This window comes from Choristoneura fumiferana, chromosome 4 (genome assembly GCF_025370935.1).
Source record: "Choristoneura fumiferana chromosome 4, NRCan_CFum_1, whole genome shotgun sequence".
Taxonomy (NCBI): domain Eukaryota; kingdom Metazoa; phylum Arthropoda; class Insecta; order Lepidoptera; family Tortricidae; genus Choristoneura; species Choristoneura fumiferana.
This window is the reverse complement of record NC_133475.1, coordinates 11,448,793-11,592,971: the sequence shown is the minus strand read 5'-3', so window position 1 is coordinate 11,592,971 and position 144,179 is coordinate 11,448,793. Positions and strand designations below refer to the sequence as shown.

Sequence of the window (144,179 nt, the reverse complement as noted above, 5' to 3'; positions counted from 1 at the left end):
GGGGAAAAAACCAATACCTAGGTTTAAAAGTTTGTACCTATAATGTATAAATAGACGTCTTATATTAGTCGGTAGGTATTTGTAAAAATGATTTATTAATTCTTTCCTATCAATAGATCAATATCTTATCTACAATCACTATACTAATTATATAACAAATTGTCTTTACAAAATAAACTAGGTATACACTCATTCACTTGTTTTTAAACACTTAATTTAGACAAACGATACCTAAGTACTTTCCGCACCTATCTCTTTCTATGCCGCTATACAGTCGTGCAGTCGCGAGTCGCCACTCACATGATCTTCCGAACGCTGTAACTGTTTTCGTCCGCGCGGTCGTAATAATTATTTTGATCAGTTAGAGAGTATTTTACTATTTTAAAATAGCTCTTTTCTTACTACGCTATTTTCTTATTACGCTATTATAATACGCGATTAGGCTCTTCGAGTAGGTACCTACGGATTAAATTTTATTATCATTTACGTTTTTTTTTTAATTTCAGGTGCAAACTATGGGTCGTAGCGTCCGTTCGTTCAGATTTAAACAATAAAACTGTGGAAAATCTAAACGTCAGTTACTACATTTGTGATTTACACTTTAAAAATACAGATCGTCTAGCAAAAAAATTAAAACGTGATGCAGTTCCGACCCAAAATTTGCCACAAGATATTCGTCTAGATCGAACAAAATATACTCAAACTGAATATAGTATTTCTCAGGGCATATCAACAATAGAAGATGCTTCACAAACTTCAATTCCGAGTGTTTCAGATTGTTCAACACAGACTACGAAAGATTTGTCTGCCAACACAGCACGTAAAAAAAAATTGCTTAGGGAATATAAAACTATTTCCTAAAATTATTTCCTAAAAACCTGAAAATCAGTCATATTCTAATAATTTGTCGCTCGTACAAAGTCACATAATTTTCCGTGAAATCCGCGCGCCGGCAGTTCATTGCTCGGCTCGGTGGCTGTGACTCCGCGAGCAAGCGCCAACTTGTCAGTGGGCGCGCGAGAAATTGAGGTTCCTGCCCTGCCTACTTCCTTTTCTTAATAATAATGCTTTCTAAAAGTGTCGCGATTAATACGACATGAAATAACTAATTAGGTACCGAATAATTCGTTCAAGTTTGTAGTCATATATTTATTGTAATTTAAAATAATAATGCTTAAATACATAGACAGACACATTTTAAGTAGGTTTAAATAAAAATATATGATTAACGATTACATTTATTTACACATTTAAGTCATACCTACATACCCTATAGTACTAGGGTTTTGCGATAGTCAGCCCTGTGCAGCTTACGCACACATTGACGCGTGTACAGACATCGTCGTGCCTATGTAGATTCAAGAACGCGTATTTTGTATGGCATGTCCGCCCTGTGCCATTAGGAGCTACTTGCTCATTTTCCATCCTATTTCAATAAAAAAGTAGGTAATCTATTAAGTTTTTTTTAATTGGCGGGTTTTGGAAAAAAAGCGTTAAGGAATTCTGTGGCTCTATAAATATTCATTGATCATTAAATCATTGATTACCCCTTTAACCTAACCTAATCTTAAACCTAAATTAATTCTATTTCAATTTGTATACTTGATCTCAAAACATCTTGCGCTTCAGTATTTTTTAATGAATCTCGTCTGCAATCGTCTGCCCAATCTCAATTTTGACAATCGTCAAAGTCATGGAATTAATTTTAGTTTTAAACAAGTTTTAAACGGAGTATTGTTGACCTACCTTAGCCCAATAAAGGTTGAAGTCTGGAAACTTATTTGATCTGTTTACCTTTTTCATTTTATTATTATAAAGTTATCACGAATGTTCTCCGAAGATATTTGGCGTAAGCAAAACTTAAAAGACATAGCCAAATTACAGTAGTAGTCTGAATATACAGGTTAGTGGTTTCGAGTACAAAGAAAAACAAATATATTTTTTTTTATTGCACCTTTAATTCATTAATCTTTCAGGCCTAAGCGTCTGTTCCAGAAGAATTTTGGCGTATTGCCTGTGCACAACGTCTTTGGTAGCTGACTAGACCGATGCGAGAGCGACATTTTCGTCCACAGGCCTGATAAGAGAAGTCTGCAGATGTTGGTGCAGAACCGCCTTGATGTCGTTTCTCTCTCTTGTCAGCAAGTGCCTTGAGCCAGGCTTCATCGCAATACTTGCGACACTCCAACACACGCCAGCGGCAATAAACGTTTTTCCGCTAGCTTTTCCCAGTCAAGGTGGTCAAGTTTGAAGGTTGAAATTACAAACTGAAATTTACACAGAAAAACCAGAAAAATAAGACCAGCACTGGGAATCGAACCCAGGTCCTCGGCATTCCTTGCCGCGTGCTTTATCGCTACACCACTGCTGGACAACGGTACAGACACGAATTTCCCCTATGCACCACATATCTCAGCTTGTTTTTCTTATTTAGCCACTTAAGCAGTGACGCTAGCGACATCTATACCGTAGCCCTCATCGAGAAACTTTCGGCATTTCATTGGAAGTAACCGCTCACCCGGACAAGAGATATCATTATTAAGTAATCAAATTAAGATTGAATTTAGGTTTAACGGGATGACTGTAAAAGTAAAAATTTGGAATTGAAATAAAAAATACAAAAATATTCCAAAAAACCAATCTTAAGTTTGAAGGTAGCCATATCTCCCTTAGCACAGCCCTTAAATCTGAGCAAACGTCACTTGGCATTGGCCACTGCGCCAACGAAGAAATGACGTGGTATCGGGAGGGCTCCATTCTATACATATGGCCTAGTCAAAGCAAGCGTCTGTTTCAAAAGAGCGGTTAATTACAATGCTGTGAAAACTTCTGCACTGAGGAGCTTAAGCGAGTCTGGTAATTTTTTAAATTATAGATTTTTCACTTTTACATTTTTATGCTAAAGAATTTTTTGATCACCACATTGCAAATTTTAATCAATAAGTAATTACCAGACAACGTGTCGGACCCTACACAGTGTCTACCCCACTCAAAAGAAATTTTAATACCAAATTTTCTTCTTTCTTTGTTTATTTCTTTCCATATTCAGTTACATATCTTTCATATTTTCAAAGAGCAGTAAATTTGCTATACATTTTGAAGTAAATTATGTATAACTGTTTCTTGTATTCATGGTCCGATTACGGTCTAGTAATATCTATTCTTACGTTTCGGCTCCATTTATCTCTTAGAAAATATATAGTTTTTAATTGCCACCCGATAAAGACAAACGCATTCTAAACAACTAAGTCACATAATTTATTGAATCAGGCGTTACTTTGCGGAGGTCCATATCAAAACTAAGTCACAAGCAAGTTTTTAACTAAGTCACAAGCAAAATCTAGTAAAAGTATACATCCGTTTGTGTCATTTGTGTTGAACCCGGGTCATTAAATAATTTACCTTTTGTGTGACCGGATACAGTCCGCCCGCGGCTCACGCAAGCGCTACGTTAATGGGTCAACTGATTTTTCACTAAAACAGTGTACTTTGAAGCTTTTAGGTAGCTTCATATTGCGTTTAATGGGGCGATATGAATGAATATGGGTAGGTATGAAAAGACTATGCTTAAATCATGATTAATGTACTTTTTTTTTAAATCGACGCTAGTACTTCTAATGTATATAAGTATATAACTATATAATTATTCTTTATAGGATTTGCGTGTTTAGCTTCTTCAGGCCGCTGGTGAAGCTAACTATAAAAAATACCGAATGGTCAATGGACGGTTTGAATGACCAGTTTATTGGAATCACAGATGAGAATGTTTCAACAACTGTCTCCGCAAATTGCTTTATACTCTGTGGAGGAATAAGGTGGAGTTCGCCAAGTTTTTTTATCTTTTAACGTGGATTTTATGGGCCCAAGTTACATTCACCAGCTAACTGTAGTCAGAAGACAATAACTGCTTCCACGAATGTTACAAATGCAAGCTGTAGAACAGAGGTATGCACATAATTACCAAAGCTAAGTAAAAATCACAAATGTCTACTACTCCAGCATGGGAAAGATATTAAGTTAATATACAGCATTTTTCCTTATTTCACGTTGAGCTTTTGAGCCCCAAATCAAATTTAAATCAGAAATTAATTACAGTAATTTTATGTAATATCTAATATTATTTCTTAGTTAGAAAAATACCTTTGATTTTGTATATGAATACGTTTTCTTTGTGAGTATTACATAAGTACATAATATGAAGTACGGCTAGCTAACTGGACACCCTGTCACGAAAACATCCGTTGCAGAAATTTTATGTGCACATATTTAATGGGATATGCATATGCTGGATAGACGGATACCTTGTGCTTGAGCTAAGGATAGTTTGACCCCGCTCAGGACCCCTGAAACAAAGAAAACCTAGGTGTCTTCAACTGTTCCAGAATTATCCACAACATAACTGAATTAATGGAAGGTAGGTAGTAAATGCTAACGAAAGATACTTACATGCTTGGAGCTTCTTATGTAGACATCACTTGTATCAAATTAAATTAAGGAGGCGAAAGCCTCTATCTTAGGGAATTACTCCTTCATCTGAGATTGGTTTTAATTACTTCTTTGAGAAATTGATATTTAAAATAAAGGTGTTGCTCTTACGAGACAAACAGAGAAATAATGCCTTATATGGCAATGAGGACTTTTATATAGGGTACACAGACTCTGGTCGTGCTTATATCGCGAAACATAAAAGTGAAAGGCTATGCATCATTGATAACAACACTCTCTAACGAAGATTTGGAGAACTATCGCAAACGCCTCGCTTCGAAGCTAACAAGCAACAAAGCAAGCGAGCAAGCGCGCAACGCGTGATTCGCATAATAAAGCGACAGATGGAGTATTTTTTCACGTTATTATCTATAAAAAAACTAAATCGGTGCACAGATGACAAAATATCGCTAAAAATACAATAAATTAAAAAAATCTAAAACCAGACTGCCTTAAAAATACTAAAAAGAAAAAATCAATTCTAGTGGGCTAGAACTTTGTTACGAGTAAGTAGCTAACTTAAAGTTTAACAGTCGGGACCTATTAGGTAAGAATTTTTGAGTGTTACGATGTAAATGGGTCCCGACTGTTGAACTTTAAGTTAGCTACTTATCAAAGTTCTAGCCGACTAGACTTGTTTTCTTCTTTTTAAGTATTTTTAAGGGAGTCGGGTTTTTGATTTTTAAAATTTGTTGTTTTGTTTCACAATTTTTTAATAGTTCTGTGAAAATGGTAGATTAAAACTATTATATCCATATATATTTAGAATGGGCTAATTATTAGCTTTCATTTGATACCCCACTCGACAGCTTTAAATAAAAATCCTTTTTTTTAAACTTACAATTTGGCACCAAAAATTCGACATTTTGATTTTTCATAAATTTCATGTAACTAGTGTCACTCGCGTCATCAAGACGAATCTAATGACGTATTATTTATTAAAATCGGTTCAGCCGTTGAGTAGTTACGAGAGGACATAGGAATAGACATACATACATACGCGTCAAACACATAACCCTCCTTCTTCGCAGTCGGGTAATAACCCTCCTAATCGGGTAATAAACAAATTCATTCAAACAAATCGAGCACCTCCATCATGGATTTATTTATGTCCGTCAACGAAAAATATATCACTATTGTCATCACGCAAAGTGACGTCCTGAAATGTAGCGTTCAAAGCTCGTTCTAAACATAACGACTGTTTAGCAAGTAAAATACAAAACGCATCATCACCCGGAATACTTCTGTTGACTTACGTCCTTACGGCTTAAGAGAGAAAACCAAGTGCTACCGGATTTGTGGAGGCTGTTAGCAGGCATTTCCCAGGCATTTCCCAGTCGGTTTTATCGTGAAGTCATGTAGGGCTGTCGGAAACACGCCCGCCTTACCCGTCGTGTCAGACGATCGGTCGACCGTAATAGATCAAAAATTTAACAGCTAGATGATTATAGTGGCAATTAGTAGAAATACTATTTTATCTTCATGGAAGTGCACTGATTATGAATTTAACTTTAGCGATAATAGTTATTTATGTGACTGATACATAATGAAAGGCATTAAAATACGAGTGAGGTTTCACTCGCTGTCGCTCGTTGTATAATAATATCTAACGAGTATTTTAATGTCTAATTATGTACAGTCGCATACATAATTTTATCTACATGCATATCATAAGTTTTCTACAATATGTTCAGATCTACCTGCATTTTCGACTTAGTGGTTCTTGTTATTAAGCAGACATAAAACCTCAGTTTCAATAGATGACTGACAGAGACAGGTTATAGTTTTTTAATTCATAAACAATCTAGACTTGAGCCAATTTTGATTCTCTAATCGATTGTAATATTCGCAATTCAAACAAAAGTGTATGGAACAGTCACCAGCATTAATATCTGCCACAGCGGACCGTGCAAAAATATCTAACACGTCCTACCGGCTCTAGAAATAGAGTCGTGTCAGATATTTATGCACGCTTGTTGTGTCAGATATTGGTGCTGGTGACTGAACAATAATTTTATTATTGAATGAAATTACAAATCGACTAATTCGGTTATCGCAACCAAACATGATTTTTGTTTTTTTAAGTTGTTCGAAATTTGAAAGTACCTAATTAAAAGGTCGCTTACCGGCCCACAGATAGAAGCATGTAAAATATAAGTACACAATGGATACTGATTTGCATTGCAAACTACAGAACTAGGTAACCTGAACTAACCCTAACCTAAACATAAATAAGTAAACATCACGTATACCTATAACGATATTAGTATATACTGATATAATTAATGGTGCTATAATTAATCACACATTTTATACGTGAATCACTAACAAGAATCATGCGTTCAAGGATGGAAATGAAAACAAAATAGATAAAAACAATAATTTTAATAGATAAATAACAGCCTAAGCATTTATTTCCGAGCTGACACTCAACACGTTGATGTTTTATTAAATCTAACTTTCGCAAAGACAAATTTAATTCGAATCTGAGTAATTCACTAATTTCGCTGAGTGTGTCCAAAGTTTCTTCGCAATATTAGAGTCTAGTGACATCCGCGAAGGCGTTTTCTCTCGGCAATCACTAAAGTAGCGACCGCTGACCCCACTCACCTGAGGCGACACGGTCAGATACAGAACAGTTTGCGACGCTTCCCACGCGCTCTGGAACATAAACCCTATTGCCTTCTCCACGACAGTACGTACAGCCGCAATCGGTAAATTGCGAAATATATTAGTCGCCGCGACACCTGGATGCAGCGCGTTCACAGTCACACCGGTCCCTTTCAGTCTCTCAGCCAGCTCCAAAGTCATCAAATTAATATACAACTTGCTATTAGCGTACACTAAGTAGTCACTCCAATACTTTTCCATGTTCAAATTGTCAAAATCCATTTCCCCGTACTTGTGTAAAATAGATGATACATTAACAATTCGACTCGGAGCTGAAGATTTAAGTTTTGGCAGTAAAAGGCAGGTCAGGAGGAATGGACCGAAGTAGTTGACTTGCATGCCGACGTGAAGCCCATCCTCGGTCTTATAGTTGCCGATTCCCCCGGCGCCGGCGTTGTTGATCAGAACGTCGATGCGATTTTCCGTTTTCAATATGTGGTCACTGAACTCTCTCACAGAGCGCAGCGACGCCAGGTCCAGTGGAACAAAATGGACATCGGAATTGCCGGAAAATTTGACGATTTCTTCCTTGGCCGCCGCCGCTCGGCGAGCGTTGCGGCACGCGAGGATAACCCGCGCACCTCGTTCCGCCAAATTCTTTGCAGTTTCTAGGCCTATTCCACAATTAGCACCGGTCACAATCACTACTTTTCCTACCATGTGATTACTTGAACGACAAATTCCACATGTAAGTTTCTGATAAATTTTCAGGATCAATACAAATGCCGCAATCGCGGCTAATATCATGAGGTACATTACGATCACAATGTCACTTCACTTATATGTAAATATTATTTACATCAACGCGGCCTGGTCGAGAGGCAGATGGAAGACTACTTTATTGCAAATTAAAGAGGTCATGATAGTGTGCAACGAACACGATAAGCCGCAGTTGTGTGGTTATCTGTTCATGCGTGAAGGAACGTGTGTCAAGATAAAGAAATAATTCCGATACTTAGCTCATTTAATAACTCTTCATATTATGAAAAATCTGATTAGATGAAAAAAGCCAGGTAATTACAAATTGACATGACTACCTACAACAGATTGATTACTTTGTAGAGATAGGAGGATGAGTAATATCATCATCATCATCCCAGCCTATATACGTCCCACTGCTGGGCACAGGCCTCCTCTCGGAATGAGAGGGCTTGGGCCGTAGTTCCCACGCGGGCCCAACGCGGATTGAGAACTTCACACGCACCAGGTTTGTGCAGGCTTCCTCACGATGTTTTCCTTCACCGTAAAGCTCATAGTAAATTTTAAATGTAGATTCCGCACATGAATTTCGAAAAACTCTATTACTCTCATGAGTATTACTCATTGAGTAATATGTTTTAAAAAAATATTGCATTAACCGAAAATGGAAATGCACTGCGTGCGTGAGGACGATAGCGAGCGATTACGGAAGTCTTCCGTGCAAAACTGTATCGACATTTACTTAAATTCCATTTTTATTCCATTGGAAAAACTTTTATAAAACCAATATAATAAGGTATAGCCTAACCAACAAAAAGTCCCAAAAAGAACCGATTTTGATAAAACATGTCTAAGAACCATCGCTAGAGAACCTGCTTTCAAACAAAAAAAACCGCATTCAAATCGGTCCACCCGTTTAAGAGCTACGATGCCACAGACAGACACACAGACACTCAGAAATACAGACACACATAGCGGTCAAACATATAACACCCCTCTTTTTGCGTCGGGGTTAAAAATAGACGAACAATTCATCAAATCACATCCACACACATGCAATCAATCAAAAAAAAATGCCCTGGCCATGCAGTCTGTTTAACTAACAGTTCCTCGAAAGCACGCACGCGGTTTATCAGAGCTAGATCGATTGTTCATATAGGTATCCCCGAAAATCCCACCATACTAAATTTCATCGAAATCGTTCGAGCCGTTTTCCAGATCCCAGAAATAAATTAATTAATTAACAATCTCGTTTAAAGATATAAATAAGATTAAGATATGTGATGATAACGTATATGTCATTTTTTTAAATTATTTAGTAAACCTTATGGGTATATAACTTTTACCACCGCAAACAATAGATCAAATCAAAGAAACCCCAGAGCAAAACACGCGTATCCATCATTTATAGCAATTGGCAATCCGAAAAATTGCTCAACTGATTTCTTTTACAAATCCTGTGGTCTGTCACGAGAGGATAGCCGGATGAAGCGTATATTGCAGAGGGATGAAGGGAGTCGAAGAACAGTGATTGTAGAGTCGAAATGACGTTTAAAAACAGTGCGCGAGTATTACTGTGAATCCCAAAAAAAGGCATCGGTAAAATTAAAATATTCCAGCAATTTTAATTAGGAACAACCACCAAAAGAAACTGGGCAACTAACTAAATGCAAATAACAATATTTAAAGAGGGACAATTTTAACAAAAATCCTGGACATTTCCATACGGGAATAGTCGTTTTGTCGGTGAGGACAAAAAAGCATTTTCAAGGGAATATGCTAATCTTGTTAATTAGTGGCGTCTGCCGTCCTTCCGGGTGCTGTGTGGAGAAAAATACGCTGGCTGCGCGTGAGTAATGGCTGACATTAATATTGTCCGCACTTCCGCCGCTCAACCGCCTATTTGCAGCAAGCTTCTGCAGCTAGCCGACGCTTGGAATCAATCTTAACTAACAGCACTATAAAATAAAACTACTTCAACGGTTTTTACGGCGTACCTAACCATACTTGTTATAATTCACAACGTTTGAAAACGTTGTTTGTTGTTACGGGTAAACGCACGAGCTGGCTGGATGTAATACCTGTGTCATTTTTTTTATTATTGTACAGTTGATTACAAAAAGATGAATAAGTGTACAATTTTTCACTTTATTTCAATGATGCGATGTTAGATGAAAAGTGCTACTTATTAAAAGTAGGTACATATATTTGTATATAGACGACTTTACTGTTAAATATCGCATTGATTATTATCAAAAATACGACAGTTGAATACTGGTACAAAGTACCTAGTATTCTGTTAATTCTTTAGTGTTTCATACCAAAACGATTTTTAAAGCTCTATTACTAAACCTTTGGTCTCAGCCTGTCTGTTAGTGGGTTAATAACTTTTGTTGCCATAGTAACGTCTCCTGCGTTACCTATTAAAAGTTTGATTTTATGGGGTACAAATCCACTAAAAGTTGGGAGTTATGACAGTTTTAAGGCAATTACTTCGTGGTTCATCTCATAAGCATGCTAATAGTATACATTGCAATCATTTTTCCAAGAAAGTGTATCTTCACTGATGTCTCCTGCGTTGATTGACCCTAGTACGTCCGTGCTTCTCGCTTTGGCGAAGAAAAAAAAATCATCTCCACTTTACGTGTAGGGGAGGTAGCCTAAGTTTTTTTTATTAAGTACTTATTTAACATATATGGTATAGGTACTCATGCACAATTACAGCTTTCTAGCACTAACAGCCTCTAAGCTAAACCACGGACGGACTATGAGTTATTTGTTGGACTAGGGCTTCTAATAACCAGAAAAGTGCGAGTAAGACTAGCACATGTCACCGAAGGTTCCGTACAAATTTGTAGATATCTCTGAATGTCCAGTGTTAGCACAGCCTTGCTCGTAAGAAAAATATACGTAGTGTGGGATAATTTTAGAGAGAGAGAGAGAGAGAGAGAGAGAGAGAGACATATATTTACACATATTCGATACACATAAAAATACATTACATTGGTTACTGATAGAACAACATAAAGATTTGGGTGTTGCGATAAGAACTACCTTTATACTAGTTTTTAAGTTTTGATTCCCATGTAATTTTGTGGAAACACTTTCTTTAGTGTTCTCTCTTTAATATTCGAGGAGTAGCAGACCTGGGTATTTTTAATTAATTTCAGCTTGATACCACCACGCGTTTCTGAGCAAAAGTGTCAACAACGATCAAGAAAGTGATCCTTAAAAGGTTCCGTTTTAGCCAACTGATGTACGGAACCCTAAAAGTAATAAAAATTCAATTAAAAATCAAAGGGAACCGAAACAAGGAACCTCTTTTCGCTAATTACCTATATTGGTAAGGAAAACTTTATGTTTAAGTACCCACTAACGCCGACGCACCTATATGTATATAAAAGCATTTGGTGTAATGTGCGTATACGCTATTTACGAAGCACAATGAGTTGGGGTCGAACGTTAGGCGAGAATGGGTAGCAGTTAGCAAATTGTTATTGCATACTTAGACTGTGACTAGACGCCCTTTCAAGTAACATAGTTGTAGTATACATATGTATCGTATAGTTATACCTATCATATATCTTTACGTGTAGTAACTAATACATAAGTTATATAGGTACGTATACTTTGCAATGCATCGCTATAATGTTTTGCAGCGTTCCCACCAGAGATGTGCGAGGATGTGTTGCGAAGAATGTGTTCTTCATTTTTTGCAGGTGGTAGGACCTTGTGCAAGGTCCGCCCGGATTGCTACCACCATCTTGCTCGCTAATCCTGCCGTGAAGCAGCAGTGCTTGCACTGTTGTGTTTCGGCGTGGAGAGTAAGACAGCCGGTGAAATTACTGGCACTTGAGGTATACCATCTTATGCCTCTAGGTTGGCAACGCATCTGCAATACCCCTGGTGTTGCAGATGTTTATGGGCGGTGGTGATCTCTTACCATCAGGAGACCCACTCGCTCGTTTGCCATCCAGTCGAATAAAAAAAAAAAAAAAAAAACCAATAGAAACGCTTCATTTACCTCGCCTCGCTCCGCTCACCTGTTTCCACGACAGAGATGTGTTGTGCGAGGATGTGTAAATGAAGCGTTTTTATTGGTTAATAAAAAACATTAAATTTATAAAAAAGTCAAAAAAACCCGACTGCCTTAAAAACTAAAAGGAGGAAAGTAAGTCTAGTGGTCTACAACTCTATTATGAAGCTCATTTAAGGTTCAACAGTCGGGACCCATTACCAAGATTTTTTGAGCTGGTTACGATTTGAATGGGTCCCGACTGTTGAACCTTAAATGAACTTCTCGATAGAGTTCTAGACCACTAGAGTTATTTTCTTCCTTTTAGTTTTTAAGGCAGTCGGGTTTTTTATTTTATACTTTTTTGATATTTCTGTGAAAATAGTAGATTGAAAGTATTATAACCAGTATAGATTTAGAATGGGCTAATTATTAGCTTTCATTTGATTTCCACATTGTTACAATACAAAATTATATTTCTTTATTCCTTTCGTCATATTTTTTTTCGCAGACGCTATATTGAAATACCTCATATGTTGCAATCCGTCCAGCCGTTTAGGCTGCAGCGAGGACCAAAGAAATGTACATACATACCCACATATACAATACATACATACATACTTACATACATACATACGCTCGAAAAACATAACCCTCCTTCGGGCAGTCGGGTAAAAAAGACATCCCTCGCAACACCCTCACGCATGGTGGAAACGCTGCTTTTGCCAATGCCGGAAGACTTCCACTGCTAAACAAAGCCCTCCCCTTAGAACGCCACAATAAACGACAACACGCCACTTGCCTCCACCGAAAGGTAATTTTCGTACGTACAAACTAAAAATAAAGCTCCTATATAATTTGAATAGCAAAGCTACACAAAGACGAAAATATACGAGAATTCCAAGGAGTTTTCAAATTCTTCCAGAACAATTATTTAAACAGGGTGATTTTGTTAATTTGACTGAACATCTAGGGATGTTCAGTCAAATTCCGATGGCTAGGGCCGACGAAAAATCTTTATAGGGGAGACCAGTGAAAGTTATCCAATAATATCCGGAAATATTCTGAAAGAATTTGCAGACACCCTGCAGTACACAAAACAAAGATCACGATAGCATTAGAACACGTTGATATTTTCATTGTTACTAATAATCACTAATTAAAAACGATTGAAAATTAGTATCGACAACCGATAACTGGTGGAGTGGGTAAACAAAGTTCTTGAGTGGAGATCGTGTCTCGACAAACGAAGTGTAGGACGCCCTCCGGTCAGGTGGAGTGACGATCTGTAAAAAGCTGCTTTGTATTAGAAGCTAGATGCGTCTAGCGGCTAGACTCTAGCCGAGGACAGGGCGCAATGACACTCTTTGGGGGAGGCCTACCTGGACTGCCATAGACTGATGATGATGATGATAAAAAGGTATCTACTTAATTTAGTAATACTTTCAGGAAAGTGCATGACATTCCTAACCTCGCTTTAAAATTCATAAAATCGTTACGCTCTAATGGATTTTAAGTACAAAAATTACGGAAATAAAACACTTGTTAGTCCAGTGATATTGTGCTTACACGGTCACAACGGTCAAACTTAAAAAAAATAAGTAGGCTTCCTATAAAACCATTGACAAAATATATTTCTCACATGATTTGTACTATCGATTAACGTTTAAATGGAATTTTCAGGCTTAATTAGAAAACCATGGCAATTGTCATTTTTTTTTTACTTGTGAAATCAAGGGCTCTACGTGTACCTAAACCATATCTACGAATTCCGGAAAAACAGACGCAGTTAAAAATAAAAGCCTCAAACTATTACATTTCGGGTTCCCCATTTTCTGTCCCTATTTTCGTTTAGTTTAAATTAAAATGGCTATTGATTTAGGTACGTAGGTGCCTTAATAAATTCAAATCAAATCATTTATTCAGTAAATAGGCCGCAATGGGCACTTTTACAAGTCATTTTTTAAACTACCAGCGTTTTCGAAAAGACCACCATTGCCAAGAAGAAGGCGCCGCAAGATACTTGGCAGAAAGTCATTTTTTCATAATTAAATAATTACAAGTAAAATACTTAAAAACTACAGTACTTATATAATTGAAGAAAAAAAATACAAAATAAATAATAATAATACAGGGATGTATGGGGTCCCTTAGTTACAAAACTAAACACTAACTATATCTAAGTTCAGTGGAAGTGTAGAATGCTTCCACCGTCGTAAATTAAAAATAATAATCTAGTTCTGAAATATACATTTCAATAATTTCCACTTCACTGAATACTAGCGAAAATAAAATCCTTTTGGTACAGTCGCCTACAGTAGTATTAGTATTATTTTGAGTATAATAATAATGAGACGATTGCTTCTTAATGCCTTTTACCTACAATACACCTCGCGACTCCTCACGTACTTTGTAAAGAACAAATTAACACTAATATAGGCCAAATGTACTTTATAAATCACAAATTGTTCATCCTAAAAAAGGTTGCCTAGAAGAGATCGCTCTTAAGTGATAAGGCCCCCTATTGCTTACCTTGTAATGTTCTCTCTGTATACCGGTTTTCTGTATCGCTTGCTATTTCTGGTGTACAATAAAGAGTCATTGTATTGTATTGAATAAAGAATTGTAAAAATGTTGGAATAGTATCTAAAATAACAAAGCTGGTCTTAAGTACGGTCACCTGAGCGTGCAAAAATATCTGACACGTCCCGCTGGCCCTAGAAATAGAGTCGTATCAGATATTTGTGCACGCTCGCTTAGTTCATGTTGTCAGATATTGGTGCTAGTAACTGTACTACATCATAAAAAAAAAGTAGGACTCGGGAGGTAATAAAAAGCGTTGTTCTGTAACCAGTCAACAGCTAGCTATTGTGATAACTATATTTAAAAAACTTTGCTTATAATGTCATAGCACTGCATTTCACTAGGTACAATTGTATAGAGCTCATTTGAGGTTTTCCCTTCCCTAGAGAGCTATTCCATAAGGGCTCCTAATCACAGCGCGTGAACACTCTAGCTGACCTGCCCACATTTTACGACGCTGACGACGCTGACGAAGTGCACGGCATTTGTCTATACGGGAGAAGAAAGTGAGCGAGAAATTGTGAGGTTCGTATCGTGTATAGCTGAGAAGATAATAAATAATTTAACGCGCTTTAATCAATGGATCTCGGCGTACGTACATACGTGTTCACTTTTTTCAAAAATGTTGCCATTTAAAAATGTGAGAGCAACGGAAATAAAACGCTAGGTGAAGGTGGGTCCTTATTCAAGCGTTTATTCCGTATGATTTTCGTGGGTACCTTTGTGTTGACTTGGTAGAAGATTATGTTACAGTTTCCAATTATCTAGTAAGTACCTAAAAGTGCAGGACTTCCGAAAATAATCGAAAATTTAATCAAAATCTTCAGCCTGTTCATAAAAAATGTGAGCACGAAAATACGTCAGTTGGAACGCTCGAATTAAAAATATTAAATTAAATATTATATTTATAATTGAAATTATAAATATTATAGTAATGAGACTTGCAGTAAACGATTCTAATTCTAATTCTATTCAGTTTTCTTGGTTTATTTGATTGTTTTTTTTTTTACTTTTAAGTATAAAAATAAAAATTGTTACAAAAAATATAAACTTCTTTTCTTTGTGGCTGTTAACACCTGATTGCCTTGGTCTTAGACGAAAAGTTTACTTTATGCACCAGAGCATAAAAAGTTATTTTATGTCGCCTAGATCCAGCATAAATACGAACAACGAGCATGAGAAGTGAAAAAAATAATAATGAGTAACTTCGTCAACACATCTCATGATTCAGCTTATCAACTTAACTTCTCCCTTGAAGTCACAAAACAAAAAGATGAAGACGAAAGAATTCAGGCAACTGGCCTTCTAGAACGCCTTTAAGTCGGTTTATTTAGCTTTCAATCGCAACTTCAACTTTATTTCGATGCGGCACAAATGTTTTGCAGTTGAGCGCGCTGCATGCGAACCAGTTACTTACAAGTTCTTACTTTGATAAACTTTGCTTTAAACCTCAGACTATCCAATAAACAAGAAATCGTGAACACTTCTATAATTGAAACCAATGTTATTACTCCCAAAGACTGTATAGCCAAGTGGTTTAGAGAACCTGACTACGAAGCTTGTAGTCCCGGGTTCGATCTACGGTCGGGGAATAATAACGAGTTCAAGTGTGAATGAAGTCCATTTCCTAAGCTTTGATGCCGTTTTGCAACTTTCGACAAGAGATTAAGGGTAGGTAGATGAAACTCATTGACTTATATTCTACGTTAGTACATATATATCGATGATGAAACTGAAGGGAACCTCGCGCGTGTTTTTGTTCTCTCATTTAGGACACACTTGTGACTTGACTGATAATATTGTAACGCAGCTTCGGTTTGTTCTATATCCTAGAAGAAATAAAGAAAGAAAGAAAATGCATTTATTCACAACACAAGACAACAATATTATTAGGTACAAAAAAAAAACAACATAAAGGTATGTGTCATTGCGGTTGTGAATCGGACACTGGCTCAGCATAATGCTGAAGCGTTAAAAACACCCCAGCGCTGATTTTCAGCCAGCACCGTCGGCAACCCTCGGACCGTTGTAAAGACATACTACACACCATCCTATGCTTAAAGCAAAACAAAATGTCAGAATTCTGTAAAAAATATTTCAAATAAAATATTGACGACGGTTCCGAGAGATCTTCAACTTTAAGTTAAGGCGCACACAAGTTTTTTTTATAGTTAATGATAATTTGAACTTTTTTCATTGCTCTTAAGTGTAAAAATATTATGCTAAAAATTAAAGTAAACGAGAGTAGCAGGTGTAAAAACTAGTATAATGCGTGGTTTAATGTTTACAGTATAGCGACACACGACAGAAGTGATGACAGCAGACAAAACAGAATGACAGAACAATATTCAAAATACAAAATACACTCTTATCAAAAATGGCCAGGGTGCGAAGGTTTAACACTAAATAATATTACTTATTGTGTAGGTACAGAGAAGCCGTGGTGGCCGAGTGGTTTGACCTAAATGGCCTCTCAAGCACAGGATCGTGGGTTCAAACCCTGGCTCGCACCTATGAGTTTTCCGAAATTCATGTGCGGAATTACATTTGAAATTTACCACGAGCTTTACGGTGAAGGAAAACATCGTGAGGAAACCTGCACAAACCTGCGAAGCAATTCAATGGTATGTGTGAAGTTCCCAATCCGCACTGGGCCCGCGTGGGAACTACTGCCAAAGTCCTCGCATTCTGAGGGGAGGCCTGTGCCCTGCAGTGGGACGTATATAGGCTGGGATGATGATGGATGATTGTGTACAGAAATAGAAATACACTTAAGAACATGCTGTACAAACAAGAAAAATAACTCCGAGCCAAGTTCAACCGCCCAGGTACTGCAATGGGTGCTAAATTGTCGTTATGCACTCACAAGTAAAATGACAGGCGTTCTTTCCACCCTTGCTTATGTTACAGCAGTCCAACAGTTTACTTTTTGTCAGGGGTCGCAACGAATTAAGCACACAAATCAAACGAAGCGTGGATCCGAGGGACAAATTACCCCCTCGTTGGTCACGAGAACAAAATCCCATGCTATTCACATGCTTACATAAAAAGTTTTAACGAAGACAAATGGAATTGCGGAATCACGGGAGATGAACCGTAATGGTGTGAGTCCAAAGCCGCAAAGCCCCGCTCGCGCGTCCGAATGCAAAGAGCAGTTCTCTAAATCAGATGTACATACGTGCTAGTTTTATGTGGAAACTAGCTGTTGCCCGCGACTTCTGCGAAGAATTCTCTTATCGCGCCCGCGGAAACTACCATTTTCCAGGATAAAAACTATCCTACGTTCATCCCAGGGTCTTAAACGATCTTCATAACTAATATCTGTTGCTCGCGACTTCGTCTGCGAAGAATTGGTTTATTGTGCGCCCTTGGGAACTGTAAAATTTTCCGGGATAAAAATTAAAGAATTACCTAATAAAAAAAAAATCCTTTTCTGGGTCTCAAATTGAAACTACTCAAACTACTAAAATTTCATATAAAATCGATTCGAATGGTTTCAGCGTGAAGAGCTAACAGACAGACAGATTATGTCAATAGAGCGAGACTTAGCACATTTTTACAGCATGTTTTATTGGGTTGCGTACCTACTAGGTATCAGTGGTTTGGCGCTGGCACAATTTGATTCCCACCGAATTACCTAATTTATTACGGGACATCAGTAAAGAGAACTATAGCAAAGCGCTTGTGTACTGACTTCGAGGTGTTACCAAAGACACGCTCACAAAAACGTGCCAAAGCCACGCTTCTCTCACGCTCCTCGTTGCCTAATGAAGTTAAGATATTCACTTCATGCCACTGCTAGATACCATAAATTATAGTGTTCCGCTGTATTACCGTGTATGGCAGTTACCAAACTAAGGTGAATAATTTTTTGCAAAAACACCTACTACAAGCTTTTTACCCGACTGCGAAGAAGGAGGGTTATGTGTTTGACCCGGATGTAAGTATGTATATCGATGGTAGAAGTCTCAATTGGCGTAAGGGACAAAATACCGAAAATCACTTTTAACATAGAAAAATTAAGAGTTTTTTTTCTCTGTCGATTGGTAGTATTCAAGTTACGATACGGCCCTTACTTTTGCTGTTATCAACGTTTATCATTTTAAAATAAAATAGCTTAAGGGACATGATATAAAATATTTGAGCTGAAAAATGGCGTAAATGTATTTTTTTTTAATATTTGGTCGTAAGGGCTGTGGCAGTCTCATATGTCCTTTACGACTCGGCTCATGTCGTAAAAAAGAACAATAAATATAATAAAAGGGCGTATGGGTCAATTATTGTTTCATTGCCCTTTACACCCCAACATTTTATAACGAATAAGATAAAAAAGCAAGAAGTTGTTGGGCGTAACCTTACCGCCTGTACCTATTTCTTGTACCTAACATCAAAATACTAACGCGTCAACCTACCTTCCACGCGCCGAGCGTTTGCGCATTGCACATTCGGTCAGTCGTGCCAGACACGTCAAACACGGAGGACGTATTTGATTGCCTACGTTTTTCTTTGTCAACGCGCGTATTTTTTTATAAGATGCCAAAAGCAAAACAAAAAAAGAAGATTAAGTTGATGGATCCCCTAATGGCTTGACGTCGTGCTAACATTTCCGTAATGGAATTTCAGTCAAGGATGTTGAGGTAAATTTCTCTTAGCTACTTTGTTTATTTTAAGCTATCCTGACAGCTGTCCTGACAGATCCTAATAAAGGAAGCCTGTGCCGAGCAGTGGGACGTATATAGCCGAGATGATGATGCATATATAATAATAATGCCTGTATAATTAATTATGTATGTTTGAGAGTTAAAAATGGTATAATCAGAACGTCGTAAGGGACATTAAAAACAAATTTATAAAATAAGAAATACTTTTATGGGCGTAAGGGGTATAAAAAGCAAGAGCTAGAGTAAATTGCCGCTCGTAAGGGACAGTAGCAAACAGACATTTTAAAAAAGGTGTAATTGGTACATCGTAAGGGGCATTAAACAACAGCAACTTATAAAATAAGAATACTCTTATGGGCGTAAGGACATCAAAAGCTAAAACTAGAGTAAATTGTTGGTCGTAAGGGACAGTTACAAACAGACATTTAAAAATTGAGTTACTTTATGGGTGTAAGGGGCACTTAAAGTAAAATACCTTGCTTGCTTCTTTTAGTTCATTAAAATACCTTGTTAATGTTAGGTCGTAGGAGGCATCAAAACAGATGGTTTTTAGAACTTGTAGTGATTGAAACAACAACTCAAGCAAGCATACTCCCAAATGTGCAAGAAATAGTGCAAGCAAGCATGCAAGAAAGCATGCAAGCAAGCATGCAAGCAAGCAAGCAAGCAAGCATGTAAGCAACCACCTAAGCAAGCTGGCAGTGCATGTAATTTTGTCAATCAAATCAACAAACATGCAATTTTATCGGCCTGGGTTAGATGAACATCGCGGGCTACCCCGATCCGCGATGACCGGTCTATGGTATCTCCTCCAGCGCTCATGAAGCGGGCTGGCGTCCCACTCCCTCACAGCTGCAAGCAGTGTGTTGGAGGAAGCATAAATAGTGCAAGCATGCATGCAAGCAAGCGTGAAGCCAGAAGGCAAGCACGCATGCAAACAACAAATCAAGCAAGAATACTCCCAAATGTGCAAGAATAGTGCAAGCAAGCATGCAATCAACACATGCACGCAAGCATGCAAGCAAGCAAGCAAGCATGTAAGCAATAATGCAAGCAAGCAGCGTTAGTACGCCAGTGGTAGTAGTGAAAATCAGTTCATCCTCATCGTCATCAACAACATCATCAGTTCGTTTATCGCTATCCTGCCGGAACTATGCTATTTTCCGGGATAAAAACTTATTTACTTGGCTATTTTTAACAGCTGCAATATCTTCCTTGACCCTCTCAGCTATAAACAAACAAGTCAGCCATAGCCGAGCATTTGTTGGAGTCAGGACCAAACCACTGGATTGAGCTTCACAATCCCAAAATTCTGTCCACGGAACGTCATTTCTACTCAAGAATGGTACGTGAAGCAGTTGAAATAAAAAGCATAAAATGACAACCGGGACAATTGATATAAGCTTTCATCTTCGTGGAATCCTGTTATTAATAAGTGTCGACGTCGGGATGAGTCTTGTGAGTCGGTGTGATGGGGTGACAAATAAAAATCACCAAGTGCGGGTAGTGAGTGATACGAGTGCTGGTACTATTAGTGATCAAGTGCGGTTAGTTCGAAGGACTCGCGCTCATAGTCAAAATACCACAACGGGACTTATCACGCTATTATTACACAAGTAATATTTACCTCGACGTTTCGGCAACGTTACAGTTGCCGTGGTCACGAGTAGACTGAAGTGTGGGGTGTCAAGTCTGCTAGCAGCGCGATTTCTTCGAACTACCCGCCCCACTTGATCACTATAGTACAGCACTCGTATCACTAAACTCGTTGCAAAAAAATATGGCTTTTGCGCGTTATTTTTATTAAATATTAATTATTAAAGTGGTTCTATTGATCAATTCACTTATTTTTTTAATTTTACTACTGGAACTTACGTCCCAAATAATGTAGCAAGTAAAATTATATGATTGTCCTTATAAGACCAAAAATTGGTTACTAATTATTTATTTATTTACGGTTTATGAGTGTAAGGGGCTATGACACCGTATTCACGGGCGTAAGGGGCAGCCTATTTTTTCTTATTAAGCTTTTTACGAAAATGTATATAGTTTCACGTTGAAAAGCAAGAAAATTCAAGATTTTACGTAATTATAACGTCCTGCTAAGTTAAACATTAACAATGCTGTGAGGGTTTGAAAATTACCAAAAACTTCTTTTCGCTCTCCTGAAAAGTAGCATTTTGTCCCTTACGTCAATTGAGACTTCCACCATCGATATATGTCTATTCCTATGTCCTCTCGTAACTACTCAACGGCTGAACTGATTTTGATAAATGATACGTCATTGGATTAGTCTTAATGACGCGATGGACATTGGGTACATGAGATTCTTGAAAAATCAAATTGACGGATTTTTGGCGCCAAATTGTTATTTCAAATATATTTTTGTATTCAATTCTATCGAAGAGGGTATCAAATGAAAGCTAATAATTAGCCCATTCATCCTAAATATATATTATAACATTAAAAATCCAAATAGTCATTAACATTGACTTAATCAAAGCGATCAAATTGCTCAGGACATCCATCGTGTACAAATAAATCGGAGCACACACATCACCACTGGTAGCGTAGCAGCCATAATATCCAAAAGTATGGGACATACTAGAAAACTGAGCTTTATTTAAAAGGTTTAAGGTTTAATCTCGAGTTGAGTGCGAAATAAATTAACACGTCATAAGACTCGACTTTTTGTTTTTGACAATCAAAGAAAAAAGTACCAACTTGTCAGTGATAGTTTTGTCTCTTTATTTGGAGCCTGACGGCTTTTTTCACATTTTTATTTACATTGTCAGAAGTTCGGATTAACGGATTTCCTTTTAAATATGGCTTGAATTGGCTAGTATACCTAATTACATTATAAAAGAGTTTTTATTTAATTAAAAAGGTAATGACATGTGCATTTTGCACTAAGAGACTGAAAATGGAACACCGTTCACATTGTATTAAAGATGACTAGCTAACTGGATCAGTGGACCTTACAAGGTATGTAATAAAGTCAATTTTCCTGTGGTGTCCCATACTTGTGGATACTTTGGCTGCTACGGTACTAATGTCGGCTTGAATGTTATAAAGTATTTGGCGACGTGCGTGCTCCGGTATATTTGTACACGATGGATGTCTCGAACAATTTGACCGCTTTGACTGAGTCACTGGTAATGACTATTTTGTATGTTTCCAACTATTTGGTGATCTTGACTGCTACGTACTATATGACGCTGACTGTACCTAATGGGTCCCGACTTTTTTTTTATTCGACTGGATGGCAAACGAGCAAGTGGGTCTCCTGATGGTAAGAGATCACCACCGCCCATAGACACCTGCAACACCAGGGGGATTGCAGATGCGTTGCCAACCTAGAGGTCTAAGATGAGATACCTCAAGTGCCATAATTTCACCGGTTGTCTTACTCTCCACGCCAAAATACAACAGTGCAAGCACTGCTGCTTCACGGCAGGATTAGTGAGCAAGAATGGTAGTAAGAATCCGGGCGGACCTTGCACAAGGTCCTACAACCTGCAAACGGACTGTTGAAATAATGTTGAACTAAAGAAAACAAATAAATAAGCGTTCTTATACTCGTACATAAATAAATACATAGGTTGGCTTTTGGCAGTTTTTTCCTAAATTGGTGAGTGCTTTAATCAATAAATCAATTTAGATGTTTTATTACTTATTAAACAATAAGTTTTTGGTAATTTTCATTTTTAATACAAGTTTTTTGCGCTGAATGTACTTTTTATTAGCTGTACTTGTATTGTCACCCAAACTACATTTGCATACCAAATTTCATGTCAATGCCATTAACCGTTGAAGAGTTCCGTCCTGTGGAAACGATCCTGGCCGGAATTCCAGGATTTCACTACCAAATTATTGTAATGTCACGCAATTAACATAAGTATACCAAATTTCAAGTCAATCCAGCTACTGGAAGTTGGTCGAATTTAACTTGCAAGATTTGATTACAGACAGACAGACAACGGGACAGGTGTAAAAATAACCCCGCTTTTGTTTGCCGTAGTAGAGTAATAATGTTAAAACAGATGGAATTCGCTCGATCAACATTGACGTCGATTATTTTTTTTTATTCAACATAGGTAGGTACACAACGTGTTGTTAAGTTTATGCGTGAATGTACCATGAATATTCAAAAAAAAGAGTTCTTTGAACAGCATAATAGGAAACGTGTAAATAATAAGTCGACAATGCCGTATATCAATTATTTATTTAGCTATGTTTCTATAAACCATATTAAATTACTTACTTTACTTTCCTTCAATTCATTACCCTTATATATTATACTTTTGGTGGGAATAAAGCTTGCTTAATATTTTTCATAGGCTAGCGCAGGTCTTTACGTGACTCTTTTTCTTACCATAGTACTTTTCGGATAGGATGGGTACGGTGACACTGTCATTAAGCAATTAAAAGGTTGTGACAATGTAAATTCGAATCGATTTATTGCGCTTCTCGATGAAATATGCTAAGGGTATGTAATCGATTTTTTTAATGATAAGCTTATATTTTAAACTAGTTTTTGCCTGCGGCTTCACCCGCGTAGCAAGTGTTTTTGCTTGTCTTGTAAAAAAATTATCAAAAACCGTAAGAACAAAATTGAATAACAAAGTAACAGTTCAAAACATCAAACAATATGAAACACTCGATACAAAGACGCATTTTAAGGACCTTCGCTCTCGTACTAATTGACAGATGATGCGAGTCAAACGATTTGACAAGATTGTGGAATCGATTCGGTCGATAAGCAAAGTCAAGCTCTATTGAAATAGAGTTGCGATTTACGCGATGAAAGTTGACGAGATTAAAATTTATCTTTTTAGTTATTTATAATATATTTTTAAGTGATTTTTGTTTATTATTACGAAATCTTTAAGCTAAGAGATTTTATTTCGTTCTTTCGGGATTCAAGTATATTTTTATAAATTATTGGCCTGAAACGTTTAAAAGTACTATAGCTCAAAAACGTCTCTCATTCATTTCGTATGTTTCGTCCTAAAAAAAACACTTTCAAATTTCCTACTAAGCTAGATCTAGAAATTATTTATCAGTACCTAATATTGCAATATTTTTTCCGTTTCATCCCATAATCGTTTAGCTATCTCAGAGTCTTGTGACACCCTAGATGGTCGTGCCTCACGACAGTTGCTAAAATATCGTCCACTGACAGTTTCTAGCTCAGGCGTTACAGCCAAATACAAACTCGTTTGAGACGCCTCCCATGCGTTTTTATACATAAAACCTACACCTTTCTCCACCACCTTCCTGACACTATTGTAAGGAATATTTCTTAAAATATTATTAGAAGACACTGCTGGATGTAATGCGTTGACAGTCACTCCCGAACCTTCCAACCTGTGGCTTAATTCTACACTCATTAAAATTAAATACAATTTACTGTTCGCGTAAACTAAGTGGTCGCTCCAATATCGTTCCATGTTCAAGTTATCGAAATCTACTTCAGCGTAATGGTGCTTGATCGATGACACGTTTATGATCCGACTAGGGGCAGAACATTTGAGTAGAGGTAATAGTAGCCGCGTCAAGAGGAACGGCCCGAAGTAATTGACTTGCATTCCGAGGTGTAGTCCGTCTTTTGTAACGTGGTTACCGAGGCCGCACGCGCTGGCATTGTTGATAAGTACGTCAAGCCGCTTCTCTGTTCTCAATATGTGATTGCTGAACTTCCGAATAGAGTATAGAGATGACAAGTCTAGAAGTAGACTGCACACGTTTGGGTTACTGGTGCTCTGAATGATTTCTTGTTGGGCTGCGGCTCCGCGACTGACATTCTTGCTTGTTATTATGACACGAGCTCCCCGCGCAGCCAATCCCTTTGCGGTCTCCAGTCCAGTGCCACTCGCGCCTCCAGTCACTATCACAACTTTACCGTCCATGCGCGCACTAGACCGACAAACATTGCATGTCACTTTTTGGATAATTTTGACACTAAACACTGTCAAGGTCGTGATTGCTAATATTGCCCAAAACATAACTGTAGCTTCCTATTACGCATTTGTTTGTCAAATCAAAACGCACTTCCTTTCAACTTTGTAGCTTGGATAGTGTGCCAACGATCGGTATGACGTACGGAAACTAACTGGTTCTAATTATTTCCACGATTTGGGACGTCTTAACTAAAATAATGTCACTGTGTTGTATTTTGGTCGATCCAAACTCGCTACTCAATCGTGCGTACGCGCCGCGGCGTCGTTGCCAGTGACAAGGTTACATAATGAATGTCATACAATTACTACGGCGTCGTTCAACGTAGTTATTAGTAGTGTATTGATGCGAAAATAAATCTATAAACTTGTAATGCAAATTAAAGCAAAGCCACTCGTCACGTCGAAAACGTATTTATTTTAGTAGGTATTACATACAACGTGTTATTTTTTGTATCTGTTAACTTTAAGGGAGCATTCAGCAGACCAAATACTAATGACTTACTCTTTCTGTTTAAAAAACAATCAAGAATTAAGATAATTTATTTTAATATTAACCTAAACAAATTTATGACACTTTTTAAAGTCTGTAACTAAAATGTTTTTAATTTATAAATATTTAGCAAAATAAGGTTTTATTGATGTCAATCTTATGTGTCACTCAATGTCACTCGTTAAGTTCGTGAAAATTACAATTTGACCTTGAACAATAGATTATGAACTTGCCTTATGCATGTATGATAAAAAATGTTTGCAAAAAGCAAAAAAGATTATGAACTTGCCTTATGCATGTATGATAAAAAAATGTTTGCAAAAAGCAAAAAACGTCGGCTAAAAAATGCTAACACATTACAAGCTCACACATTATATTGAATTATCTTTACAAGCAAGTCACTCGATCGTCATGGAAGTTATCATTAATATTATGATGGTTGAAGAGGCAGAAAACGACATTTAAAATCTATCGGCAACTAGGCATCTTAAGCGCAATTTGAGAAATAAAAAAACTGTTGTAAAAAAAACCGGCCAACTACGTGTTTAACTTACGACCTGGTGTTCCGTAGGACACAATATGACATCATAATATAATTTTTAACATTATAAAGCGGCAACTATACTAAGTCGTCCGCCGCATGCTGCATGCGGCGACCGCAAAAGTGTAAAGAACACGGTAGCATAAGATGACGTTCGTTGGCCTAAGTAGTTTGAAACAAGTTCGGCGACCGCATTAGGTGAACGATTCTGTGTAATCGCCGCTTAAGAAACCAACAAGCTATAAGTTTTTATTCAGATATTAATTTCAATTATATACCAGAACGCGATCTTGAGAAAGGGGGTTTTTGGCACGAGGACACGAAGCAATCTCATAAAGTTTTTTTCCTGGTGAAGACTAGAAAAACTCTTTATTAGTTATCTAATCCAATACCTTTAAACGAGCAATTCTGCTTCCTTGTGTAACTTCTATAAAGCCTAGCATTATTATTCTTCTTCTGGCCCTCGTTTTGAACTTTTCTTCTTCAAAGTCGCTATATTCTTGATGATCGTGGTCAACGGCTCAAGATTGGTATCGAACCTTCAGGACCCATCGAACAATGTAGTGGTTTCCCTTGCTGCTACACTGCAATGCTAAACTTTGAGGTTCTTAGTTAACGTTAGAGTGCGCTGCTGTGCTGCCCACTGTCATACATATGGGCCCGTACTGCCTCTTACGACACCCACGGCACGACTTATGATTCAACACACGGGGTTCTCAAATTATATTTCCTATATTTCAGTCAATAGTTAGGCAAGTTCCGTGTATTCTTTTTTTTAGTTTATTTATTTATTTAAGTTACAATATACAGTGTGTAATATACAAACATAAACAACAACCAAACCAAGATGTTTGTTTTAATGGTGTGAAGTGATATTGCAATAAATCTTTAGTACCAAATCGTAATTAATAATTTTTTTGAGCAACGTCACGTCCGCATATGCGACGTTTTGAATAAAAATAAAGCAGTGATTACGTAGTGATAGGTACATTGCGTAAAACATTATGAAAGTATGTTTATTAGGGCCTTTATGAACTACCCTTTAAGATGTCTTTTAACTTCGATGTTCAGTGTAATGCGTCAACGCAACGTCTTCCTATCAAATCTTCCGACGAAACACCTAGTTTTTGGACTTAGAACTATAATAGTATTTCATGCAACTGTTACGTAACAAGGGCCCTTAAAACACGAGTGTGGTCACACAAGGGATCACATGCATGAGTGTTTTAAGGCTTAATTACGTACAGTTGCATGCATTATTTTATCTACACACGCATTATAATTACTCTTAAATGGGTTCAGAAACCGATGACAATTTACCTGCATTGCATACGTCAGTTGTTCTACCAGTAAAATTATATCCATAGGTGTTAAACTAATCTTCATCCCAGCCTATATATGTACGTCCCACTGCTGGGCACATGCCTCCTCTCAGAACGAGAGGGCTATGGATTATATCCATAGGTGTTAAACTAATGTAATAAATAAATTATTTTTTATAAACTTTAAACAACAACACATGGGCAAAAAACAACAAACAAAATGCTAACAGTAATGGCGGCAAGATAAAATCTCTGTTACGAATGTTTTTTTAAGACAGACAAATCAATTAAGTCCTATATATGACTTCGTCCACTCTTAAGTTTGCGTGTCAAGCACGTCGTAAATAGAGATGAACGATATGATAAGTATACTTAGATACCTATTTCCTCTTATGTCTTATCGTACGTCGATTAACTTCAAGAACATAAAGTAACAAGTCTTGAATTAACAAGTCTCATTAAGTCCTTATTCTTATGTCGCTCGAGATCAAATTGTCGTGCGAGTTATGTTTAAAAACATACCAAAGTGACATTTTGCAGCGAGAAAATGTTGTATTTATGGATACCAGAATAGAGGCCCCAAAGAGGTTTCCTAACTGTAATTAGCTCGTAATCCATGCATAATAACCGGCGTGATTTAGCATAATTGTCTTCATCAATGGGATAAAACTATTTAGTTCATGTCACAACATAAATCAATTTGAAGACAGTAATTATATGAAAACACAGACACATTCGTCACTATTTTGTACCTAATATCGTATCTCAAAACAATACGTCAGCAAAATTGACCCTTGAAATTAATGTTCATAAAATTCACTCAGGAAAATCGTCGATTCTGAGGTACGAGCTTATTTAAAAGCAGTGACGATATGTGAATACACCGGTATTCACGATGAGTACTCTTATATGTAGAGTCATTCACGATGACGCGTGCCGTGGTTCTTATTACAATGTCATTAATGGCTAATTTTGACAAAATCACGCGTCTTCGTGGATGGCTCTAGGTATACTTCTGTTACTCGTAGTCCATTGTAGTACGCATGCACTAACAGGGCGTCCCACGGCTATGCTACATGGAGGGGAAGTACCTTAGATATTGTAGATAGACAATTTACTGAAAGGAGACTTTCTTTTAATTTTTAATACAATTTTAACTGCACTCAAAGATTTTTGAATAATTGCCTGTCTCGAATTGCGGGAATCGAACCCGCCAAATGGTAAAAAAAACACACCCGTAATTTTACTACTCCGATCGAAACACTAAATCAGAAGGTTTTTTTTTTCAAATAACATGGCATCCTAAATTAATGGAAGACCAAGAAAAAGGACGTGAATAAAGTAATCGCCAAATGAACCTATAATCACTGTAATTTAATATAAATATAGGGACACCATTTTCATTGACTATAAACCGAGTATAAACCATCGTATAGTATAGTTAAGTAATAAATAAAAGCCGTGGTGGTCAAGTGGTTTGGCCTGTGGCCTCACAAGCAGGATCGTGGTTACAAGCCTACCCTCGCATCGAAATTACATTTGGAATTTACCACGAGCTGAATTGGAGGAAAAAATAAACCTGCACAAAACTTGCGAAGCAAATCAGTGGTGTTTCTTAAATTCCCAATCTTGGGTCCGCGTGGGGACTACGGCCCAAGCCCTCGCATTCTGATAGGAGGCCTGTGCTGTGCCCATTAGTAGGACGTAGCCTGCGACGATAACTAAGCTTTACGTTTAACAACCATTTAGATATGTATGTACACACATACAAACGCACGCACGCACGAACGCACACACACACAAAACAAACATCACGCCTGTATTCCCAAATGGGGTAGGCAGAGCACACGAAACGAACCACGAACGACCGCTTCGGAGCCACTCTTAGCAATTTTAGGTTTTTTGACAAAAACGGTACAATAGTGACAGGTTGCTACCCATATACTCCTACCTATATACTCCTTACCTATATATGTATGTCGTGCTATAGGTAAAAAACTTAAAAACCTGACTTGTTGTATGTAGTGGTGCACAGAATTGATATAGGCCTGCAGTCATTTTTCGAATATGGAACGTTGACTAATCTATACGGACACGTTACTACTCGTACAACGGTCCTCCTCTTATGTTTTTTAATTTAACGCTGCCAAAACCATTTTTGACCGCCTGCAGACGCTGGAATATCCCAACCGCGTCGGCACTCCATAGTCATTTAAACTAGGTCGATAGTTGTTTAAAGTGCCAATTATTATGTACATGTGTTAAATTTCCTTTGAGACTGGAACTGTATTAACTGGAGTTTACTGTTTGACGTTTTACTAACGTCTGAGGCGTTGAAGAGGTCTCCGCTTCCATTTAAAGGCCCGTAATTTGTCGCATCAGATCACATCAAACGACCTCATTACAACGAGAGCCCAGGGAGGGAATCGTGCGATTCTGAACATCACCTTAATTTTGTTACGTAAATATAGCGATAATAAGCAAGTTACCCTCAGGCGGAAGCAAAAGGAACATGATGTTAATCCTGGTAAGGTTCGACGTCGAAAAGTTAAACCTAGTTTTAAATTTGATTAAAAGCGTAGAGTAGTTGGGGGCAAACTCTTTTTAACCGACTTCAAAATTAAGGGGGAGGTTATCAATTCGGTTGTTTTTTTATGTTTGTTACCTCAGAACTCCGTCATTTAAATTATGAACCCATTTGATATTTAATATTTTTTTTCGTTCGTATAAAAATGCCTTCAATTGTACCAAATACCAAATCGTAGGATGTCATGATTGGATCCTAATGAAATCGAGGGTGCTCTTCAAATATTGTAGGGACATAAACTTTGTCTTTAAGCATCGTTAACTAAGTGTTGCGTGCACTAATTAATAAGCAAGAAGACACAAAACTTTGTAGTCGTATAGCCAGTAAGTACCATCGCAGTCGTACACAATTGCACTGTATGAAAATGAGGTCTCTTTTTTGGAAAAAACTGTAATTTTTAACTATTTTTTTTAGTTTTCTTTGTTTAAATGGCACATGATTAGAAATCCCATAAATCACAGAAGTTTATTAAGTAATTTGTACGCGTAAATCGCTATTATACTTTTTTTTTGCAGACACGCAAAGTTACATAATTAACTGAGATTTGTTTATCGTCATGTCTTAAGAGTTTTTTTTAATCAGTCTAGCACTAGCGGTAGCAGGTGATTATTTGAATTTATTTTGAAGAGCCAAGGTATTGCGACGGCAAAACACAAAAAATTAAGACAATAGTGAGCTGATTAGGTATTCCTATCAGATTTTTAATTAATTAAGTAATATTAAAATTGTTGAGTATCTACTCAACGCTATTTTCTAACGTTCACGTTGCAAGAACGAAGATCTTCGACGTCGTCGCTAATTAATTTCCGTCTTCATTTCAGGGGCGATAATAAAAAACTCCTTCAAAAACGATGAATAACTCAGTGGAGTATAAAAGCCTAATTAAGGTGTGCTTGCCTAATTAGCCGTCAGATAATCGGGCAAGCGGTAAACTGCGAACGCGAGGGCTGGCTTTACGGGGCTGTTAAAGTGTTATTATTGTTAAACTTTCGCTCGTAACTCGGCGAGTGGCAATTTACCGATGTAAAATCGTGATTCTAAATAGCAGCCAATAGTTCACGTCTGATGCATGTAACGTCACCTTTAAGGTCTTGCGCAATTTGGAGTCTACGTATTCTAGTACCTAAAATAATCAAGACATGGTAGCATAGTTGTTCCAACTATGGTCTCTAAAGCAGCCCTCGTGGTTTCAAGTTCGGGTGCGCATATCTAAGTTGTTAAGAATTGATTTGCAATTACTAAGAGCTTTTTAGTGAAGGACAAAATCGTGAAAAGCTGCTGTATACCCACCTACACCCATGAAGTCAATCACGTCAATATAATGATAGTCGATATTTAGATCGTTCGATATTTTAACTTTCGATATTTTGACCGTCGACTTTTTAACTATAGATATAAAAACTTTCGATATTTAGATACGTGCCCAGTATTTTTGTACCTAGAAGAATTTATTCGACGACCAGATAGCCTAGTGGTTAGAACCTGACTACGAAGCTTGAGGTCCCGGGTTCGAATCCCGGCCGGGGCAGATATTTGTATGGATAATACGAATGTTTTTTCTCGGGTCTTAGGTGTTTAATATGTATTTAAGTATATATTTATCTATATAAGTATGTTTATCCGTTGCCTAGTGTCCATAGTACAAGCTTTGCTTAGTTTGGGACTAGGTCAATGGGTGTCAAGTGTCCCATGATATTTATTTGTCTCGCATTAGAGGAAAAAAAGTAATGTATATTTTCGAATTATCTGCAGTACTAGTTTTGCTAAATATTTATTTATTTGTATTGAAATAATTTAATTGATGTACCTATACAAAATAATATAAATGATGAGAATAAATAGATAAGCAATTATTTATTTCATGTGCATACGAACTCCGGGCTCCAGCATACTATTTTCCCAAGAAAGTCGTCAAGGAGAATCACTACCATGTTAACCTAACCATACGATTTTATGTACAGTCAGCATCAATAGTAGCGGATCACATGAATTTCGAAAAACTCAGAGGTGCAAGCCGAGGTTTGAACCCACGATCCTGTTTAAGAAGCCATACGTCAAACCACTAGGCCACCCCAGCTTCCAAATACATACAAATACCACCATACTATTCATGTAACAATTCATAATTGCACAAAGGTTTTAAATTCAGACAAGTAAAAAAAAACAGGTGATTAACAAAATTACTTTTATAAAGAATCTTCTTACCAAATCATGACTTGTGAAAAACAACAGACAAAGATCAATTTTTAATAAATATAAAAAACTCCAGCTCATAACTTTGGTACTATTAGGCATACCTACACATACAAACACATACACACACAAAAATACTGACATTAAAAAAAAGTATCTCGTTGAGTTTTATCCGATATTTACTTTAAATATATTATCTGTATCGACCTAACTAAAAATAGTATAATAATATATTCACTGAAGTGTTTTTTTTAAATGATTTTATGACCATGCGATATTTTATTTTTAACCCCCGATGCAAAAAGAGGGGTTTTATAACTTTGACCGCTATGTGTGTCTGTGTGTGTATCTGTCTGTCTGTCAAACTCGGTTCAGCTGTTTTTGAGATATTGAACTTTGAAGTGACAAAGTCGGGGGTTTTCCAACTGTTTGTTGGTTAGGTTAGGATTACCTCCAGCTTTTACCGTTTTAAACCCTTGTATTGTAATTAAAGTAAATATTTATAATGACTAGACCCCAGTTTTTCGTAATGACGTCACAATAGGGGAGTTTGGGGAGTAAACGGTGGTTATTAATACGGCTGTGTGTTGATAGATGCAGACTCTGACTGATTGACAAACGACGAAGACTCTCTTTGCTTTTGAATTTATTTTAATACCCAGAAAACGTATCAATGTGTTATAACTTTGTTTGTATTACATATCAAGGACTTTAATCACGAGGTTTGATAAGATTATAACGTAGGTATTATCACTTTTAGTTCTGCATTTTTTACATTACACGGAAATTTATGTATTTCAATTTGTCTAAATATTTTTACACTTATATTGTCCTACTTTCGTACTCTATTTTAAATGTTATAGGTAATATTATAACTCCTGAAATGTACAGTGCGAAGCCTGATAAAGCTTTGTTTGTTGAAAACTTGATAAATCTTCGCACTGTATACAGTTTAAATATGTAAAACTCAATAAAGAACCACTATTTCGTCATGCTACCACGTCATTAGGTGCCACCATTTGTAAAAATTGTGTCATAGCGTAGTGTTCCTATGCGTAGTGTTCTCTGCTGTTTAATATAAAATGAGTTATTAACAATTAGTAACTACATATAAACGCTACCTACGAAGATTGTAGTTTATGAGTGACAACAGTGTCGAATTTTTTAGTACATTATCAATCACCGGGTAAGCACGATGTTTATAATTTTATCGTTGTTAATTTCGCTCGCTATAACGGGCGCCTGGGCTTACAACAAGATAACAACTGCTACATGTAAAACCAGTCGGCATTTAGTTGGGAAAGTTGTGATTGTTACGGGTGGGAATGCAGGCATTGGATACGAGACAGCAAAGGACTTGGCGGAGCGAGGAGCGCGGGTGCTCCTAGCGTGCAGGGACGAAGGCCGCGGAGCCGGGGCGCGGGACAAGCTGATCGAGGCCACAGGCAACCGCGACGTGCACTACCGACACCTGGACCTCGCGTCCCTGGCCTCAGTCAGGGCGTTCGCCGACAACATCCTTAAGACAGAACAACGGCTCGACATTCTCATCAACAATGCTGGAGTCTGCGGGTCGCCATATATAATTACTGAAGACGGACTCTTATTTGAAATGCAGATCAATCACTTCGGACCGTTCTTGCTCACAAATTTACTGCTGCCCTTACTGAAATCATCAGCTCCAAGTCGTATCATCAATGTTTCGTCGTCGCTACATAAGCACGGAGAGATAGATTTTAACAATCTTAACAAGGAAAAAGATGCAAAGAAATCTGCGAGCTTAAGTTCTTACAGCAATTCTAAGCTCTGTAATGTTTTGATGGCTGCTGAACTGGCACGGAGATTAGAAGGCACTGGCGTTACTGTTAATAGCTTAGATCCTGGGGCCGTACACACAGATATCCTTCACTCAGTACCTCTTATCAAAATCCTAATGACACCAATGATGTTATTGTTCTATAAAACACCGTGGGAAGGTGCACAAACGACAATTTATTGTGCCGTTGCTCCAGAACTCTCGACGACGAGTGGTCGGTACTTTAGTGACTGCCGAGAAAGAAAACCCAGTCAGTTCGGCCAGGATGTAAACCTGGCTCGCAAGCTCTGGGATATATCAGAGAAGCTTGTTAAATTATAGTAGGTATTATGTTTAAAATTGTAAAGATTAAATTAAACGGTGGTGGTCGCGGGCCAAAACGGTTGTATAACGTTTTTAATTTTATTTTTGTATTTTTATGAGATCATCTGTGACTACGAGTATTTTACACATCATAATAAGAACAGAATATTAATATGTAACAAGCCTGGATGTATTTGACAAACTGGTTGGATGACATAACTACTACTTAATTGTTAGTTAATAAATTATCTAAAGCCGCGGGTTTAGACTAGCAAGAAAAATCGTGCAAGTTGGAATACATTGCAAGGCCGTAAAGCCAACGAGTTTGAAGTGGTCAATCGAGAGCCGCAATGTAATGCAACTTGCACGTTTTTTTTGCTAGTCTAAATCCGGCTTAACTATGAATAATCGCATTAGTATTTCTGGGGAAGCTACTTGCGTAGACACACTAGCTCCCTCCCACGTCCGCGGAACACTTAATCAAGCTGGTGCAGCAGCAGAGGCGGCGGAAAAATTGAAGGTAAACAAATACAAAGGTCTCGGCCCTGAATACAACTTTGTCCCATTCGGGGTTGAGACCTTAGGTCTGTGGGGGTCCAGCGCAAAAATCCTTTATAAAGAATTATCAAAACGACTTTCGGATACCACAGGGGACAGAAGATCTGGCAGCTTCCTCGCACAACGTATCAGCATTGCTATACAGCGAGGAAATGCTGCCAGCATCTTTGGGTCCATGCCACGGGAGGATCCTTTTACAATTTTTTTCTAGTTATAGTTCAGTTTTATTTTACTTTTAATTAAATTAATTTTTAGTTAAATTTTACTTCGTAGCTATTTATATAAATAAACGTTTTTTCTAAATGGTATCTTCATTCCAACAAAATCTTAGTGCTTACCGTTTCAAAAAACTTTAAAATAAGTGGTTTCTCATCTTTTAAAGGTTATTCACGAAATCAAATTCAGCAAAGGTTTTTTTTTTTACTAGATACGGTCAGTTCAGTTGTTTCCATTAGAATATTTGTTTTTATACCATTACTCAACCAAAGCTCAAGACTACAAAAACCTTGACTCTAATTAAAGCTGATAATTTAATTAGAATTGAGGTTTTTCACGTCATCGTCATCACCATCATTATACTTATTAGCCGTAGGACGTTCATTAGGCCTCCCGCATAAGGTTCTTGTGGCCTTGAGTTTTGACAAATTCGCAATTTTAACATACCTAATATGAATAAGCAGATGTACAGAGTTCATAAACTTGGTAGCAAAAATTTTATCAAAAATATCTCAACACGACTCTATTGTTATAACGGCGTGAAAGCGTGTTTAGATATTTTTGATCAAATTATTGCTCACAAGTTTATGAACTCGACTGTACCTAAAGAAAACAATGAAATATCATCGTTTCACAACTCTGATAAAGTTACCGTCAAGATATACTTAATCTAAAGTAGCCAGGAGTGACATAACACTTTTTCGATTAGGTACAATCATCTGCAATGATATCTACCACAGCAGAGCGTGCAAAATTATCTGACGCGTCCTATCGGCCCTAGAAATAGAGTCGTATCTGATATTTATGCACGCTTTGTTGTATCAAGATATATTTGCTGGTGACAGTACATAGCGGTGCGCTGACGTGAGACTCGCGTCTATATAATAACTGGTGGGAATACTGGTATTGGATTTGAAACTGCTAAAGATCTAGCTGATCGAGGAGCGCGGGTATTACTAGCGTGCAGGAGTGAAGGTCGAGGGATTGCTGCGAGGGATAAAATCATCGAAGCAACCGGAAACCAGAACGTGCATTACCGACATTTGGATCTTGCTTCTTTGCAGTCTGTACGAAATTTTGCTGATGATGTTATCAAGAATGAAGGACGACTGGACGTGCTGATCAATAACGCTGGCATTTACGGTTCAGAGTTCAACGAAAAAACAGAAGATGGTCTTCTACTGGGAATGCAAAGTAATCATTTCGGACCTTTTCTGCTGACCAATTTGCTTCTTCCGAAACTGAAATCATCAGAGCCTAGCCGTATAGTTAATGTTTCGTCAATGGCTCATAAACGTGGGACTGTCGATTTGAACAATTTAAATGCAGAGAAAGACACAGAAGAGACATTCAAAAGGCCAAATGTATACTGCGCTTCTAAACTGTGCAACGTTTTGATGACGATCGAGTTGGCTTGTCGTCTGAAAGGGACCGGTGTCACCGCTAATTCTTTGCATCCTGGAGTTGTTGAGACTGATATACTTACATCAGTACCGTTGCTTAAGCATGCTTTACCACTCGCAAAGGTTTTCTTAAAAAGCCCTAGGGAAGGCGCTCAGACGACTATTTATCTAGCCGTGGCACCCGAGGTAGCTTCGACTAGCGGCCGGTATTTTGTAGACTGTCGCGAAGCAAAAAGCTCACAAGAAGCTCAGGACACGGAAAAGGCCCGAAAACTCTGGGATATATCGGAGAGGCTTGTTAAATTGAAGTAGGTAAATTGTGCGTGGACTGTGCATCAAATTGTGTGCCAATTGCCGGCTTTGCAAATAGTGTATCGAATTTACCAAATCATTCGAAATAAAATAATTAAACAACCTGTAATAGAATAATATAGAAAGATTGAATTAAAGCAATATTACAAATTTATTTTATTTTACTGGAATGATGGAATGTAGAAAATGGGTTCTAAATAATTTTTTGAAGATTTAGAATATACTCGCAGTAAGTACCGTTATAAGGAAATTGGCCCTGAAGTAATTGAGACGAGAGCAAAAAATGCGTTTACAGCGGATTGTGCGATGTTCATATCTGTGATGTGTAGGTACGGATGTGTTGCTCTGCAGGGCTACTCCGAAACTCGAAACTCGAAGTTCGTGTCGTGCGGTCCCTCTGACACTTACACTGTTTGATACGAGAGCGAGAGGGACCGCACGACACGAACTTCGAGTTACGAGTTTCGTAGTAGCCTTGCTGAGATGTGCTCTGGTTGAGTTTGAAAGGCGTCAGTGTAGTGTGGTGGCGGTGATAGATGGGTTTGTGTGATTTGTGCGTATTCTTAGAGTGTGGAGGTTAGGAAACTGCATAAACACGCATCCATACTTATATTATAAATGCGAAAGTGTGTTTGTATGTTTGTAATAAAAATAGCCTCATATCCAACCCCCAGAAAACAATTTGAAATATATTTGCATTTAGTATTTTTAGGGTTTTGTAGCTAAAATGGCAAAAACGGAACCCTTATAGTTTCGCCATGTCTGTCTGTCTGTCTGTCTCTCCGTCCGCGGTTTTGCTCAGGGACTATCAATGCTCGAAAGCTGTAATAAAAAAAAAACAGGATGGTAGTAAGTATACCAAAGTTACAAGGAAAACTATAACGGTTAAGGTTTCTTAAGAATTATCAGTAGTTTAAGAGTAAATAGCAGCCTAAGGTATAAAATATACCTAAACTTGGAATATTCCGTACAAAATACGAAATCCTTAGAAAAATATATTACTTAATTTTTTCGTAATGGCTACGGAACCCTATTTCGGGCGTGTTCGTTACGCTCTTGGCCGGTTTATATTATTTTTTAATATTACAAAATGAGATGTGGGTGTGCTACAGACTGCCAAAGGAGATCGTGCATATGCAGACGCAATAAAGTGCCTTGTGCGCCAATCTGTAAATATTTTCAAAATTGCTTTCTTGTGGTTGGATATGAGGCTATTACATATCATTTTAGATATATTTTACAAATAATGATTCAACCTTGTCATATCTGGAGGAGCTCAAACTTGGTATGTTTTGAAAATTATTTTTATTTTAATTTAAAACAAGTGACTGAAATATAATGATGTCATATATTTTAGAATCGGCTTAGTAAACCTTTTCATTAGATACCACACACGATAGGTTTCAGAAAAACAAAAAATGTTTCCCATACAAAAAAATTACGTCATAACTCCTATGCTTTTTATTTTTTTTTTCGTGCTACGGCTCAAATTGATGCTTATGGCCTACAGATCAATCGTTCCGATTTTCATGTTTTTAACACCACTTGCAGCTTTTTACTGAATTTCGGGGTGTAGACAGATACCGCTAGCACTATTTAGATTTCGATTTTGAGGGGTTTTGTAGAAATTCAAAAAATACGATTCCGTGGACTTGGAAACCAAGTTTTTCGCAACTCCAAGGAATTGTAGACTTCAGCAGGGCTACTACGCAACTCGAAACTCGAAGTTCGTGTCGTGCGGTCCCTCTCGCTCTCGTATTAAATAGTGTAAGTGTCAGAGGGACCGCACGACACGAACTTTGAGTTTCGAGTTTCGTAGTAGCCCAGCAGTGTGTGTGCCGCGTATACTTACCTACTTTCAGGTGTGACGCGACTGCCGCAAGGTGTATGCTATGTACATAGAAATCATGAATAGCTATTTTAACAACTGGTGCGTGGCGTGTGCGATTCGCGTTGTCATAACAATACCATAGTAACGGAGCGGACGGAATGGCGGGGCTGGTAGAACCCTCTACGCGCCAGTCCGACTCGCACTTAGCTATTTTTTACTAGTGTACCGTGAAACTTTGATGAATGAAAAGTACCTATGCCGTTAAAACCAAAAGGTTGAAAACGCCGGATTTGTAAATAATATACTTACAACAAAGTCGCTTCTCGCGTCTGTCTGTCGTTATATCCGTGAACTTCTCAACACCAGCCATTACATTTTGATGCCATTTTCACTACCAGTTAGAATTTTTTCACCAAATATAAGTAACTAACGCATTCCCAGCTTCGCACCACTGTAGTTTTGAAACACACGCACAAAAACAAACACTTAACTATTGCCCGCGATTTCGTCTGCAAAGAATTCTTTTATTGCTATCCCACGAGAAATATCCTTTCCTCGGGATAAAAATTATCCAATGTGGTGATCCGGGTTAGAAACTGTTTATCTGTACCTATGTCAAATTTCATTCGATCTTTGCGTGCAAATATTAGTAGCATATTATAGCCTTGAGCAGGTAACTTAACCAATTTTCTGCAACGCAATAATGATTTTTCGAGTCATGTAAAATGTAAATTTATTTCACAACATTTAAATAAAATTAAACCGCCGAAAAAACCGAAAAGCAATAGGTCCACTCCTGATGGCTACCGATGTACTGAGGCCGGTGCCTCATTATAAAATCACATTTTATACTACCCTTAGTGTTCGTGTATGAAAATAAGTAAGTATATAATATCATTCTATTCATTAGGTTGTAGTTTAGGTCTTTGTTTGTAGGTTATATTATAGGTTTAGGTTGATTTTATTTTGTTTAGTTAAAAAAAAAATATCATTCTTATATTATATTTGTTTCATTGTAGGTATTTTATTATTAACTGCTGTTACATTTAGTTACGCCTACCTAAAATTATGCTTTTACGGCCGCATCTATAAAAATCCAGTATATTATCCAAGCAAAACTCTGCTTTAAAGCAAAACGTGCGCAGCAGCAGGGGGGCTACTACGAAATTCAAAAATCAAAGTTCGTATCGTTCCGTCTCTCTCACTTTTAAGTAATATAAGCGTCAGCGGGACGGCATGATACGAAGTTCAAATTTTGCACTTTGTAGTTTAGGCATAGATAGTACATATACATATATAGGCAAAGTATTACGTGCTATTACTACGTAGTATAGGGCCAGTATTGGGTAATTTGATATTGGTTGGTTGGGACCATATAATTTTTTATTTTGTTTTTGTTAAATGTGTTTACACATTTAAAGTGGACTTATTTTTATTAATAATGTATAAATTTAATTTGTCTATCTACTCGTATTACGGCTCTTGAAATATAGCCCTATGAAAGACAGATGAACAGCGTAGCGACCGTTTAAATTATGATTGTAGACTTTAAAAATAAATTATATGTCTGAATAAATATTTTAGATAAGATTAAACAAGACTAGGTGTATGTAGTACGTGATAAATATCATTTGGTTGAAGCCGGTGGTAGAGGTTACTTTCGATTGCGTTTGAAAGTTATCAATGGTTATTGAATCACAATTTGTCACTCAGAAATAATGTTGTGGTCTTTCGTGCTTTTAAATGTGATTTTGGTTACTTGCATATGGCTATTTAACAAGTTGACTTGTGGAATATGTAAAAGTAGTAGGCATTTAGTGGGAAAAGTAATTGTAATATCTGGAGGGAATGCTGGTATTGGATATGAGACGGCAAAAGATTTAGCTGCGCGAGGTGCGAGGGTGATCCTGGGATGTAGAGACGAAGGACGGGGGACGGCGGCACGTGACAGAATCGTCGCAGCCACCGGCAACCAGGATGTTCACTACCGGCATCTGGACCTTGCATCTTTGAAATCAGTTCGAGAATTTGCAGACAACTTTAACAAAACAGAAAAACGACTCGATGTCCTCATAAACAACGCGGGTGCCTTCGCATCAGAATTCAAAAAGACAGAAGACGGACTGCTACTTGAAATGCAGAGCAACCATTTCGGACCGTTCTTACTGACTAATTCACTTCTTCCATTACTAAAATCCTCTGCGCCCAGTCGTATAATTAACGTCTCCTCGATAGCTCATCAGGGTGGTTCCATCGACTTTGAAAATCTAAATGCGGAAAAAGAAACGGAGAAGACTTATGGCAAAATAAACATTTATTGTAATACAAAGCTGTGTAATATCCTCACGGCGGTTGAATTGGACCGTCGGCTTAAAGGAACTGGTGTCACAGTAAACTCTTTGCATCCTGGAATCATTGTGACGGATATCACTAAGAACGACACGTTATTTAGAATGATCATGCCTTTATTGAAGATGTTTTGTAAGAATACTTGGGAAGGAGCTCAGACTACTATCCACCTAGCAGTCGCTCCTGAAGTAGCTTCCATCAGCGGCCAATACTTCAGAGACTGCCGGGAAGGCAAACCAAACCTGGTAGCTCAAGACCCAGAAGTAGCTAAAAAGCTTTGGGAAGTGTCTGAGAAATTGGTTAAACTAAAATAGATAATATTTCATTCAAGTTTATTTATTGCATTGTGTATTAACTATAATTAGTATTTTATGCACCTTAATTTAATTAACCATTTTCTGTTTTGTATTTTATTCTTTTATCTGTTGTATATTTTGAGCTATCAATTTGGTTTTATTTTATGTCTGTTCCTGTCAAATAATTGGTACCTAAACAAACACTTACTCATTACTTGACGTAATAAATAAATATTTATGGGTATTTTTTGGTGTACGTTTTGATTACTTACGTATTATTTTGTTTTTTTTTTATGTAAGTTTAAAAATTTAGACTAAATGGAAAATGAGCTTGAAATAAGTTCCAAATTTTCAGTTCTTTTGTCAAATAGTTGTAAAAGTAAGAATTATTTTTACATTTTCATGGGCTGATTTAAACCATTACATGGAACTCCTGTAAAATAGTTCATAGCAATAACCGCTCTAATCTAACCTCACAGTTTGTAAAGGGAAGGCGTTAATATTTTTCATGTATCTTTACATTGAACAACACAGTACAATACAAAAATTCTTAATTGAATAGCAAAATGGTCTCAAAAAATGGTTAACCTCTCCTATGCCAAAAAAGCATTGTAACGTCATTTGTCTCAAAATAACATAAATTTTAAAGTGTGGCGATTGTAGGCGAGCTCTAATGTTGGCACGGCTCATCCCTAGCCGGAAGCCGCACCGCACTACGCGCGGGCGGCCGCCATGATGCTTTTTCCCTTGACGTCTCTCGCTCGCCGGCTCGCAAGCTGAAAACACTTTCCAAAACGTAACTTGTAATCAATAGTTAAAAATACATTAAAAATGCATTTTGCCTAAGTCAAATAATAGTGTATTTATTGAATAGGTGTTAAATGTAGTTTTTAACATTATGTGCTACCAAACCACAAAAGATTTAAACTAAGCTAAAGCCAAAATTTAGCTTCATAATTTTTATGTGAAAGAATGTGGTTCGCCGAATATGTTTTCGTTATTCTGAAGCAGATGGTAGTTTAAAGTAATAAGTAAAGAATTTATTGCAAGTCACGAGAAGAAGTAGTCAAGTCATTTTGTAAAAAATCTAAAAGTTATTGGACTTTAGCACAGTGTTAGGTACCTAATGGATTTATCAATGTCATAATTGTCTTTTCTGCGCCTAAATTATATGATAAAAAAGGTACTTGAGTACCTATCTACCTACCGTATTTATACAACGTGAACGAATACTGCTAAGTAGGTACAGTGATATTGTTAGATTTATTTGTGTGAACGTCTCTGCAAAAATAATAACAATGTGCCTCTTAACATACGTGAGATGCACTTTAGGCATAAACAAGACTACTGAACAGTTAGAAGATAAAGTGGTTGTGGTGACCGGTGGTAATGCTGGATTTGGCGGAGAGAGGAGCGCGCGTGATTTTGGCGAAACGAAAGCCGGGGCCCCACAGCACGAGACAAAATCATCGAGGCAACTGGCAACCAGGATGTCCATTACAGATACTTAGACCTCGCCTCCTTCAACTCTATCCGAGCCTCCGCAGAAAACATCGTTCAAACCGAGAGCCGTCTTGTATATACTAATAAATAACGCCGGCATCTACAAAACAATTTGAGAAAACTGAAAACGGCCTCCTCCTTTGGGCCTTTTCTTTTGACGAACTTGCTACTCCCTCTATTAAAATCATCTGCACCAAGCCGTAATAATGAACATGTCGTCGGTTGCTCATAAAAGTGGTAAAATTGATTTTGGTTTGGTTTGGTCAGTTTGGGGGCAATCTATACCTAGTGCCTTCCACGAAGACGCGTGTTTTTGACAAAATTAGACATTAATGAGATTGTAATAAGAACCACGGCACGCGTCATCGTGAATGACTCTACCTATAAAACAGTGATGTTGCTTCACATAATTAGTTTATTCATTATTTTACTTAAAAAGAGTTATTTGTCAAAATAAAATTCTTCTTTTGAGACGAAATAACTAAGAGTACGTAAGTAAGTTCTCTTTAAAATCATAAAACTTTTTTCATGTCTTCTAATTTTTTTTTAATCTAGTGGTTTCTTTGACATCAATTATTTCTTTTGTCAATCATTCATAGTACCTATTTTTAAAATGGATTTTTACAAGCAGGCGACGAAGTTTGATTTGGAAAAAATATTGTTAATTTATCATGAAACACAACAATAATAAATAAATAAAATCTTTAATTTCATTATAATTAAAAAAAATACTAAGTACCTATAGCAGAGCTCTGTTAAGTATGAATTAGATCTTTTGATATGTTAATGAGTGAGTAAATCAACTTAATTTTTTATCGATTCAGATTATCGAAAGTGCCCCATCACTTGCCCCCAAACTGAGTGTTATATATAGATACGACACATACGTACACACACACGTACGTACGTACGGCGATATTTAACAACTGACAGTTGTCAATCCGACCTCTTTTTTTTATTCAAACAGACCAAGGCAGAAAACCTATTAATCTCACGAAACGTGTGATTTTCCGAAATAAAGTTTCAATTTATTTTTACGAAAAAACGGCAAGTGAAAAAAAAAATCTATCTACAGGAGTGAGGTACATTATAAGTCTACAATCGATAAAAAATATAATATGGATCATCCCAGAAAACTTAAGGTAAGTACCCAACTAGAAATCCAATGGAATATTTTGTAAATTTACTTTTACTGCATAACAGAAACGAGTTTTATTTTTCTGACAGGTGAATCTGTTTTGAAAAAAATCAATTGGTGTCTAGTGTCCCATGATAAAAAAAAAAAAATTTTTTTTTCGTTAGGTGTTATAATGTATATTCAATTTTATTACAGTTTTTACATTACATTACAGTAATTTATTTTTCTATCAAAAGTTTAATTATAATATTTTGTTATGATCCTATGCAAATCAATTATGTTTTCTAAAGTTTCGTGAAAAAGCGTCACAGAGTATTGCTTAACGAAAGTGTAGTAAATCATGTCGGCTACACAGAATCTCATTTCTATATTCAAAACTTTGCTTAGATGAAATATCTCCAGAAGTTACAAAAATTTTGAAACGTCCACAAAATGTCGAAAAACGGGTAAAGGCGAGTCGAACGTCGAATTCTCAATACGAAAACTTTTGAGTTCTCTTACATATGTTAAATTTAAAGTTTTCTTTTATTGAATCAATGACCGTTCTACACAACTTGTGCTAAAATACGCAAACTAAAACAGCATTTGATGGAACAGGTAGCTTCAGAACCTTCAGGTCAGGTGTTAAAAAAGTACTTTGAATCGTGCTTAAGCCTAAATACCTGGGCGACCGCGCTGTACTCCGGTGGTAAACAAGCATTACTCCATCTTAAACACATTAAGCTATACTCTATTTATTTTAACATTTTGGAATTTAAATGCTTGCATATTAAGCCAACAGTTTCAAAATTGTAAACTATTTTAAAACTAATAATTACATTATGCATAATAAAATGAATTCATCCTTAATATAATTACACAGATTCATATTCATAATCATTCATTGTGTTTCACAAAATTCTATTGTGTTTTTTTAATATTTTTGCACAGTTGTCATTTTGAGGTTATTTCCACGCCCTAAAAATTGACTATAGAAAATCACTGAAAATGGCGATAGTCCTCCTCACCGTGATTGGCTGTTTAGGGGTTTCCGACGTAAATTTAAAATAAAAATTCTTTCATCCCTAGAGATTAATGAGGAGCTTTAGTCCCGATATGCAGAGACTTAAGTAACATTTTAAGAGCATGAGAAGTGAAAAACCTTAAATTAAACAGAGTATATTCGATGGTTCGCCCCCGAATAGCCCCACATAACATATTATATCGAAATCGTTGGAGCCGTTTTCGAAATTCCCGAAATAAATCAAAATACTAGAACTAGGTATAATATGTATTAGATTAATTTATTACTAATAATAATATAACGTGAAGTGAAGTGAGTAAGTGAAGGAATTTACGAAATATTTAACATTTATCATTATTACTATCCCGCGGGAACTATGTAATTAATTTCGGGATAAAAAATTATTTTTTCTTTGCTTAAGTCACAAACTATCTCTATACCAAATTTAATCTAAATCGGTTCATCGATTTAGGCGTGAAGAGGGGTAAGGTATTAGTAATTTTCTCGTTGCTCTTCTTTACATACTTAGTGTAAAATACCTACTTCCCGCCGTCTGTACGCTTAGATATTTTAAACTAAGCGACGGCTTTAAATGCGGTGTTCACCATCTGTGGGATAATTTGTCATGTAAAGTTTTTATTGTGATACATATATCAACAATGCTTTGGGTGTAGTTTTTGAGAAATGGATCTCAAAAATGTAAAGGACCTTTGATTAGAGACCTTTTTTTAACCGTACAGTGGAGTGCAAAAATATAGACTTCCCTAACTTATCAAAAATATGTACCACAGACTCTTATCCCGACGTAAAAAGCCCGTGATAACGTACTTTTCAGTTGTTCGAGTATATAAGTACATATTTTTGCACTTGACTGTACCGGAGCATAGTCGAGGCGTATCACTAGTTACCGATATTTTTAAACTAATTATAATTCCAATAACTGGACTTAACTGTCAGCGCTGCACTTCATCAAGCGACTGAACGCAGCTGATGGCGACATCCGGTGGACAAATTCAAGATTCATCCGCAGCAGTGAGGGAGCGATTGAGAAGAAGAGATAATTCCAATAGATCGAAATTAAGGCATCCTGGCACAACAGAATGCCAAATGACTTTTAAGCGACAATTTAAAAATGATTTACCTTTAACTCGTTTCGGGGTTCATCGCTCTATTTACAAAGGCAGCGCGCTCGAGGCAGAACTTAGGTTTGGGGTTGCACTATTTCTTTGTTGGGGCTCTGAAGCGAAGGCGGTGTCTCGACTCAGTCGAGGGAATCCGATATTGCGTCAAGTGGAGCGTTCGTGGAGTATTGTGCACTTTTATACGCTATTGTCAGTCTGAACGATGCCACTTCGGCCCGCTCCAATGATTGCGGTATCGTATTCTTTAGAAAACACTCATTTAGCCCGCTCAGGATTCTTGCATTGTGATCTTCCTTAAGTGGTTTCTAAGTTAAAACCAATATATACGGTGTAGGTATGTTAAAACAGCAGATAAAAACCATTCATCTTTTGGTACCATAATTCTGGCAAATAAATAAATACTATACTTACTATACTATACTAAGTACCATTTATAAGTAAGTTTGGTAAGTCCATTTTATCAATGGGCATTCAGGCGGAGAGAGCGTCTTCACTCTTCACCTTTATGTAGTAGTATTCCATTGGTCCGCACGTCTGCACGAAGCGGTTTGCTTCATCTTTCATAATGCGAACTGCTATTATAAGGAATGATATTCGCTCCCATCGCTACGACTGTATTTCAGGATAAATACAACCTATAGGGCTCTTCAAGGCTAGAGTGAGTAGGCTGTTACTGAACCAGAGATACACCTTTGGCCTCATCGGCACTTTTCATCAGGTGACTGGACTTTTTTTTAGAAAAATATGGCGCTGTCCATTGGAGGACAATTTTGCCAGTGTCTAGTAGGTTTTGCCGTTGTAAGGTAAAAAAAATCTAGAAAACGAAATGAACAGAAATGAAACTATTTGATTTTTTGCAATGAAAAAATGAATCTTCATCAGGTGAAATCATGGTGAAATAGGGGTCAATCCTCGGTCAATCACTTGTCAGACATATGACATAATGTAAATAAAGTAGTGTTAGCCCTCTTTTGCTAGCATACGAAATTGTAAATAAAATATATGTAAAATATAGTAGGTAAAAAAAAATTGAATCATTGTGTATATTGTAAATATGTCAGTAGTTTAAAAAATATATTAATATATGGGTTCACTTCTATGAAACATTAAACAGTGAAATTACTGGCACGCGAGGAATCCCATCTTAGGCCTCTAGGTTGGCAACGCGTCTGCAATACCCCTGGTGTTGCAGATGTTTATGGGCGGTGGTGATCTCTTACCATCAGGAGACCCATTTGCTCATTTGCCATCCAGTCGAATAAAAAAAACATTGTGTGTTGAATGGAGGTCGAGTACCGTTAATAAGTCAAAAGAGTTTACATATCAGAAGGCATCAACGAGTTGTTTCTTATGTCACAGAAAACAACTAATTATTCATGTCATGACACTAGTGAAAACGTCAAACGTACTTCAAACGAATTTGCTAAGATTGGCACTTGATTGGCACACAAAATTCCTGTAAATTATCAGTATGGCTAATTTACCGGAATTTAGTGCCCACCCTTCATACTTTTGGAGCTGCTTAACCCTACAGGAAGACTGCCCGTTTTATACTGCCAGAGATCCCACCTTGTACTATTTTGCGTTCGGTTTGGGGGGTCTGTACTTACTTTTCATGATAATGATACTAATAGACATGAAAGCTTACTGGTCATTGGATAAGGTTCAGGAAAAGCTTGATTTTTACGTCAATCTTGTGCGGAAGAAGGTGCAGCTCGTGCAAAAAGATCAGCAACGTTTGATGTCTACGCAAGAAAGGACACAGAAGCAGCTACAGCGGAGCCGTCAATGTTCAAGGGTTTTGACAGCACTGCGTGGCGCCCTGATGAACAATGAAGTCTCTCAGTTTTCTGACCTCAGAAGCATCGCTGAGCAGGCCATGACTTGCCAGCCGACTTCAGCACAGCGCGCCATGTGGCCCATCAAAAAAAGCGAAAACCTCACTTCCTAGATGTAAAATCTAACGTGGCTTTTCTTTTCTACATTTATGTTTAAACCTGTGCACATGTTTAGCAAATTGAAGCGTGTATCTCCAGAAACATGTTCATAAAACAACAATAAAAGCTAGCACGGCAACCCCTGGGGCATATCCCCGTTCAGTTCGCAGACACTTCGACAGGAAGATATACGGAGTAAGTAGCTACGTCAGGTAATACTCAATGTATAGTAAGACATAGTGGAGAGTTTAAAGTGATTAGTTAAATATATATTGGTTTCTATGTGTCGTGAATGTTTAGATAATAAAATACTTAAACGCATTGTTTGTAGTTTTATTACAAGAGTTCACTTCCATGAGAACAATTACCCTTACATCCATCATCATCCAATTTATGTTGTCAAAAGATATTATAACGGAGTAAAACAAAGTACTTATGTTTGTACATAAACAAAAATAATGGTAAGTACACATCTCATCAGGGGACCTGTTGTTTCGCCGAGTTTCATTACGCAGATTTTCGTTTCGCAGACAATTATTGGCAGATTTTTCTTTTGGCTGAGCAACGTTTGGTATAATTTCGTTAAGCCTATTATTCGTATCGCCGAGTAGTTGGCAGGAAGAATAGGGAGAAGCAGATTTACATTTAGTAGATTGTTTGTTTCATAATTGTTTCAGTAAACCGAACAACTGTTCGTCGAGACACAATAAGCAGAGTTATCATATGGCATTCATATTGTTAAGTAGATTTGATGTTTATTCGATTTTTGTTTCGTAATCTGCGTAGATAAAATCGCCAAACGACAGGTAGGATTTTACTGAGTTGACTATAATAAATATACTAGCTTTTATCAAAATGAAGTTAGGTGCGACGACGAGCGTCAGCGAGGAGGAGTGTTAGGTAGAATTGCGACCAACAACGCACGAGCCGAGCGAGCGAAGCGAGCGTGCCGCGGCAGCGGCCGGCGAAGTGCCAGAACCGTACTGCTAGCATCGCGACATTGTTTGTTTAGACTCCAATACAAAATAAATACAAATGATGGTCAAAAATACGTTTATTACTTGCGTTATAATATGTTTAAAACTTGTGAGGGTACATAAGAAAATCATAAAGAATGCGCGGTCAGCACGGCGTGTAAAAATGCCAATAACGCCATAGTGTAATCCACACATATTCGCGGTATTGAATGCCATTCCCCATGCGAAACGAAAAGATGCGAAAAGTTGATATGCGCACCGTTATAAAAGCGAAATGTTGTTCGACCAAATGTGCAAAATGTGTAGTGATTAATAGGCTAAACGAATTTCTGTAAATAGTTGTTCGGCTTACTGACTCATATGCCAAGTAAATAGTCTGCTAAAGGTTGAGTTATGAAACGTTAGTCTGCGAAACAATACATCTGCGTACAAATTCATCGGCGTACCGTTACTCGGCGAAACGTTGTCTGTCAATCAATAATCTGCCTAAAAATAGTCGGCGAATCATTAGGTAACAATCTCATCATCATCATCTCATTACATTACTAGCTGTTGCCCACAACTTCGTCTAAATCCGCGAATAGAATCAATTTATTTGGTGTAAAAAATTATGTAACTTTCTATTACTGAAATTGTTTTAAAAAATCGTTCAGGAAGACAAGAACAAGTGGGTCATCTGATGGAAAGCAATCACCGCCGCACAAAAGGAACTGTAGTAGAATGCCAGTTATTAAGATGGGAGAGTTAGTAGAGACAAACGCACAAATTTCACATTTTTATTCACTACTGGCTTTGTCCCGCGGCTTCACTCGCGTTAAATTTGAGTACATGTATAGATTTACTTTCTACGAATATTTGTTTCGTGTTTTGATTGATTTTTCGGGGGATTATTATAGAAATACAGATATACTTAGGTAGACGTTGTCTCAGACAAATAGCAAATTATCGAATTAAAAAATAAACCTAAATCATAATTCATACAAACTTTGAACTGCTGTTTCACATATTCAGGGGTAGAATTCAGTAAACACTAAAGTGCCCACGTGTTGCTTTTGACCGCAAATTCGTACGCGATGTAGTTAGCTATAAAATAATTCCCGCGAGATAAGAATAAGTAAATCCTATTGAAACAGGCTTCTTTTATCTCAGAAAATCGCAAAGTTCCCGCGGGGCGTGATAGATATAACTCTTTAGGTCGATTTACATTTTTTCGAAGAAAAAGTTGCTAATAATTTATTACGAGTAAGTATGTACTTATTTTATATGTAACAACTTTAATTGTTTGTTTTTGTACAATTGTCATGGCATAATACATATATTTGTGACTAAAGTTTTTTATCTATCTGTCTATGGTTACGGAAATAGGGTCATTTTGAAGTGAAAATATAAGTCCCGTTTATTCCCCGCGTATTCCTTGGGAGTTTCGAAAAATCCTTTCTTAGTGCGCGTCTATTAAGGAACATATTATATTCCAAATTTCAAGTTTCTAGGCCCAGCGGTTTGGGCTGTGCGTTGAGGTTGAGGTTTGCCTTTTATGTATATAGATTAAATCAATTATTCAATTAAATTTATCGATATACGTACCCCGTCTTCTAAATTTAGAGTTAATTCGGCTAAATCCTTCCTCCATGGCTGAATAAGCACAACTTAGGTATTAATTTCAGCGTCATCTGTAAGTTTAGGAGGGTACTCGATAGTCGTAGCACACTTGAAAAAAAGTCTGCACCTCCTTCCTAAGAAGCGTCATAACCTAACCCAACCTAAACCCCCTTTTAAAGGGTTGAATTTTATATAGGTAATAATAATAATAATAATAATCTTTATTTCATCATCATCATCATCCCAGCCTATATACGTCCCACTGCTGGGCACAGGCCTCCTCTCAGAACAAGAGGGCTTGAGCCATAGTTCCCACGCGGGCTCAGTGCGGATTGGGAACTTCGCACGCACCATTGAATTGCTTCGCAGGTTTGTGCAGGTTTCCTCACGATGTTTTCCTTCACCGCAAAGCTCGTGGTAAATTTCAAATGTAATTCCGCACATTAATTTCGAAAAACTCAGAGGTGCGAGCCGGGGTTTGAACCCACGACCCTCTGTTTGAGAGGTGATAGGTCAAACCACTAGGCCACCACGGCTTCAAATCTTTATTTATCTTTCATAAAATACAATTTTAACAAACTACACTTATTAAAAGGGACAAATAAAACACATTACCCTAAACTAGGAAATTCCTGTGTTTCAGGTGTAGATGTAGAAGGGTTTATCAATCAAACTTAAATATCTTATCACATGCAAAATATAAGTAAGGAAGTAATTTTAGCATCAAGGCGTTTTATAAAATTTTAATTAAAAACTAACATAAAAACTACGAGTACTAACTTATGTACTTATCTTTATTTATTTTATATATACAATACAATACAAATATTCTTTATTGATCACCAAAAGCAGTACAGACATTACAAAAAAAATCAGGTAGACAATAGGCGGTCTTAATGCTAAAAAGCGATCTCTTCCAGGCAACCATTTCTGAGAAATTAATAAATATGAAATATAGCCTATAACCTGGCCGGAGATTTTCTCGACAGATTAGTAAATTTTGCATCAACACCCGTTCAGCCGTTCTGGGTGGAAAGATACAGGGCGCTAAAGTGCTTTATTACATTACAATCTAGCCTATCTAGGCTAATACGCAATTTATCTTTAACTTAAACTATCTTATCAGAATTTAATTTAAGAAAATGACTATTGGCAGTTCTTAGTTTCTTAAGGGGAAGACACTATGTTCATGTGTTCTTTTGTGCACTGCAAACATTCTTATCACTAGTCACTATTCTAGCACTACACTAATTCAAAAGGCTTAATTGTTTTGAGTCTGAATATTATGAAATAATAATGTTAGTTTTAGTACGGTCGGTTCCCTAACTTTTTTATCCTTTTTCATACTAGTTACACAGAAAAGTGGATACACTTATGTTAGGGAGCCGACTGTACCAATTCGAATCAGCTATGTTCAAAACACCTTTAGTTTCATAATACACAATTATTGTTACACTAGAGCACGTTAACAAACTCGTCGATAAAACTTAACAGCGCAATACCATGTATATCGTAGCACTGTTAAAACAATTTTAGATAGCACAATCGTATTCAATGTTGGCGCAAAACTCAGAATTGGCCCCCAGATGCTGTTGCCATTAAATGGCGAGCACGAATAGCGCCGCTATCTTGTACGGGGTGAAGTATGCATGAACTTAAAACGAATCTAAGACAGGAAGAGGCACTAGTTAAAGTTAAGCAATTAAGACGACAGCAACCGGCGAGATTGCATCAAGGGAACTTCTTGTTTTCGTTCCTAAAACTATCTTCATTACATCTGTGTATCCGAGTGCGGGCCAACGCAATGTTTTGTAGCCACACGTTTCCGCAGAAACCAAACACCTTAGGTAAACTTACCTGATAGTGTTACAGTTGGAGAGTCTCCAAAGCTATAGCGATGACATTAACTATTTAACAATTATCATCATCTTGGCCTATACAAGGTGTTAATTAAATAACTGAAAACCTCAGACACCCCAAAAATATTTTTTTCATTTTTAAGTCAGTTTTGAATACCTTCATTATTTTAAAAGATATTCGTGTTTGCTAAGTCAGTAATTCTACGTCATTTCTAACTCTTCGCTCATAATATTTTAGAAGGAAATCACACTCACTCACACTGACAGCAAAACGGCCAGTTTTAAATTATCGAAATAGTATGCAACCTCGCTAAAATATTTGATTGGCGCCTGTTGCAGTCGTAACTTTTAGACTGGGCGCAATAAAAATGGGGCTTAAAAACACAAACACAACCTAATTTAAAACATAGTGTAATCAATTCTACTGTCGATTCTGAGCAAACTACTTTCCGGTTTTCAATTATTTAATTAACACCTTGTATATGATATGCTGCTGGGCCCATGTAAGTTGTTTTTTATCACTTCTTGTCGTCAGTTGGTACTGCATGAAGATTCGAAGATAATTATATTAATTAGCATTTTTTTAATAGCCTGTAATGTCCTATGCTGGGCAAAGGCCTCTCCTCAGGATTTGCAACTAGTCCTGTCGGTACTTGTCTGGCCAGTCTCTGGAAAACGCGTCTAGGTCATACCGCCATAGTCAGTAAAATTTTATTCTAATAACTGTGTATTGGAAAATATTTCATAAATAGTTTTATACAAAACGCGTCTGTCATATTCAGCTGGGAGGCTGTTTTTTTATTTTTTTATTTATAATGTGAACACTGTTTTGTCAATGTTTAACCACATTTTATTATTCGTTCATGAGCTAGTATGACGGTGTGTATTCCAAATAAATAAAATAAAAATAACTAGAAAAAATAATAGAATAATTTACAATTAATGCACTTAATTACACAAAAATGGATAAAACTACTATTATTAACCAAGTATTTGAATAGGAATGACGTTTAATGTGTTAACCAAAAAGCTTTATAAAAGGACGCTGAAAAATTCTTCTCATCGAATAGCCCTCCGTACTAACTTTACGAACGCAAAATTAACTTCAGAAAAAAATAAAAAATGAGACCATATAATGAAAACGATGTGTTGTTAAATACATTAGATGGTACACACCTAGTTAACTGATAGGACGGGACAGTTCATGCATTCACCACTCAGCAACACCCTAGAGGATCGATCGGAAACCACAGGAAGTGGAGAATCTAGTGAACGAATGGAATAAAACAAAATGTTGAGTGTTTTTCTTTTATTTCACACAACTCACACACAAATTCTCCCAGGCGTCTCTAATAAATAATCCTTATAACATAATACACTCACTTAACTTAGTAGTTAATTTTATTCCAAGCTTCAGTTTTAACTTACAAAGAATACAAAGCAATTCTTATACGAGACTTAAATTAAAGTAAAGTTAAAGTTAAGTACCTAACAAAATGTTTTGGTTTTTCAGCTTTCAGTAGCCTTAATGTCGGCGGCGAACAGAACAACGAACAATTGAACAGTTAAAACGAAAACTTAACATAAAATTAACATACACAGCCATATGAATTAACAATTAGGTATATCGCAATCCAAACTTAACAACAATTCAACGCTTAAAACTATGTAACATTATCAACAATAACATCAGCGGGTTAACGAAAACAATGGTAACAATTTGGATGCGTAACGATTATTTTATCCTCGCGAACAATGACTTTGTAGTAGTCGTTATTCAGGATCAGCGGTAGTTTGTGGAATGCTATTTTTATTTACGTACGATGTACGTACAAACGCGGCAAAACAGGAAAAAATGTTGCTTTGAACACACAAAACGTTAGAAATGTACTATTGTAAATTTTGTTACATGTGGTAGAGGAGAAAAACATCGTTAGGCACAAGACACGGGTGTGTAAGACGTTTTTGTAATGATTATATTTAATTCCACCAAGAATTAAGTGAGTATCTTTACGTCAATACACTTTGTCCCGACAAGATTTTTCGTATAAAGGAAAAACCTTGACGGAAGAAATTAAAACAATCGTGCAAATACAGGGAAACAACAACAGGCACATGAGTTAAGGCACATCGTGATTGTTTCGAACAAATAATAACAAGTTGATTAACAAAGGCGACAACCGGTAAGAAACAAGAAATAGAAGACTGTTTGTTTCTTCTTTACGGGAATAGGGTTCTTTAGATGACATTGACAATAAAGAACCTTTTCTTTTTCTCAGTAGCCAATAGTGATAAAAGTAAACAGAACTTTAATTTAAATCGATGAAGGGCGTTAAACGGTTTTCAGAGCAAAACAAAAATTCAACTTTTTTATTTTAACAGTTAAATCAACAAAGATGTAATTAACGAAAACAGCAAGTCAAGTTATTACTGACTTAATAACGATAAAACAAAAATTCAACGAGTTTCATGCAGCTAAATTGAATTGTGGAGTCGATAAACAATTGGTTTAAACAGGAATTTTGGTGTAACAAAACAAAAACTCAACTATTATAACACAAAAGTAACACCGATTTAAAAAGTAAATAACAGAAATGAAATCATAAAGTTACAGATCAACTGTTTATCAGTTACGATGATTGAAACAAACGACGAAAATGCAGCCAGGCCCGCTGGCTGCTAATTTATGTGTTCAAACAAAAAATCAACAATTTAAAACAAAAACTTGAACAAATTCCTTCAAACAATTAATACGTGATCGAAATACTTTATCCTCATTTAATTGCTGAATTTATTTTATCTACTTGGGATTTAATAGCAATATGGGTGAAGCACATGAACAATTATGTTTAGTGTTAATTGAAACAGTTAAATACCTAAGTACGTGAAAATCAACCAAAACTTTTAAATTGATTATTACAACGAAACTGATGAAAAACCGTAACAACTTCAAACTCAGGATTAATAACCAATTACAAAACTTTAACAAACACGATTTAGCTTAATGGAAATGATAGGTAAGTACTTTAGAAATAGCTGCAGACAACAGAAAAATATGTTCGTGATCGAAAACTTAACTGTAAAACAATTAACTGATAACAATGTTTAGTAACAGTGAAACAAAATTAAACGCAACAATGAGCCGCTCAATAACTAATGAGTAGAACAAAAACTTGAACTTAACAAAACTTGAAAACACAACAATGTGCACCGAACATTAAGGCATTTAAAAAAAATCGTTTCGTAAAAGAAGTCAGAACACCTACATGACCTACTCCCTCTAATCAAAATAAAAAAAAACAGCAACCTATTATCTAAATACGCCTACATAACCTAACTAAGGTAACCTGATAATCTATCCTAAGCTCCATTCTAACTTTACAAGTATCTACTCTTAGAGGTACCTACTGTGACAATTCCATCTCTGTTAAATCTGAATACGTGTAAAAGTGATTTATTCACCTTATTTCAGCCTTGGTGTTGCGTTGAGCCCATTTTCGCAATAAAATGGTGTATTTACTTTTTCTTTCTCTGCACCAACGTCTTTGAACTTGCTTATTGCAGTCCTACTGCTGTTGGACAGTAAAAGATTTCATGCTGCACCATCTATAACAAAATAAATACAAATTAAAGAACGATAGAAAAGATACAGAAATGATATAATTTTAAAATATTACTATGTAGTGGGCACAATAAAGAGACAATTTTTGCTTACCATTTAGAATTTCTCGAATCACCCTTTCTGTGCAGTAGCGTAAAAGATAAAATTGCATCGAACTGTCAGTGTTTACGTTATTGAAAGAAAAATATTAACTTCCACTTTGCTACAAATTTCAACTGATTGTGAATAAGTTTGTTTACTTCAGTGATATTGCAAAGTACCGTAACTTTCAGGGGTCCGATGGAAAGTCGGACCCCGAAAATGTCGACTATAGCTGTGCCAATTCCGAAGTGATTTGTTCCAAGGCGGACACCCTTATATATGGGTCCCAAAATCCCTCCCCGATTCCCGAGTGACCGTGGGAGCGCGTGCGCACGTGGGCTCTCCTTTCCTTGCGTTAGCGCACACAATGCCTCCCTTTCTTTTGTACGCATTGATTTCGACCCCTCGATCGTCTTTCCGTCTATCTGTGTTTACCTGTACTTGCTTAGGGGAGAAACCTTGCCCGGTGGGAACTGCGCAATGCTCGTAACTGAAATGGGATTGTACTACGCGATAATCATAGGATTTTAAGAGGGTTCGTAAGTTGCTTCAACTTTCGCACGGTAAGAAGTCATTGTCATGTAAATCAGTTTAGTGGGAATAATAAATAGGTACGTTTATGAAATTATGCTAACTTCATTTTCAACTACCTATCGCCCGCGACTTCATCTGCGAAGGATTCGTTTATCGCTATCCCAACTATGCAATTTTCCGGGATAACTGTATTAATAGTATTCTATATGTTATGAGCCATCTGTGTGCCAAATCTAATCGAATCCACTTAAGACGGCTAGTACGGTCTAGGGTTAATAAATTCAATCATTAACCCTAGGTAGGGATGACAGTTTCAAACATTTTGACACTGCTTAACCCTGACTTACCTTTACTTTGTATGTAAGTAACTCTGCTCTGCGCAAGCGCCTAAGCCGTTTCGCGTGATAGAATATCAAAAAAACAAACATCCGAATATTTTAAATTCCAAACTTTCACATAAAATAATACTTAGTAGGATAGCGATTCTGGGCAAAATTATGTTCTATTTGCTTCCAATTTTTTTTATATAAAAATGACAATGGATTGACACTATTTTGACAGAATCGCAACACTGAACAAAAGCAGCCTCAGCCGTCCTCTTCTAATAGAGAAACAGTTGTAACGGCCATTTAACGGTGTAACGTGTCCTACGTCACACATGCCCCATGTCACTTATGTTTTCATGTTCATTGTCTTTTTATGTCTTAGAGTTTCCATCAGAAAATTAAAATGTTTTACTACTCTCTAGTAATAACCAAAACTCACGAAAAGTAAATAAACGTAGCTAAAGATTATCCGTTCTATTAGATGACATAGACATAGACATAACTTTATTTCGACATCAAACTTAAAATAACACATAATTTACAGAAAAGAAAAACATTTGATATATCACCCTTCAATTGTTTTTTTCACAATGCAGCGTCTATTCTGCGTTTGAATTTCGAATATATTTCTTTTAATCTAAAGCCTAAAGTCTAACCCCCTTATTCATAAAACTTAACAAGCCTATGTTAACTAACAAATGCTTTGTCCCTTTCTAACAAATACAAATGTCGAAGTGACAGATAAGGACAAACGAATTTTAGCGACATTTTAACTAAAATAGGTTTGATTGTCGTTTATGAATAAGGGGGTAAGTCTAGGCTAAAAGCGGGATATAATTAATTTTTACTTTATTTATTTAATTTGGCATTATTTTATTACAGTAAGTTATTTTCTGATTTGATTTGTAATTGGGAGATAATATAATTTAATTTAACATTGTTTAGTTTAATTTAATTTGATTTGATTGGTATAATTTTAAAATGATTTAAATAAATTTTATTTACAGCCAAGCAGTTATAAATACCTATTTGAATTGCTTGGCTGTGGTAAAGTAAAGGTAAACTTTCGTGACACCAAATGTGTAAGTAGGTCTATACACATGGCAAGCTAAGTAAAAATCAAAGAGGGTGTAATGTAAACAGAGCTACATAAACCCAGTGTGCTTATGAGTTGAAGTCATTAATTTGCGAAGCTCACAAAGCTTAACGGGCTCGCTAGGCGATTGACTTACCCCAAGTGTTTTGCTGCAGAACAAAAGATCTTTTCAGCCCTCCCTCTACCGCGGTACCGAACGTGCTCAGGTTAAAATAATGAGACCTTTAATTTAGTCAAGGAAAAAAAACAAGTACTCATTACTTCAAAGTGGACCCCGTTCGTTTGCTTGGCCGGAAAATGTTTAATCCAAATTTAATTAACCATGAATGTCTTGTTGATGTTTTCGTAGATTATTAGAGATATTATAACAATTTTATTTTTATTTCAAACTGGCAATGTAGAGAAAGTATTAAAAAAATAGCAATCATCGTCTGACTGTATTATTTTCCTTACCAACGGAAAACTAATAGACGGGTCTTGTCGTAGGTAGGATACATGAAAAACGCAAAGCAGTAGCGTACATATATTCAAGTTTGCAGCTTCAAAAGACATGTGCTAACCTCATACATATGTAGCAATAGAGACACTGCGTATTTTAACTTTTCTTTTCATTATATTTCCTAAACTTTGTTTTCTTAAACATTCTTCTTAGCAATGATGGTCTTTCCGAAAAAACTGGAAATGTAAAAAAATTACACGTAAAATTACAGAATAAAATTCGACAAACCCCTCTAATTCGACATTAATTTAGATAACTAATTATAACAGCTAAACACGGTTGCTGGTTGTAGCAAAGGCTTTACCCAAGCTTTAGAGATATAGATTAATTAGCTTTACCACAATTTTTTATTGTGCGCAGACAAAGCCGCAGCATACTCATGGCAATCATATAATATTTTTGATTGATGATACAAAGACCAAAAGTTGAAATGCTTATTATTGTTTTCTAGACGTTATGCTTCCGGTTTAGTAGAACTTTCCATAACCTACAAAAATTATAAGTAAAAGTACGTATCAGGTAAGACAATCTTTGCCAAAAGCAAAAACGTTTCCTAAATTAACAGAATAAACCTGTTACTTCCTTTAACACCTATATAATTATGCTTGTTTATGTCGGCAACAGCAACGTCAGCAACGTATTTTACATCATTATCTATTAAAAATACGGAAAGGAATCGATGTACTTGCGGCAGAAACGGCCAGGTGCAAAACGTGTTGCACCCGATAGCTTTAACCGTGAAGTTTCTCACGGTTAAGCTAGCTCCTATACTATTGTGTCCGATTACACCTTTAGGGTTCTAAACTACAACTTATCGCGTTATTCTTTTTAACACCAACTGTACCGTTTAAGACTGGTGCGCAGAATATGGTGTACAGTACACGACTATTATAATAAATGTAAACCTTTAGGTAGGTGTGAGTAAATATAATATACCTATAGGTTTACTCCTTCACGCTAAAACGGCTGGACGGATAATATTTGATAAGCTGGACGTCTAGAATTAACACCTAGGCTTCCTTTTATCCCGGTATTCTTACGGGATTGGAATAAAATCTTGGAATATAAAGACTAGGATTAAAAACACGAAATTTGGCGCGGGTATCTTATAATGCAAATGTTAATGAAATCCACGATGATTTTTTTGGGAATTCCCTTGGGAATATACTAAAATCCTGCAATTTCAATTTTACAGCTGGATCTGATGGAACACACGTGCGAAGCTGTGGGTGAAGCGTGGTTAAGTATAATGTATACGAGATTAGACAAGACGTTCAAAGAATGTCAATAAATTACGTGATTACGTATGGCTCTTCTGTTTTCGAAAGTTTAAGTAAGTGTTGCGCGTTTTATGGACTCGTAAGTTAGGTACTTACATAAATATGTTGATATTTAAGCAAGAAGAAAATTAAAGCTTTAGCTGAACTCTTCTTTACGTTATCTTTTTTGAACTTACAGTAAAGTATAAGCTACATAATTAAAAAAAAAAAGAAACATTTAAATTCTCCTTGTGTATATTATTGAATTTGCCTAATTAAAATCCAAAAAAAAAACTTCAACCAGAGTATAAGTCTTCAAATATAAGCGAGTCTATAGGAATGGGCGTAATAATGTCCGTTTCAATAAATACTTAATTCAATGTTCCGCTGATCACCAAATTAGACGCCGAATAGATAGATGGTTTATAAATTGTTCATTGAACAGCGCTCGGGCTCGTTAATAATTTTAGGTATTTTATTTAATAATAGTGTATCGTACGTAGATTAGATACTATTTACTACGCACCTAGAGATATTCATTAAGTATTAGTTTTTTCCGATAACCTTTAATAGGTACTTTTCAGCTTCATCCTTCATCCCAGCCTATATACGTCCCACTGCTGGGCACAGGCCTCCTCTCAGAACAAGAGGGCTTGGGCCATAGTTCCCACGCGGGCCCAATCCACTTTTCAGCTAATGTTTGAAAAAAAAACGACTTACTTGCATTCAATTCACAGATAGAAATTACAATTGCAATTGTGTGGCACTTGACAATGTAAGAACTTAAGTACCTACTCGTATATAAGTAGACAAATGTTGTACTTTTCTAGCCATTTCCTATTAGAAAATGTTTCTAGGAACGGATGCGATGGTGCGATTGTGTTTACTCTACATGGCGATGGCACTATTATTGGCACTGCCCATTGGGTAAATAAATGAAAATGTCCGTTCACAGTCACAAATTGATGACTTAAAATTTTAATTGATTAAGTTCGTAACAAAATATAAATTTCGTATAAATATTTTGCGGAATTGTTATCATTTCAGACTAAAACAAAGGTTACAATGTTTTAAACTTACGGGATTCTCATTCGACTAATATTTCTCGAGTCACGAGTTTAATGATCTCGTCGAAACGTCGAGGTAGTCTTAGCAATAAAAGTTTCGTGATTAAGTCCCGAGATTTTTTTAAAACAAAGGTTTAAGTACCTCTCGGACTGTCATTTGAAGACATTGCATTCTTTTTAAGATAAGCGGCCACTATTCAGAAATTTATTTTTTTACTTGGGGGAGGCCTATGTCGAACAGTGGACGTCCTGCAGCTGATATGATTATGATGAAGAAGTACTTAAGAATCCTTAACTCGATTTACTCTTAGCTTTTTTTTTGCAATTATTTAATTGTTATATTCTAGGTAGGTACTTATTAAATGTTTTGTGCTCTATGATAGAGCATAACGTTACCGAAAACAAACAAACAAAATTTTGAAAACATGTTTAGTAAGTACCTAATAAGAGCAGATTATATTTTTTTTCTTAGATTTTAATATTTAATTTTATTCAGGTTAGTTATCTCTGTCAAATATTATATCTATACCGTACCTAGCCTATCTACTATAGTTAAAATAGCCGTTTTAAAAATAGAGATCCTTGATGACACTATTGTAGGCGTTATATTTATAATAGAGTCCTTTATGTAGGTACATCACTAAAAAAATCGTCAAATAAAAAGCTCATATAATTTGTGTTAGTTTTTACACCCATATGAAACAGTGCAGCGCACGTGCGCCTGGAGCGGCGCACTTTCCAATGAGTTTTGTTAAGATTTCTCAGCGCAAGACGGGAGCGCCGCTTCTCAATTATTCACGCACACACTCGCTTTCTGGCCCCGCTTCTTTTCATATGGGACAAAAGCGGATTCAGGTCGTGGTAACAACAGAAAGATTGCAAAGGACGTACGTAGCGTATAGGTAAGCATGCGAGGTGAGCTTTTAATATTAAGCGCCCAGAACGAGGGCGGGCCAACTTTATTACACGATACCGTCACATGCAAACAGCTAAGTACAGCTATAATACGCTCCGTAGACACGCTACGTAACAAGCCGTTCGCCTTTTTGTTTTATATTCGGGGGATGTATCCGAAAAATACAATATACGGACGTGTGTTTTATTCCGGCATCAACGTGTCGTGCGAAAATGCGACGAAGACGCGTAAAAGTCACTGATATTTTCACGTTCCCCGCCAACCCGCCAAACGAAGAACACAGCATCCCCTTGCATGTTTCGTCAACATTTCTTTTGATAGGTTGCTTTTTCATTTACTTAAAAATACCGCGAAAGTGTCTAACTATGTCGTTTGACTAAGATTATTTTGACCTTTGACATTTTCATTTATAATTATTGTAACATATTTTAATATCAATCGTGCAATTTTTGCATAGTGATCAATTTGCTGATTACTGCCACATTTTGATATACCTGATGGTGTTTGCATTCCTCGTTACCACGAAACCACAAACAAATCCATTAGAGCCTGAAAAGCGTACATTCTGCTAATCCTGAATATTTATCATCAATGAACCTAAATTTGCTGATTGCTATATCTACAAATACAACATCCATCATGTACAGCCTACCTTTTAAACAATAAATCAATTACCGAATAAGTGACAAATGGACACTTATAGGGATCGGTGGTATTATAGAATCTGATTATTCTATTAGAATTAAAATCAAGTAGATGGAAAATCGAAAGAAGATATTAAGGAAATATCTACAGTCGGGGTCATAAGCTTGTTATCAAAAATATCTGAACACGCTTCTACGCCGTCAACAATAGAGTCGTGTTCAGATATTTTTGATCAAAAATTTGCTCACAGGTTTATGAACCTACCTATTCAAGGGCAAGATAACACCATCATGCAATTCATGCACAAGCTCATTAATGCTTCGTGCAAAAACCTTAAATATCTTATAAATATATTTTTTTATTTTTTTACTTCCTTTTATGACATAGCTTAGGAACGAGACCAGAATTCGCCTTAACTAATTATATTCAAATTTTTACATTGAATTTAAGACCATTCAGTGTAGGTATAGAAATTAAAACCGCAATAAATCAGATCGGCTTTTAATGTTAGGGATCTAATCTCTTGAGAACTCTTCCAGAGTAATCTTATTACGTTCTTTTTAATTATTCGTTACCTCAAGCTTAGCAAGATAATTATTCAGTTAAGTATATACCTTTAATAAATAGGATGGATGATAACATCTTCCAAATAAATAATGCTCGTTATACTCGGACAAAGTTAATGTTTGTTATCTTAGGACATGGATAACGAGATGGATGTCTAAATAAATCCCTGTAATAAAACTGGAAGTAAATGATGTATCTACCCCTGATGTAGAGGCTCAACTTACTACTCCTTGGAACGTAATAAACCTTGTCTTCGTCGTAATGTAGGTCAGGTGAGACATGTCAACGAGATCGACGATTCTTGCAGTTCGTTAATCAGAGGTAAATGCACCAGGGGCAGTTAATTTTGTTCTAGACGTCGGTTTGCCGTCAAGCTTGTTCTCTTTACGACTTAGACGTTATTCCAGCCAGACAACTTGAAATGAGTGCGGCAAGGGTATTAATGTCTACTAAAGCTACATACATCGTAGAGTGGAAACGGAACTTAGACCAATTGAAACCTTTAACGTTAAGAATGGTTTTACGAGTTCGGAGCCTTATCTGTCTATCAGTGTAAAGGTATTTAATCTGTTTCTTTTTCGGGTTGATAAAAATACCAATATTCAAGAAAAATCGGGGATCTGGTTGAGTGCTAGAACTAATTAATATACAGATGTCTAGTCGCTTTTATTGTTGTTTAAATCTTTTTTCATTTAAGTATGCTCACACGATTTTTTATAACGCCTTGTTTCCACCTAACATGACACGACTCCGTGCGAAACTGTTTATGTAAATTAGAATGAAAATCCTGTTGGGTTCTCCGTCTGTTGTAGGTATGGATAACCTGGGGTCCTTTTCAAGCTCACCCTTATTCGGGGGACACGATTGAGGGTACGGTTTTTATAGCTCGGATACAGTAATCTAGTTCAGGTGTGCTCTCGAGAAATCCGGGAGGATCTGAGGTCGCATACGTTACCCGTTTTTATTGCATATTGAGACGTACTATTCTTTTGATACTTGTGATATATTCCCTCCAGTGCGATATTATAGAGGTCGCCAAATGTAAAACTTTTGGGTTGACGCAATATGGACGCCGTCTTTGGTGCGCGAGCGCTTTCTTGAATATTTAGTAGATAAAACAAGGGGGCAGATAATTCCTTTCTAAAAGATTTTTTAACGTTTCAGTAAATATTTTGAATGGTGCTTAAAATTGTACGTACCTACGTAGATTTCCTGTCAGATAAACAGATATTATTTAGGTACGGAAAAGTTCATCATCATTCTTCGATTCCTCTCGTTTTTCAGCCAACCCAAGCGGACTTTCAAATTAGGAAGATCAATTTGAAAGCCACATAGGCAACTTTTTTGTACGTATGTATACCTAGTCAAATCCTGGACAGAAGCAGTTTTGAGCAACCTACCAAATTACTTCCAAATTCTGCTTCATTTACGTAGAACCAGTAGAACTCATACAAAGTCCACAGCTTCACAGATTGCATCTTCAGATTACGAGTATCCGCATGTATTTAATTTGTCTCGAATCTCAGTCTGCAACGCAATTAAAACGGGTACAACGACAAAGCTAATGCGCAGCTAAACGTTTTCATAAGCAGGTCTGCTATTTATGATTCCAGGATTTCCCGGTAGCTAAGTCCGGGTCGTCGGCTTCGTGGGAAACTGGGCACGCCCGCAAGGTGCGGTGCAATTTGCTTTCACCATCTGCCGGGAGACAGCGGAATTGCACGATTTTGGCGCGGCATTGCTGCACTTAAGCAAGCAAAAAGTATTCTACGGTTACGATGCGGGGTGTTCAATCGATGCTTTAGCGTTATTTCTCGCGTTTGCTGTGGTTTGAGAAAAGCTTCATTATATTTTTGGTGATTAAAAATGCTAGTAAATTGTGATTAATTGTGGTTCTGTACCTATTTACTGCCCTCTTAGAGCAAAAGGCAATGTCTTAAAAATCACCTTTGAGTTATTTATACTATTGTGTAAGTACTCGTATTAATACATTCTGCGTCAGATAGTATAAATATCTCGTTTTTTTAGGTACCTACTCATTATTGCTTTTTGCCTTAAGAGGGCAGTAGGTATAATATGGGTCATACTTAAATTTCTTCGATCAAAGATCAAAACGTTGTTATGTAAGTAGACCGCAGAAGGGTTCTACGCTTTCGGAAAGACCACCATTGCCAAGAAGAATGCGCCGCAAGAAACTTGGCAGAAAGCCAAAATATATACTTAATTACAATTGAGTACTAGGTATTTCAATTTTCGTAGTATAACAAGATAATGTTTTGCCATTATTTAGTTAGGTAGGTATAAGGAAAGATATTGTGATAAGATAATTGAAATAAATAGTTATAATTAGCTACAGCGTTAATTTATTTATGGAGGTCGCTGTATAGCGTCACTACTTTGAAAAAACCTGAGGTACGAGTTTACTCGTAAAGTAAACTACTAATATAGACAACTAACGTTCTAAGAAAACGCCATTAATTCCCAATTATTTCACCTTATAGGCCGATTAGGCACTCACCTAACGTACCTACCTAGAAGTAGATAGTAGGTTACCGAAACGAAAATGCTGAAAAATGTTTAGCCCGCAGAATAATGGCTATCGTAAATTTACCTACTTCGGTCGTTACTGACCTGTTATCCTATTCTAAAACCAATTTTGAGGAAACGAGGGCTATTCCTTCTGAGAATTTAAGGTGAACATTAAAAAGGCAAATCGAAATTTGTATAACTATCTCCGTGGACTATCAAATGCGTCGGGGCGATTCATAAGTAATTTTTCCATTGTGGCCTTTAAGTTTAAAATTCAAACGTTGGTTGGGACGGTAATAGAATTTACATAATAAATAAGCGTATAAGAAAACGGTATTCCGTATTGAAATCGAATTCGTCGTCATCTTGAGATCGTTATTGTAAAAGCATTATCTGGGTTCGAGCGGCGGGTCCGGAATATAAATGTGGGGATCGCGGTCTCTGTTTAGAGCAATATGTCAGCCCGGCGCTGTCGCTGGCGAGAGGGATACCCCGCTGCCAATTAACTTCCCTGTTTAATTGTAACGCGTCATTAATTTGAAATCGCTTGCAATCGTTTCTGTCTGTTACCTATAATGTACCTACTTTCTGATGCATATCGAAGTTAATCTCTTCGAATCCCACTAATATTATAGGTGCGAAAGTTTGAAAGTCTGTTTGTTTGTTTTTTATACCTTATCACGTCTAAAGCGCTGAAGCGATTTAGATGAAATTCGGTATACAGATAGCTCGAGTCTCGGGAAAGGGCATAGGATAGTTTTATCCCGGAAAATTGCATAGTTCCCACGAGATAGCGATAAACGAATTCTACGCGAACGGAGTCGCGGGCAGCAGCTAGTATTTAGGTATAAAATAAGTATTTGTTCAAAAAATCATTTTTTATTAAACCTTTTTGCTAACTGGTTTATTGACTTGTACTGTTTATTTACTGTAGTTGCATTGTTTTCCAGCCTATATAATATTATGAGTACCTAGGTACCAAATTTCAAGTCAATCCGACCACTGGAAGTGGGTTCAAAATCAACGTGCAAGATTTGACTCAAAAATAAACAGGGCCAGTTAGAAAATTGTAGGTACGAGTAAAAGATATAATAAATGTTATTATCTAATACTTTTAAGCGAGCTAGACTTGTTGTTGTTATTGTCTGTTGTATTCTTGTATATAACCAGAATCTCTCGGAAACGGCTCCAACGATTTCGGTGAAATTTGGTGGGTTTCGGGGATGAAAAATCGATCTAACTTGGTCTTATCCCTAGGAAAACGCTGGTTACCGATTTTTAGCCAGAGCGGAGCTCGGTCGCCGAGGCACTATAATACTAATCCTACTAAGAAGATGGATTCTGACACACGAAAACTACATACATTGTATGTAAAATCAGATGCTACTCGTACGGATCTCGGCGTTCGCCCGGCAGCGCGGCGCGTGCCGCCCGCAAGCCGCAAAGCACCCCGCACACTTTCACACCACCGCTTCCCGCTTCCTCAATTTTTCATATTATTATGCTATCAAGATAACTCCTGCATTCTCAAGCGATCCTGTTCGAAAACAGATTTCAAGTGCTTTTAAAATTAGGTGCTGCAAAAAAGAAGGGTCTCTCGATTCGTTTGTACAGGTAATTTAAAATCCTAAGTATCAATTTCTGAAGGTTTCATTAATTCAGGGATGACGGAAGAAAGAAAGTATTATTTGCAAAAATTTTGCACAATTGGAAAAATACGTTACAAATTAAAACAAGAACCTTACCTTACAATGTTAAATCGTACATTATAAAAAATATTTAAAAAAAAATTGATATGGATAATTTATTGAATCGGCGTTACCTACTTTGCAGTGGTCCATATCAATGAACTAAAAGAATTTCTTTGCTCACCCGCGACCTTATGACAGCTATGTTTATGCAAAATATGCGTGTTCATGCAGTTCCTCCACCTCCACATTGTAAGAACACACACAAATCAGACAAACCCATGTATCACCACCACCACACTACACTAGACAATAAGGTCGCGGGTGAGCAAAGAAATTCTTTTAGTTCATTGATATGGGTGTTGTAATGCGTAAATTTTTCGTGACAGCAGGCAGATTAAACTCAAATTGTTTTTCGGCAGATAGAGACAACTTTTGATGCATTAGGAAATAAGTAGGTAGCGTACTCGAACTGTAAAATGTTTTTCAAACTGATCAATTTACCTACATTAAATTTTAGCCTTTTTCTGCAGCTTTGTTCGTATCTACAAATGGTACGAATATATACCAATCTAAGAACAATGAGGTCTAACAGTTCAAATGAGATTCAAAAATTCGAAGTAAGCTCAAACAGATCCCTTGAGAATATCGGGATAAAAACTAGCCTATGTGTTATTTCAACCATCCAGCTATGTAGGTAGATACATTATCATACTAAATTTCATCCATCTTGTCTATCCGTTTTAGCGTAAAAGAGAAAAAAACACGTACACACTCACAAACTTTTGCATTTGTAATATAAATAAGTAGGATTATTAGGATACCTACAAGCAATACAATACCAATACATGCATAAAACAAGTGAGAGGTAGCGCTCACTAGAATACACCTCGTAGTGTAACATCGTGGTAACATCAGCCTACAAGTTAGTGTCAAACGCTGTCATATACAAAGTACACGGCTTTGATTTTAGTGCTCCAGTGTGAAGCCCCGATGTGACGTCAAACAGCGCCGTGACGTCACATGCGGGCGGCACGCGCCTACGCCGCTCAACCACTTTCGTTAATTGTTTTCCTAACATAATGACTCCCCTATCACTTAATTATTCATGCCCGTCTCGAATAAAACCGATGCCGGAACACGGTTTTAATCGAGCCACCCTAGCAAATTGAAACCATTATCCAAACAATTAGATGCCTGTAATGTGGATGTATTGAATTATTTTGTGTCTTACGCTTAATTACAGTTCCGTGATGCGTGGAGATAACGTATTTTGATGTTAACAAGAAATTTTGAGACGGCCAGATTATGTTCCATCTTATATGTAAATATCTACTCATTAGAAATATTAATGAACCGGAATAAATTATTTGACCATTTTTTATTTATGTTATAAGTAAATCAAATCTTAGCTATGACCATGCGTGTGCGGACGGAAATCAACTTTCAAGCTATCTTCAGATTACAAACTTCAAATACTTTATTATAAAGCGTTTGGTTGTTGTACGCGTCAAACGCTGCGTTAAACAAAATGCGTTTGACGCACATCAATTTCCATCAGATAAAATGTAATTACCAAACATTGTCTTTCGCGGCGAGCGCAGCGGCAAACGCATCTTTGGTAATTGGATTGCTATGCACGTTCATTATAGCTAACTCATCAAATTCCCTTAAAGCCGTGGCTTAAAATAACTAAATGTGCCCCACATGGTCGGCAAAAACTTTTCTTTTTTTGCGCCGTTGTCTACCTTACACACTATTCCATCATCATCATCCCAGCCTATATACGTCCCACTGCTGGGCACAGGCCTCCTCTCAGAACAAGAGGGCTTGGGCCATAGTTCCCACGCGGGCCCAGTGCGGATTGGGAACTTCACACGCACCATTGAATTGCTTCGCAGGTTTGTGCAGGTTTCCTCACGATGTTTTCCTTCACCGCAAAGCTCGTGGTAAATTTCAAATATAATTCCGCACATGAATTTCGAAAAACTCAGAGGTGCGACCGGGGTTTGAACCCACGACCCTCTGCTTGAGAGGCGATAGGTCAAACCACTAGGCCACCACGGCTTCTAGCACACACTATTAGTGCAACAATATTATTACTCAATCTTTTTTTGTATTGGCCACAAGCGTATACAATGTTACATCGTGCCGTGCCACAGCATTAATTTCCAACAGCATTAAAAGTCAAAATAGTTTGAAACAGTATAATTTTATGTCAGGTGTATCACTCATAGAAGCTTGACGGCCGCTGGGTGAATATAGCGGCTATAGTGGGCATCTTCCCCAAATCAATCCTTCTACAAATTGTCAGTCCACATGGTAAGGGAAAATATATGTAATATTTCTAGTTCCTTGCCTCCACATTCATCCATGAACAATCCTTGTGATCTTGTAGTAGAACATGACGAGATAATATCTACCTAATAGATACCTCCTAAGTGTCTCACTAAGCTATATTTAACAGCTTTCGTATCATCGAACGACGTGAACCGACCTTAATTCCACCTAATTATTTATGTTAAATTGGGTAATAAGTATTTTAAGCAAACTGAGTAATTGCTTCAAAGGGATTAGTAATCTTGTTTGGGACACCATTTAAATTATGGAGCGTAATTTGTTAACCTTTGGAGAATCGAAATTTTGGTATAATTTCTTAGCAAAAGCAATGGCGATGGACTGAGAAACCAACAAATGAGTGTCCGTGGGCAACGAATATGCTGCAGAATAGATAATTGAAGCACATGCTTGTTTGTCTACGTTGCTATGAAAAAAACATTTAATCATTGTTTAAAAACACAATAGATTTCTGAGAACATGCCTACCTTAACCTAATGCGGAAGAAAACCTGCTTTCAAATAAAAAAAACCGCATTCAAATCGGTCCACCCGTTTAAGAGCTACGGTGCCACAGACAGACACAGAGACAGAGAGACAGACACACAAAGCAGTCAAACTTATAACACGCCTCTTTTTGCGTCGGGGGTTAAAAAGAAACTGAATACACGCAGTAATAAATAAATAAATAATAAAATTATCCTGAAAAATCGTCAAGATACAATGCTTGTTGATACAACGCCAATAAAATACTTAAGGTTACAAAAATTGTATTTTTAACGTCCTCCAGTAACCGTTAGGATGATAACCGATAAAGAACTTTACTAAGCTCGTTGCATAGTCACGCAACCCTTCTTATTGAGCTGCCGGCTGTTATGTGTATGATTCACTTCGCTATAAGTAGCTGTCCTCGTCCCGCCGTATCTTCAAGATGGGAACCGTTAAATAAATTCGACTAATCGTCCAATACAGGATCCTTCGCATTGTCCAGACACTGAATGCCTTCATTGTCTAGAGGAGACGCGGACTCGACTAAAACGACACGTTGCAAGTAACCTGGCTGAATAGAACGATTTTAGCCATTTTGAAATCGCATCAAAGTTCAAATTTGCGAGTCAGTGTAACAAGACAAGGTTGTGCAAAATAAGTGAAGGTAGACAAGATTGATGTAGCAGCCGCCGGCAAGTTTGTGCACGTGCTACGCCGGCTGCACTATCTTGCACGTAAATAAAAAATGTTAAGACGTCGTGCTAGAGATTTCTATTGCCAGTACGATCTATTGTTGTTACAAAAACTGGATCAAGTATTGTAGAATTTATTGTTTAAGTTGAAATATCGTTGCGAGTGCGATGTGCGAACGATAGGTACGTAGAAACTATTAGGCATATTCACACGTAGTAACAGTACGTGTTTGTCTTTTCTTTAGTTATCTTTGTACAATAAAGGATTTACATACATATTTATGCACCCATGAGTTCGTGTTCTAGGTACCTACTTCAACACTATTATCTATACCTACTACCTACTTCAACACTACTATCTACCGTCCGGATTAGTGGAACTCTACTGTAGTCTATGTAGATACTTTACTGTATAGTGATATGAGTACCTAACCTATCCAACGAAAGCAAGGAGTTCACTGTTCGTTTTTGTACATATCGAAAATAACTGCAACGATCATGAACATTTTTTTTGCCCCAGTCAGCAACATTGCTTTTTTCACTTCTCATGCTCGTAAAGTTCGTATTTATGCTGGATCTAGGCGACATAAAATGACTTTTTATGCTCTAGTGCTTAAAGTAAAATCTTCGTGTAAGACCAAGGCAATGGTCAGGTGTAAACAGCCATTTAAACAAAGAAGTTTCTGCATATTATTTTTTATCATTCTTAATTTATATAAAACTAAAAACAATCAAAATAGATCAATAAAATTAAAATAACATAATAATATAATGATGCATGAACAATAAAACGTACATAGTAAGTGAACAATTGTTTCCACTGTTGATATTTAATTCCCTTGCCATCGAAGTAAAAAGCAGTGTAAACAAAACACAAACATCACGCCTGTAATCCCAAACAATACTGTAGTCTTTGATCCCAAATGAGGTAGGCAGAGCACACGAAACGTTACCGCTTCGAAATCACTTTAGCAATTTTAGGTTTAGGTGAACTCGAGTATTAAACCCATTTTCCCCTCGACGTGTCTATCCACCTCTGTCTGTCAGACAGACAGACAGACAGACAGACGTTCAAAAAGTGATCCTATAAGGGTTCCGTTTTTCCTTATGAGGTAGGTACGGAACCCTAAAAAGGGGATATTAATTGGTAGTACAGAAAAATCTGATATCTTTTTCCATTGACGAGTACCTAAGCTATTTCCTACTGCTAAAAAAAATCAACCACTTTAATAAATTTCATCCATCGCCCATTGTTTCACTGTTAGAATTTTAGGTCAGCTCTCGATTCAAAATCAGGTCAACATGCACGGCATACTTAACGTTTACTCGGATATTATTTTGAAGCTTCAATCCAACGTTCAGGCTTGCACCCTCCATGTCTACAATAGTCTACATAACCTCCTTGAATCTACTCTTCCCGTGTTCCCGCCACAAATTCGCCTGCCTTTTGACAGCAGACAAAGCAGTATGGACTAAGATACCTTAACCTTTACTTACCGGATGACAAATAAAAATAAAATAAAATAATAAACTATTTGGAAGTTTCGGAATCGTGCATTTATAATTATTATTTTCTATGAACCGGGCGTGGAATCAATCGTGATCGTTTACGTGTATGTGTCACTTATTGTTTACTTACATTTTTGATTGATGTAATACAAACATTAACAAACTATAATTATAACTCAGTGGTTTACACGTACAGCTTGCACACAACTACAAGTTTATGCTGTGCTGAAAACTTGAGGCTCAACTCAAACGAATTACTGAATTAACTACTAGAAGCCGTCAAAACTATCTGGTCAAGGTATTTAATCGGATCAAATTCATTTATATACATTTTAATCAAATAGAATCAAAAACGCAATCCCGAATTTTATCAGATTTACTGTACATTGCTGTCTTTGTCTCAGATCCACCCTCAATTTTCTGCGTTTTCTGCATGATTCAATGACTTCATTGGGAGTAGGAATTGTAACAGACAACGGATAATTCGAATTTTTAAATACTACTAAATTGATTTTCAGTTGCAGAAATGCCTCGGAATAAGAAGAAAAATGCGAAGAAACTAGTTCATGCTCTGAAGGAATGTCATATTTCAGCACTATCGAAGGTTAGTGAAAGTCAGTTGGAAAATAAGGCAAAGAGTACAATTTTAGACCACAACAAAATCGAGAATGCATCTTTGGCGCCAATAAAGCGTTCAAACCTGTCAGCAATATTTATACACAAACCTGTTGATTTCAAAATTCACATGCACGCATTGCTTACACTAGGAATAAAGTTCCATGCATCAAACAAAAGTAAAATGTACTGTAAGATCAAGTGTGCATCGATGGAAGATCACATTGGCTTTATTCAATATTTAAAGAAGAACAAATTGTCCTATCACACATTTGGTGATCCAGCTCAGAAGAAAATGAAAGTGGTTATCAGAGGGTTGCCTTTAGATACATGTTTAAACACACTGAAAGAAGAGCTAAAATCAATGAATATTCCTGTTGTGCGGGTTCACAAAATGCATACATTGCAGACAAAAAGACCTCACCCACTTCTAGTGTTAGCTGTACTGTCGAATGAAGATGGGAAAAAGTTGTTGGAAGTAAAAGAACTGCTTGGCCATCAGGTGAAAATGGAAAATCCTATAGTAAAAGTTAAACAGTGCCATCGCTGCCAAAAATGGGGGCATGCTCAACGCTACTGTCATGGCATTGTGAAATGTGTGAAATGTGCAGGAGACCATGCCTCTGCTAAATGTGTTAGAGATCCCAAAAAAGAGCCTCCAAAATGTGCTAATTGTGGTGGTGAACACACGGCTAGCTACAGAAAATGCCCTTGCTGTCCTCAGTCTGAAGAATACAAAATGAAAAACACAAAACCAGATATCGAGTCTCTGTTAGAATGCTTAATTGCTGTCAATGATCTATTTATTTAATCACTAGACTTTTTTTATGAGAACTAGGGGACTGTAGGGTAAAGTGTGTCCTATATTAAGTACTTCAGTTGTTTCAATATCTGCAAAAAAAAATCTGTTACTAAATTGAATGATGTTTGAATTGGGAAGTTTGATTTGTTTGATGTCAAACTATGGCAAGTTAATGCTTAAAAAAACTTTGTGTACCTTTTTAAGTAAATTTTATGATTTTTTTAAAGTTCCAAATTGTGAGCAGAAGTAAGTTTGACTTGTTTGATGTCAAAATTTGGTTGTATTTTTTCTATAAGAGTTATGTTAGGTAAGTTAAAGTTTTAAAGAAGCTTTCTTTAGCTTTTTTAAGTAAGTAATTTTTTTTCAGTTGAGATAAAAAATTATAAAACTGAGTTATTTTGTTCTACTAAGTATATTGATAAGATCACATTTGATTCAGTTTTGTACAAAATTTTATGCTATACTATACTTACTTGATTGATCGGTACTTGCTTAAGTAGTAAATAAAAGAAGATAAATATAAAAATCATCTTTTTATTATGTTTTACCTTTTTATATGGTGGAAAATATTTTTTGCTATGCTGATGATGATGATGATGCTTAATTTCATAGCCCGCACAATAACGTTAAATTAAAAACAACCAACCATTATATTATGATTATCTTACATTGGGTACTAAGTAAGGAACATGTTGGAATATTAATTATACCTTAAAAATTTAACTTATTGCCTATATTTACAGATCATTATTCGAAATAACTACTTCTACATCTTAAAATTATTAACCAGGTCACAAACTCTTGACTGTTTGTTTCAAATTGCTAATGACCATATCATTGCTAGTGTTCACGTCTGTCAAAGGTGTAACAGAGACCTGTGAAACAAAACATTAATATTAATACTTGCTGTGTAGGTAGGCAATAATCCAGAAAGCGCAATGAAAATTGGTTGCATTCTCTAACGCCTATTGAATTTAAATAGCAATACTTTCATTATGCAACTAAACTAGTCACTGTAAATTGAACAATTTGGATTTAAATTCAGGACCAAGATTGTAATCAATTAATCACCCAAAGCCTACACAGACCGACTGTATTTTTAATTCCTAATGCCTGTGCTCATTTGCAGTTTCTCATACCGCCAACAGCCAGTTGCTGTAACTACGCGTGCATTTGGCAGCTGTCACAGTATAGAGCTGCAGTATCTGCTGATGTGAAAAGTTTCTAATACGTCTAGAATTATCATCCACTTAATTCCAAACCTATCCTACCCTACCCTACCCTTATACTTGGATATTTACCTCAAGTTTAATACTGGTAATTGGCAACTGGGAGTCGAGTTCTCCGAGAACCATGTCTAGGGTATCGACGAGTCGGTCGGCATCTTTGATGGTGAAAACCATGGGCGGCTTGAACTTAAGCACATTGCTGTCTGGGCCGTCTCGACTGATTAGAATCTTCTGCTCTCGCATTCTGCAAAGATAAGTTTCATAATTTAAGCAAGGTTCAGATAGCTTAATTATTTGACGTACGTTTTCTATACTTAGGTAAGTCTATTTTTAACTCGTTACAAATACCGCTAAATTTTTTATTGATAAAACAATGATTTTTAATAATTATTAACTGTATAAAACAAAACAACACGCGAACGCTCAACCGACACACTCGAAGCCTATTCCAGAGCGAAATATTGATATGACCGACCAACCGCTTCCGTTCGCTAGACCGGCAGCGTTTGACAACAACTAAATATTACGATGAGTCTGGTACAGTCAAGGGCAAAGATATCGACACGGCCAAAGTTGCAAAAATATGTATAAACGACTTTATGCACTTAACATTAAGGCCGTGTTTACATATTTTTACAACTTTGGCCGTGTCGATATCTTTGCCCTTGACTGTACCACGAAACTCAAATTGTGCAGTGACATGTGCCACCCGTCATACAGTGAGCGATAATTAAGCGAGTCGTTATTTCGAGACGTTATCATAATACCTATATACATAGTTATGATGAACTCTCAGTGAACTAACCTAACCTAACCAACAAAAAGTTGGAAAACCCCGACTTTGTCACTTCAAAGTTCAATATCTCAAAAACGGCTAAACCGATTTTGATGAAACATGTCTGAGAAGCATTGCTTGAAAACCTGATTTCAAATGAAAAAAACCGCATTCAAATCAGTCCACCGTTTAAGAGCTACGGTGCCACAGACAGACTTGACAGACACACATAACGGTGAAACTTATAACACCCCTCTTTTTGCGTCGGGGGTTAAACTTAAAACTTTATAAATATGGTATTTGAGTACAAACGATCACGTGATCACGACTTAACGCGTCAGCGAGCGTGACATGCACACAGCACTCTGGGAAAAATCATAAGATGCCAGGATATTCGAATTTGACTGCGTCAACCCGTGTTTTATATCTGAACACAGCCTTACAACCTTACAAGTAGGTACAGTCGAATTCATAAACTTGTGAGCAAAATTTTGATCAAAAATATCTTAACACTACTCTATTTTTAACGGCGTAGAAGCGTGTTCACATATTTTTGATCAAATTTTTGCTCACATGTTTATGAACTCGACTGTCCAAGAAACGTTTCTTGTTCAAAGTTAAATTCAGTTCCGATTTAGATACCAAGTAAGTCATATATTATAACGAGATATTTCACCATTCGAAACTAGATGGCGCTTGAAATCACTACAAAACATTACTCGGACGTAATGCACTGATTCAACTGACAACCTTTGAAACTTACGATAACTAACCTGTTAACGATGTGTTTTGCTTCCGCTGTGGCCGGGGTTCTCGCGTCCCTATCTGTCACCAGCTCGACACCAACGAACAACCCCTTCCCTCGCACGTCGCCCACTAGTCTGTGTCTCAACTTGAGGTCCTTGCAGCGGTCCAGCAGATGAGTGCCAACCCTATTCGCACGCTCCATCAAATGCTCATCTTGGATGACATCTAGCACGGCGTTTGCGATGGCACAGGACACAGGGTTGCCACCATACTGCAAATTTTTAATTGTTAAAAATCGCTAGAATGAACGTAAGTTAAAGACAATACCGTACAATATCATTCATGTTTAAAATCTACCTAACAAGCTACAAATTGTTATCTCTCCTACGAATTAGATTTTTTTGCATTAGACTGCAGATATAGATATGTGTCTGTCTAGACAAATCCTTACCGTATTAAAATACTCAACGCCCGTATCAGCGAAGCTCTTAGCGATATCCGGCGTCGTTATCACCGCGGCCACAGGATGTCCATTGCCCATAGGCTTACCCATGGTCACAATATCAGGCACCACACCCTGGGTCTCGAACGCCCACATGTGGGTCCCAACACGACCGAAACCCACTTGAACCTCGTCGGCGATGCACACGCCTCCCGCTTGCCGAACGTGCCTGGAAACAACGATGAATAATAAATAAGATGCATGCTACAGACGTGATTTGAGATGAACAACACGATTGCATGCTGAAGCTATTCAGACGATTCAAACTGTTCGTGGAATGAAAAAGGTTTCAACTGCAATATGGTTTAAAAGGATTTTTTTATTACACTTACATAACTGTTTGCAAGAATTGTAAAATAGGTAGGTACTAAAAGTGTTAGGTAAAATTTTCGCTCAATTAGCAAGTTATGCAATATCTATTACACCTATATAATGGTAGCACTCTAGTTTTCAGCAAAAGTTTCCTAATTCATCGTAATTTTCTAATTATTTTAATATTATATACGTAATTTTTATGTTTCACATGTAGGTATAATAGGTAATCTTTACATTTAACGAGCTTTTTAGGATTCCGCCCTGAAAAAAAGAAAAAAAAACGAAGCTGGTCTGGAATCAATTTACTGTTCAGCAAACCGGCCTGAATTTGAACCCAGGGGAGTGGGACACAGGAATAGGCTAGTCAAAATACATACTCTCGAAAAACAGCCCTGCTCCTTCTGGCAGTCGGGTAAACAACTAGCTCAAAACCTAAAGGACATAATCATGACATTCATCAAATTTACTAAAAGGTAAAGTTTCATTCATATATCAAATAAAAGTAATTTTTAAAGCCAGTCTCGCACTTAGCCGGTTTTTGATAATAATCGTAGCCTAATTAATTAAGTATCAAGCCGAGTCATCACACATGGTTTGTGCCTGCACACTTTGCTTGCGTCAAGATAACGGCGGCGTTTAGCTTGCACTCGGGTACATTATCATATAAATTGTCATTATGATGACACTTAAAACAATATGTGAACAGATTGAAACGTTATTGACTATCGTAGGGGGTAAACTTAAGAATTAATGTGATACCTATTTACCTTAATTTTGATGTCTGATTAAACCAGGTTTTTTTTTTATTGATCATTGCTAAGTATATACAGACGACCAGATGGCCTAGTGCTTAGAGAACCTGACTACGAAGCTTGAGGTCCCGGGTTCGATTCCCGTGTCGGGGCAGATATTTGTATGAAAAATACGAATGTTTGTTCTCGGGTATTGGGTGTTCAATATGTATTTAAGTATGTATCTATCTATATAAGTAATTATATTTATCCGTTGCTTAGTACCCATAACACAAGCTTTGCTAAGCTTACTTTGGGACTAGGTCAATTGGTGTGAATTGTCCCGTGTACCTAATATATACTCTCTTCTTCTAAAAAAAACAAGCGGAGGCATTAAGTAAACAAATAAAAAAGCCTGAACTCTGTCAACTGTACTGGTTGGTCGGTTTAATCTGGTCGTAGACTAATTTACACAGTATATTACTCAGATAAAATACATTTCAAAATAGTTTATCATTTTATTAAGCAAACACCTAACATGATGTGGACGCGTGAATTCGATAGCTAACTACGTAAGTAAATGAATAAGTCGGCCAACCATATTTCACCTTCGAACCCCAAGATATTTAATTGGAATGCAATTAACGAAATTAACTAATTACTTATGATTGGTTTTTGGAGTCTTTTTGTATTTTTTATTTCAACTCCAAATTTGTTACTTTTACGGGTATCTCGTGAAACCATATCGAAAATACAGCCTGAGACTGGATGCACAGAAAAACCAGAAAAAGGGGCCAGCACTGGGAATCGAACCCAGGTCCTCAGCAATCCGTGCTGCGCCACCCCCATACCCCCATAACCCCTACACCACCACTGGGCAGGAATCTAGACACGAATTTTTCTAATGCATACATTATCTCGGGTTGCTTATTTCTGCTACGCTACTTCAGCAGCAGCACTCCCAGCGCTGGCCTCTTTTTCTGGTTTTTCTGTGCATCCATGTCTCAGTTTGTATTTTCGAAATTAACTAATTCAACCTAAAAACAGTAAGGGCTAAATAAATAGCCTTTTTTCTAACGTATGTAGGTATGTGTGTTTTTGAAATACATTCATATATGTAACAAGTAAGTAGGTACTTTATTTATATTATTTGAAGACCGTTGTGACCAAATGTAAAGGGCCGACTGGACATATCTTATTATGAAATCATAACTTACTCATAAACTTTCCGGAAATATCCCTTCGGGGGTATGATCTGCCCGCCACAGCTCTGCAAGCTTTCCGCTATGAAGGCGCATACGCCGCCATGCTGCCTGGTCGCCGTATCGCAGAGGCTCTTCACCTCATCAGCGTATAGTTGCCCCAACTCTTCCTCCGAGCACGAGTCATGCGGGCACGTGTATTTACCCCTGTACACATCCGGTACTGGCGCCTGTCATTATATAGAAATTATTATGAGCTGCACGTGTGTGTTTGTGTGCTTTACTTTATTAGTTATTACTTTATTCCTAAGGTTAGTAATATGTAATATTAACCTGCGGTAACTTTACTGGTTGGTGTATTATCTAAGTTTTCATTTGTAATCAGCCATATTGCACCGTTTGTACCTACCCATATAAACATTAAAACATTAAAACGTATAAATCATCTGAATTCATAGTGGACTGTACGCCAAAGATGCAAGTTAGAAAAAAAACTTGCCAAGAGAGTGTTGGACACGCTCAAAATAGGGTTCCGTAGCCATTACGAAAAAAATAAGTAATATTTTTCTAAGAATTTCGTATTTTATACGGAATCTTCCAAGTTTAGGTATATTTATACCTTAGGCTGCTATTTACTCTTAAACTACCAATAATTCACTGATTCGAAAAACCGTTTTAGCAACCCCCTAATGATTTTAAAAGACCTATCCAACAATACCCCACACTACAAGGTTGGATGAGAAAAAAAAAACACCCCCTCTACGTCTATGGGAGGTACACTAAAAGCATTTTTTTTTTGAAATTTTTATTGTACCATTTTGTCGGCATAGTTCACATGTACATATTCGTGCCAAATTACAGCTTTCTAGCATTGAGCGCTGAGCAAAGCCGCGGACGGACGGACAGACAGACAGACAGACAGACATGGCGAAACTATAAGGGTTCCGTTTTTGCCATTTTGGCTCCGGAACCCTAAAAACACACTTAGGCAACAATTTTTAAGTTTGTTTAATCTTTGTAGGTATCTCATCTGACATGGACGAACATAACTTCCTACAATAAGACAATAAGCTGGGTTTGCGCAGTCTACAGGTAACTGCCAACCCATGGTTATGAATTGTAAAGAAATGTATGGAACTGTCACCTCTGCCTGGCCCATATTTAAAGATTTCATTTTTAACCCTAGACCCTATAAGTGGCCATGCGTGCCCAGTTAAGACCCGCAAGAAAAATCGTGCAAGTAGCATTAACATTACATTGCTGTTTAATTGATTTCTTCAAACTGGCTTTCCTTTACGAGCTCGCAATGTAATACAACTTGCTTGAACCGTTTTTCTTGCAAGTCTAAATTGGGCTTAAGGGCTGCTTGTGTTTAACTAATTGCGGAAATATAAAATGAAATGTTATATAAATATAAATTATAACTTTTGAAATTGTTTAAACGTGAATTAAAACAAAATTAACATTGAATAAACATGAGAAACAACTGGCTGTAAATACAAGCAGTTTTAGACGCAAAGGCATAGTTTCAGTCGGTCCGAGTGTAAACAATAAACACTAGGGTTTCATGTTTCTGTTCCAGCTTACACACGCTTCGGGGCGTTTACTGTGTCGCATCCGTATCGTCTGCTACCACAGCTAACACACATAAATATCTCTTGTAATCGTTAAACGGCTTTTATTTCCAATTCAAACGTAACGTTCATTTTACTTTTTGATCCTACGTCACTCAAGATACACGTCGCAGTTACGAACTATATGCAGAGAATTACTATCTAAATTTTAATAAGGATGTTTCCCCATTAGCAAATTTTAAGGTAATGTTACAGGGAAAATTAAGCCATTATAGAATGCCCAATTAGGCAAGTTAATGGTTGTATGTATGGGTAGTAAATTAATTAAACTGAACTCCAGATTTTACAGTAACTTTCGGGATCTATTGTTTCATTATGAGCGAAAACCATTACAGTTCATCATAAAACTTGTGAGGTAATGTTATTGAAATGGTTGCTCAGACCAGGGGACGGAGCGAGTGTGGTCAAAGGCGAACTCACCACATGAACCCAGTCTGGCTTCTCGGGTCCACCAGGTAGGTTTAGTTTGTAGGGCGACACATCAATCATAGAAGTAAGATGGCCATGATATGCGCTGTAACAAACAGGCGCTAAGCACCCTAAAAACACTCCGAGGCACTCGAAGTTTCCAAAAAAAATACCAAACGCTTCTATCAAACACTTTCCTGGCATAATGTACAAAGTATTTGCAAACATTGAGACCGAGCGCTAATGAATTGATTCCCAATATCAGACTCTTGTTTAAATTTACAAGGAGCTATTTTATTTCTGAACTCGAATCTATCTATTAATTAACAGTCTGGATTAATTAGGCTTCTGGTGAAGTTCAGATTATTTAATGAATGGAATATTTCAAATTTGCATGTTTACATCACTTGTTATCCGAGACAGTTATAAATATTATGAAGCTCACTATGAGAGAAGAAAACTCCTAGTTCGTTCGGCCATGATTTACTGCGCGTCCGAGACGCCGGTTAAACTGTCATTGCCTGGCACCAATCGTGATGAACATAGAAAACATTAGCTGCGCCGCCAGTGACCGTCAGTCGAAGCCCATAAGAATATTTTATGCCAGTAAATTCTATCATCCATCCTCGTCCACACCGTTGATAAAAATAGACCGTATAGTTCAATAGACCGCAACTCATTCATACTTAAATAAAAGATACTTACTGGTCTAGGGTAATTACGTCCTTCTTGTTTGTGTGAACTTTAGCGAGCCTCAAAGCGAGATCATTAGCCTCGGAGCCTGAATTCACAAGGAAACAGACAGAAAGAGGTTCCGGCATGGTCTTCACGAGCCTTCCCGCCAGGATCACCAGTTCGTCGTGGAGGTAGCGGTTGTTCGTGGATATTAGAGACATTTGATTTCTGCCAGCCTCTACCACGTGTGGGTGGCAATGCCCAACTAAAGAGAGAGATAGTAATATTTATATTAATACAATTACAATGTATTTTCAACATTAACAATACAATCATGCTGTAGATTTAATTATATTTATCATTTAGTTAAAGACGGATTCCCCGTTATCAAATACCCTATAGTAGCTTGTTTATGTAAGTAGGTATGCAATGAACTATCTATTTAGTTCACATTTACACTAATGTCTTGCCGGGCATCCCAGTAATAAGGATTAATGCCGCAGCATCTTAATATTTCAAGAGCATTAGGTACCTACCGTGCGCAACATTATTGATGCAGTCGAGATACCTCTCGCCTTGTTCATCGTACATGAATTGAGCTACTCCACGCACTATTTTCAACGGAGAAGAACGGAAAAATAATTGGCAGGCAGCCCTGAAACAAATATTATGTTAAATTTCAATAATGTATAGTAATGTTACTTAATTATGCGTTTTTGACACTATAATACACATGTATCAACCTCAAGCAAACCTCAAGCATTCAGATGATGTTACTCGTATTTTGAAAACCTAGCTGTAGATTGGCTACCTGCTAAAACTTCAGTACTTAGTTTAGTTGGTAATGCGCGGTTTCAAGTAGGCTATTGAATTTTTTTTTAATTTCCTAGGTATTACCCATGTTGTAACTTTTCTACGCAAGTGTATCACACAATACAATATCTTCTACCAAGTTTCTAGATATACTTTATGTAGAGTTAGATTTACCAGAGCAGCCGATTAATTAAACGGCTGTACGAAGTCCAGACTAACGAACCAAATTAGACTAAACTATGTAGACACTAGTGATAAGATTCTGAAATGTTTAGTAGGTATCTTACTAAATGTACATGGGTATTACGCGAGCTTAGTCGAATCATGTCGACACATAGCCAGTACAACAATCAGGAGTTATTGCCTGCAACTTCGGCTGCTCAGAATTCGTAATAATAAGTCTACCCGTACTTGATTGGTTGATTAATTAACTATTCAAATTTGACATCTGAATGCGAGAGAAGCGTCAACATAACTCTTAGAACATAACCGTTAGTCTTGATCATAAAACAACAGATGCTCGTATCATAACATGCGTATCGATTTCCTGATACTGCATTTTTCCCTGGATAGCAAAGTTCCCTACGTCTGACTCCGTGTAATGGTCTATTTGTGTGTAAGCTTTTCATCCAAATCAGTGAAACTGTTTTCTTATGATTGAGACAAGCAAACCTACACCATGAGCCACTATGGTACCGTTTCACAGAAAAGGTCACAATGATGTTGCATTGCTGGACGACTGGTCAGAAATAAAATCTTTCTATAAAACATATTATAATATAAATAGGATTCAAACAACTTACCCAATATGTTTTTCTCTCAGTTTGATGGTTTCAGATTTGGGCATCGACTGCAGATAGGCCATTTTATTTGCTGACTGCATTATACTTATTCTGTAAAGAGACATACCTACGCTATTATTGTTCCTAGAGCTCGTAAACCTAATGGACTACGTATCTCCTCTGCACGAAACATCGTGACTTTGTTGTTTTGGCTCTTCGTACATCAATGTTCACGTTCATGTTACATGCACGTAAACAGGTGGCAAAGTTTTGTAGCAGTGTAGGCATAACGTGACTTCAGCGGGACAAAATGCTACCATCTTCTATAGTATATTGGTATAGAATCTAGACCAACATATGCGAATGGTTTATTTAACTCAAAATTAGTGGTTGTCAGGCGGCCGTCTGCTGTGTGACAACAACTGGCCTTTAGGACGCCAAAATATACTTACCTACCATTATCGTCGCCCTTATTTAAAAACACCGTACCGGTTGCACTTAGTAGGTGTGCCAAGCAATTGACCGAGCGAGCGTCCCTGCAGGTATTTTTACAGGCCGACCAACCGATTTTCGTGAAATTTAGTTAGCAAGTTCGATATTTATAATATACCTATCTGTTAGGTGGACAGCTCACTGAGTGACTAGTATTTAAATATGTAATAAAAATTGCAATTACTAATGATTTCATCTTTACAAAAGACGCTAATCGTGTATTGATCTTTGGTGGTAGCAAAGCGAAAAAATTATACAATGTCTTTTAAAAAAAGCTGCAAATAAATGGAATATTGCGAGCGGCTTTTGAAAAATGCCGTGACAATCAGCGGTGAACGCACACGATCCTGTACCTATCCCGAAATGCCGTCAAATTCATGTACCTACTTACAATAATTGTGACTAAAACCGACTTCAAAGAATATCCCCAGACATGGTATTTTTTCTTCAAATTTAAATAATACTACACGGGAAATATATCCTTCCAAACTAAAAGAAACAGACGAGGTCTTCCTTTTCTTAAAATTGCTTACGAAATAATTATTATTTCAATAATCCAACAAATACATTAAATATCGAGATTGACTCCTGAAAAACGTGACTATGAGATAATGATCGCACGCACTCTGATATATCCCGAAAAGCTGTCAAATCCACATACATAAATAGAACAAATCAAAAATACTTACCAATATTACAAGGTACGGAATACTGATGAAGGGTTTAGAATGGATTAATACTATGGTAATCGTGACGTGTGGTGGCACGCGGATGAGCAAGGAATGCTACTTCGGATGCGTCGCACCTGGTTATATACAGGCGAGCGGCGCGGCACTCACGCCCATATCGTGTCCAATGAAAACAAAAGCGGCTCGTTATCACTAACGTAGTTGATAAGCACATCATTGCAAGCCGGCGACCACGCGGTCGGATTCACGCTGCCAGCGGACCGAAGCATGGTCATTAAGGGGAAGAGACTCCACGGCAAGGCTATGGAGCTAGCAATTCGACCGACTTTGCCTCTCAAAAAGTTGGTGATATTTGGGAATTTTCTTTGAATATTTTATATATATGAAAGTTGAAAAACAATGGTGATCGAATATGAAAACAAAACAGAGCAAGGGGGGCTGTTACACCAGTAGGGCAGTTCAGGCATTCCTTGACTAAGACCGAAGTTACTATAGTCACAGAATAAGTTTGTCCCACTCTCCCACTGTCGTACTTCTTTGTCGATCAGAAACTTATTGGCATTTCCGTTTTAATCTTCAGTTTTTGAGGTAGAGGTGCGGTCGAAGATACAATAAATAGAGAATAATAATTTGTTTGAACTCAAGGATATTATTCTAGGTCTGTAGGTCTGGAAGGTAATTCTATATGATAAGATTTCAGATCAACGTTTGTTCTTAAAGTAGTACCAGTAATTTAGCCGATCGAGAATGCATATGGATGATATAATTGCTTGCTTGGTCAAGCCAGATCAAGGCTCTAGCTGATAACCTAGCGAAATGCCTAGTTGAAGTACCTAGCTGCAACAATCCTTTTATTTAAGGATCAGTAGTTCATTTATGAAATGTACGTGTAGGTATTTTTTTTAATTGAAATTAGCAGCTTTAATTTTAAATGAGCAAAACGAGATTGAAACATTGCAATCGGGTCACTCATTTTGCCTACCTTCCACGTAGGTACCTACCTACTCAGGTTTTCATACGACTAGCTACTACTTCACTTCTCTCTCTACTTAAGTTTATTCTAGCTGATAATTAAACATCTATTTATCGCCTATAATATACACAAAAGATCCCGTGGGGGTCGAAGTTTACCCGGAAACATTATTTCAAGATAAGAGTAGGTACATCGTATTAGCTTTAAAATTTGTGTGATTAGTATTATGTAGCAGTCTCAACTCTACATTATGACGCGAAATTATTGTGAAATAACTTACCTTTTTCATCGATAGGTAGGTCAGAGAATCACACCCAGTTCGTTTACACCACCATACTTGCTCGTGATATTAATATGATAATTTATAAGATAATTACAAAATTGAAAATCGACGATTAAGTACCTAAATAGTTACCTACTTAGATAATCGCCAATCTAATCGCTTAGTTCTTTAATTTTCAATTCCTACTTGGTTTCACAATTTGTAGTGACAACACATATTGAAATAGTCTGATGGGATGACATAAATGATGTGACTACCTATATACCAAACTACGGAACGCTAAAAACTTAAGATTTCATTATGTTTACCTATACATGTTTTTTTTTATTCGACTGGATGGCAAACGAGCAACGAGCAAGTGGGTCTCCTGATGGTAAGAGATCACCACCGCCCATAGACAACTGCAACACCCGGCAGGGGGATTTCAGCGAGATACGTTGCCAACCTAGAGGCCTAAGATAGGATACCTCAAGTGCCAGTAAATCGGCTGTGCATGCATGTGCATGTGCGAGTAGATACTTTATAAATCAATTAATACCACTTGATAATATTATAAATGCGAAAGTTTGACTTACAAACTTTCGCACGTGAAGTTAACAAACAGACTTCTGTTTGTTTTTTAACTTCACGTTTAAACAGCTGAATCGATTTAGATGACATTCGGTATACAGATAGTGAATCCCGGGGAGGGACATAGGATTGTTTTTAACCCGGAAAGTTGTTTAGTTCCCGCGAGATAGTGATAAACGAATTCTACGCGGGCGGAGTCGCGGGCAACATGCTAGTTTTATATTGTCAGATTCTAGGATGTTTTATTGCTAACCGTACTTCAACATGTTTTTACAATAATGACGGTGTTAAGCTAGATTGGTTTATCTATCATGAAAATTATGTTATGAAGTTGTATACGTTAAGTTAAGGGGCAGGTTTCTTTGTAAAATAACCTTCCAAAATATCCATCCATCGTCTATTTTACAATCTCTCGTACATATTTGTATCTGGAAAATCCGTACGTGCTAAAATTTAAAATTTGTGTTAACAAAATGTTTGCAGACGAGCAAGTCGTCCTGCAAATTTTTCACGCTTCAGCGCGGTTTTTGTGCATGACAGCGTTCGCTTGTGCTGCAAAAGCGTTTTCAGTAGATCCAGTTTATGTACATACTACATGGGGAAGCGTCATTCAGCCTGGCTAAAAGATAACAAATATCCTAGTTTTCATCGCTTCTGACTGTGTTAACTATAGCAAGTACGTTTTCATTTACAATACAATACAATGACTCATTGTACACCAGAAATAGTAAGCGATACAGAAAACAGGTACACAGAGAGAAAATTACAAGGTAAGCAATAGGCGGCCTTATCGCTTATGAGCGATCTCTGCCATTGCAGGCAACCTTTTCACAGAAAGAAGGAAGGACTAGTTTACAGCAGGTGGTTATGGCATTAAAACGCTACAAAAATACATCTACACATACATACATCGTACATAATACACGTCTAAAATAAATATAGGCAGTGAAATAAATAGCCACATATAAATAAATGAATAAACAAATAAACTATGATAAAGCTAATTATTACAAGTTGTTGTTTAGTTGGCGTTTAGAATAAGACGTTTTAGGTGCCTTTTTAAAAGTAAATCAATTGGTTTTTTTTTTCAGACCGTATCTCCATTTATTTATAAATAGAACAGCCATGTTTATAGTAGTAATAGAAACTTTGATAGCGTTAAGTAATAGGTAATACAATGTTATACATATTTGTTCGGTAAACTTATTTGCGGAATATTCCATCTATTTATTTATGCGAAGGCGACGTCACACCGCCATTAAGAATGGTAAATCACGCAGCTACAAATTTGCCTTTGACTTTCTTTGAATAAACAGGTAAAACGGTTGATAACATGTCAGTTATTTTTACCATAGGATGTGACTTGTTTGCTTAGTACACAGTACGAGTATCTAGGTAGTTACCTACCTATTGTGGTACTAAGCTAGCCTGTGAAGCATGAACTATGTATCCACTATTATAATAGGTTCGCCGCATTATTTTTGGTAAAAGTATACGTGTTTACACCGCCGCACCATTTCCACCCATTCCGCACCATTCCACCACCATTGCACCATTTCATCACCATTTCATTTCATTTCATTTTTTTTTGCACCATTTCTATTCATTCATTTGTTTGTTCTTGTATTCTTTATAATTTTGTAAATGTGTTTTCTCTTTTTTTGTCATAATGTGTTGGCTGAATAAATATATTTCTATTCTATTCTATTCTATTTAGTACTACTGTGCCAAAATAAACATACCTAATATGTAGAAAAAAAACACTTAAAAATTATGATCTCAGCCTGTACTGTGGTCATAGTTTTTAAGTCTTTCTTTTGTTCACCCATTATTTAGCCACTTTAACAGTAAAAGATATGGGTGTAACTACACAAAATTTATAGATATATGTATTAACTTATCCCCGCGGCTTTGCTCCCTTGGAAGAACGTGAAATGGACTATAAATATTAATAAATAAATATCATGGGACAGTTGACACCAATTGACCTAGTCACAAACTAAACAAAGCTTGTATATATAGATAAATACATATTAAACACCCAAGACCCGAGAATTAACATTCGTATTATTTATCCGCCGTAAAAAGCCGTGGTGGCCTAGTGGTTTGACCTATCGCCTCTCAAGCAGAGGGTCGTGGGTTCAAACCCCGGCTCGCACCTCTGAATTTTTCGAAATTCATGTGCGGAATTACATTTGAAATTTACCACGAGCTTTGCTTTTACCTCTTGTTCTGAGAGGAGGCCTGTGCCCAGCAGTGGGACGTATATAGGCTGGGATGATGATACAAATATCTGCCCCGCCCTGGAATCGAACCCGGGACTTCAAGCTTCGTAGTCAGGTTCTACAGTAACCATTTGGCCGTCCGGTCGTCAAAGTAGGCAAATTTGAATTATTTTTCTTTACATATCTACATAAGTGTCCATTTCTGTCTCTCTCTTTTTCCATGCAAGTAGGTACTGCGTAATACAAAAACGTCATTTGAATACAAAATCGATGTAACTACTTTGTATTTAATCGCCTACTTGACTGAAACAACAGAAGCTCGAGCTCTGCTAATGATCGCGTGACAAATGGATAGTTGCTAATTTACACTAATTTTCACGTCTACGTCTATATAGGTAGAGTCATTCACGATGATGCGTGCCATGGTTCTTATTACAATGTCATTAATGTCTAATTTTGACAAAATCACGCGTCTTCGTGGATGGCACTAGGTATAAGTACGGTTCCGTGCGGAATAGCGCTCTGGGGAAACAGCATCTACGCTAACAGTCATTTCATTCTACAGAATATACGTAACGTACTCTATATTAAGATTAAGACCCTCGTAAATATCAAAACAGGAGTCACCTGTCGTCCATTTTTAGGGTTCCGTAGCCAAATGGCAAAACACGGAATCCATATGGATTCGTCATGTCTGTCTGTCTGTCAGTCCGTCCGTATGTCGCAGCCACTTTTTTCCGAAACTATAAGAACTTTACTGTTGAAACTTGGTAAGTACCTAGATGTATTCTGTGAACCGTATTAAGATTACAATTAATTGTTGGGGTTCCCCATACTTAGAACTGAAACTCAACATTTTTTTTTCATCAAACCTATACCTACGTGTGGGGTATGCAAACTTCCACCGAAAATTGGTTTGAACGAGATCTAGTAAGTAGTTTTTTTTTAATAGGTACGTCATTTACTTGCTGCTACGGAGCTCATTATGGGTGAGTCCGACTCGCACTTGGCCGCTATATACTAGATTTTTTTTATAATGGATATCCTAGTGACTCTTATCCGTCACTTCCTTTGCTTTGAAATGGAAGTATGAAAGGCACCTTCTTACAACTGAAGTGCAGTGCACTTGAAAAATGTAGGTACCTACTTAATGCAAAGAGCAGGTTATAAATTCTTAATGTTTCAAGATGATGATTTCTAGATTTAACTAACCTAACTCTCAGATTTTTTTTTACTACAGAAATCCGATTTGCACTGTCACCGTTCATCCACCATTAGTTATCTCTCATATTACCAACGTATTCTAGATGTTTTTCCAAAATGTTCCTCTGATAGAAAGATTCATATTAAAAAAGAAAATCTATCCGGCTCAAACTACCATTTCAAGTTACTATCACTGGGTACTTACGTTAACATTCCTATAGATTCATTGGAGCACCCGAGGGAATTCTATCTGCCTTTTTCCTGATTTTTTAAGAAAGAAAAACCCGAAAATAAAAAGATTAGTTCCAAATCAAACGAAGGTAACACAAAGAGTAATAAATTAGAATTGCAATTGGAGCCACGCTCCAAATATACGTATAAGCCATTAAATGCGATATCTATCACGTATAGGAGGGAAAATAAAAGACGAAAACAAAGAAAACGCATTTTCTCCAGCGCGAATATTATTAGGCAGTGGCAAGGTCGCGCAGAGCGTGGGTTGTTGACCGACGGAGTGTTATTCTCTTATCAGGACACTTTGACTCCTTATTTATATTTGAGGTTCCTTCACAGCCTAAGATTAGGTAGGTCATTTATTTTCTGGTGTTCCTTTTATCTAGCCTACCTCTGATAAAAAGGTTATGTCCAGGTCTTTAAGTGTAGATACTATTACTTACATACAACCTTATTGGTTTGTGTGTGTTTATGTTGCTTTGTTATTGTGTGTGTTCGTTGTGTGTAATAGGTACAATTGTGTTGTGTGGAGAAGTTACGTACCTACTTACGTGAAAAAAACTAAATTACACTTATTAACTACATTTATTTATTTATTCCAACAAAAAAATTACAGCATTACAGTTAGACACCAATGCGCTGTAAAATTCAAATTATACAAAACAAAAAAAAACATTTAGAAAAAAAACTATGAATAGTTAGGGATATTTGAACGTCGTCTTCGTCGCTACTCTAAAACGACGGAACACCACACCCTCCGGCCAGAAGTCGGAGCGCAGGAACATCTGCTGGTGCTTGGCAGGCACTTGGAGTCTAAATGAGCTGAAATTGTTAGCCCGTTGAGACTCGAGCGGGATGATGGACAGCTCTAGCTGGGCTCCTTGTAACCGGGCCTTTACTGCCTCGCGGACGTGTTCGAACACCTTCTCAGGCGTCGTCTTCTTGTCCAACCGAGACAGGTAGATGTCCACTCTCGGTACTGCAGCTTGAATACCGGACGACGCCGCAGGAACGGTCCCACGCTTTAGACGGCGTTTCCGATTCACTACCGGAGTGAAGCCATCATCACGCGCAATAACTTTCGGCGCTGGTTGATCGGCGGCCGCAGGCTGCTCCTGCGTTCCCTTTGCAGAGTTTAGGGGGCGCGGGCGGCGCGGCGGGCGGCGAGATGCCTGCGCGTAGGTCTCTTTTTGAACCCGAGATGAATTGGGAGCAACGGGAGCCGGCGTAGGCGACACGGGATGGGGCGGCAAGTTGACAATGCGCGCCAAAGCAGATACGGGTTCATTAACCTGCGACTGATTGCTATGAGTTGCCTTCGTGCCGTACGACGATGAACATTTTGCGCAATAGCTCGGCCGCGGCGACGCGGTGTCACGTTTTGCTGATGCGACCATGCCCGAGCCGCCTCGGCCGATGCGTCGCGCAATGAGGTCAACTCTCCTCGTAGATCGGTATTCTCACGTTCCGACGTCTCCAACCTCTACATGAATCGATCTACATAATAGTACGGTTACATATTTGATTATGGAAAATTAAAATACCTACGGTTAAAATGTCGATGTTCAAAATATCGAAAATTAAATTATCGATTGAATCACAATATCGAAAGTTATTATACCTATGGTCAAAATGTCTAAGATTAAAATAACAATTGATTAAAATATCGAATGAGTAAAAATATCGATAACCAATAGGTATATTTAAGTTGTAAAATGTCAACATATTAGAATGTCGAAAATTAAAATATCGTACATACAAATCTGCTTTATTTATTGGTCCTTTCTCTTCATCATCATCATCATCCCAGCCTATATACGTCCACTGCTGGGCACAGGCCTCCTCTCAGAACAAGAGGGCTTGGGCCATAGTTCCCACGCGGGCCCAGTGCGGATTGGGAACTTCACACGCACCATTGAATTGCTTCGCAGGTTTGTGCAGGTTTCCTCACGATGTTTTCCTTCACCGCATAGCTCGTGGTAAATTTCAAATGTAATTTCAAATGTGTCCTTTCTCTTAATAGCATTTATTTTACATAATCAAGTCGTTGTTGTGGTCACAGTTCTAACCTAACCGAACCAAATATTTTTGGTAATTCATGTTCAATAGGTTAGGTTAGTATTACGTCAAGGCGCGAAGCGCCTCAACTGAGCGGAATAGGAGCTCTGCGAAGCGGAGCTCCGTCGACCCTGTCACGTGATAGTTCATACATAGGATATTCGATACTCTGTACTTCGATATTTTGGACTTCAATATTTATATCTTTCGATAACACTTTTGTAGATAAATATATTTTCGATATATTGGACGTAGATTATCTAACCATTCGACAATATAAACTTTCGTTATTTTAATTTTCGATATTTACTTTAATGCATATTGCACTTGTTTATGCAGTAGCATCATGTAGATAAACCCGATAGAAGGTTATCAGAGATGTTAAGAGTAACCTCAATAACCTACACCTTATCGTTGATTGATAGGAGCACATTATTTACTTAAATCTAAACATCTACTACCTACCCAGTAATTCTTATCAACGGGAATTGCGTCACAAAAATATTAATATCAATACTTACTTATGTTTATGTGGCTAAAAATAACAAGTTATTATGATTTTTTTTGTGCAACAATTAATTATTAATCTCATTCTATAATGTTTTAGGTCACAGAGAGTTATCTAAGCCGCCATCCGGGTAGCGTCGGCACGATTGTATAATTCATTTCGGCTATTGCTGCTGGCATTTTTGCTGACTCTCTCATTTCGAAAATACAAACTTAGACATGGGTAAACAGAAAAACCAGAAAAAGAGACCAGCGCTGGGAAGCAGCTAACACACACACACACACACACACACACACACACACACACACACACACACACACACACACACACACACACACACACACACAGCACAGCTAGTGCTGCTGCATAAGTAGCGTAGTAGAAATAAGCAACCTGAGATATGTATGCATAGGAAATATTCGTGTCTAGATTCCTGTCCAGCGGTGGTGTAGGGGTTATAGCACGCAACACGGATTGCTGAGGACCTGGGTTCGATTCCCAGCGCTGGTCTCTTTTTCTGGTTTTTCTGTGCATCCATGTCTCTGTTTGTATTTTCGATATGGTTTCACGGGATGCCCGTAAAACTAACAAATTTCGAGTTGAAATAAAAAATACAAAAAGACTCCAAAAAACCAATCATGACTCTCTCATTGTCTACCACAAACCTACATCATTGTAGGCTTATTTTGTCATTGTCATACACAGGCCTTTTTTCAACTTTGAATATTATTCAACTAAATGATTATTTTGAAGTGCCACTTTAGTAAAATTTATAATATTGAAGAAAAACTACCATTTGTCACAGTCTCACAGTGTAGTTGTGGCACAAAGATGATAACGAAAACAAAATTTGTTCCTGGAGAATTTTTCTGCGTGGAATCACCCTAGCACGTGCAAGTCACGCCTGGCCATCGTGTGGGCTGTTTATCAATACCCTACCTAAGTAGTAGTAGGGACGGTTGACAAAACCGTGGACATATATTATTTATTATTATTTCATTAATAATCAAAGAGCTTAAAATTGATTTTCAAATGAAACTAAGTAGCGTTCGAAATGATTATAATCAAATGATGAAATGACATTAAAACAAACTTATTTGCTTGTGACAAGGAATTCGAAATCCTTTAGTTTTAAGACGAAGCATTCAATTTGTTGCCAATTTTTCTTTCAAACGTGTATCTGTGAATTACATTGTAATAAGTTTTTTTTATATTTTCCAACACGTAGTACTTATTCTAGCGAATTGGGATTTGTGAAAATTTAAGCTCGTGACGTACAAAAATGTTTTATTTTGCAAATTATTCCGAAATAATACAAATTTATACTCGCTACAAAATTAACTTATCTATTTCAGCCATTGCTTATTGTTTTCATCATCATCATTATACCAGCCTATATACGTCCCACTGCTGGGCACAGGTCTCCTCTCAGAATGAGGGCTTGGGTCGTAGTTCCCACGCGGGCCCAGTGCGGATTGGGAACTTCACACACGCCATTGAATTGCTTCGCAGGTTTGTGCAGGTTTCCTCATGATGATTTCCTTCACCGTACAGCTCGTGGTAAATTTCAAATGTAATTTTGCACATGAATTTCGAAAAACTCAAGAGATGCGACCTGACCATTTGAACTGCGACCTTCAATGCGCGAGCCGAGCGAGCGAAGCGAGCGCGCCGCGGCAGCGGCCGGCGAAGTATCAGAACCGAACATTTTTTGCTAATACTTGTATGATGAATATAAATGTTTGTAGTAGGTACTTGAGTCTTGGATGTTTGTATGTAGTTAAGTGTATACTGATGTATATATATTGTCTACCCGTTGTTTAGCACCCATAGAACAAACTTTGCTTAGTTTGGGGCTGGGTCAATTGGTGTAATTTGTGAGAAGATATAATTGTTATTAAATATTTCATTCCCAACTAGCAAAACAGTCGAACAAGAAACGATTTATTCAATTCAGCCTATTTACAGTTATCTCTATTATATGATTCTCGTACTTATGTCTCGTTATACATAGGTATCCGCCAGCTAAGAATATTACTATTACTAGGTATAGGTACTTACCTAAGGTTATCTGTAAATATTTATCTATGTGGAGTAACGTTCCGTCATTTAAGGCTTATGTTATAATTATAAGGTTGCCTTGAGAAGATAATCATTCTATTTTGTTACTTAACATGCCCTTTAACAATGAATGTCCTACCTAACAGTCCTGTGTGAATTAAGTACCTATACAATTTAATATAGGTACACATAGATTCAATTCTCATGTGAATTTAGAGGCCAACAATATTGTTTTACCGTGAATTTTGATCACCACACTATACCTAGTGCCATCCACGAAGACGCGTGATTTTGACAAAATTAGACATTAATGAATGTGAATGACTCTACCTATAGGATAACTAGTGATATACTGAGCGGCAAAAAATCTGGGCCTCTGTAGATTATTGTAGAGGCCGGGAAGTAGGGGGTTGCCAGCCAAGCAGATATAGACAGATAGGATGCGAGGCCTGCAACCGGCAACCCCGCGTTCCGGCCGAGGCTTGTATCTATAGGCTTGTAGAGTGGGCCAAACTGTGCCGCTGCCAAGGCCGCTGAGTCAATATTATATATTCTGTGGCTGAGTATAATAATTCCATCTTCGCTGCCTTATGAGGTAACCGAAAATATATTCACAAAAGTTACTACATACTTATACAGGGTTATTGCCTGGTAATTCGACGTATTCCCGTTACGAGGTGATAGGGTCACCGCTAATCAACGATATCTCTATTTGCGATAATTTTAACCCCCATATGCATTATGCAAAAGTGAACCATTTTTGAGTTATCATGCTTTTTATCTTTTTTTTTTATAAGTCAAAAATGCAACATCCAAAATTTATTTATAAAAGTATAATTTTAAATTTATTTTTTTCTTTTGATTTACAAAAAAAAACTTAAACACTGGTTATTAATCAATATTAAAACAACAATTATCGGTCCAAATTTAAAAAGTACTTACCATAACAAATAGATATAGAAGCCTGTGGCTTAGTGGTTTGACCTATCGCCTCTCAAGCAGAGGGTCGTGGGTTCAAACCCCGGCTCGCACCTCTGAGTTTTTCGAAATTAATGTGCGGAATTACATTTGAAATTTACCACGAGCTTCGCGGTAAAGGAAAACATCGTGAGGAAACCTGCACTAACCTGCGAAGCAATTCAATGGTGCGTGTGAAGTTTCCAATCCGCACTGGGCCCGCGTGGGAACTATGGCCCAAGTCCTCTTATTCTGAGAGGAGGCCTGTGCCCAGCAGTGGGACGTATATAGGCTGGGATGGCATAACAAATATTAAAAAAAAACTATACCAATTTTTTTTTAACTCAAAATGTACAAGAGACTTTGGGATGTATACATATCTATGCACTTGACTCTGTACGTCAAAGGCTCATCCCGTGTTTACAGAACCCTGCTTGCGCGAGTCCGACTCGCATTTGGCCGGTATTTTCAAAAACTTTTCACGCGTGCTTTAGTTTTGTTTTACAAATTGTCGTTGCGTTGTGCAAATGAGGGCTATCGTTTTTTGTTTTTCTAGATGGCGCCACTGTTGCGTGAGGTTTTAAATGTGGCTTTCAAAGTCTGTTATTACGGGCGTGAAAACAAAGTTTAGATTAAAATCATATTGAATACACCTTAAAACCGTACCATAAAAATATCGAGCATGCCACAGTGTTGCATAGTCCCCGTTTTGTTCGAAAAAAGGGAGGACAAAGGTTTTCGAAAGACAAAACTGTCACAAAACACAGATATTCATTGCCCCGGAACGCATATTTGCCATAATTAATTTAAGATATTGCAAAATATTCACAAAATTACTCTAATTATAAATAAACCCGCGTAGCTCACCCAAAAACTATGAGATTTGACATTTCGGGAGACCTCACGCTACACTAGCGCCTCTAGCGGTGAATTCATACGCGATAGCCCTCATTGCAACGCGTTGTCCACAAGTTGCGCCGTAGCAAGAACTTTAATTAGGCTAAATTACAAAATGTCTTAATTGTTACTTATTATTAATTGTTATTACTACTAAACTATTACTGATTCTGAATTTTATTTTAAATTTGTATATTTTGTTTTTTACATTGGGTATTATTTTTAATTAATTTTATGGAAATTTTAAGAACTACCTTGAGTTTAGTTCGAATACGAATTCCCGCCTGCATCATTTGTGATAATTTATTTTCAGTTTCTTTCAAATAAGTTCCTAGTTGTTATGTATTGTTGGAGAGCTAAGAAAACGGTTATGTTTTTAAAATAATCTGCAAGCTAAGTTTCATAACGTTTTTTTTTTGTTTTTAAGGCATTGAAGTGGAAAAAAACTCAAAAAAATATTGAAATAGTATCGTTTTTCGTCTCGCATTTTTAAATTTGGACCGATAAGTGTCGTTTTAATATTGATAAATAACCAGTGTTTAATCGTTTATAATTTTTTTTTTAATAAGTAGATGGGTAAGGTCGTAAAATTTTACTATTTGAAACATTTTGAAGTGAGCCCACCTTTTCATCCGAATAAAATGTGCTTAATCAATGAAAAATCATATTTTTTATTAGAATGTCGTATTATATCCTAAACATAAAGTAGCAATAACCAGATTTATTCTAGTGTTGTTAATAAAAAATAAAAAATTTTACTAATCAACAAAATACAATCTCCATACAAAAAATATGTGTCTCCTTACTACCCAACAACAAAATAATTTTCATAGAAAAAAAAATATGTGTAATGGTTTAAAATTCTTAGTTTACCTACTAATAGCGATAAAAATGACGTGTAATTATATATATATTATTTAATCAAGCAATCCTAATGGTCAAAAATCATAATCTATAAATGTGTCTCCAGAATTTTTCCAGTGTGTTATTCGAATTTGATTTGATGGTAGATTTTTTGTTTACTCGACTAGGCAACAAATTCGACCAATTTTAGGTATGGCAACACCTAACGTAAACTGTCAAATGTCACTTTTCTCACCACTACTCATTTTGTGGTCGCGATAGTCTTCGTAAGGTGGATGTGTGTTTTTACTGCGCATGTTTCGGGGATTTGTTTGAAGATTTGTACAAGGTAAGTACGAAAGTATTGTTTATTACACCCCGAATTATGAAAATACAGGCAATGAACTAAGTAAACACGTGGTTTAAATTGAAATCGAAGTAAATTTCTGGCTGGTATTCGTTGTTGAAGTTAGAATTTCCAATTGTGTTTGTGCCAGTGCGTTATTGTGTGTTATGTTGTATGTTATGTGACACACCGGAATTTTTTAAAGCTGGTTGTACATGACAGTTAACCGGTTGTGGCGAAGTAAAAATGAGGGTTATGTTATTTTCTAATAAGTGAAGTGGAACATTATGAAGACATATAAGTATTATGGTATGTGCGATATTTATAAGACTTTGTATTGGTGTATCTATGGTGGATCTTTAAAATTATCTCGCAATTATTTAAATTTTGACTTAAAAGAAATCGTAAAAGTTTAAATTAATATATAATAACACTAGGCTAAATGAACAGTTAGTAGTTTCATGGATTTAAAACATTTTACTTATTGTAATACAAACTAGACTAGTGTATTTAAATACAGAAATGTTATAGTTTAATGGGGAATTTCAATGTTTAAAACACCAATTGATGTTGTTTTGTTTACATTTAGTTAAATACCTATTCAAACCATAGATGCTTATGCTAAATACGGTTTTGTTTTGTGGACATTTTATATTTTATTTAGTAATTGAAAGAATTTGTTACTTTTTTATTTCGATTTAATATTTTGAAGTTATAGGTGTACAATAAATCTATTTCATGAATAATATAACCATTTTTTCTAATAGTTTTCGTAACCAAACGGCACTTTCATACAATATTTTGGGGACACATCTGGAGACCCGGTTTTTACAGCTTTTAAAACGACATGTTGGATCAATATTGAACTTCCCATATACAATGAAATGATATATACATATATGTTGGTTTGATATAAATTCGTTTTTCTTAATATTATTAAAGAAAAAAGTAGAGCAAAAACAAGTTTTTCATATTACATCTTTTTTGTTTTTATTTTTTTCCTTACAGTTTAAGCAAAAGTAATTTACATTAAACCAAGATTTCTCAAATCTCATTGTATACAAAGTTTTATATAAATCCTCTATGTCGTTAAAATAGTATGTGGAGCCGAGTTCAGTCGTGCGTAATAATAATAATAAATCCATTTATTTCGGGCAACTTGGCTAACACAATAAATACCTTGCAGACTAACATACATTTAATGAATACTATTTTAAACTAATTTTATGTCAAAACGGGGTGACCCCGTTGAGTCACTGTCCCCGACGTTGCATTCATCTGCAACATGACATGGTAATGGCGACCATTAATTTATTGTTATTATGGCGACGAATAAAGATCATTTTAGCTTTTCGAATTATTTTGTTATTAACCTTGCAAAAGAAAACTTTCATTCCTATTGTTAATTAGTGGATTCGAATTTCGTACAAATAAAATGAATACATAAAAAATTAACTGCACTTTTTTAACCTAAAATAGTCAAATGAGCACTAAGCTTTACAATATTCCAGTGCGTTATTGTGTTTCAGTGTGTTATGTCTTCCAGTGTGTTATTTTACAATTTTTTGCGACCTTACCCAGATACTGTTTTTTTTTAAATAATTTTTGATGTTGCATTTTTGACTAATTTTGAAAAAAGTTAAAAAAACATGATACCTAACTAAAAATGGTTCACTTTTCCATATGGGGGGTTAAAATTATCGTAAATAGACACTTCTATCACATCCTAATGAGAATACGTCGAATTAAAAATAACTCCGTATGTAGCGATGTATCGACTCATAAATAGGAAAGCAAGTTTCGTTAGGTAGCATCTAATACCCGAATAACGAGCCATAGAAGCCCCGCAGGCAAGTAAATAGGTAGTTACGGGAGCTTCAAAATATTTTGGTAAATATTTATCAATATACGATTAAGTATTTAGACGATAAAGGGAATTCGTTCCTTCTATACCTACATATATTTATTTTTTATTAACGCTATCATAAATATCATAATGTTTATCAGTTACTACACAGGAAATAAAACAAATAAAATTCGCGTTAGTAAGATAAATATCGTATCATAGTAGGGCTCCGCTCTAGCTCCGATTGATGGTGTCATCGAGATCAATCTCCATCCTAATTGTATAGAATCTCGCAGTTGTCTTCCGAAATTTCAAGGCAGGGTTTTAATTAATGGAATAAAACAAGCTTTTCTTAATATAGAATAAGTATATTGAATAATTAAATAATGTTACTTCAATAAAAGACTTATTACAATAATGTGTAATCGTAAAAGTAATCAAAATGATCTAGAGGTCAAAAATATTTCGAGTTTGAGTTGAAACATACATTTTATAATAGTGGGGATGTATTGCAAATAGGTAGAATACCGAATTATGAAAAACGCGTGGGTTTCGAGGAGCGCGGGCGCCGCCACTTGCCATCACGAAGCGTTACATAGCGCGACCGCGACCCGCTGTACCAGGCCTCGCGGGCCCAAACCCGAGTCTCAGGAGTCGTGCAAAAACAGTCTATCATTTAACTATCAATATTAACTACATTTTTATAATTACAACCATTTGCGACAACGGAGCAAAATGTCTAGTGCTATAGATATAATATTTTTAAATATAAACATGGGCACTTCTATTTATAATGCAGGATGTCATTCAACAAACTGAGGACTTCACAAAAAAATACGAGTAATAAACACGGATGAATGGAAGAAGGTATTTAATGTTGTTTTCAGACATCCTGGACATTAAATTTTAATAGACTCCACATTTGACAACTTCACAAAGTGTTTGTCAGTCTTACGTCCTGCAAGTCGACGGCGGACAGGTGAACAGACGACGGCGAGGGGCCATTGGCATACCTACACTAAATAATGCCAACAAATCATGCATCTTGCAACTGTGAGCATAAATATGTATCTTATATCAAAGAATTTAAATTATGATAAGGATAACAATTACTTCACTGTACTAATGTGTATTCCAAATGACAACAAATATGTATGCGATATGAAAACTAAAAAAAAAAAAACAATATATAATTTTATTACGTACACTAATAAGTAGCCACTCGAACTGTAATGGTTACATACTTTAATAGGCGGAGACACCACACTTACAAAGTGTATAATTAAACTACAAATCCTGATGTATAAAACAATTATGCATCGTCGATTTGGACTAACAGACTTTCTAAACTGTATAATCGTCAACAACTACCCGACTGTGATGTGACGTAGTATTCAACATGCATTGCCATGAGTATTAAGGGACAGGACAACTAATATTCCGCTAAACACGATCAAATAATCAATAAACTCGTTACATTCCTTATCCGAACGCGCGGCTTACTCTAGTGCCATTATTATAGCCGCGGCGAGGGTTTAATACAAAGGACTCATACGTTATATCGACCCCAGCATACAAATTCGATTGGCTCCCGAGTCTGTGTGCTAGGGCGATTTCCACTACAAAACGGAAGAGAGTAAGACGTTGAAAGTATTTGCTCTATTATGATCCATCAGGCACTCGCGGCTTTAAGCCATGGAACAATTTTACTATTATAATGAAAACTTTTTGTTCTATCGCTGTATGTCCAATCCACTTTAGTATGCGCCCACAAGTTCAAATTGAGCTTTCTTCTCGCTTGTTTTATTAATCTCGACGTTGATATTCTGGATATCCTTATTGAATTGAATATGTTGTAAAAGAAATAGTTAATTGTAATGAATTTTATGTCAGAGGATTCTCGATAACGAGGGTAACAAATACGAAGTGACATAACAGATGTTAATTTTTTTTCGAAATTATGGAAAAAAACAACTGATATGTAACATTAAAAACCAGCAAAGAAAAAAAAACGCGCCAATACGAAACGCCCGGACAGTGAGCGTATTACTAGTTACCAACTATGAACATGCATTAAACGACTAATTAAAATATGCTCATACTAACGCGTATATTTACGAAATTAACGATATATTTTTCTTTTTTTTTATATGCTTCAAAGTGTAAAAATAGTTTTTTGAGACAAAATGTCTAAGCACTCTTATATGGAAAAAGAAAATTATCAAATCTCCAAGAAAATTACACCAGATAAAGTTAATAATGCCCAAAGAGTGCAATATAGTTAATTATTCTGCAATATTGAATATAAATATATTATGTAAGTATATTTATGATTTTATAGGAAGATGACGCAAAACAAAGTCTACGCTCTTTCAGATTCGCAAATAAATTATGGACGGCGAGTTATTATTATGACAAATATAAATCCGAAAGATAATGAACACTTTCTTCGTAAGTTAGTTATGTATAAGAATTGTGGCTGATGTGGTCACGCAGGTATAGTCTTCGTGTCATACCTCTACAGATGTGCAAGTTGCGGAACGTTTCCAAAAAGTTGCAAAAGTTCTCGGAAATATCTGGAAATTTTCAGAAGAAATATAGGAAACTGAAATTTAAGACACGGAAAGTTTTCATTCCTATACAAAATTGTAAGAAGTTTCCGAAATTTTCCCATATGAAAAATTCCGCAATTCTGGAAAGTTTCCTTTGGCACATCAGTAGTCATACCTCATGCTTAAGGGTCTTAAAACACGTTCTGCTACATAGTTTCCTTTTCGATACATACAAAAAAGTCATTGTGACTAAGTACCACCTGAAATCATTCTTAAATACCCTCTCCCCGAGGGACCAAGCGGCAGGGTACCTTAAGAGCAGAAGACCTTATCTCCGCGAGACGCACAAAAAAAAGTGCATTTAAAATTCAAAAATTGCAAACTACCGCGATAAATGTTGTAAATTATATAGATACCCAAATACTGTAATTCCAGAATCTGCTGAAATCATCAACCGATTTTTCCAATATATAATTATTATTTTAAGTCCCTTATAGCATTTTCAAATGAGTTTCAAATGTAATTTTATACTAACTAGCATTCTAAAAATTTACTATCTACCGAATGCTGAAGACATCCACGCTTTTATGAATGCACATAAACATCTAATTTTATAAAGATATTAAACTAAAACTACACAACGCGAGGCCGGCAACAAACTTATCATTCCAATGTCAGACCACATCCACAACACGGCGACCGCAGCGAGCTCTGCAACTGACAGAGCGGCACGACCTAACAGTATAATCATTCTTCAACGGATTATCTAAATATTAGTGATGTATGGCATACATATTCATACATGAGCGAGTAATGACATTTGCAGTAAATGATGTGATATGATTCTATTTTTTAACAGTCTATTATCTTTCAAAGGACGAGTGAGACAAGCAGTCACTTTTGGCGGCAGGCATAGGCTTATATAAAATCGGGGCACATGACATTTCATTTCAGAATTATTTGTGTCAAATGTATCGACGTCGCCTAATTTGATAGATTTCAGACGAGGTTTGCCTTGTAATGGATAAGCCCGCGCGTTCGACTGATGTCAAGGCACAATGGACGTTGGCTCGAACGTCGTATAAATTAGGCACGATTACTGATCTCCCTGAGCTTTGTGAGCGGGCCACGTATCCCGCATTAATTCAGCTATTGGAGCAGGCATCTAATCTGCAACTCTACACCACCTATGCATTCTGTTTGACTTGCGCTGAAATAGCAACACGCTCGCTTTTCATACATATCATCTATCACGAAATTGCACACAACATATAAATAAAAAACGTCCAACATTTAAATATGTATAAATACATCGTAATTAGATTGCAAAATATTAAATACCTACGTGCGGGCACACCTTACAATAGGAACGCTAACGTGATAAGTACATAAATTACGATCATTTATAAAATACGTGTATAAAAATGATATTTTAAATATTGCTTTTTAAAATTTGGAAGATCTTAGACAAGTTATATTATTTTTATTTTATTTTGTTTAGTAGACTGTGTAGCCGTTCTGATTCCTACGTTATCGTGTTATTAATAAATGTCTAGCGTATTAAGTTTATTCATATATATTTTGATGTCCATCCAACATCGGAATGATAGTGGAGCTCAAGTCAGGTTGAATTTGTATACCTATTTGTTGCCAGCGCGTTAGTCCTAAACATTATATATTTCAAAGGCTCTCAAGACGCTACTCTGCATTATAATATAATATTAATATGTGTAAATAAAGTTATTATAACCGTTTGCACGTCTACCTTATCTCATCAAGACGCTATTCGTAACATCCATGAAACTGCAAATTTCGACAAGAGAGTATCAAAAATAGTGAATCGACGGCCGTCATCTACTTCTGTCTAATATTTTGTAGTCTAATGACACTATTAGGTCACTTGAAACATCTTAAGCCAATTATCGAATATAGTATGGACTATTGTTATTAATTTTGAATTCTTAACATTTCGTCAATATAATTCCAAAATACATTGTTAAATACACAATAATTATAACTGCGACGACACATGTCAAAATAAATAAAACTAATGCTTATGTAATATTATAACCATATTGATTGACGTTGCTTCAATAACGTCCTGAATCCATAGTATTTTATTTAAAGTACAAATAATTAATTACGCTAAATCAAGTAAAGAGCGACGACATTCACTTTCTTTACAGTTACTCACACACGTTACGGAGATCTTCACAACAGAAGGCCACTGCAACTGCACTGAGGCAGTGGCCCGACCAGGCTCGGCGGGGAACTCTCCTAGCACTGCACACGCGATTGACAACACACTGCTGATCACATTTCTACTACTGGTTAACATCCAATTTGTGCGAAATTCAAACATTGTAAAGGAATATCTTTGCTTAAGAGTCGATGGAAGTTACCCACCGGGCCGTTAGATTTATCTAAAAGACAAAATGTTAATCAAACTGCAGTTGTGATGCAAACTAAGACGAATAAATAAAAATAGAAGAAGAAAGCGAAGCTTCTGCTTTTGATTAACATTTCTAGTGGTAAATTATTCATTTAATGCCTTTCGCGAATAGAATATGTGAGGAGATGAAACATAAGCGGAAGGCACTAAACCTAACCTTCTTCTTAGACTATTTAAAAAAAGAAACTAAATGAGCTAGGCGTTGAAGCTTCACTGGTTCACCAATGATATTTCCTCAAAACCATTGACTAGTTCACAGTTCAGTTAATCAAGACTATCATTAATGTTAAAATACACAAGGAAATCGAAGAGAAAGCAATATTGTATAAAACAGTGCGATGTATAAATAAATTAAAATATTCACATGAATAATTGAAAATACCACAAAATTGAGATGTCAATGCCTTAAATTGCACAATAAATAAATATTACATTCGTATTCGTAATTATTATACCAAACGAAATGTTGCTAAACTCCTTCTTTGATGGCGTCGACGCGAAGGCGCACCATTTCGCCGCATGCAGTGCCATCTTCCGACAACAACCGAATCTCAGACTATTTAATGCACAACCTAGAAATGAGCTTGAATTCATCTCATCGTGTAATATCAACCTTGAGTAGAACAAATGAAACGAAAAAGTATTCACGCGACATCATCAAAATTATTTACAAACTGAGGTCTAGTTTCGACTGCATAGCAATGGATATCCCTCATACACACAAGTCTACAGTTCCATGCGCGCTATCATTGCAGGCTTGTTATGCCGAATTTAAGCATATACGAGGATAAGAAATGAGGGAGTTAGCAACATTTTAGTGATTATGAATAAATCTGTTTTCTGAGATCGAATACCCTCAATAAGTGTAATTACTCTACTAACAGAGGTTATGCCTCGAATTGAGTCGAAAATGCAGTGTATTATTTGTAATGGAGATGTGTAAATTACGATAAGAGCGCACGAAACACGCTCGTTAAAAATGGAAATAAAACTACCGTCTCAAACCGTAGTCATCATGGTAATAAAAAAAAATCACACTATCGTTTAATAATCTAACTTGCACATAATAAAATACACTACAGTTTCGATTACAAAGTGCCAATTACTGTCATAATTTTTAGGTTGTCAAGCTCACAATAGGTTGGTAACGACTCTATTACAAATAACACAGGGTGTAGTACAGTTAGAGTGTGTGCAGCTGATAGAGGAGCCGGTATCGCGGCCATCGCCTGTATTGTGACAGTTTGCGCGCGGTATACCGCACCATACAAACTATCGCCTGCCGACGTCATTTGCCGTTCGTCTGGAGCGCGGCGTTCAATTGCGTCCAAAGATCCTTCTTGCATGATTTTGATCTGGAAATTGGTTCAGTTTTGCATTCTCTCCTGCAGTACAGTGATACAAATGAGTATGTATGTATCCTTCATAGAACAGGTATAAATAATCTAACATTAAAATAAAATGGTTAAAACGTTTCTAAAAACAACTACTTTGAGATCTAAATTATTCTTGTATCGAGTAAGTATGTAAAAATAATATCACTAAATCCATGGCGTCTAAAAATCAAAATTTAATCAATTTCATTCGTTCGTTTCCTTTAATACTACAGCTCACTCCTAGCTCACGTAGTACCCACAGCAACACAAGCGCAGGGGCACGTGGTTGCTATTTTTGTGGTATTTTTAGTAACCATCCACTATCAAAGATGTCAGTAATATCTACTCTCCGGATAAGGAATAGATTGGATGACAGCGATTGAAGCACTTCACGCACTAGATCCGCCGCGACCACGATCAGATTAACTATAGAAGTCAGTTGGCCGTTGCGACCGAAGTGCGCGACGTTCAAATGGTTTCTTTGGTTAATGTGGTCGTCGCAGCCACTGGTCGTGGTCGTGGCCGTTTAGTGCGCGAGGTGCCTTAGCGATGGGGCCAATGGGTGACGGCCCTGCAACGTACCGCATAGATAATTGCCCTATCAAAAAGGCCGAAGTTAGCCCACTATTAGTAGTTGTTATTAAACGCTGCAGCGACGTACCTGCGCAGCGAAGCAAGCCACTCCTTGAACTGCGTGTTGCCTTCGGGAGTGAGCTGGAAGGCGGTGCGAGCGGACAGCACGATGCTCACGAACTCCTCGTACTCTACAGGCGTCAGGTGGTACAACTTCTGGTGGATGCACTGAATGTACCTGCCAACGAACATTGCCAATTAAATCCTGATACGAAATATATAAATCATAGTATATAGCTTTCAGACATTGCCATATTGCTTATCTCTCTCCATTATGGTGTTTAATTGCAGCCGCATCACCAGGTCACAGAAAAAAGATCGGCCAACCCAATCCCCACAACCCAAACTATCTTATACCAGCCAGTAAGTAAAACACAAAAAAAACTTTTTGTTAAAAATTTAATTTTTAATATAAGTTTTTTTTGCTGACTGTACTTTTTAGTATTTCTATTTGTATTGTCGTCCAAATTTCAAGTCAATCCAACCATTGGAAGTGCGTGTTTGTTTGCAAGATTTGACCCGTACATACGGATAATCATACATACAAATATAAATATATTGTGTAAATTTATTAAATATTGAACTGAAAACATGCGTAAAAAAATCATACATACATAATTTAATTACATTACAAGTTAAATAAACGATTATAATTAAAAACTGTCAGTTCCTCACTCAATGGGGGCTATCGCGTATGAATTCGCCGCTAGAGGCGCTAGTGTAGCGTGAGGTCTCCGAAATGTCAAATCTCATAGTTTTTGGGTGAGCTACGCGGGTTTATTTATAATTAGAATAATTTTGTGAATATTTTGCAATATCTGAAATTAATTATGGCAAATATGCGTTGCGGGGCAATGAATGTCTGTGTTTTGAGACAGTTTTATCTTTCGGAAACCTTTGTCCTCCCTTTTTTCCGAACAAAACGGGGACTATGCAACACTGTGGCATGCTCGATATTTTTATGGTACGGTTTTAAGTTGTATTAAATATGATTTTAATGTAAACTTTCGTTTTCACGCCCGAAATAACAGACTTTGAAAGCCATAAACCTCACGCAACAGTGCGCCATCTAGTGAGACAAAAAACGATAGCCCTCATTAAGTCAATAACGTGGCCAATCTTCCCAAACCCTGTTCTTCAAATTATAGAATAGAAGAAATCACGTGATTTATAGACACCCCCTAAATACACACAAGGCGGTATGCGGGGAGGTTTAAATCGTCCTTACGTGACCAATGACTGGCCTCTACTCTATCTAGTACAACACAAACGCAAACTCACATCTGCTGACACTTCTGCACGAGCGGAGCGAGGGTCCCCCTGAGATGTTGCATGACGAGGTGATGCGGCCCGCCGCGCGCCAGCCAGTGCGCGGACTCCACGCAAAGCTCGTACAGCACAAACGGCGAGACGACCGAGTTGACTGCGCAAACGCAGAACTGGTGCAGGTACTGCGCGCCCAGGCGTTTGGAGATGCGGAGCAGCCACTTGACGTGCTCGCCGTATGGTGGGTTTCTGCAAGAAGATAATTATGAGCGCCTGACTAGTGATGACAGAAAATCGCATTATGTGGTTGTATTTTCGCAACAGGGAGCGAGATTTTGGTGCAGATGACGTAAAAATTACGTAATTTTGTATACGGAACATTAAAAAAAATGCAAATTTTTATTTTGCTACTCGACCGACAACGTTGGATGAGACCGCATTATTTTTTAATTTATTTTATTTTTTACTCACTGTTTCTCCGTCCCTAACTGATTGGTACCCTCATCCATTTAAAGGTCGACTTGTACAGATCTCTCAAAGGAATAAGTCCGCCTTTTGTACATACATGTATCTCAATGTTTGTCAATTGTATTTAGTCTCTGTTCTGTTGTAAGAGTTTAAATACATACATACTATTTACTGTCGTGATATAACAACACGTTATATATAAATTTTAGCTGCCTATCTATTACGGTTCTTGAGATAAACAGCCCTGTGATAGACGGACAGCGCAGCGACAGCCACGATTCCGGTTGGATACCCTGGAAAGGTTAAGATCGGTAGGTTGCGTCTCACCTGCCGAACTTATTCTGCGGGCGGTCATCGTGCACCCTTCGGGCTTGAGTCTCGAGGGCCAGCATGCCGACGCGGTAGGCGGCGAGCAGCCGGCGCAGCTGCGCCTGCGGCAGCGGCGGCTGCGGCGGCCCGGCCGGCAACGCAGACACCGCGTGCGCGCCCGCTAGAGGCATCGGCGGCGGGATTGGCGCCGGGTGCTGACAACACAATACGGTTTTTGACAACTCCTCAATTTACTATATAGGTATCCTATGTGATGTGGTGAAAAATAAAAATGACCAAGTGCGGGTAGTTCGAGGAACGAATGCCGGTACTATTTGTGATCAAGAGCAGGTAGTTCGTAGGGCTCGCGCTGCTAGGCAGACTTGACACTCCACACTCTACTCTGACTGTCTACTCGTGACCACGGCCACTGTGGTCGAAACTTCGAGGTAAATATTACTCGTGTGTTTAGCGTCATAAGTCCCGTTTGTGGTATTATAACTATAGGTATCCTATATACGAGTATCATTATGAAATATTATTGTATGCAGCAGGTGTTTTTGCTTGTTTCGGCACAATGTTTTTGTCTTACTTTAAATTGTATTTTTTTTTGCCGTGCTGAATTATGGCAAATAAATTTATTCTTTCTTTCTTTCTTTGTAAAAGAAGGGCCAAAAAGGGAGTGGCATGGGTTACGATGTGAGCGTAGGGAAGCTTTTTTACTCGACTGCCCGATGAAGGGTTATTTGACTTACTTTAAACAACTTTGCATACAGTACTATTTCTACGACTTACCTACTTATTAAATAAAATACAAAATTAAAGCAACAAAAAAAAATGAGTACGGCAAACTTTGTTTATAACTGACGTTTACTTGCCAGTGACGATATAAAAAATATATAAAACAAAAAAAACTAACCAATTACGAAAAAACGTGAGAATAAATTTTTACTGCTTACTATGTATTCGTGTTCAATAAAGAGCCATTGTACTCGTACTCGTATTGTATTGTGAGTTCCTAATAAGACTGAATACATCCTAACACTATGTGAACACTATTAATTTTGAGTCTATGGATTACGATCATATGGACAACACCTTATGGTCGTAAGAGCGACAGATTTTGGCTCTTGCCCTATAAAGGGTTAACACAGCGTTTATCGCATAAAGGTGCGGCCACATGCAAGTCGCTCGACGCTCGTTTCCAGTGTCAAATCTGGTCACGTGACATATAGCGATAAAGCTGAAAATGTTGAGCTTTATCGCTGGAATACAAAAACCTCTTTAATTTCGGCAAAAACACTGTTTTTTTTCCATTCACTCCAATTTCTTTTATTTGTACCCCTGCCACGACTGCTTCTAAATGAAATTAAGAAATCAGCTTCCAAGACCAAGATCATTCCTGCAAGCAGCCATCTTGACGCTGCTGCTCGACGCGGCGACTTCACGCTACTTTTTTGAGTCACAGGAAATTCAAAATCAAATTCAACAGATTTATCGCTGCACACGAGCGATAAGCGACAGCATGTGGCCGCACCTTAAAACAGCCGAGCGCTTTATGGATGGCCCCATATCCCATGTCGTTCGCAGAGCGTTACCTGCACATTGACATTGACGGGCATCGGCGGCGGGTGCACGGGGTGCGGCGCGTGCGGCGCGTGCGGCGCGTGCGCGGCGTGCGTCAGCGGCGCGTGCGGCACCAGCCCGCGCACGAAGTACGGCGGCAACGCGTACTGCGCGTGCGCGCCCGCCACGCCGTGCGGCGCCGGCGCACCGCCGTACTGGAAAAAATACCATAGCTGTAGCTGTTGAACGAGTTAAAGAAATCCCTGATGTGAGTGTTCTGATTGTTTTTATTTTACAAGCTTTTTACAAGCTTTTATTTAGTTTCACTTGTACCGTTGTCTTTCTGTCTGTCTGTCTGTAGTCAAATCTTGCGAGTTAAATTCGACCAACTTCCAGTAATGAGGGCTATCGTTTTTTGTCTTTCTAGATGCCACCACTGTTGCGTGAGGTTTTTAAGTGTGGCTTTCAGTCTGTTATTTCGGGCGTGAAAACAAAGTTTAGATTAAAATCATATTTAATACACCTTAAAACCGTAATATAAAAATATCGAGCAACCACAGTGTAGCGTAGTCCCGTTTTGTTCGGAATAAAAGGGAGGACAAAAGTTTTCGAAAGACAAAACTGTCTCAAAACACAGACATTCATTGCCCCGTAACGCATAATTGCCATAATTCATTTCAGGTAACGCAAGATATTCACATTATTATTCTAATTATAATAATAATAAATATAATAAATACTAATAATATAATAATAATAATATAGATAAAAATGAATCGTAAAATGTGTTGCTAAGCGCAAAACTCGGGAACCACTGGTCAGATTTCGCTAACTCTTTTTTTGTTGTGTTCGTTACTGTCTGGAGAAGGTTTTTATGGAAGAAAATACAGAGAAAATACAAGCTGCAGGCAACAGCTAGTTATAAATAAACCCGCGTAGCTCACCCAAAAACTATAAGATTTGACAGGTGTACTGCCTTTTCGGCGAAATATGTTTCGCCAAATTTCACTTAGCAACCAATCTTTCGCCGAAGTTTCATTTGGCAAACAATTCGTTGGCATAACTTTACGCCGCATTTTTCTTATTTCGCAACAATTTTATATTGCAAAATTTTACTTCATCACACTTTTATGTGACAAATAATTATATAGCAAATGATTGGCTTAGGCGAATAACTAATTTTCAAATAAAATTTGGCCAATTTTTATATTGCAAAGCTTTACTTCAAAATTTGTGCGAGCGAGCGAAGCGAGCGAGCAAGGCGGCTCGGAGCAGAAGCGACTTGGATGGTTTAGGTTCAGAAGCTACGCTCCGCTTCGCTCCCGCCTTAGCCTTCGATGTTAGGTTTTTTTTTTTTATAGCAGCCAGGATGCCACTAGGAAAGTAGGTTGTTGCTAATTTAAGATATGCCAATCAATGCATTTGACCAAAACATAAATGACATGTTAAAAAAATCCCAAGTAATAATTTGCATAATAATAATTTATCAAATGATTAGTTGGGAAATGATATCAGTGCGAAATGTTGAGTTGGGAAATATCATTTCGCCTAAATAAAAATATGGGATAAATAGTTTGGGAGCTAATAATTTGCTAAATAATTTTCGCCGAATCATTAGTAAACCGATTTGACATTTCGGAGACCTCACGCTACACTACCGCCTCTAGCGGCGAATTCATACGCGATAACCCTCATTGGATTGACTTGAAATTTGGTATACTTATTTAAATTGCGTAACAAGACAATAATCTGGTAGTGAAAGCTTGGTAATCCGGCCACGATCGTCTTCACAGGACGGAACTTTTCAACGGTTAATGGAATCGACTGAAAATTTGGTATGCAAACATAGATTGGGTGACAATACAAGTACAGTCAGCAAAAAAAGCTTGTATTAAAAATTAAATTTAAAAAAAAACCCAAAATATTTAAAAAAAAAAGACTCAGTGTACTACTGAGTGTGTCAGAAGCCAAGAGAGAGTTACCACATGAAAACATATTACTTGATAAACATGAATACTACAATCATTAAAATTGATTTCAACATGGAATATGACAGTGCAAAGAGCTTTACAAATGTAGTGTATTCCATCGTATTTTATCGGAAAAGTTCGTATTTATCGTGCTATCTCAATCAGCTTTAGTACCCCTCGTACAACCGTTTTGACATTTGACACAAAATAATAAAAATTTACTGTCATTCGGTGCAAATGGAATAACGTCAAATCGCTAAATTATTGACACGTATTTCAGGACCGTAATAATTAATAAATCAAGCAAGCCGGGTATTTGCCCAGAGCGGCAAAAAATAAGGGACGGCAAAATTAACTTTTTCCTATCTTCCAACCTAGCCATTAGCCATCCACCACCCACCGTAAGTGTATGTACAGGATGGCGAAAAATATATCTACACGGAGCGGCTAAATAGCTAACTCGGGCCCTGCACAGCGCCGTTTGGCGGCAGAATTAACTAGTAAGACGGTACTAACCAATACCAACTAAGAGGGAGCTACTACCAATAACACTAATAATAGGCCTTGACATCTTTCACAGATGATTTAAGTAGCATCACGACGACGCATGCGACAACAACGCTATGCTATGGTGTAACACTCACCTGCAGCTGGTAGATGGGTGGAGGGTAGGGATGGTAGGTAAAGGGGTAGGGTAGAGGGTAGGGCACGGGCAGCGCGACCGGCGGCGGCGCGCGGTACTGCGGCTCCTCTAACAGGGGTTCGCTCTCTTCGCTCGCTTGTCGTAGATACAGCTCGTGCCAATAGCGGGCCACGGTGTATAGCACCTCTGGATACACGCCGCCACCTGGACATAACAGTATGTTTAGTAAGAGGAGAAAAATTGGGATAGTAGGCAAAGTAAATACAGAACAGTAAATGATATTCAAATAAAGGCACATCTCGCGACATGTGTATGCGCTACAAGCAATGGATGATCGCTCTTCATAAGTCACTTCCCGAATTTTTTGTGGAACGTACTTACTTTATTTGAAGATAGTTTACTGTGTTGCTTTGACTTTGTCATAGACGAGTGTAATTTTTCACGCATTTTTATGTCGGATACCAGAGAGCCATAACTGATAACTGAAGCGAGCGTCAAACTGCCCTCAATGGGTCAGATCAGAAGTGATAATATGATTTTTTGTTTAATTTTTTTTACCTTTGGCGGGGTCTAAGGCTGGCAGGAGCTGGCTCAAGATCGTAAAGGATAGCGTAATTTCGTGTTGGAGTCCACGACCCACTTGGGTCACTACGCCTTGATAGTAAATAGTAGTCGTACCTTTGGCAGCGGCTTCTACGGTGAGACACGCGCGTTCCAGCATGGCGTCGCTCTGCTCTTTGCACTGCAAGACGGCACGCTGGATCTCGTTATAGTTGAGCGCGTGCGCATGAGGCAGCACCGACAATGCCAACTCGGCCGCCGCCCGCACGGTGTGCACGTCGCGACCCGATGACGCCTGCAACAATACACAATTTATGGAATCACTAGCCGTTACCCGCGACTCCGTCCGCGTAGAATTTGGTTTTCACAATGCCGCGGGAACTATGCAATTTTCCGGGATAACAACTATCCTGTCTTATCCTGGGACGCAAACCATTTGTACACCGAATTTCCTCTAAATGGGTTCAGCGATTTAGACGTGATGAAGTAACAAACAAACAGACTAACAAACTTTCGCATTTATAATATAAGTGGGATCAGGTTGCGGAGGTCTATATAAGGGTCGACTAACTTTTTCTTATACCTCGTTGACATGACGTCCCCTGGCCAACACTTTAAAACCATGAGTTTGTACGTTTTCTGTGGTTAAAACACATCGAACGTACATTTTTGTCATAGTTACAAGTCCTTCACTTTATGGATTATCTCCTAAGCACATTCATTAGTATACATTAAATTATATTATAACGGTTTTTATTTAAGAAACTGTCACTCATGTCTCTTGGACAAAGGGACACAACAAACAAGAAAAATTTGATTGACCCTATTACTCTCAATATTAGTTATAAATTGGACAATTGACAATTGAATTGATCTATTCCTAAAACAAGCAAAGCTTATACTCTGGGTAATGCATAGACATACTGATACAGAAAAAACATATTAAACGTCCAATACTCTAAAACATAACATTCATAGAAATATCTTCCCGACCGACGATCAAACCTCACACTTGAAAGTTAGGATCTCTAAACACTTGGCTATCCGGTCGTCTATGTTAATGACATCGTCTGTACAATCCGTACCTTGTCGGCGATACCGGCTGCTTCGGGCGGCGTCAAATGGCCTTCCCATGCGTCGATCAGGAATAAGATTGCAGGAGCTCCAATATCCATGGCTTGGCCTGCGAAAAACATGAGTGAATGAAAATCTCGTGAACAATAGGTGCACAATGAGCCATATCAATTGATACATGTAGTTAATCGAGTGACAAGTCAACTATAAAAATTTATAATAACAATAAAATTTTAGTTTACGTACAGTCTCCCCTACTAGTTAACAAAGAATAAAGAATACGCAAGCCTATTTGATATTTTGTTCGAATATCTTTTTGTTTGACAAACCGAATCCTAGGATTTTCTTTTCAATATCTTAAAAAAATTACGTTTCAAATTGTCCGTTACACAGAGAGATCCGACATTTCATTGTGCTTTGATGGCGTATGACATGACAACCATGATTTTGATTATTTTTAAGTCATTCGTTTTATTTTCTAGTTTTGTCAGAAACGTCTTATAGATATTATTGATTTACTACACGCAAATTATAATCAACTTTAGGTAGGTAGGTCATATATTTAGCTGATGGTACAACAGAACAATATGACATCATATCATGTCATCACGGTTTTTCTGTAAAATATCTCACCTATGTACACCTCATTCTTGTTTTGTGTGTCGTTGTATAAATAAGGAGTCGATAAAACTCTACTTTATTTATACAGCTTTTTATTATGACATTTACATTTGTATGGCGACAGTCTTGTCAATAACATAATACTAAACTAGTTTTTGCTTGTGATCTTGTCTGCGCAGAGTTAAGCTTCTCCTGTTTCAACCTAACTAATATTCAAAATGCAAAATTAACTGTCTGTCTAAAGCTAAAGAGAATTAAATGAAATTTGGTATGGAGATAAACTATTCAGAAAAGCACCGGAAGGATCATACGGGATATCGATAAACGAATTCGCGGGCAAAAGCTAGTTATAATACAGTAATAAAAGAGGGGCCAAGTGAGAGTAAGTCTCTACACAAAGGGTTCCGTACCACTGCACTAGAAAAAACATATTTCCTGAGAATATTAATCGATTTTATCCCCAATTCCGTGGGAACTTCGAGAAATCTTTATACTTAGTACTACAACATAAAACTGGTAATCTTCTTATTTTTTTCACCTATAGACCTTATTGTACCTATACGAGCTGAAGGAATACCTTTGCCAAATTTCAAGTCTAGTATAAGCTGTGCGATGTCTGTCGGTCCATCCGTCGCGTTATTTTTATGTAAGTATAGAGTCACACGTTTTAATTACCTTTTTAGGAATTCGTAGTCCTAAAAAGAAACCCTTATTGTTTGGCCCTAAATTAAGTTAATTAAGTTTAAACCCTAAATGCTTTAGTCCAATGTGTGGCAGTTTAAATCAAATGGTTTTTTATTTAAAAAATTATTGCAAACAAAGTATAGATTAAATGAAACTTTTTTATTTTTAACTAACTTCGACATTAAAATGATTAACCGATAAAACAAATATAACCTACCGTTTGCTACACATTTTTTCGTACGATACAATAGGTGTTTACTGCCAAATCATAAAACTTTGAAAAGTTGTCCATAATACAAGCTTTGCTTAGTATGGGATGGGACTGGATCAACTGGTGTCAATTGTCCTACGATATTAATTATTTATTTCTTATTTGTAAAAAAATATTCAGTTTCAACAAAATCAGAAAAATGTTTTATGCTGGCATAACGGCGACGGAAACTTTAAGCGCCTATGCTATGCATAAAAAGGCATTGTTATCTTTAGTTTGTTTTAAACGACTAAATATAATAGAGAATCAAAACTTAATACTTAATATTTTCCGGATAGAAGTACTGAACCCTACAATATACATGGCCCGACATGTAATTGACCAGTTTTTTTTTATTTCAACAGACTATAAATTACTCAGTCGCAAGGTTTTGGTGTAGAACACATTCACGAGCGTCATGTTTACTTTTATTATAATTTTGCTTAGCCTTCTTACGGCGCTTTACTTCTATACCACAAGAATGTATAAGTATTGGGAAGAAAGAGGAGTTAAAACTGAGAATCCCAAGCCGTTTTTTGGTAACATTGCAGCCTATATATTGAGACAGAAGAGCGTGGCACAAATCCTGGAAGAAATCTACTGGAAGCACCCCAAAGACAAAGTTGTCGGTTACTACCACATTTCTCGACCTGTGCTACTAATCCGAGATCCTGACATCTACCAGCATGTATTCACGACCGACTTCAATAGTTTCTACGCACGAGGTTTCAGGGAGGCTGGCCTAGAATATGATAAGCTAGAGATTTTGATGAAAAATTTGTTTGTTATTGAGGGCGACGCGTGGCGGCTTTTGCGGAACGGGCTGTCGCCGGCTTTCACGAGCAGCAAACTCAAGGGGATGTTTTCTTTGCTGCGCCAACAAGCCGAGCTGTTGCAAGAGCGTACGCGTGAACTCTGCACCGGGGGGCGGCCCGTTGACGCCTTCGAACTCATGGTGCGTTACAACATCGACTTCATCGGCACATACGCGTTCGGAATAGACGCCGGCTCTCAAAAACAAGAGGACTCATTTTTCCGACACTTGGCCAAAAAAATTTTCGATATCAACTTAAAAAGAATTATTATTCTGTTGCTAAAGACGCTTTACCCTACCACGTTCCAGAGTTTGAAATACTACGGACATTTTGAAAAGGACTGCTGCGATCTGGTCAGACAGATCCTGAGACAGAGGGATTACAAGTGTACGGATAGGCACGACTTTATTAATATGCTGTTAGCCGTTAGAGCCAAGGGAAAGTTTGAGTGCGACTCGCTGGAGAAGATAAAGCTAGATGGTACGCCGGAACGCGTGTACATGGAGTTTGACGATTCCGCCATCGCGGCATCAGCGTTTCTATTCTTCGCAGCAGGCTTTGAGACCGCCGCTACTTCCACTAGCCACACACTTCATGAGCTCGCTTACAACCCAGAGGAGCAGAAAAAAGTACAAAATCACATAGATAGAGTGCTCAAAAAACATGACAACCAACTGAGCTATGACGCGATCAAAGATATGAATTATTTAGAAATGGCGTTTAAGGAGTCGTTACGGATATTCCCACCGGGTGGCCACTTGATGAGAACCTGTCGCCGCAAATGCACAATCCACGGTTCAGACGTGACTGTAGATGAGGGCATTCGTGTTGTTATCCCGGTGACGGCGCTGCATCATGACCCGAAGTATTGGACGGCCCCGGAAGAGTTTCGCCCGGAGCGGTTCAGCCCAGAGAACAACGAACCCAGGCAGAAATACGCGTATATGCCTTTTGGATTTGGACCAAGAGGTTGTATCGGTAAGTTTCTGGTATTCTATTGACCCATTACTCATAGTCGTTAATTTATACGGATTTTACAATTTGAAAGCGCAATAAGCTTGAATTCAGTGACTAACATTTAGTAAACAAACTTTTCTGTTTGTTGCAGGTGGCCGTTTAGGGTTGATGCAGTCCCTGACGGCCCTGGTAACCATTTTGTCGCGCTACACCGTATCCCCCGCGCCCACATCGTCGAGACGACCCGTTCTGGACCCCTCGGCTAACGTCGTGCAAACTATAATTGGAGGACTGCCCCTTATATTCACGCCAAGAACTTAGTTATAGGAACTATTTAAGCTTTGATTCTTTATATATTAGATTTATATGTAAAAGAGCTTGTTTAGTATTTAGTTATTTGCGGTCATAGTAGCACATACTCTCTGTGACAATTTAAACAATCTTCCCTCTCCAGTCTTGTATAACCACGTAGTAGCCCTCTCTAGATGACGGACTTACCTGATCAGTTGTTATTATGACGCTATGCTATTCTACGGTATGAAATACCTGTAATCCAGCTGACGTGCGATGAGTATGTCCGGCTGAGCCAGTTGGCGCTGACGCAGTTGTGCAGACCCAGCGCGTACAGACCAAGTTGGAATGCCGCCATGTGCAACCCTCTGGAAACACATCCATATTTGAAGACGCTGTTGCAAACTGTTACCTTGTTAGCCCGATCTCATTTCGAAATATCCTGCGGTATGACAGGAGGCAAACGAGCATGTAATGTTACATTGTTCGAGGCGTATATCCGAAGCTAAGTGAGTGCGATAACGAGCCGCCTCGCAAGGCAGCCATTTTCAGGCAGATTTTGATACCTGTGTCAAACTAAACCATGCCACGCGAGGCGGCTCGCTCAGTGCTAAACAACTAACACAAACTAACTTTTGCCCGCGACTTTGTCCGTGTGGAATAGTAACTTTGGGAAGTATTTTATTTATTTAGGATACCTATTTTGCCAATAATAGCACATAGAAACTTCTACGGCTTACTGAAAAAATAATCTACTTTAAAACATTGCTATAAATATGAACTTTTTTTTTTGTTCTTCCATCCATCCATTCATGTTCTTTGGTAAAACATAAATATTTTGCGGGAAGCCACATTTTAGCAATACGACGTGTTTTCTACCCTGCCAACATAAAAGGACTACTTAATTTTTCATAGTGAACTCTTGACACCTTACGTCCTTTATTGTAAGTTAGGAGGGTAGGATTATAATTAAGACTGCATTTTACTAAGCATAGCTACACATATTTCCGATAAATATACTTATAGTATTTGTTTGGAATTCCTTAAGAACTTTCATCCCCATATTTTCAAGTAAATAGGTCGAAATTTGAAAGCGCCGGAACAAATGCTTTTTAGGGTTCCGTAGCTCAAAAGGAAAAAATGGAACCCTTATATGATCACTTTGCTGTCCGCATGTCCGTCGGTCTGTCCCCTTAATCTCGCTCTGGCCCTTAATCTCGTAAACACGCGGAGTATCGGTATAGAGTTGAAATTGAAACCCTAAACTCAGGTCAATTGTCCCGAAAGCTGTGAAAAAATCAAACTTCTAGGTAAGTCAAGGCAAAAGCTACAGTCATTAAAAAGGTGTTTCCATGTAAATCGCCTTAACAGAAAAAGTAATAGGGTACTTCCGGCTGTCCTGGAAACTTGGAATTTTGCATAAAGGTAGCTCTTATAGCACAATAAATAAGAAAAATCTAAAAATTATAATTTTGCATGTCTGACTGTCTGTCAATAAGCCATCTAAAAAGACCTCACATTGCGTACATTTTTCTTGAGCTTAGCAGGCTCTGCTAACACTGCATCATCCCCTCTGCTAACATCACCTCACAGGTAAAATAAATAAAAAACGCTTGAACAAATATCTATTTTTCTCTTATCACGTGCCTAAATGCCAAGTTTCATAAAGAACCATCGATTTATCTTCGACAATGACGATCTTCCATATAAACTTTCATCCCCTATTTCACCCCCTCTCTCTCAGGAAGAATTAAAAAAAAAACGCGCGAATAAATATCTATTTATCTCTTATCGCGTGCTCAAATACCAAGTTTCATAAAGAACCATCGATTTATCTTCGAAAATGACGATCTTCCATATAAACTTTCATCCCCTATTTCACCCCTCACAGGAAGAATTTTAAAAAAAGCGCGAACAAATATCTATTTACTTCTTATCACGTGCCGAAATGGTAAGTTTAATAAAGATTCATCGATTTGTCTTCGTTAATGACGACCTTTCATATAAATTTTCATCCCCTATTTCACCCCCTCACAGGTCGAATTTTCAAAAAAGCTCAAACAAATATCGATTTATTTCTTATTAAGTACCTAAATGCCAAGTTTCATGGTTTTATCTTTGACAGCGACGAACTTCCACCTTATAAACTTTCATCCCCTATTTCAACCCTTGAAAGCCTTTTTTCGCGATAAAAAAATAGCCTATGTTCTTTCTCAAGGTCTATTCTATCTCTGTACCAAGTTTCATCAAAATCGGTTTAGCGGTTTAGGCGTGAAAGCGTAACAGACAGACAGACAGTTACTTTCGCATTTATAATTATTAATAGTAGTGAATAAACGAATCGCTCTGTGCAAATGGTTGTTAAACAAAGACGAAGTCTCTCCCCACGACTGGTTGAACTGTGGTGAATCGGTAATGGTGGAATAATTTCATGTAATTCTTGCGCACACTCCAAATGCATCCGATAAAAACAGGCAAGCAAGCAAGTTTGATACTAATGTAGCATGTACGCGTACTAACACATATTGGAAACCTTTTGATTTTTGAAACACCACTTCAATACAAGAGCGGGTGTTCAAAAATTATCAATATGATATTGATCCAATATAAGCGCTGCTTGTTTCTGGTGTCAGTGTTATTTCAATAAGCAACGCATCTGTGTTAATAGATTGTTATAAATCGGCCTTCATACTTTAGCTTGCTTAATATCTTAATTAAATAAAATAATAACACACATAACATACGTCTTTACAACCATTTGAAAACCACCACAATTTAAACCATTTGATTTGGTTTGTCTCAGGTGACAGCTACTAATAATAATGTACTCGTAGAGCCATGCTGCTCATCCTTTTTGATGGTCAGTTTAAATGGATGACCACGTAAGAATTAAGTACTAAGTATTACCACAGTCGGGACTTATCACGCTAACAACGAGTTATAATTACCTTGACGCTTCAGCCACATTGCAGTGGCCGTGGTCACGAGAAGACCGAAGTGTAGGGTATCACGTTTGTTTAGCAGCGCGAGTCCTTCGAACTACCCTCACTTGATTACAATTAGTACCGGCACCAGTATCTAGAACTACCCGCACTTGGTCGCTGGTTTTAATCGCCACCCCATAGCACCCACCGACACACAACACTGACAACGTCGGACGGTCTCTCCGAACATTTATCCCAACGTTTTTTATCGTCACTCCATAGCACCCACCGACACACAACACTGACAACGTCCGACGGTCTCTCCGAACATTTATCGCGACGTTTTTTATCGTCACCCCATAGCACCCACCGACACACAACACTGACAACGTCCGACGGTCTCTCCGAACATTTATCCCAACGTTTTTTATCGTCACTCCATAGCACCCACCGACACACAACACTGACAACGTCCAACGGTCTCTCCGAACATTTATCCCGACGTTTTTGATCGTCACTCCATAGCACCCACCGACACACAGCACTGACAACGTCCGACGGTCTCTCCGAACATTTATCCCGACGTTTTTTATCGTCACTCCATAGCACCCACCGACACACAACACTGACAACGTCCGACGGTCTCTCAGAACATTTATCCCGACGCCAATATTTATTTATTCCACAGCTTATACCCATCGCCCTAGTTGAAATCCCAAAATCCTCTCCGCAGAACCTGATTACTACTTTATAATGGTGCGTGAAGCGGTTGAAAAAAAAAAAACTCAAAATTTTAAGCCGGGATAATGGATATAAAGCTTCCATCTTTCTAAGTTTGTAATGGAATCTAATGACATAACTTTAACCCATTAGATGTTTTATTTTGCGACTTATTTATTTATCCATCAATAAAAATTACAGCATTACAGTTAGAAAACTAATGCACTGTAAAATTCAAATTAACACAAAAAATACAAAAATACATAAGAAAAACATACAAAAAATACTAACTAGGGATTTTTGAACGTAGTCTCCGTCATCGTCTTATACTTTAGCCTTTACTCGCTCACATCTTGCATGGATTTCGTACGAATACCGGAATAAAAGTAGCCTACTCGTATGTGCTACATACCAAATTTCACCAAAATCCTCACACTCACAAACTATCGCATTTAAACTAATAGGACAAGATTAACAGCCTTATTCATAAAAAAACCTTAATTGAGAAGTATGATTCATAAACGCTTGCTAGCAGTCTGCTAGTTGTTGAGCTGCTGATAGACGGATTAGACGCGTTATGTTGGCAATCTTGACAAATCAAAGACAAAAATGGCCTCATCGATAATTAAAAAAAAAAATAACAGCAGTGACAGCAAATTAGCAGGAAAAAAAAGCGAGATGTTTGTTTTCCCGCCATTTCCGATCCGCATGTTTATGTTTAAGTGCAAAAAGCCGTAATTATGTTAATCATCCTAATTTTATTTTTTTCATATTTATTGTTAGTAAAGTAGTAAAGTAGCAGTAATTTTAGAGGATTTTTAAATACAAATTCCTGAAAATAAATTACCCTGTTTTTTTTTAAATCTTTGCGTAACTTCACCCTTCACTAAAAATATCTTCGGTATGGTTTTTTGCTCTTGTCAAAGTCAGCTGTTCAAACTTGTGGCGGCCATTTTGTGACTTAGCAGGGAGATAAAGGAGGGTCTACGGTCCTCTAACTTTAGCAGAGCCTTGATCGACTGATTAGCGCTAACAGACGTTTATGAATCACGTTTTTTAGCATCGGGCCTTCAAGGAGCCTTCAAGGAGGCTCTAACTTTTTATGAATAAGGCTGTAACTATTTAACTTGGCGTGAATTTTCAAACTTGCTCACTCTTGCTTGCTCATTTAAAATTAGCTTGCGGGCCACACTGGGTTGAGTGGCCATAATCCAAGAATAAGCGTCGATTTACCTATGGGGTCCATGATGTTCCCTCGCGCAACTGGTCTGAGTGAACAGACTGGTGCTAGACGAGCCGCCGGCCTTGAAAAGGACCGACTTGGCCAGCTCGAACATGAAGTGCGCAGAAGCTTCCGAAGGTTGATTCGGCACTGACGGGTATAACCGCTTCCCTTTGTATCTGACAGAGAAAGAGAGCAAAGGAACTTATGAGTAAATTTATCATAGAGATATAGACATTTATAACCAGAGGCCGTATTCACCATCTCTTTCTACCCTCGGCTTACATGCCCGTGACTGGTTGCTACGTCCAGTGGGTTGAGGTTTTCGCCAGTGTTTTTGACCACTAGTGCCTGTCTGTCTCCGCGTTGACATATTTCAATCCTAGTCTCACACGATCCAATAATACAAAATAAAACAGTAATTTTGAAAGTAGCTAAAACGCATAGTAAGCTAAAGGCACCATTTATGTTCGTTACTTACTTGCAATACATTCTTTACCATATGGGCACACGGGGCCCGTGTCCAGGGCCCCCAGCCCAGGGGGGCCTTCGAAAGGCCAATATAATTATTTTTTTATTTTGTGTGTAGCAAATAAAATAGCACATTCAGAGCAGAAAAAAAACCTTTCTTATCCGCACTGGGCACGCGTGAGAACTATGGCCCAAGCCCACTCATTGTGAGAGGCATGTGCCCAGCAGTGGAACGTATATAGGCTGGGATTATGTTTTTATTTATTTCTAAAAAGGCCCTAAGTTCGTTTGTGTCCCAGGTCCCTAATAGGCTAACGCCGAGTTTAAACTTACAAGAAAAATCGTGCAAGTTGCATTACATTGCGGCGCTCGATTGACCACTACAAACACGTTGGCTTTACGGCCTCACAATGTAATTCAACTTGCATTGATTTTTCTTGGCAAGTCTAAACTCGACTTAAGCCCTGTTTACCTGGAGTCCTTTGGTCTCGGCAGAGGCTGATGCGGCGGCGGCTGGTGCGGCGGCGCGTGCGCGGGCGGCGACGCGGCGCCCTCCGCGACCACGAGCCTTTCCATTTCCGCCACAAGCGCGCAAGCACCCACCTGCAACCATAACACTTGTACCACGGAACTCTTGGATAAACCACATCCAACTTGTAGTCAACATCAGATATTTTGGAGAGACTAAGGTGGTCAAAAGCATCGGAACATTCACTCTATTATTATGGTATTAGAGTTCATGTTTCGATATTTTTGGTCACCTTGGTTGCTCCGAAATATCCGATGACGACAGTACATTCACCAGCACCAATGTTTGACACAACGTGTGCATAAATATCTGCTATGACTCTATCCCTAGGGCCGGTAGGACCTGTCAGATATTTTTGCACGCTCCGCTGTGACAGGCAATGCAGGTGACTATACCATGGAACACTTTGATAAACCACACCCAATATCTAACAAGGCTGATTACACCAACAGTCAACTGACCTATTTTTTATGAGCTGAGCTGTCAAAGTCACTCCCATAGATTTTGTATGGCAATAGCTAGTTATGACTTCACTCTAAATAGTTAATTATCTTTTTTAATTTAATGTAAATGTATTTATTTGTTTTGTTTATTCTTTTTATAGAATCAAGAAAGTATTTTATATATTTTACTGTTCATTGAAAACTAATCTGGAGTGACAGGACACAAAAACTACCTAACCTATTTTTACTGAGCATTTAAATAAATTATTGTCTCATCATTTTACCCGACTTCCCGAAGGAGGGTTATGTTTTTTTATGGTGTAATCTGGCATTTGATTTATGTAATACATTGAAAGTCCGTTATATTATTATTTGGCACATAAATTGTATTTGTAACATGAAATACGACATTGATTTAACAGCAAAGCACATCAAAATTTTATTTATTTTTGTTCGCCAATCACAATGTCCACGACATCAAGCAATTAAAAAACTGATCTATTTTTAATACGATAGTGCATCGAAGGAGACGCCAACGATTTTTATTGTAATAAACGCCATTTATTCGATTTTTTTCAAAATAAATCAGTGGTTTAGGAATGTTCAAATACCTGTTGCAGCGTGTAAGTCATCTTTTTGAACTGTTCGAACTGCTACAGAAAAATATAGCTTTAAACAAAATCTACGATATAAATACGAGTACAAACAAATAACTTATAAAATGGGCAAAGACATATATTTTTAAATACGAAAGCAAAATATTAGTTCGAACTATTAAGATCAATCATAATTCGTTGTCCAGCTTTATATGTAGGTATTTTTAGGATCAAAATATTTTTTACATAGTCTGATCGCCGAGAGTTGATAAAAAATGTAAAATACAGGAATTACAACAAATAATACCAGAACTAAATGATCACTGCGTCCGCTCGCTCGTCCGGGCGCGCTTTGACAAGAACTCAATGCCTGGTACCACGAAACTCAATGCGCGCTGTGATGCGACTCCCGTCATACTCTTAGCGATAATTTAGTGTCTTCACTCTCACTCTCGGCGCATAGACATAGAAATGCATGAGTTTGTATACGTGAATGGGTGAATTGTCGCGTATGTACTAACCGGCGGCTGATGTACCGGCGCAGGAACAGAGACGTCGGCGCGGTACGCGGCCAGACGCGGATTGTTCGTGTAGTATACGCTCACCATCGGACCTTTAGTCAGCTGGTGGATATCACGATCTAGGAGCTGGAAGAAACACAACATTGAATACTACCGAAGTTACAATACTAACAAATATATATTTAATTTACCTACTTAGAACCAGAATGTGAGACCAGTAAATGAGAGAGGACATTTATAATTTTTATATAACAGATATCTGTGATGCAGTGTGTCTCTATTGTTTTGTCAGAATAAACAGGCCGGCATCACATTTATCTGACACTTAAAATTATTAAGCAGGGGTGAAACAGGATCTTAGACATGAAGAGAGCATATCAATAGGCTTGCAGTAAAGTAAATCGTTGCCTATGCCTTATGCGACTTACACAGATTAGCACAAATACTGCGCTAAAAGCTTATCACGATATGTTAACTCTAGGCTTAGATATGCATTCTTCTATGGGGCAATTCAAGCCATGCACAACGGCCCTGTTCACAGAAGCAATGTTAGGGCTATTACTAATTCGAATGTTTTAACATCTTGTAGACTTTATTTAAAATCTGAATATTCTAACTGTGCCAGGCATGTATTGCTTGAAGTTTGTTTGTTGTAAAAATGCACCCAGAAATATTTAAAACAAAAAGAGATACATTAGATTTAATACAAGACACCCAAATCATCTCGTTTTTCCCGCTGTAAAGACCAGGTTGTACAACAAAAAACACATATTGCATGTCGTCCGAATCTTTATTGTTTGCATGAAAATGTTAGAAATCTGCCGCTTACTTTATTTAAGAAAAGATTAAAAAAATGGCTTATTCAAGAATTTTTATTCTGTTGATGAATATTTGATTATTTAAGAATCGAATTTGACATTAGGTTGCGATTTATATATCTGAATTTGTAACATCCAATGAATATTATTGTGTATAAATCAATTCATTGATGAAAAATTAAATTAACATTGTTCAAATCTAACTGGTGTACCTAATTGTGTAATTTGTGTTATTGTTTATTTGTAAACCTTTCGACGAATGTTTTGACTATTTTAATTTATTATTTCTTTTCTATATATTCTCTATTGAGTATGACATGGTTAAGTAATATATGTTTCCTGATATTCTTGTATAGTATAGACCATGCCCTGCCTAGTGTAGCACTTAACCTCTCTGTTTGCGTGCCAATAGTTGGCAAAATGTGTGCACTACGTAATATGCTAGAACCAATTTGTACCACATTTATGCAAATAAAAACTTTGACTTTGACTTTGACTTTGACTTTAGATGATAAAACGGCACCTGACCGACTTCTTCCGTGTATCAAAATGTTTAAAAATCGCAATTTAATTATAAATCGATGTCTCTAATTGCGATAACACGTATAAAAGATCTAGGCTCAAACCAAGCAAAGCTACTATGGGTACTACGCAGGGGATGAACATTCTTATAACAGAATATGGGAAAAGCCTCACGATTTTTTCATGGTATCCATGTAGTTTAAATGAAAAATAATATAGCGCATTGGTTAAGCCTCCGGGTTCCCAGACACAATCAGCGAAGCATGTTAACAGCTCATATCAATCCGTAAAAAAACCTTATTCCTCCCTTCTAAAACTCCTAACAAAATAACCACAATACCTTGTTCATGATCCTAGCTAACTTCACAGGGTCGTCCTTGTAGAACGCTAGTAAAGTCAATGCCAGTTCCCCGCGCTGTCGCCTCGTCCCCTCACAAAGCAACGGATGCTCGGCTTCCGATACATTAGCTTTTAACCCGAGTGCCGCTACAGCCGCTTCAAACCCTAGAGCTTCATCTGAAGGTTGTCTCGCCTAAGAGAGAGAAAAAAAATAATTATTGCTTGTATCAGACAAAGACGAATTTCAAACGGGCACGGACTCACTTTTAAGATACCCACTGGATGTTTGTTCTCTTTGTCGGTTGCGGACAGAACGAGGACATCGAAGAGGAAACTCGCCAGAGCAATGGGAAGCAAAGCGGGGCCTCTGTTTCTGTAACAAAGAAGTGTTTAAACTTAGTAGCCGGAATCAGGAAAACCGGTTTCGTCTCATTATAATTACAGAATGAATGAAAGATAATACAGCACTAAATTAAGCCATAATCGCTCATCAGGCATATAATCAAGAGTGGTCATATTTATCATCCAATAGCGAAACTCAATTGTGTTTTGTTACCAAGTAATAACAAACTAGCACTAGTCCATTAGCGACAGTTTTTTCTAGGAACAAAACTATTTTAGTTATTGTTGTTACAATTATGATATAAAATTTTAACTGACGGCGAAAAAAAGGTAACGATCAATCGGTACAAGCGATCCCGTGAAACACAGTTTTATGATAACTTCAATTATTCCTTACCTCAGCATACCGTCCCTTAGTTGTTCAGCTTTTTCCCTAGCCAGGGCGAGCTGGTCGGGTCCAGTAGGCAGCTTCTTCAGCAGCGCGACCAGTTCTGTCTCTTGGTTGTTCAACTTCACCTCCAGAGCTTTCGTGCTCGCCGGCGGACGGGCCATTTCCAAAGCGAACAAGCCCACGCGGAATGCGAGCTCGTGGTGCTCGCAGAACTCGGCTAGAACCTGACAAAAAGATTTTGGATATTGTATGGCCTCAATACATTATGGTCCACTAAATAGTGTTTTTTTTGTTATTATTACAGTTCTATCCTAGAATTATTACTTGACATTTTGAACGTCAGCGTCTAAAGTTGCCAAAAGCTCATTCTCACACAACTCAATTAACCCATATTACCGTTCGAAGTAAAATCGTCCTACATGGGAGTGCAAAGTTCAAATTTTCTTTAGGCATTATAATCACTCGACTTTTTTACGCTACTGTGGCACTCTAAGTGTTTGGTGCCAACAACCCTATTTCGATCCGAAGTCAGCAAATAATCGTTACTCACAGTGCAAAGGAAAGCGCACTTTGCCAGCGTGGCCGAAGCTAGACAAGACAGCCGGTGGCTCGCCGCGCACAGTCTCGGCGACGGCATGTGTCGGCGCCGCGCCTTCCTTAGATCGTGCGCGTTCGCGCCTCCACCTGCGGACAATACATACCATCTAGCATAAAAGTATTACAATACACTTTATAAAAAGATATGAACTACACTTTAGACATGCAAAGAAAAGACAAATAAATACAAACTATTGCCACTGTAATTAAAAAGAAAAAAAAACCTTGGTGTTTTCCACGACTTATCTAGGAAAATCTCGCGCGCGGTAACGATGTCATTTAGCGGGGTAAAAAGTAAAACTAAAACATTCTAGTGACATATGCCTTTTAGACCTTTGAGGTAGTTTAGACCTGCATGAAAAATCGTGTAGTGTAGTTGCATTATAATGCGTTGCCTAACAGTGGGTCCTATTAAGTTAACATACCTGTGCCAGTGCCGAGTGCGGGCGGTCGCGCCAGCAGTTCCCTTGCCAGCCTCGCGCCGAGCGCGCAAGCCTCTCTGCCGTGGCCGTGCGCCTGCAAACCCTCAGCACGCGCGAACGATACCTCCCACCCGCATTCCCATCCCGCCGTACTGGAGGCTGAGCATGGCTGGGAACAAATCGGTTACTAAGTTTCTAAAGTCTGTGCCACCGAAAAAAATATTTTTAGGAGTAATATATTTCACGTCGACTATTAATATAACTAAAAGGCGCCATTATTATTTCCCCAGGTTAATTTAATTGCTCATAAATTAGATTACTGAGATTGTACTTTATAATGGAATACATTTTACGGGTTGCGTATCATAATTTAACGCATTCACTGCCACCGACGCATATATGCGTTTTTGGAACTTCCCCCCAGTGCCGCTGTCATAATTATTCATACATTTTGAACGCACATGTGCGTCCGTGGCACCTGTGGTCAGTCAAGTCAAGTCAGGTGGCAGTGAATGCGTTAAAGCACTCGAAATTACTATAACATTCACTATTTCTTTCTGTCAAACGTTATTTGTTGAGCGTAGAAAGAGATGGTAAAATCGTTCGGCTATTCCCGCCAAAAAATGTTAGAGATAGCCAGTAAACTCAGTGCGTTACGTTATTAACACCTATGCCCTGCCTTTCCTACGAGATCCAGCTGCGTTTACTCCGCTCTGCAGTCCGTTCCTCTGCAGTCCATGAGTACGTTAAATATGGCCAACAAATCAAACCGCATCGTTATACTTACAACAGCAGTGCCACTGGTGCCCTCTCCGGCCACGGCGCGACGCGCGGCGGCGGTGTCGTAAAAGTACAAGTTGCAGTCGTCATCTGACACGGAGTCGTCATGCGAGACACGTCGCGCCGCGTCGTCGGACGAGACGCCCGGGGAGCTTGACTCTTGCGAGTCTGTGTCCACGCCGCTAGCGACCAGGATCTCTTCTTCATTCTCGCAAAAGCCTGAGGCGAACAAGGATTAGGAGTTAAGCACGAATTGCATCACACATTTAGATTGAATAAAATCCTTAGCCTCATAAATAGGCTCAGAGTTGGTCAGCGAGCTATGGAGAGAGCTATGCTCAGGGTTTCTCTACGGGATCGAGTCAGAAATAACGCAATACGTAGAAGAACGAGGGTCACCGACATAGCCAAGCGAATCAGAGAAGCGACTAGGCGATTAAGGGATTAGGGTGGCGAAAGATCAGTAATATGATGTAAAAAATTTCCTTTCAAATAATTTATTTATTTATGCATGCTAGTATTTTTTTATATATTAAATAATACTTATAGCAAAATAAGTTCCGAACAGTAAACTATAATAATCAACCATCTTTTTAACTTTATTATTCTGTGCAAATAAAGAAGTTTGAAGTTGGCTCGTTGAAGTGCCAATGAGCAGGCCATACAGCAGATATGATAGAATAGAACAGAATAGAATATAATATTTATTTGTATAGGATTAGTAGGTACATCGGTGATGATGATGATGATGACGATGATGTCATTTTATACTAAGTTACCTATTCCCCATAATTACCTTCTGACGAGACGCTGGAGTGGTTTCCATCGCTGGGTCCTGGGATAGGTTGATCGCCTCCGCCTTCACCTGACCCGCAAGGCTAAAGAAAAAGTTTGAAATAAGTAATTTTAGGTAATTTGCGTTAAAAATAAGTCATCAAGGTATCCATAATATTAAAGCTACGCTAAATTCTAGTAATTTATACTAAAATATTTTAGTAATTTAGAATGTTTTTTACATAGGTAATAGATAGGTCAAGAAATCAAAGACAAATTATTTAGAGCTAAATACGCACGCCATGTTTTCTTTGTGTGATTTTCATGCAACAGCCAGTATCGAAACAGATAAGAGCACAAACCTCATCGCAAAGGGACGAGCAAGCGTGTTGCGCCGCGGAGTTGCCGCTGCCACCATGCTTGCCGCCGCCGCCGCCACCCCACGCCACTAACGCCGCTTTAGTGCTGTACCACCACACTATTATCTAATAAAACGAAACAGCATGTGAAAGAAGAGTATAACGCTAAACTTCTCAAAATTGGCTAAATAAAGTTTTTCGGAGGTGCATTCTTTTTTCGTTAGGCCTATCCCTGTACCACAAAAGTTACAAGTGCTACAATGTGACAAAATTGTAACTCGTTCAGACAAGAGCAAAGGATACGTTATGATTTAGCGTTAACTCAAACTCAAACTCACAACATTTATTGACAAGAAAAACACACACATCACAACAAAAACACAGTAAAACATAAATAGGAAAGAGAAAAAAATAAGAGATATTTGCTGTAGTGTGATGCCAAAAGGATCAGCTCAGCATATGCGAGCCCTGTAACCAGAGCTGCAGCGCTGGTTTTCAGCTGAACCCCGGTGAGTGTGCACCCACGTAACCGAACGCGTAATTATTCCAAAAGAAAAAACTATATATTATAATTTAATATATATATAAATCATGACAAATATAGGAATTATAAAATACCTATATACATATATATGCGTGGAAATTTGTACAAGAGGATTTAAAAATAAAACCCATCGTGTCAGACTAATCATGAATCGATGGTGGAATGTATAGAAAATACATATTTCCACACACTAATGATTGTTCATTTCGATCTGGTGTGAAACGACGAATTCTAACACGAAATTGTTCCATTCACGTTAAATTAAATTAAATGAACAAAACAAAAGAATGCACAAACCTGTTCGCACGCCATAACCTCCTCAGTGATGATCTCTAGAAGAGGTATAGCGTTTCTATCGCTCCGCTTGAACATTTCTCGAACTATGGACAACAGGTTCCACATGCCTTCTGGCTCTCTACCGCGCAAAGGTCTGAGGAGCGACGACCATTCCGCTGCCGCCGGAGGGGCGCTGGTGCTCAAGTAGTTGACATCACTGGAAAAATTGATGGGGGTTTGGTAACCTAACAATGATTCAGTCCCAACTAATAAAGTGAAACCAGGATAACTGAGATCTCAAGGGCCCAGCATGCGCTTCATTCAAAATGTTTGAACGCAGTTTTGTTTCATTTTGACAATAAAAGAATGTTTCCTTTAAGTAAAATGAGTTAACGAAAGGATAAGGCAGTTTTCTCTCAAGTCCCATAACTTTTCCCATCCAGTATGTGTAAAACTTAATGTAGTACTCGATCGTATCACAACACGTTATTTATGGAAACCAGTCATTCATAATTTGACTTGATATAACGCCAGCGTAGACTTTTAGAACATCCAAATTGTATTTGCAACATTGCGAGGTCACAAGAATCCTGACTCAAGTTGAAATAACATTCACGTCGCAGGCAGTGAAGGACCGCGAATTCGTGATTACACTGCATGAATTATTGCGTAACTTATTCGCGAAATTATGTGCATTGATACATACATTACAATTGTATTGTATGGTCAATATCCGGAAGGTCAGATACCCGTGTTGTGAATAAATATATAGCAAAGCGACGATTCATGTATTACGGGCATGATCCAGACATTACGTTTAATTAATATTTTGTTTTATAGTTAACCAAGGAATAATTTGATTTCCTCGATTTCCTGCCTTAGTTTTAATATTCATTTGTAGCAATATGATAGCGATATCCAACTAATTAGCTAAATGCAAAAAAAAGTTAAAGTACTATTACAAAATTTTGTTTCAACATTTTGAACTAAGCTTATCAATTAAAATCATCCAAATCTGTCTAACTGATTCACGCACGACGTGTCAGATTTACTTATTCACTTTATTTAAATAAAAATCACAGAATTGATATTATTACTGGTATTGTAGCTACTTCGCATGTGTTAAGATGCATATTGAATCTTACCTGAACACAATAGGAGCAGGAACACAGAACTTGACTAAGATCTTATTAATATTGTTGTGCAAGGTCTTTTCGTCAAGAAACCAGGAGGTGTACTCATAAGCAGAAGCGCCGGCCGTCGGGTCGGGCGCCCCGCAGGTCGTGTTAATCTGGTTCGGCTGTGCAGACAGTAACTCGTCCAGTATTCGCTGAGCCGTGGGTAACACTTGCCGAGGTAATTCCGATATCAGGTATTGTGCGAATTTCTGCAGTTGATCCCTCCTCAGTCTTTGAAGCGACTCTGACACAGGCGCTCTGAGACATACTTGAGTTGGCTGAAAATAGTTAATCTTATGTCAGCGTTTCTTAACCTCGGGTTGCGACCCAAATTTGGGTCGAGAGCGGTACTGCGATGGGTCCCGGTAATTCTCTGAATAACGCAATACGTAATATTTGTTTTTTTTTACCCCCGACGCAAAAAGAGGGGTGTTATAAGCTTGACCACTATGAGTGTCTGTTTGTGGCACCGTATTGAATTTGAATGCGGTTTTATTTATTTGAAAGCAGGTTTTCTAGCCATGGTTTTTAGACATGGTTTATCAAAATCGGTTCAGCCGTTTTTGAGATATTGAACTTTGATTTTAATACTAACACATATTATGACGTCAATTTTAGCGCTATTTTTGGGGTCGCGTGTTTCAAATATATCGAACTGCTATCTTGAGTGGATCATAGGAATATTTAGTTAGAAACCAACACTATCTGTTGTCGTAGTTTCTTTTTCAAGACTTCTAAACATGTCAGCTTTATTAATTACTAGCTTTTACCCGCGGCTTCGCACGCGTAAACTATTCGGTGTGGTAGCTGCAATTGAAATTTTTCGGATTTTACAAAATTCCCCTGGAAATTCCAATATTTTATATCGTGGTCTTCATTGAGGTTGTGTTGTGAATAACTGTACAAAATTCAAGACTCTAAACCCAGTGCTGAAGTTTCAAAATTTTCCCTATCCAAATTCAAATGCAAAATTCAAATTCAAATCATTTACTCAGTTAATAGCCGCAATGGGCACTTTTACACGTCATTTTTTATACTACCAGCGCTTTCGGAAAAAACCATCATTGCCAAGAAGAATGCGCCGCAAGAAACTTGCAGAAGTCATTTTGTCAAAATAAAATAATTACAAATAAAATACTTAAAAACTACAGTATACTGAGCACTACCTGTCATCTTGCGTATGAATGTTATAGTTAGCTTATTTTATGTGTTGTTATGGTATCTATCTACCTATCTATCTGTTTAGATTTTGTTGTGTATGTGTATTGTATGTGTAGTTTTATGTATTCTTGATACAGCTCTAATCTACTGTAATTGCACCACCTGCTAAAATGTATTCCTTATTTATGTCCATTGTAAAGGTTGCCTGGAAGAGATCGCTCTGAAGCGATAAGGCCGCCTATTGCTTACCTTAGAAAATCTCTATGTATATACTTTGTTTTCTGTACTGTTTACTGTATTGGTGTGCAATAAAGAGTTATTGTATTGTATTGTATACAATTAAATAAAAAAATACAAATAATAATAATAATAATACAGGGATGTATGGGTCCCGTTAGTTACAAATATATACCGTGGAATATCGGGATAAAAAGTAGCGTACTTTAATTAATATTTTGACATATAGTTACCTACATAATTTCATGCCTCTAAGCCTAGCCTTGTTTTAATTTCATTTTTATTCCTAGGTATCCAACTAATATCGTGGTTAAAAAGTTGTCTTTATGTTTTCTAGACATCTAGCTTCCTACATACCAAATTTTCATGACTCTATGCTCGCGGTCAATATTTAAGATTTTATCCTAAAAATCCCGTTGAATATCGTGGTTAAAAAATACTTCGCATGTGTTATTGCAGATTGAATCTTACCTAACACACCAAATTTCATGGAACTCTAAGCCCATTGGTATTATTTCGAGATTTTTATCCCAAGGTATCCTCATGGGAAGATCGGTCAAAAAGTCGCTTATGTGTTATTCCAGACGTCTAGCACCTACATACTAAATTTCATGACTCTAAGCCAGCGGTTATTATTTCAAGATTTTTCCCTATCCCGTGGGAATATCGTGGTAAAAAATAGCCTATGTGTTATTCCAGAGGTCCAACTACCTACATACCAAAATTCATGGCTCTAAACTCAGTGGTTGTTATTTCGAGATAATATCCCTATCCCGGGGGAATATCGAGTCAAAAAGTCCCTTACGTGTTATTCCAGACGTCCAGTTACCTACATACTAAATTTCATGACTCTAAGCAAGCGGTTATTATTCAAGATAATATCCCTATCCCGGGGGAATATCGGGATAAAAAGTAGCCTATGTGTTATTCCAGAGGTCCAGCTACCTACATATCAAATTTCATGACTCCAAGCCCAGAGGTTGTTATTTCAAGATTTTATCCCTATCCCGTGGGAATACCGGGATAAAAAGTATCCTATGTTTTAATCCAGGTTTATAAACTAATTTTCGCCAAATTTCATCCAAATCCGTCCAGCCGTTTCAGCGTGAAAAAGTAACAAACATACTTACTCACTCACTCACATACTCACTCACTCACAAACTTTCAAGACTTTAAACATGTCAGCTTTATTAATTATTAGGTTTAACAAAACCAAGAAAAAATTAAAAGCGAAACAAACCTCGTCAATTTTCACTTTGTTTAAATCTATGGAATTTTTATAATAAACTAGCTGTTGCCCGCGGCTTCGCCCCGTTTCTGTTTTTTTTTTATTTTGTTACGCAAAAACCTTGTCCTGACAATAACCAACACAACAAAAAATAATTATCTAATGCGGTGCCGTCGTTCGGAATCTACATTTCGGCAATTCACTTTTTTTATTTATATAGAAGAAGAAGAATAAGATAGAAGATTACACTTAATTTAAATCATGTTTCTTCGTTTTTAGGGTTCCGTAGCCAAAATAGCAAAAACCCTTACAGTTTCGCCATGTCTGTCTGTCTGTCCTTCCGCGACTTTGCTCAGGGACTATCAATGCTAGAAAGCTGAATTTTGCACGAATATAATATGTTAACTATGCCGACAAAATGGTACAATAAAAAAAATATTTTTTTATAGTACCTCCCATAGACGTAAAGTGGGGGTGTTTTTTTTTCTCATCCAACCTAGTAGTGGGGTATCGTTAGATAGGTCTTTTAAAACCATTAGGGGGTTGCTAAAACGGTTTTTCGATTCGATGATTTGTTTGCAAAATATTCAACTTTATAGTGCAAATTTCCATTAAAATCGAGCGTCGTGGACGTAAACTTTAGGATGGTAATAAGTATATCAAACTTACAAGGAAAACTAACGGTTAAGTTTTCTTGAGAATTATTAGTAGTTTAAGAGTAAATAGCAGCCAAAGTTATAAAATATACCTAAACTTGGAATATTCCGTACAAAATACGAAATCCTTAGAAAAATATTACTTATTCTTTTCGTAATGGCTACGGAACCCTATTTCGGGCGTGTCTGACACGCTCTTGGCCGGTTTTTGTTTTCATTTAACTGATGATATGCAGCAGATCATTTTACTTCTGACCATATTTACTTATATTGACAAGACATTTACACACTTGACTATTGACTAATTAGCAGATTTAAAAGAATTTTAATTGGTGATAATTTTGGACATTGTAGCTCTTGTCTTCATAAAGCTTTCAGTGTTTAGCTATTTAGCCAGTGCCATCTCTTATTTTAGACTTAAAACGTGAGTCATCGCTGGCAACACTTACTTATGTAAGAACATACCATATAACCCAATGACATTGAATAGTAAAAATGTAGTCATGATTCAAACAGTTTTGTTTCAGTTCAGTTATATTTAGCTTGTCGCTAAGTTTACCAACTCATAAATATTCCTATTTCCTTGTCTCGTTTCTAGCATGTACATTTTTATTAAACATAGATTAGCAAATTACAAGACAACTAAGGAAGCTATTATACTACATTTTAATAGAATCTTTCATTTTTCTAGACATTTAAGACACCCTAACGTGGGCACACTTAATTATGTATGTCCCTGTTGAAGTGATTAATGTGATTATAATCTAAAAGGAATCAAAAAAGAATAATAGTCACATCACCAAGACCTGGGCAACCCGGTGTTCATATTAGTTGGCTAGAAGTGTCTACAGGATTGTCAAATTCTATTGAATTGGAGTTTAGTTTCTCATGCATTACTGATTAAATTCTTATTTATCTTTAAACATTATTAACTAGGGCACTAACTAGTCTAGTATCTAAAACAAATTAATTTTATTTCATTTCCTTTAAAAAAAATAAACAGAAATATAGGTGATTTAGTTTGAATTTCAAAGGATAACGGCAAGTATGATTATTATACGCCGTGTTATTTTTAATATCCGTTAACTTTAAAGGCACAATCTACAGGTCAAATGAAGTTAATTTCTAATCATTAGAAGTAAAACAGCGTAAAGGTCTTTAATTTATGTTTTTTTTTTAAGTCCATAACCATAACTAATCCGCGTTTAATTCACACATATTTAGCAAAAGAAAGTTAAATATGAGGATTTTTTGATGCCTCTCTATCTGTCACAACAATGTCACTTGTCAAATTTGTTTCTTTAACAATTTAACAATTAATAATGAATGTGAAGCTATTTAAGCAAGAAAAAAGATTTTTGTTTTAGAAAAAAAAAACAATTTCGCGAAAAAGTTAATTATCAGGTACTTCATATCAATGAACTGAGCCGTCTGTCGAAGTTACCGGATATAAAAAAAACACGGTGTAGATTTCTTCAACTGCACCTGTAAACAATGTTTGTATGACATCCCCTGTTTCACCATCCATTGATTAGTGTTAACTGACGGATAAATTTGATGCAGTCTCTGTTTGTTTTGTTTGAACAGACGGAGACGGCATCACATTTGATCAATTAAAATTAATTATTGGGTGGTGCAACATCCATTGATTAGTGTTAACTGGCGGTTAAATGTGATGCCATCTCCATCTATTCGAACAAAACAAATAGAGACGGCATCACATTTAACCGTCAGTTAACACTAATCAATGGATGGTGAAACAGCCCCTTAATCTTGCAAACCTAAGGAACTGACCTAAGGAACAAACACTACTTCCGATTTACTTCCACTGCTACTGTGCCACTTAGTTGTTGCCCCAACATAATATACCGTGGAACCTACAGAACAAGGCAAAATTTTCAACTTACTAGATGTATCCTATAGAGGCACACAGCAACAATATGTGAACACCAATGAGCAGTTGATGAGCAAGTGCAGTTGCATGATGATATTCGCTGTCTGTCAAATGTAACTGCCACATTGAATTGAGCTCGTGGCATGTTGAATGATACGGTAGCTGACAAGTGGAAACCTGCGAAGAGATAGAACAACACTCACAAAAACAAAATTTGCTATATATTATGTCATCTTGTATCCATCTGCTTGAATTAGTCTTCGCACTTTTTTTTTTTTTCTATTTTTTTTTTGAGGCTTAAGTGCACCAGTGTGACTATGCCAGCCTCATTGAAAGACTCGATGTCCACATTCATCAAACACTCCTATTGCGATATCCAGATTGTCTTCGCACTTAATCTATGCCTTTTTCATCTTAACAAATCCGAAGCATATGTTCACTCCTTTCATAGGTCTCATCATTTTTATATTGGTTTCCTGCGCTTTTGATAAATTTAACTTTTTATCTAAATTGACTTCTGCATAATATTAGGTACAACTAAAAAGTATTAGTAGTCAGAACATTATATGAAGACGGCTAGTTGACAATCATTTATCTTTACAGTTAACATTCTGTGACCTAGATAAAAATAAATTTGATTTACATTGATCAAAATAATAGTATGTATCCATACTTATTAATGATTAGAATTTATTACAAGGCAACAAACAAACAATTTGTGTAACCAATATGAACACAGCTTCTGGCCACTGGCCAACCTGTTATGGCAGTAATAAGAACAACATACAATCATCAGATAAAAGATGTAATGACAATGACTAAATAATGGGTTTGACTGCATGTTACATTGCAGAGCTTTTTTTTTGCTGTGCTAAATTTTGGCAAATAAATCTATTCTTTCTTTCAGACAAATCGGCTTCAATATTAAAATAATAAGCTGATGTTGGTCCAGCATAGCAGCCTCTTCAGTCTCGTTATATATCCTAAAATAAATAACTACAAATATATTTGCTAAAGGAAGCTTGCTTCCTGGATAGCTAGACTTCCTGTTATTTATTAACAAGTAAACTACAAAAGTATCCTACTTGAAGAAATGGCAATTATGCCAGCTTTTATGTTAAACTAGCTGCTTGCGTCGTCAAGACTTAAGAAGAAGAGTTCTTGGGGGTTTGGGTCCCATGCACAATGGCCAGGTCAATTGTTGGCACTCAGACCCAACATCTGACAAAGCCATGCATATCCAACCTCTTTGATATGTCCATTGTGTAAGGAAATGAGTGAGCACCCATGATCACATGGAGTTTTCAAAGCCTCATTAAAAATAAGGAAAAAAACCTTGTCCTGACAATTACAATCAGAACAAAACAACCGAATCTTCTGTCCTGTGACTGATATTATAATGATGATGATGAAACCAAAAGGTAAACTCACCAATCTGCAGCACATCCTTAACAGCCCTATCTCTGAAGAGGTGCTCTCCACGTTGAAACTCATCAGCAGAGCCATTGGCCAGACATGAGTAAAGTCTGATGTCATCTTCGCTGTCAGGGAAGCTCCAGAAGGCAATCTGGAGCTGCAACTGTTCTGGTACAGGAGGGTACACATGTTCCACAAGCTCGAATGGTATGTGGCATGCAACACACTTTGCTGCTAGCTCACTTAAGGAAGATACTGTTTTATCTGTAACAAGAGTATAAAAACATGAATTTACTGGCAGAATCATTGGTAATAGCTAAGAATACATACCTACTACAGTCAAAACCGTTTATAGCGACATCAGTTATAACAGCATACTTATCAAATGTAGCAACCAAAAAAAAAGTCCCAACACAATTTAAATACTAAAAAAACATATGCAACAAACAACCATGCTTAACAAGCAAATATTGCTGTCCCTGCAATGTCATTATAAATGGTTTTTGATTGATTTACCAAGTACTCTTTATTTGCTGATTTGGCTTAACCTTTTGTGTATTATTTTTTTAATCTAATCTCATCTATAATCTCTTTATTGATTTTAATTTATAGGTAATCTTGCTTATTTAGGTACCTATGCTCAAGTGCATATGAGTAAGAAAAGTTTTAGGTATCGGAGTTTTCATCACACGTTAAGACATTAGCAGGCCATGGAGTTGACATTACCAATAAAATCCAACTCTTATTCATAGTCATACTCACACTCACTCATTTATTTAATTCTAAAATGCCTTTATAGCAATCCTGATAAAAAATCGTGAGCAATATGTGATTCAAATTTTAATTAAAATTATTAATTACTAGATGAAAACCCGGCTTCGCTCGGGTAAAATGTAGACTCATAATAACATGTTTGAAAAAAAATTTATGCCAGTGTAAAGACTGTCGTACTTATCAAAAAATCTGACGTATATTCCCAGCCTTAATATTATCACAAACGTACTTTCACAGCTAACCTACGTATCGGTATTTCTCTAGTAGATATTTCTCCTAAATTTTATGATGATATGATGTCTCTGTCTCATAATCAAAGAAATTAGACCTAAAGGGCCCCATATACGGTATGATTCGTCTGTGTGATCGATCTGATGAAAATCAACGAATCATACCGTGTGTGGGGCCCTTAAGAGGTCACAATTGAGAACGAAATGCAAACCTGTGACACCTGTGACACATGATGACGTGACACTAATGCCACTTTACTTAGACAGGTACAAAACTATTAATATAGATTATTTTTATTTTGTGATTGAACTTTGGGTGTCACAAACTATTTGATGCTGACTCATATACTCAAAGACAAGATTGTAGGATTGTGATATACTCACAAGCAAAACTACTGCATCATTTTTCAATTTTTCATACAACTTTATATTTATGCAGTATTTCTGCTCATAGGTATATACCTACTCGTCAACATTCTTGTCCTTGATTATAAAATAAAACTCACTAATTAAAGAAATGATTGAGTATGAGTATGAATACAAGTTTAATTAATTGCTAATGATGACTCCATGGCTCATTAACGTCTTACCATATGATGAAAACTCTAATGCCAATTATGAATAGATTAGGCATTACATATACATAGGTAAGCTTAGTCACGATGACAATCATAATTGATGAATTTCTAAATCTAAAAGTAGTGATTGCAAATGTAATATAAGTTGTATGTATTGAAAACACAATACATGTTTTAATCATGTATTTAAAGTAATTAAGCATATGGGGAGGCCTATGTCCATGGGTGGGAGTCCTATGATATGATGATGATGATTAAGCATAATTATGTAATGCACATAGGTTTTTAATTCCTGTTTGGAATAGTTTGTTTAGTATATCAATTGAACAAGGGCATTGATTCAATATATGGAACTACTATTGTTTACTATCATGTGGTAGAGATATTTATAGATCAAACTAATTACCTATGTTGAAATATTTTGTATCTTAAAACATCACAATTTAAAGCTTAAGTAAAGCTATAAGTAATTTCATTCATAGTAATAACTACAGGAAGTCTTCAATTTGACCATAAGAAATGAATCTGTGAAAGTTGTGAAAGTACACAAGTATCACTTTGTAAAACTTTCTACAAACTGAGATAAATGAATTACAGTGAAATCAAGTTCAAATAATACAAACATTTAAGTTGAGTAACAAAGAGCAGGGATTGGAAACCAAAGCATTATTATTAACTGTTCTGTCCAGTCAAAGGTAAATGACTTCTTAGCACCTGTTCTTTGTATATCTACATACATGACATGCATATATGACTCTACAACACTTTCATTGAAAATAACATGAGGATGCATGTATATCGACAAATGATGACATAAAACAACTTTATTTTCGTACACAAAGACAAGTACTGCGTGAAATTAGGTAATACTGGCCTAATTTCGCCCTTTCGAGACAAAGGATCAGCTGAGTTAACTAGCTTGTTACCTTGAACGGACTTCTTCGCGGAGCGATTGCCAAATGAGTTTTGTAGGTTCGGCCTCCGCCACCCTCGCCAGTTGTTGCACAAGCTTTCAGGCTCCGAACTCCAGCTGCATAAAGAATCACCCTCGAACCTTTCCGAGTCCTCGAAACTGAAATGGTCACCTTCCTCCCAGTCGAGCAGGGGAGACCCCACGTCGACCGGGGCTGCTTGTCGGCCCCCTTTTCCATTATTATTAGACGCCCCCGCCACTTTAAAGCGATTTATCAACACGAAATCTTAATAAATATCGCTGGATGACTTCAGCGAATTACCACAAGGGGTATCCACAGTCACTGAGCATAACTATATTCATAAGAATTACAATTTTATGTCACTAAATGGAAACTTTTGTTATAAGGTAGCAATGAAATAAAATACATCACAAATGTTAACTAATCTATTCTGAAATGAACTGATCTAAATAAATCCCTGTCGAGCACAATAACAAATATGGCCGAACAACGTCCCTTCCCCATCTATCTATTTCAATAACTATCAATAAAAAAAAGTATGTATAGCAAGTAGCAGATGATGTTCATATAAGTACAGGTAATAAACACTAGATGGCACTATACCAAGACAACACTAATGAATGAGGTTGATAATAATAATAATAAATGAAAACAAATAATAAATGGTTTGAATTTGAATATTTTATAGTTCTAACAATATCAAGCCGTTCTAATTAAGTTTTGATTGCATCGAAAAAACGTTTTTGATAATTATATATTTGTTTCCCCGGTTGACACTAGATGGCAGAATACAAAGAAACGTATTTTTTTAAAACTAGCCATTCACGTAAATCATGATCATGGACAAGAAGTTCAATATAATGAGTTTCTAAAAACCGCACTCTAAATGTCAATATATCATTGCTTTTAAGATTTTGTTAATCGTTTTATCTACTGCATTTAACAGAAAATCTAATTAATTAAGCCATGTATAAAATACTTTAATAAGTTTTACGCGATGATTAAAAATCATATTCTCGTATTGACCTAGCTAAGGTAATCCTTGTGAAATTCTACCCGTCAGTTTTAAGGAGCGGCCACACCGCTGCTTAAAAAACGGCGACGGTACGGAATCGCAGTGACGCATCGTATGCACACCGTTTTTTTTTGCATGCTTTCCACACCGCTGCTTAAAATACGCAAACGGTGCGGAATCGCAGTGATGTGCCGTAAACGTCACGAAGTTCAAGTTTTCCACTTCGTAGTATAGGGCCTGAAGTTTACGATACGATACGTCACTAGTTGGTCACTAGTCACTACTACTCACTACGATTCCGTATTTTTTAAGCAGCGGTGTGGAGAGCATGCAATAAAAACGGTGCGCATACGGTGCGTCACTACGATTCCGTACCGTCTCCGTTTTGCTAAGTAGCGGTTTGGCCGCACCTTTATTTTAACTTTTTGTGACGTGGCCATGACGTAGCTACACTCTGAAAATAAAAAAATACACTAAACAACCTTGTATCGTATATTGTAAAAAATGTGTTTTTGCCGAAACAGAAGAAGTTTTCTTTTTCCACCGATAAAGCTCAACATTTTCAGCCTTATCGTCGCTACGCTACCACGCTGTCACGTGACCATATTTGCCACAGCAGGGCTACTACGAAACTCAAAACTCGAAGTTCGTGTCGTGCGGTCCCTTTGACACTTATACTGTTTAATACGAGAGCGAGAGGAATACGAACTTCGAGTTTCGAGTTTCATAGTAGATTTTATGTGGCCTGGCCGCGCGCTAAGTTCTCCTTGTCGTGTTTTATTATAGAGCAGAATTTAAAGTCTGCTATTCAATAGATTTTCTAAAACCGATGACAAACCGAAAAACCGTAAATTGTACGCTCTATGAAATTGAATTGTCAAGTCATGTCAAATTTATTTTGCGGTGATAATGACGACTTTTCTCGATTAAAAGTAAATAATGTTTTATTTTCACAAAGAACGCCATAAACAAATTTAGCAAGTCTAGCAGTTCTTACTCAGGAATTTAATAAAGCTACCTCATTTCACTGACTATTTTTTGTAGTTTTGGTAGAGGTTATATTTTAAGTTTCTAGAAC

The 144,179-nt window shown here is 37.3% G+C and overlaps 7 protein-coding genes, 1 long non-coding RNA gene and 3 pseudogenes across 14 annotated transcripts in view; 5 read left to right on the top strand and 6 right to left on the bottom strand.

Moving 5' to 3' along the window:
- Positions 1–6,855: 6,855 nt before the first annotated feature.
- LOC141427058 (retinol dehydrogenase 13 pseudogene) lies at positions 6,856–8,030 on the bottom strand (annotated as a pseudogene).
- Positions 8,031–23,325: 15,295 nt separating this feature from the next.
- LOC141427057 (retinol dehydrogenase 13 pseudogene) lies at positions 23,326–25,379 on the bottom strand (annotated as a pseudogene).
- Positions 25,380–33,159: 7,780 nt separating this feature from the next.
- On the top strand, positions 33,160–35,150 carry LOC141427056 (retinol dehydrogenase 14-like). The gene has a single exon (XM_074086287.1). The coding sequence runs from the start codon at positions 33,405–33,407 to the stop codon at positions 34,344–34,346; it is 942 nt and encodes a 313-aa protein (XP_073942388.1). The 5' UTR covers positions 33,160–33,404; the 3' UTR covers positions 34,347–35,150.
- An 818-nt stretch (positions 35,151–35,968) lies between these two features.
- LOC141427135 (retinol dehydrogenase 11-like) lies at positions 35,969–36,956 on the top strand (the record flags this gene model as incomplete). Its single annotated transcript, XM_074086371.1, has 1 exon — positions 35,969–36,956. A coding segment is annotated over one exon (849 nt), but the record flags the coding sequence as incomplete, so codon positions are not given.
- Positions 36,957–40,341: 3,385 nt separating this feature from the next.
- On the top strand, positions 40,342–41,443 carry LOC141427055 (retinol dehydrogenase 11 pseudogene; annotated as a pseudogene).
- A 12,302-nt stretch (positions 41,444–53,745) lies between these two features.
- On the bottom strand, positions 53,746–56,484 carry LOC141427054 (uncharacterized). The gene is made up of 2 exons (XR_012451297.1): positions 56,167–56,484; positions 53,746–56,057 (listed from the first exon to the last, which is right to left on the bottom strand). It is a non-coding gene; the product is annotated as an uncharacterized lncRNA (long non-coding RNA).
- A 17,757-nt stretch (positions 56,485–74,241) lies between these two features.
- LOC141427458 (alanine--glyoxylate aminotransferase 2-like) lies at positions 74,242–84,826 on the bottom strand. Its single transcript, XM_074086947.1, has 10 exons — positions 84,718–84,826; positions 83,558–83,647; positions 82,478–82,596; positions 81,972–82,206; positions 81,279–81,372; positions 79,240–79,454; positions 76,926–77,145; positions 76,501–76,745; positions 75,025–75,196; positions 74,242–74,598 (listed from the first exon to the last, which is right to left on the bottom strand). Exons 2-10 carry the CDS (start codon positions 83,635–83,637, stop codon positions 74,515–74,517), a joined length of 1,464 nt encoding a protein of 487 aa, XP_073943048.1. The 5' UTR covers positions 83,638–83,647; positions 84,718–84,826; the 3' UTR covers positions 74,242–74,514.
- A 15,242-nt stretch (positions 84,827–100,068) lies between these two features.
- On the bottom strand, positions 100,069–129,153 carry LOC141427455 (zinc finger SWIM domain-containing protein 8 homolog). 4 transcript variants are annotated; one of them, XM_074086937.1, is made up of 18 exons: positions 129,070–129,153; positions 128,598–128,731; positions 128,054–128,271; positions 127,579–127,687; positions 127,316–127,507; positions 125,636–125,761; positions 125,130–125,171; positions 124,019–124,149; positions 123,087–123,254; positions 118,465–118,577; positions 114,603–114,700; positions 113,635–113,812; positions 112,958–113,160; positions 110,376–110,558; positions 108,796–108,992; positions 108,016–108,249; positions 106,763–106,912; positions 100,069–106,110 (listed from the first exon to the last, which is right to left on the bottom strand). In XM_074086937.1, the coding sequence occupies exons 2-18, from the start codon at positions 128,682–128,684 to the stop codon at positions 106,014–106,016; spliced, it is 2,526 nt and encodes an 841-aa protein (XP_073943038.1). In that variant the 5' UTR covers positions 128,685–128,731; positions 129,070–129,153; the 3' UTR covers positions 100,069–106,013. The 4 variants fall into 4 exon arrangements, with proteins under 4 accessions (XP_073943038.1, XP_073943040.1, XP_073943039.1 ...); XM_074086939.1 differs by having other exon boundaries at positions 100,069–106,080; XM_074086938.1 differs by having other exon boundaries at positions 127,594–127,687.
- LOC141427456 (cytochrome P450 6B5-like) lies at positions 116,551–118,449 on the top strand. The gene is made up of 2 exons (XM_074086941.1): positions 116,551–117,939; positions 118,070–118,449. The coding sequence occupies exons 1-2, from the start codon at positions 116,565–116,567 to the stop codon at positions 118,237–118,239; spliced, it is 1,545 nt and encodes a 514-aa protein (XP_073943042.1). The 5' UTR covers positions 116,551–116,564; the 3' UTR covers positions 118,240–118,449.
- Positions 128,955–142,921, bottom strand: LOC141427183 (zinc finger SWIM domain-containing protein 8 homolog). Its single transcript, XM_074086414.1, has 11 exons — positions 142,906–142,921; positions 142,078–142,350; positions 139,585–139,833; positions 138,167–138,330; positions 132,945–133,255; positions 131,821–132,016; positions 130,983–131,105; positions 130,643–130,724; positions 129,854–130,065; positions 129,070–129,235; positions 128,955–128,995 (listed from the first exon to the last, which is right to left on the bottom strand). The coding sequence occupies exons 1-11, from the start codon at positions 142,919–142,921 to the stop codon at positions 128,955–128,957; spliced, it is 1,833 nt and encodes a 610-aa protein (XP_073942515.1).
- Positions 142,922–143,903: 982 nt separating this feature from the next.
- Herc4 (HECT and RLD domain containing E3 ubiquitin ligase 4) overlaps positions 143,904–144,179 on the top strand; it is a 24,126-nt gene continuing 23,850 nt past the window's right edge. The window contains exon 1 of one of the 4 annotated variants that reach the window (XM_074086942.1): positions 143,904–144,179. This exon is cut by the window's right edge and continues 90 nt beyond it. The gene's annotated coding sequence lies outside the window, so the exon portion shown is untranslated. The other 3 variants (XM_074086943.1, XM_074086944.1, XM_074086946.1) reach the window with 3 other exon arrangements.

Coding starts and splice junctions, on each gene's coding strand:
- LOC141427056 (XM_074086287.1), top strand. CDS start 33,405: ATGTTTATAATTTTATCGTTGTTAATTTCGCTCGCTATAACGGGCGCC.
- LOC141427458 (XM_074086947.1), bottom strand. CDS start 83,637: ATGCAGTCAGCAAATAAAATGGCCTATCTGCAGTCGATGCCCAAATCT. Junction 81,373..81,971: donor GACGTAATTACCCTAGACCA/GTAAGTATCTTT, acceptor TGTTTGTTACAG/CGCATATCATGGCCATCTTA. Junction 79,455..81,278: donor AGCCAGACTGGGTTCATGTG/GTGAGTTCGCCT, acceptor ATATAATGACAG/GCGCCAGTACCGGATGTGTA.
- LOC141427456 (XM_074086941.1), top strand. CDS start 116,565: ATGTTTACTTTTATTATAATTTTGCTTAGCCTTCTTACGGCGCTTTAC. Junction 117,940..118,069: donor TGGACCAAGAGGTTGTATCG/GTAAGTTTCTGG, acceptor TGTTTGTTGCAG/GTGGCCGTTTAGGGTTGATG.
- LOC141427455 (XM_074086937.1), bottom strand. CDS start 128,684: ATGCCGTCGCCGAGACTGTGCGCGGCGAGCCACCGGCTGTCTTGTCTA. Junction 128,272..128,597: donor AGTGCGCTTTCCTTTGCACT/GTGAGTAACGAT, acceptor TCTTTTTGTCAG/GTTCTAGCCGAGTTCTGCGA. Junction 127,508..127,578: donor ATCCAGTGGGTATCTTAAAA/GTGAGTCCGTGC, acceptor TCTCTCTCTTAG/GCGAGACAACCTTCAGATGA.
- LOC141427183 (XM_074086414.1), bottom strand. Junction 131,106..131,820: donor AGGTTATGGCGTGCGAACAG/GTTTGTGCATTC, acceptor TCGTTTTATTAG/ATAATAGTGTGGTGGTACAG. Junction 130,066..130,642: donor CTCCAGCGTCTCGTCAGAAG/GTAATTATGGGG, acceptor TGTTCGCCTCAG/GCTTTTGCGAGAATGAAGAA.